At 44.1% G+C, this 140,459-nt stretch overlaps 15 protein-coding genes and 1 long non-coding RNA gene across 24 annotated transcripts; 5 read left to right on the top strand and 11 right to left on the bottom strand.

Annotated features, from left to right (window-relative positions):
• Positions 1–28,513: 28,513 nt before the first annotated feature.
• LOC129592891 (uncharacterized) lies at positions 28,514–38,203 on the bottom strand. Its single transcript, XM_055489035.1, has 2 exons — positions 30,106–38,203; positions 28,514–30,014 (listed from the first exon to the last, which is right to left on the bottom strand). Exon 1 carries the CDS (start codon positions 38,168–38,170, stop codon positions 33,110–33,112), a length of 5,061 nt encoding a protein of 1,686 aa, XP_055345010.1. The 5' UTR covers positions 38,171–38,203; the 3' UTR covers positions 28,514–30,014; positions 30,106–33,109.
• A 3,320-nt stretch (positions 38,204–41,523) lies between these two features.
• On the bottom strand, positions 41,524–46,258 carry LOC129592892 (CAP-Gly domain-containing linker protein 1-like). Its single transcript, XM_055489036.1, has one exon. The coding sequence runs from the start codon at positions 45,334–45,336 to the stop codon at positions 43,651–43,653; it is 1,686 nt and encodes a 561-aa protein (XP_055345011.1). The 5' UTR covers positions 45,337–46,258; the 3' UTR covers positions 41,524–43,650.
• An 8,812-nt stretch (positions 46,259–55,070) lies between these two features.
• LOC129592893 (glycogen synthase kinase-3 alpha-like) lies at positions 55,071–60,966 on the bottom strand. Of its 2 annotated transcripts, XM_055489038.1 has the most exons (4): positions 60,399–60,966; positions 56,885–57,956; positions 55,902–56,498; positions 55,071–55,222 (listed from the first exon to the last, which is right to left on the bottom strand). In XM_055489038.1, exons 1-3 carry the CDS (start codon positions 60,748–60,750, stop codon positions 55,946–55,948), a joined length of 1,977 nt encoding a protein of 658 aa, XP_055345013.1. In that variant the 5' UTR covers positions 60,751–60,966; the 3' UTR covers positions 55,071–55,222; positions 55,902–55,945. The 2 variants fall into 2 exon arrangements, with proteins under 2 accessions (XP_055345013.1, XP_055345012.1); XM_055489037.1 differs by lacking the exon at positions 55,071–55,222 and having other exon boundaries at positions 55,569–56,498.
• Positions 60,967–62,573: 1,607 nt separating this feature from the next.
• LOC129592896 (uncharacterized) lies at positions 62,574–64,343 on the bottom strand. The gene is made up of 2 exons (XM_055489042.1): positions 64,187–64,343; positions 62,574–63,688 (listed from the first exon to the last, which is right to left on the bottom strand). Exons 1-2 carry the CDS (start codon positions 64,262–64,264, stop codon positions 62,753–62,755), a joined length of 1,014 nt encoding a protein of 337 aa, XP_055345017.1. The 5' UTR covers positions 64,265–64,343; the 3' UTR covers positions 62,574–62,752.
• Positions 64,344–66,047: 1,704 nt separating this feature from the next.
• Positions 66,048–68,997, top strand: LOC129592930 (uncharacterized). Its single transcript, XM_055489086.1, has 3 exons — positions 66,048–66,639; positions 67,010–68,207; positions 68,799–68,997. The coding sequence occupies exons 1-3, from the start codon at positions 66,273–66,275 to the stop codon at positions 68,995–68,997; spliced, it is 1,764 nt and encodes a 587-aa protein (XP_055345061.1). The 5' UTR covers positions 66,048–66,272.
• Positions 68,998–69,762: 765 nt separating this feature from the next.
• On the bottom strand, positions 69,763–70,509 carry LOC129592970 (uncharacterized). Its single transcript, XR_008691028.1, has 4 exons — positions 70,376–70,509; positions 70,206–70,307; positions 69,914–70,137; positions 69,763–69,847 (listed from the first exon to the last, which is right to left on the bottom strand). It is a non-coding gene; the product is annotated as an uncharacterized LOC129592970 (long non-coding RNA).
• A 15,676-nt stretch (positions 70,510–86,185) lies between these two features.
• On the bottom strand, positions 86,186–88,470 carry LOC129592936 (probable hydrolase YcaC). Its single transcript, XM_055489093.1, has 2 exons — positions 88,044–88,470; positions 86,186–86,914 (listed from the first exon to the last, which is right to left on the bottom strand). Exons 1-2 carry the CDS (start codon positions 88,209–88,211, stop codon positions 86,441–86,443), a joined length of 642 nt encoding a protein of 213 aa, XP_055345068.1. The 5' UTR covers positions 88,212–88,470; the 3' UTR covers positions 86,186–86,440.
• Positions 88,471–89,651: 1,181 nt separating this feature from the next.
• LOC129592929 (probable hydrolase YcaC) lies at positions 89,652–90,284 on the bottom strand. The gene has a single exon (XM_055489085.1). The coding sequence runs from the start codon at positions 90,282–90,284 to the stop codon at positions 89,652–89,654; it is 633 nt and encodes a 210-aa protein (XP_055345060.1).
• A 1,640-nt stretch (positions 90,285–91,924) lies between these two features.
• LOC129592928 (probable hydrolase YcaC) lies at positions 91,925–92,659 on the bottom strand. The gene has a single exon (XM_055489084.1). The coding sequence runs from the start codon at positions 92,657–92,659 to the stop codon at positions 91,925–91,927; it is 735 nt and encodes a 244-aa protein (XP_055345059.1).
• A 1,063-nt stretch (positions 92,660–93,722) lies between these two features.
• LOC129592944 (uncharacterized) lies at positions 93,723–95,736 on the bottom strand. The gene is made up of 3 exons (XM_055489103.1): positions 94,615–95,736; positions 94,349–94,507; positions 93,723–94,186 (listed from the first exon to the last, which is right to left on the bottom strand). Exons 1-3 carry the CDS (start codon positions 95,391–95,393, stop codon positions 93,850–93,852), a joined length of 1,275 nt encoding a protein of 424 aa, XP_055345078.1. The 5' UTR covers positions 95,394–95,736; the 3' UTR covers positions 93,723–93,849.
• A 390-nt stretch (positions 95,737–96,126) lies between these two features.
• Positions 96,127–104,436, bottom strand: LOC129592902 (uncharacterized). Of its 7 annotated transcripts, none has more exons than XM_055489050.1 (8): positions 104,378–104,436; positions 104,236–104,254; positions 103,455–103,883; positions 101,609–101,770; positions 98,728–98,911; positions 97,438–97,649; positions 97,043–97,300; positions 96,127–96,933 (listed from the first exon to the last, which is right to left on the bottom strand). In XM_055489050.1, the coding sequence occupies exons 3-8, from the start codon at positions 103,483–103,485 to the stop codon at positions 96,362–96,364; spliced, it is 1,419 nt and encodes a 472-aa protein (XP_055345025.1). In that variant the 5' UTR covers positions 103,486–103,883; positions 104,236–104,254; positions 104,378–104,436; the 3' UTR covers positions 96,127–96,361. The 7 variants fall into 7 exon arrangements, with proteins under 7 accessions (XP_055345025.1, XP_055345028.1, XP_055345026.1 ...); XM_055489053.1 differs by lacking the exons at positions 104,236–104,254; positions 104,378–104,436 and adding an exon at positions 104,068–104,152 and having other exon boundaries at positions 96,127–96,504; positions 96,608–96,933; XM_055489051.1 differs by lacking the exon at positions 104,378–104,436 and having other exon boundaries at positions 104,236–104,299.
• Positions 104,437–110,950: 6,514 nt separating this feature from the next.
• Positions 110,951–118,546, bottom strand: LOC129592903 (uncharacterized). Of its 2 annotated transcripts, XR_008691023.1 has the most exons (4): positions 117,414–118,546; positions 117,186–117,344; positions 116,837–117,127; positions 110,951–111,064 (listed from the first exon to the last, which is right to left on the bottom strand). XR_008691023.1 is itself a non-coding variant. In XM_055489056.1 (3 exons), exons 1-3 carry the CDS (start codon positions 118,406–118,408, stop codon positions 116,923–116,925), a joined length of 1,359 nt encoding a protein of 452 aa, XP_055345031.1. In that variant the 5' UTR covers positions 118,409–118,546; the 3' UTR covers positions 116,737–116,922. The 2 variants fall into 2 exon arrangements, 1 of the variants encoding a protein (XP_055345031.1); XM_055489056.1 differs by lacking the exon at positions 110,951–111,064 and having other exon boundaries at positions 116,737–117,127.
• On the top strand, positions 111,221–113,175 carry LOC129592904 (uncharacterized). Its single transcript, XM_055489057.1, has 3 exons — positions 111,221–112,179; positions 112,250–112,692; positions 113,046–113,175. The coding sequence occupies exons 1-3, from the start codon at positions 111,406–111,408 to the stop codon at positions 113,158–113,160; spliced, it is 1,332 nt and encodes a 443-aa protein (XP_055345032.1). The 5' UTR covers positions 111,221–111,405; the 3' UTR covers positions 113,161–113,175.
• Positions 118,547–119,855: 1,309 nt separating the features above from the next.
• LOC129592927 (uncharacterized) lies at positions 119,856–121,786 on the top strand. The gene is made up of 3 exons (XM_055489083.1): positions 119,856–120,161; positions 120,572–121,167; positions 121,420–121,786. Exons 1-3 carry the CDS (start codon positions 119,952–119,954, stop codon positions 121,784–121,786), a joined length of 1,173 nt encoding a protein of 390 aa, XP_055345058.1. The 5' UTR covers positions 119,856–119,951.
• A 151-nt stretch (positions 121,787–121,937) lies between these two features.
• On the top strand, positions 121,938–123,115 carry LOC129592964 (uncharacterized). The gene is made up of 2 exons (XM_055489123.1): positions 121,938–122,174; positions 122,387–123,115. The coding sequence occupies exons 1-2, from the start codon at positions 121,939–121,941 to the stop codon at positions 122,715–122,717; spliced, it is 567 nt and encodes a 188-aa protein (XP_055345098.1). The 5' UTR covers position 121,938; the 3' UTR covers positions 122,718–123,115.
• Positions 123,116–131,735: 8,620 nt separating this feature from the next.
• Positions 131,736–133,486, top strand: LOC129592926 (uncharacterized). Its single transcript, XM_055489081.1, has 2 exons — positions 131,736–132,272; positions 133,451–133,486. The coding sequence occupies exons 1-2, from the start codon at positions 131,736–131,738 to the stop codon at positions 133,484–133,486; spliced, it is 573 nt and encodes a 190-aa protein (XP_055345056.1).
• The last annotated feature ends 6,973 nt before the right edge of the window (positions 133,487–140,459 follow it).

The following is a 140,459-nucleotide window of genomic DNA, read 5'->3' as shown; positions in this document are numbered from 1 at the left end:
TATTAGATGTTACGGGTTCCGGTGACCACTATGTAAAGCTCGGTTGGCTATGCACAACAACGGAGGTGAATGTGTATGTGAAATAGAAAACGCAGCTTCGAAGGCTGCGTTTTGTAATTCATCTGTGGATCACGTAGCGGACCAATGAGCGCAGCCGTTAGCTTTCGGCTTGAGAATGTTGTGGTCACTAACTCGCGTTATCTTTCACGGGCGCGCAAGAGAGCGTTGTGCCCTACTTCCGCAAAAACATCTGCCAAATGTTTAGCCAGGTCTGATCAGCACTAGTGTCAACTTTCACGTCCTGGCCACCTGTCTGCATGAGTAGACCCACAGCGCGCGGTTACATTCAAAGATAGTGATGGCATGCTGTGGCCGCTTTTCTGGTGGTAAAGAATTACGTAGGTAAATGATAAATCCATATCGTAAGGCTGATTTTAATTGTCAGCTCTCGTAAACTGCGAAATAAAAACCCCCAAACAATGTAATAAACGATGTGGAGAAATTCTACACCATTTGGAAGATTAAGGAAGCGCGATTTGTCGTACGTTTAACTGCTTAAGCATACGATCAACGGCCAAGGGCTCTTTCGTAGAGAGTCCACGAGAAAGACAAATGATTGTAACTTTCGCAGTCGCAGTGAGTGTCCACCTTCTTTAGGATAAAAACATCTAATGAATGTTTTCTGCATCGTTTGGTACATTGGCATGATATGGTAACGCAATCGGGAATGCTCGGAGGAGGAGCGTTCAGAGTTAGGGAATGTTAGAGACCAACTGTACAGTTATAGACCAACTGTACAGACCAACTTGTACGAAGCTCCCGATGCAGTCAACAAGGCACGGATGTTGGCAGTTTCAACACCGGAGTCGGGTGTCTGGACACACGCTCTTCCCTCTTCGCCGATAGGAAACCTATTAGATGACGAAGCCTTCCGCATCGCCGTGGCCATTCGACTTGGCGCACCTGCATCCTCCGATCACCAGTGCGGGTGCGGTGCCGTAGTTGCCGCCGATGGCCATCATGGCTTAAGTTGTAAATTTTCTGCCGGACGACTGGCAAGACACGACTGCATTAACGATATCCTGCGACGGGCTTTGGTTTCGGCAGGCATCCCCGCGCGAACGGAACCCCGAGGCATGCACCACGAAAACGAAACACGCCCCGACGGAATCACCACTTTCCCCTGGACCAGAGGGCTGTGTTTAGCGTGGGATGTAACTGTTGTCGATACTGTTGCCCGCTCTTACTTGGATCACACCAGCGTAAAGTCCGGATCGGCAGCCGACCAGGCCGAAGCCGAAAAAGTGAGAAAATACAACTTCCTGTCCGGGCGCTACGAGTTTGCCGCTGTTGGTTTGGAAACTTTTGGTAGTTTTGGCACATCAGCGAAGAAGCTGTTTAAAGAGGTCGGAAAGAGAATCGAGCAACAAACAGGCGAAACGCGCAGCCACGAGTTTTTAAGGCAGAACATTTCTTTAGCTATTCAAAGAGGTATTGCCGCTTCTGTTATTGGTACCGTAGAAAATGCTGTTATGTTTAAATGAACCTGAACCTTGATATTGTTATCGCATTACGGAAATAAATTGCAAGTTTATACTGTACAGCAAGCGAAATCTGCGCTACATAGGAAATGTAACCGCGCGCTGGGGCGTGTGTAACCGTCCAAAACAACCGGTCGTCTGAGACGACCGCCGGTCGTTTCAGCCTCTAAACCGTCCGAAACGACCGGGGGCCGCCAAAACGACCGCCGTAAATTTTGCCCTACCAGTTTATTTCGATCTTTCAGTCGCAGACAAAACGAATGAATGCAATTTCGCGGCCAGTCGTTTCTGCCGGATTTTACTTTCGCGGCCGGTCCTTTCTGCCGGAGTGTAATTTCGTGTCCAGTCGTTTCTGCCAGAGTGTAATTTCGTGTCCAGTCGTTTCTGCCGGAGTGTAATTTCGTATTCGGTCGTTTAAGCCGGAGTGTGCCTTCGTGTCCGGTCGTTTCTGCCGGAGCGTAATTTCGTGTCCAGTCGTTTCTGCCAGAGTGTAACTTCGTATTCGGTCGGTTCGGCCGGAGTGTACCTCCAGATACGACCGGATACGAAATTACACTCCGGCAGAAACGACCGGATACGAAATTGCATTCATTCGTTTTGTTTGCGACTGAAAGATCGAAAAAACTGGTAGGGCAAAATTTACGGCGGTCGTTTTGGCGACCCCTGGTCGTTTCGGACGGTTTAGAGGCTGAAACGACCGGCGGTCGTCTCAGACGAAAGGTCGTTTTCGACGGTTACAGGCGTGCGCTAATGCAGACATGTGGCCAAGATGTGTAGTTGGATAGTGAGTCCATGAGTGTACAAGCACGACGACCGGAATGTGAAAAACATCGAAGTGTTTTTCGATTTCCACTGGTTTGTCTGCTTTTACTTGGAGACTTGGAGTTGGGTATCCGCCTGTTTTCCTGTTATCATACATAGCTGCTAGTTCTTGCGTGACCACACCCTCGGAGTGGACCAATGTTGTGCTGTAGGATGGCCCGGATGCATATCGGACCGAAGACCGGCCCTCTTTCTCGAGCCAGGCCGCGTCGACCAAACGCAGTACACCTGCAGTGCCTTGCAATTTGTTGCGCTCAACTACATTCGGCCGTTTCGGCGTACCGACTTGGCGTCTTGGCGTCATGCCTTGCCAGTGATAGCCCTGACCGGCGTCTCAGCTACTTTGTTTGAAGTCACCTTATTACAGTTTTCGGTAATTTACAGACTAGAAGTTCAGGCTTTTACCTTTTTTTAATTTGGTTACCAGCTACATCTGCCAGTTTCAAACATCACACCCATAAACACAGCAAGCACAGTAAATATCATTGACACTATCATTGCACTTGGAACATTTCCGCGCTGTATTTGAATACTACGGCTCTACAGGAAGAACTGTGTCGTTATCCATTATGAATATCGTTTACTATCGTTTTTGCCAAGCACTACCACGAAAGATCGAGCTCAAATTCGCTGCGGCCTTCACAGACAGCTTTTAACACATGCAATGTCAGCAGCAGTAAGCTGCGCAGATCCAGAGTGCGTAGATCGTCGACAGACCACACCTTACGACGGGAGAGCTCCGGCGGCATAGCCTTAGCAGCTCGCTGTCGCGCAGTGCGATTCATAATCTGCAACACAATACAACTTAGGCGATGCGCAAAGTGTACATGTTTGATGTAGTTATAAAATCACGGAAAAAAGCGTGGCACGTGGCGCGGATTTCGTAAGCACCCGGCAATTTTCTTACATTGTCAATCGCATTCTGCAGCTGGGTTATTCATTAATTTGCCTGAAGTGCAGCTTCCAACAAATCCGAACTTCGGTGTTGTTTCCTAATACCTGAAACGTTCCTCCCATTGCCCTTTGCCAGCCATCACCAAGATAGTCCTTCCGGTGCTTGATCTCACAATCTTTCGGATGGATACATTGGACAGCGGGCAGCTTGCTGTTAATGATCTTCCTCCAGTCGCTCACCGTAAAGCGTTTTTGATTCCGAAGACATCCAGTGACTACATGCACCACCACCGTGAACGTCCTCGTGGACGAGATTCAGTACATCAGGAGCAGATGGACATTCCGCCGCTGCACCACCGGACATACCGCGGCCATCACGTTGAAAAGCAGGTGCACATCATTGGCTACGCAGCCTACGCCCCCATCCCGGCCATCCGCCGTCACATTTAACTGCCGGCCGCCAAGTAACTCCAGAAGATAAGGAGCGTGGCGCTGCGACAGCGTTGCTGGGCGATCCGTTGCAGCCATGTGGCGAAATCATGCCAGTCGTTCTCTTTCGGCTCCAGCGTCTGCAGTTGCATGGACTCGCTGAAGCACTCTCCCGCACGGAAGCGGACCTCGCAGCGGTTAGCGCACCCACATCACAGGGCCACCATGTCATCCCTGTTGAGACGCCGGGTTTTGTGGATCAACGGCTGGCAGATGAAGAAACGCCAGCTGATGCACACACGGCGTATGGCGCCCGGCTCGATGATGTTGAGATAGCCGAAGACTATCAACAAAATTTCTATCGGTAAGCGGTCAATAGTAGCTTCATCCGCTCGCTGTGTTAGATCGCCTTCGCGTTCTTTCGTCTGTCACAAGCGTTAACTTGTTAATCTGGGTATTGCCAATTTAAAGCGACTAGCGTGATACGGTACTGTTACGTCATAAAACACGAACAAAAAATTCATTTTTGTGAGTTTAAACAAAGTTTGTGAATTTGAGAGTGAAGGAAGAATAAATTCAATTCAACCAAATTCTCTTTAAGGAATAAAAATAACAGCGGTAGGATTATTCGCATATTTAGCGGCAACAGCTGAATGTGTGTAAAATAAGTCATATTACAGAGTACCTTTAATAAGTATCCTGATACGAGTACAAACTATGTACCGAAACGAAAGAGCATTTATAAAAGAAACACCTGTGGTATATGTGTGCGACCTTGCCGGTCGCGAGTATTCTGATATTATAGCCTTGTACGCCCTGACTTGCTTAAATACGAATATACGCTGTTGTCACGTACAACTGCATGTGCAGTTAGTAAGTGCAGTAAACATCAATAAACATTGATATTATAGCATTATGAAGTACGTATCCAATACTGTACTTCACACTTCCTCTATGCTATTTGATTGGGGACCGTACCCATTACACAAATCGCGTTTCCCCGTTGTATTTGCACACACACTCGCTGCTTCAAAACTTTTTCGCCCACTTCTGGCCAACGGAAGTTGCTATTCCGTTTCCAACAGTTTCCACTAGCTTTTTAGTTCCGACTCCATAAGGTCCGTAAATTTCGAAGGCTGCTGCAGCGAAATCGTATCTTGGTTGCAGCCAGGAAGTGTCGCTAATTTTCCCATTTCCGCGAGTTCGGCTGCTGCGCCGACATTCACGCACGTGCGGTCGATCTATGAGGCCGTCAGCGTGTCCACACGGGTAACATTCACCGCCAACGGTTTTCCGCACTTCCACGGAATAAGGGTGATCACATCCGGCCTCTACTTATCTTTCACGGATAGTTAACTTATAGTTACCTTCTGATCAAAGTTTGTCATTTTTTGATTGCATTTAGACAGTCGCTTACCTGAACGTAGTTAACTGGAAGGCAAGAATATCCTTTCCCGATGGAAAACTTCACCGTATTATTCGCGCGTCTAATGTTTAGCCAGGGCCAGCACATCGTTGCCAATCGGGAAAGTGCTGCTGCCGAAAAATGCAATCACATTGATGTTTTTTTGCATGAAGGGGCAATGAAGTAACAGTTTCTCTCGTACTTTGCATCTGTGTGTTGTGACAACACCAAAGACAACACTGCATACTGTGCAGGTGATTATCGGTATATAAGATTTAAATAAAAACCGCGACAGCAACATGGAATATACATGTAGATGGCTTCTTACAATGCATTCTTTTGCACAAAGCTATAATACTCTGCTACTCTGCTACTCTACTCTAAATAACTACTCTGCTAGTCTAAGGGCTTTAATAGTGATGCTCGATCTGATCATTGTCGATAACCGGGCTAGCAGTTTACGTAGCAAAAAGCAGAATGGCACCATTATCTCCTAAAATTTTATCTATCCTGGACAGTCCTTCTTCAGGCTGTAGCAGCTTGACCGAGACCTATGCATAGTTCAGCGCTACTAATGCTACCACTGTATCAAAGTAGAGCACATCGTTCACGATTACGATACTCTCATACTTACTGTTAATATACCATGCGGCACGCATTTCTAGTAATTCAGTATACTCCAAAACTTTTGCGGCCAGTTCCAGCGAACCGTTCCCTGTTCATTTATACGGAGTACGACGGGTATCCGTCGTAGCATATAAGAAGCTGTAACTTATGTGGTTGGTGTCGGAATGCGTGTGTAAACAAAAGAAAATTTCTGGCGGTCGCAGAGTGCGGAATCCCCTAACAAGTTGAAGGCAGCGGTCAGGCTAACAGCGATGTGTGGCGTGTGTTATGTTCTGTCCGAGCAGCGATGTCTAAGCAGGGCGCAATCCGAGGGAAACCAAGAAACGGCTGAAAAAGGCGCCGATGGAGGAATTAAACCCCGGCTACGTCGTTAGATCCGCGTAGGCAGTACCAGTGCACCACGGCGCAACACGTTGAAATCATTTGAAAGACTTTATCGCATTACGTGAGCCGCTTCTCTCCTCACAGATGCATCATGCGTTATGCGGGACGAGTAAGGTATTACACCCGTATCCCGTCCAGATTTGTAGATGGCGCTGCTAACTCTCCATTTCCTTTTTATCTCCATGATCCTTGCTTTTCCTACTGATATTTCCTTATTTATACGACACTCTTCAATTATTTGTGTCAATATTATTATTTTCCGGAACTTGCCGCTATACAATCGCGAGATTATGTCACGTAGTGTCTACATACTTGTGACAGCTTGAATGATGTCTTCTTAACTATGGATTAATTCACTGATTAAATCAGAATTCAGCGTAAACACCATACAGTAAACTGCCATGTGCGTAAATGAAAGCAGACATTCTGCGTCTTTCCTTTTTTTTGACACATAGCAATGAAAATAAAATCTGGCGCAGCTATAACTATGATATTGATAAAATCGCCCGCCAAAGAAAGCGCTTTGATATCTTAAAACATCGAAAGCTATTGTGAGTGCGTAACTGCGGTAGCGTAGCATCGCCAAATTGTGGCGATACCCGCGGTGTATTTACACCGCGGGTATCGCCACAATTTGGCGATGTTACTTCAGTCCCATGCCGATGCCGATATCCAGCAAATCCTTGACAATGGCTCCCTTGCCCGTGGCGAAAGCCGGATTGCCGCGATTTCCCGCCGCCAGCGCCTTTGCCTTGCGGATGAGCATGTAGCGTCGACGCAGTCCCCGGTCTGACGGCTGGATGCTCTGCCAGGGTCCGAAAGAATTACGGTGCAGACTGGGTTCCACCGAAGCCTCTGTGGTCGTACTGATGGGCAGCGTTACCGCGGTAGTCAGCGGTAATCGGCCCAGGAATTTCGCTAAATTAGTTCTCGCGCGCTCCGTAGACAGTCGGAGCATCGTTCCTGTAGGTGCCGCATAAATGCGAAAGGCAGCATTGATTCCGACGGCAAAGAACGTCAGCACGCCAAAGGTCGCCAATCTCCAGTACAAAGCCATTGCAGCTGTTTCTTGCTCTAATGACCGCCGCAACAGAAATAATCCTCTTAGTGCCAAAAATTCCCTTAAAAGCAGGGTTATTCTAAATGGAATAAGACTAATTCAGGTTTGATGTACTGGAATAACCTTAAATACTGGGCGTCAGGACGCAATGAATCGGTATTCAACGTGCGGATAAACAGGATCGATATTAATATAAACACTATGCTGCTGCGACAGACAAACGTGAGCTGATGATAAATATAGGAATATTAGTCTAGAAAAGGAAAGCAATTTTGCCCAGGCCGAAAGATCGTCAGCATTGCTAAACACCAATTCAGTGTCACTTGCAGCAAATTTTCATCAGGCAGTAACAAAAGCAGTATTATATATTGCGTGCGCGCGGTATGACAAATGAACTAAAATCTGTAATTTTGTGAACTACAGAGTAACAGAGTATAGTAGATTAAGACGAGGGGTACCGAACATATGGTCCCCTTGCGCTAATTTTTTGTGTGCACGCGGTGGTAAATCTACGGTTAATTTAACTATTACTGTATGCCACCAAGATGTTGTGCTATCATCCGATAATTTTATTATGAAGTTGTGTAGGGTCATTAACTAAATAATGAGGAAATTAATTTTTAACTTTGACCCTGGTAAAATATTCACTATTCATCCGGTTAGGACGGTATGTCGCCTTATGATAGATCTTGATGTCGACTATCCGTTGCTGGAAGGGTTTTTAAAAATTCGAAAAAAACGCCGTAGAACTATCAAAAACAAAATTTTAAACCGAAATTCCGGGCGAACCCGACGTCACATCGAGATAAAAATTAGTGCAACGGATAGCGCGAGTAATTGTCTACCTGTTCACTTTGATGCCGACAATGTACACTGTAACAGGAATATCTTCTACTTATTTTATTGATCGAATACAAAGATAAGCTTACAATTCACAACAGAAACATCACATCCTAATATTAACAAACAGGAATATCTTCTTGGACTTGATAAATCAGAAGCCACTATCGCGTCAAAATTTAGTCCAACAGGCAAGTGACCACTGAAGCCACTGCTGTTTAACGCGAAAATAGCTGTTTCAGTTTAAAATTTTAATGAACATTGCCAATGTCAGGTTGTAGATCACAAAACGCTCTTTCCAACAATATGTATCACGGGGGGTGTACCAATTTAACCATATGTTGGGTACCACTCGTCTTACCAGGCTAGCGTCACAGGCTCCCCTCTCAGAAAAATTTCATTTTTTGCAGGATTGCAGAGTAACACTAGGGTATGCTTAAAAAAATAGTTTCATCTGCCATGGTCAGTAGGGCGTGGCCAAACAGAATTTAGAAGTTACAAACTTGCTATGTTATAGCCTATGGCCAATGCATTGCTTCGTACTTTGAGCACATTTACGAATTAATACGAACCACTTGAATGCGCTATCGTACGAGGCCTATGTGTGTCCAATATTCTCCGTTAACCGTTTTTGTTTCTGAAGCGGCCTGTACGTGGTAATTAACAATATTTTGTAAGAGCTAGATTAGCAGATGTAAATACTTCCATTTCGATTCGCGCTATCAGTTTTTATCACATACCGGTAGCACGAAAACCGAGGTAATGAGGACCTACACTAAACTTAAAAATATTCAACTGTCATCTACTAGCCCGTTTCAGAAACGGGAAGCCGAGAACATTTAGCGCACATAAGCCTCGTACGATACCACGTGAAGTGGTTTGTATTAAACCGTAAATGTGCTTAAAGTACGAAGCAATGCATTGGCCATAGGCCATAACATAGCAAATTTTAAACTTCTAAATTCTGTTTGGCCACGCCCTACTGACCATGGCAGATGAAACTATTTTTTTAAGCATACCCTAGTGTTACTCTGCAATCCTGCAAAAAACGAAATTTTTCTGAGAGGGGGGCCGGTGACGCTGCCCTGGTTAAAGTGGTAAGCTGTTTATTACAGTCGTGGCATGTCCTTCAGTAAGTAACTACTGCAGTGGATTGTTGTCAAAGGCGAATCTGCATCTTGGTATTATCTGTATGTTTTGATTCTTACGATTTTTTATGTAAAGTGGAACTTCTACGTACCAACCAGCAACGTAGATCCGCATATGGCTTACCTTGCGCATGCACGTACGAGTCTTTCATCTATCACTGTTGGTGCTCACATTGCCGTTAAGAGAGGATCATGTGACGCATCCCGCACGGCGCAAGACCGACCGCCAGAGCTTCACTGCAGAAGACCCTCCCACAAGTGGCGAGTAAGAACGACAGCAAGTCCTGGTTCAAGCTATTCGCCTTCGCTCCTAACGCTCTACGTCTTCCTGCAAAAACAAAATCTGAACGCAATGCAGCCGCAGTGAAGAAGAATCTGGATCTTTACGACCGCGACATTGAGATCCCCCCTACGCCACCCCCCAAGCACAAGAAGAAGCGGAACAGTCAAGACGTTCTCGTTCGTCAGGTTGGTCTCAAAATCGACGACGGATCTGTCTCCGGCGCAATGCGTGTTATTTCCTCTACAGATTCGGTTGCAGCTATCACCGCAGACGTCTTGGAAGAGCTCAAGACGAAGCACCCAAACAGTTCGCCCCCAGCCATGCCTCTGCTCAACCCAGTTTTTGCAGCGCCACCTATAACTGCCGCGGACGTTTTTGCAGCAATCCACAGCTTTCTGCTGCCGGGCCTGACGGCCTGCGGCCGCAACGCGTTCTGGATATAACAGGCCCGAAAATGGACGAGCAGAGCAGCCAATTCTGTGAGGCACTAGCATCCGTCCTGAACATAGTGGTGAACGGAAAAATACCGCCTGACATACGTCCCACGTTCTTCGGTGGTAAATTGCTCGCCTTGCGCAAGAAAAACGGTGGCCCACGCCCCACTGCGGTTGGACTGACGCTGCGCCCTAATAACTGCGAAAATTGTGTGCTGTAAAGTGGCTGACCGCGTAACCGCCACCCTGTGCCCACTGCAGCTAGGATTCAATGTACGCTGTGGAGCTCGTTGTGGAGTGAGGCGATAGTCCATGGAATTAGAACATAGGTCGAATCGGATTCTGGAACCGTAAAAGCTATCCTGAAAATCCACTTCAGAAACGCCTTTAACACAGTATCCAGAGAAGCCGTGCTGAACGCCGTGCACAAAGATTTTGCTGACAATGAGTACGAAACATTTCTGCAGTCTGCGTACGGTTACCATTCGGCGCTATTTTTGGAACAGTATATTTTGTCATCCGAATGTGGTGTGCAACAAGAAGATCCTTTAGGCCCCTTACTTTTCTGTCTTGTTCTTCATGTTTTGGTCATTACTTTGACTACGGAGCTCAACACTTGGTTTTTGGACGATGGAACGTTAGGCGGATCCTCTGAAAGCGTGTTCGAAAATTTTACCCGAATTGTCGAGGACGCACGTTCCATTGGGCTGGAAATTAATATTGCAAAATGCGAATTATTTGTGTCTGGAGGGACGCTTAGCATTCAACAAAAAGTAATTGCTGATTTTGTAGCTCGGCACCCTCAGCTCCGTGTCTTGTCGAGCTCCTCCCTCACACTGCTTCGAGCCCCCGTGCTAGACGATGCGATTGGCTCATCGCTTATTGAGAAAGCCGCTTCCCTGACCAGAGTATGCGAACGGCTTCAGCTACTGCCACGTTATATTGCGTTGTATCTCCTGAAACACTGCCTTGGCGCAACCGAAAGTCATTTATATGTTGCGATGCTGCAACGCTTGGAGATACCCAGAAAAACTGTACGAAATGGATGAGATGATGCGCTCCAGTTTCCAGACCCTGTGTAATGTCAGAACAGCTCACGATGATTACCCGTGCTGGCGACAGGCTAGTCTACCAGTCAGCAGGGGCGGTATCGGCATACGTCGGGCGGAGGAATTAGCACTTCCAGCCTTTCTGGCTTCGATTCACTCCGTATCCGATCTGGTGTCCTCATTACTGCCTGGTCATGCTGTCGCTGATTTTTCTGCCGCTTTTGATATGTGGAAAACGAACGCGCGTCTACCTGAATTGCCGGAACCGAATTTCCGCAAGCAGCAAAAAACCTGGGATATTATTATTATTATTATTTATTGTTACATCGAGAACAGACAACCCGCTAAACGGGACTTCAACGTCTGGTCGGCAAAAAACTAAACAAAGCTAAGAGAATTGCAAAGACAGATCAACAGTTTGGAGAGCAAATTTAAAAAATCCCACACCATCAACACTGAGAATCTGCAGGTTAACTTTTTGTATGCGTTCAAAGATATACTTAAGTCGCATGGCCAGCGTCCCTTCTCCGATCTTCTTTGCACTGGCAGCAATTCTCGTCGGGTTCCGCAGGTTGTACCGCGCTCCGAACTCTGTGAAATCGATCATTTCGACCATATACCGCGGCGGATGGTATGCTTCGTGGTTGTAAATCTTATACAGCCGGACCGCTTCAGACTGCTTCCAACGGTCATACACCGGCAGGATGCGCAGTTTCTGATACAGCTCGAGTGTAACCCGCTCCTTGTAATCAGAAATCGCCCGCAGTGCTTTCCGCTGTGCCTTGTCTATCTTATATACCGCTATGCAACGTGTCTCTGTCTACGCTGCTGGGCGTTTACCGCAACGACGAAGTTAACAAAGCCCGGCTTCTTGCCCAATCAAGGCCGGAAGCCGGGATCTGGTTAAATGCGTTACCCTCTGCTCACATTTGCAACCTTTTGAACAATGACACTCTTAATATTTCCGTAGGCCTGAGACTGGGTGTTGCAATATGCGAGCCTCACAATTATTTGAAGTGTCAAAAACATGTCGATAAATACGGGCACCACTGTCTATCTTGTATATTCTCTGCCGGTAGACACCCACGACACGGCGGGCTGAACAGCATCGTAAGCCGATCTCTGGTGTCAGCTGGAATTCCGGCGAAATTGGAGCCACGAGGCACGTCGCATACGTCCGAACGACGCCCTGATGGCTGCACAACCTTCGCCTGGCAGAGAGGAATGTGCTTAGCGTGGGACGTCATTTGTGTGGACACGGTTGCGCCTTCTCACGTTAAGTCTACGGCGGCCAACGCAGGTGCAGCAGCGGTGGAAGCGGAAGAAAAGAAGTCCCGGCTTTATTTGTAACTAAGCGTCAGATACATCTTCGTACCGATAGCTTTCGAAACAATCGGCCCTTGGGGACCATCCGTTATTGCCTTTATTAAAGCACTGGGGAAAAGACTCGAGCAACACACAGGCGAAGCCCGTTCTCACGAGCTTTAACGCCAAAGACTCACTGGAGATACACCGCGGCATCAGTTATGGGAACAATGGAAGGAGAACAAAAGTTTAATGAAATTTTGATGTTGTAAAAAAAAGGCTGATGTTTTCAATTGTTATAACATTACGTTGTACCACAGGTGAAATAAAATAATTTGCCGTTATGCGTACTCTGTACTGTCCGGAGTTCTACACACCGCATAGAAATGTGGATAATAATCATGGTACTACAGACCTTCAGCGCCTCTTTTGATAAGAAAGACATGCTTTCTTCTCCAGGCACCAGTTGACATTATCGTAAAGCCCAATATGCAACCAACGCTTGCTCAGCGGAACAATGCATTTGAACGTAAGTTGTCAACAGAAACTCCCAGGAGAGCAGCAGGTAGCCTGCTCTACCGTTAATCACAAGGTATATAGCAGTTCAATCCCGGAATCAGGCGCTGTAGATGTGGCGGATTCAGTGATATGCCGTTGAGTCAGGAACTTTAGGCTGAAACCGAGGTCACTGCAATGACGTGAGATCTTTTCAGCAGCGACCCACCCGGGGGCCAAGGTGACAGCTCATTGTCACGTCTTCACAACGTCATTTATTCACTCAGCTCTTCACAGCACATACTGGCAGCTTATTATGCTGCTGCTGTTCACATTAATATACGTTGCTACGTCACCGAGAAAAAACACCACCGAGCACTCGTAAACAGTTCTATAGTGTACGACTGTACGTTACTGCTTTCGGTGTTCAAAACATTGAACTTTACCGATCTAAACTCAAAATGTGCGCGCAATAACCGGCTGCTGTACTATCACCGCAAACAGTTTAATAACTCGACGCGTCAAATAGTTCACCTATCTCTCTGACTCCGACCAAATTTACCATTATGGTAAATTTATATCTAAAGCGCTTTCTGAACCATTATGGTGGGGATATCTTAAAAAACAAAGATGCAGTGAATTTTCGAAAATTTTGAACTCTTATAACTTGGTCATTTTAGACGTGACCAGCTTTATTTTGGTTCAGAATGTGTATGGGAATTCGCTCCATGTGATGGAGTTATCAAACTCGGAGTCGGATAAAACACCGAATTATTTGCCCCAGATTTGCAATTTTGAGAAAATCAAATTTTTTGTTAACGGTATAGACTAGGCTGGACCGCAGGCCTATTCTTGGTGCGAGTACTGCGCTTCCTGTTGTGCCCCGGCCTCATCGGGTCATGTATTGTTGCAGCTGAGCAGGAAGGACCGTAGTGCATATGAAGGAGACTTTAAGATACGCGGCTTCACATGCACTACGGAATGACTCTCTGACACCCAAGCGCCAGTGGTTAAGGCAATAAATTTCATTGTTCAACCTGGTCATTCATGATAGCGCGCTTATCTTATGGTTCATATACAAACACATTTTCTGCCGCTGATAATATCGCGGCTTGTGATCAGCAAACTTGCCATCCCCCAGAACAGAGATATCTCCTCTTCTGCGCAATATTAAAACCTGGTAAAAGATTTCTGCTCAGTCATAGTTAAATTAGGTAACTGTGTACATAAATTAGATAACATAAATTAGATAACTGGGTACAATTTTTCCATAAACGCTTGCTTCACATCAGTAGATAAAGGAATGAATTCTCTCTAGGTTCCTGTATAATTTAAAATGGCATAATGTGAGTGGAAATTCACCCTAAAGAACGCGTCTGATAAAGATTATTGCGAATCCAGCTTTCTGTACAAGCTAAATCATGTTCGATTTAAAACGGATGGGGTGGAAATGTAGTGGCGCGAATCGTACTATTGTTTATTTATTGTTTATTGAAACGGTAGGCAGGTAACCCATTAAGAACTAGGATCGTATTCTAGCGTGGGAATTTAAACCTGGCTCACAGAAAAAACAACAAAAATCTAGCACGTGAAGGAAGTCAGAGAAAGCCCATACAGAAAATCATGATCGTAAAAAAAATGACAGTTACGGAGCAAAGTTAAAACGTTTCAGCGCATTACGAAAAACAAAGAGAGATGCGCTATCAAGGATGCCGTTTCCGTTCGCAACCAGCTGGGTTCGGATGTTGTCCAGCCTCCAGGCCAACGTGGATTTCCCTATCTTTGTTGCTGCTTCCGCGTCAATGTACGTGCGGTTTCCTTTACGAAGGTTATACGCGCTGGACGTCTGCTTCACAACGATCATTTCGATGAGGTAGTGCGGCACCTGGAACTTTTCTGGATGAAGAATTTTATACAGCCAGGTTGCTTCTTGGTGTTTCCACCGTTCAAACAATGGTGTAATTCCAAATTGTGTCATCAATTGGGCAGCGGATGTTTCAGGAAAATTGGCAATGGCTCGAACAGCTTTTCTTTGCGCGACAGCCAATGGCTCCAGCGTGGACGCAGGCGCACCACTCCATATAACGGAGCAACGGTCCAGATGTGACTGGACAAATGCGTGATAAAGTCCAACGCGTTGGGGCACCGGCAGTGCGTCTTTGACACTGTTTATGAGGGCGATTCCATGATAGGCACTTTTTTGGACCTTTTTAATTTGATCAGTCCATTTAAGATGCTTATCAATTATCACTCCCAAGTGTTTTACTGACTCTTCCGGTTCAAGTTTATGCCCATTCAAATCAACCGAAACGACACTTTTATCCCGACTGTACGCAGATGTAACCATAAGCAATTTTGACTTTTTTTCGTTGACCACCAAACGATTCAAATTAAACCACTTACAAATTAACGGAAGCCGCGCAGTTATTTTGTTTGCTGCTTCAGACTTCGTGTCCGCTATCGCATAGCAGATTGTGTCATCAGCAAAACTTTCTAACCGCACATCAGGTAGATGTAAGTCGATTTTTAACAGTTCGTTTAAATAAATGATAAAGAGTAGCGGACCAAGAATGGAACCTTGCGGCACACCTGCACACACGCGTTCCCAAATCGATAGCACTTCACCAATACGCACACGCTGCATTCTTCCAGTAAGATACGAGTGCAACCATTCAAGTGCATCTCTGCTGAAACCCAGATCGCGGAGTTTTTGCAACAAGAGATTATGACACACCGAAGGAAAGGCACTTTTTAGGTCGAGAAAGACGCAAGCCACAGCCTTTTTGTTGTCAACAGCCTTTTTCCATGTTTCCGTCACCGTCACGGACCAAGATAGTGCTGGGGAGATATTCTGCTATTCATTTGTTTGCTTGTGCGAATGTCGAACCTGCTTCTGTGCTTCTGTTTCTTCTATTAAGAGAAGTGCTGTAAAAATTTCTTTATCGTTATCATAGTACGATTGTACGATCATAATACGATTTCTTTATCGTTATCATAGTATCATAGTACGATTGCTAAGTTTCCTTCGGCTTTCATAGCCTCTACAGAGACGTCGGCGAAAGACGCCGCAGTTGTGCCACCCCGTCGGAAGGAATGGATTTGAGTAGCGGCTGTGGTCAATATGTGCTGCATCGAGCGTTACTTTTAGTAACCGACGAAATTCTGCATCAGTTAGCGGTTTGACTGAGCCAGCAGAACGATAGCTGAAGAGCGGCTGTTCCGGATGAGGTTTCACATGGCGCAGCATATCGACAAGCGCGCTCACTTGGCATAATTTCGAGCCACGTTCCTGCTTTGCGAGCGGTATCAAGAAGCGTTCTTCCTCAAAGCGATTTGTTTTCAGTGTGATGACTGACAAAGTTACTCTTTTTTCGGTGAAGGTCACGTCTTTGTGTAGCAGAAATTTGTCGCTAGCTCCGTCTTTAGATGGAAACAGATTTGAGCTGCGAAGCAACGAGCAAAATCCAACCAAGCAGGCGGCCCAGAATGTTTTCCGCTTTTCATTCGGGATTTTATTTAACGCGCGGAAAATTTCAAGCAAAATATCCATAGACATTGCGCGAGCTTTGTGCGGTAATTCGAGCCGAGAGCGCTGAAGGCCGGCAAGGGCTTCTTTATTAATGAAGTGGCTTTTATCAGGCCGCTGAAGGTTCCTGTCGTGGTGAGCCGTCACGATTCCAGCAACATAATTCGATATTGTTGAATATTCCAGGCCATTCTCGGCAAGCGAAGCGATATGTAGGGCAACCGTATTGACAGAAGCCGGAAGGTTCTGCGAGCGAAAGCGAGCACAAAACGCGGTAAAGCATAGCCATTGCGCTTTGCGAGTAGCATCTGTCCTGCAGTTCGTTATCAAACTGTGTTTTATTTCACCTGTGGTACAACGTAATTTTAGAAAATTGAAAACATCGACATTTCCTTATAACATCAAAATTTCATTTAACTGTTCTGCTCCTTCCATCGTTCCCATAACCGATGCCGCGTTGCCGCGCTGTATCTCCAGTGACCATCTTTGGCGTAAAAACTCATGGGAACGGGCTTCGCCTGTGTGTTGCTCGAGTCGTTTACCCAGTGCTTTGATAATGGCGATAGCGGACGGTCCCCAAGGGCCCATGGTTTCGAAAGCTATCGGTGCGAAGATGTATCTGCCACTTAGATACAAATAAAGCCGGGATTTCTTCTCTTCCGCTTCCAATGCCGCTGCACCTGCGTTTGCGGCCGTAGACCTGACGTGGGATGGCGCAACCGTGTCCACACAAGTGACGTCCCATGCCAAGCACATCCCTCTCTGCCAGGCGAATGTTGTGCAGCCATCAGGACGTCGTTCGGACGTATGCGACGTGCCACGTGGCTCCAATTTCGCCGGAATCCCAGCTGACACAAGAGATCGGCATATGATGCTGTTCAATCCTCCGTGTCGTGGGTGTCTACCGGCAGAAAATACACAAGACAGACCGTGATGCCCGAATTTATCGACATGTTTTTGGCACTTCATACAATCGTGAGGCTCGCATATTGCAACTCCCAATCTGAGGCCTACGGAAATTTTAAGGGTATCGTCATCCAGAAGGTTGCCAATGTGAGCGGAGGGTAACGCATTTAACCAGATCCCAGCCTCTGGCCTAGACTGAGCAAGAAGGCGGGCTCTATTAACTTCGTCGTTGCGGTAAACTTCCAGCAGCGTAGACAGAGACACGTTGCATAATGGTATATCCCAAGTTTTTTGTTGCTTACGGAAATTAGGTTCCGGCAGTTCGGGTAGGCAGGCGTTCTTTTTCCACAAATCAAGAGCGTCAGGAAATTCAACGGCAGAGTGACCAGGCAGCAGTGAGGACACCAAATCGGATACGGAGTGAATCGAAGCCAGAAAGGCTGGAAGTGCTAATTCCTCCGCCCGGCGTATGCCGATACCGCCCCTGCTAACAGGAAGACTAGCCTGGCGCCAGCACGGGTAATCGTCATGAGTTGTTCTGACGTTACACAAGGTCTGGAAACAGGAGCGCATCATATCGTCCATTTCGTACAACTTCTCTGGGTATCTCCATGCGTTACAGCATCTGAGCATGTAAATAACTTTTGGCGCGCCGAGGCAGTGCTTCAGGAGATATAACGCAATATGACGTGGCAGCAGCTGGAGCCGTTCGCATACTCTGGACAATGAAGTAGCTTTCTCAGTTAGCGATGAACCAATAGCATCGTCCAGCACGGGGGCTCCAAGTAGTGTGAGGGTGGAGCTCGACAAGACACGGAGCTGAGGGTGTCGAGCGACAAAGTCAGCAATCACTTCTTTCTGAATACTAGCCGTCCCTCCAGAGACAAATAATTCGCACTTCGCAATATTGATATCCAGCCCAACGGAACGAGCGTTCTCGACAATTCGGGTAAAATTTTCAAGCACTCTTGCAGGGGATCCGCCTAAAGTTCCATCGTCCAAAAACCAAGCGTTGAGCTCCGTAGTCAAGGTGATGACTAAAACATGAAGAACAAGACAGAAAAGTAAGGGGCCCAAAGGGTCTCCCTGTTGCACGCCACACTCAGAAGACAAGATGAACTGTTCCAAAAACAGCGCAGTATGGTATCCGTACGCTGACTGCAGGAATGCATCGTACTCAGGAAAATGTTTGTGTACGGCGTTCAGTACGGCTTCTCTGGAAACCGTATTAAACGCATTCCTGAAATCGATTTTCAGGATAGCCTTAACGGTCTCAGGATCCGACTCGATGTATTTCCTGGTTCCGTGGACTATGGCCTCAGCTCCACCGCGTACGTTGAATCCTAACTGCAGTGGGCAGAGGGTGGCAGTTACGCGGTCAGCCACTTTGGAGCAGACGATTTTCGCAACTATGCGGCGCAGCGTCAGGCCAACCTGCGCAAGCGTTCCTCCAGTTTCGCGGTTTGGGAAGCTGTAACAAGCAGACAACAGTAATGGTTCAGAGTGAGCAAGCATCTGGGTGACATGGGCGATATATTTATCACCATCTCGAATGCGGCTTAAAGCATCCGCTGCTGCGTTTTCCAAGCCGGGTACATGCGTAGCCGAAAGTCGAAAGTCATGTAATAAAGAAGAATAAAACACAAGTCGTAACCATTTCAAAGCTACCAGGTTTTTAGTGGTGCCGTTATTAAGAAAGACGAAGGGGGAGATATTATCCGTATAAATACGAGCGTGTTTTCCACGCAACAGGGGAGCAAAAACAAGCAAAGCAATACAAGCACAAATCAACTCCAGCATGTTGATGTTCGAGCTTTTTGGTGCACTGATTTCTGGGGCTTGAACCCAGATGCTCTGCAGCATGCCGGGTGTGTCGGATGAGACCCAAGACCCAGCCAGCAAGCTACTGCCTGTCAAGGCGCCAACTATTTTCAAGCGAGCGTCAGTAGTGATGCAAACTTCCTGTCCAGGTGTCTCGAACGCGCATTTGACGAGTCATTTTACTCAGGAGGCAATGGTCATCCACCACCCAAGCTCATGGCGGAGTACAGCAGTGAGCCTAGCATACGTACACGTGGCATAAGAAAGCATACTGTGGGATACGGAGCGGGTACTGCAAGGTCTCTAAATTGAACGGTCGGGATACATAAAGGTCGCTTACGGCATACAGGTGGCATACGTTTGCATACTGTGGGATACGGAGCGGGTACAGCGGGATTCCTAAAGTTCACGGTAGGAATACATAAAGATCGCTTACGGGATACATGTGGCATACTTACGCATACTGTGGGATACTGAGCGGGCACAGCAAGGTCTCTAAATTGAAAGGTCGGGATACATAAAGATCGCTTACGGGATACAGGTGGCATAGGTCCGCATACTGTGGGATACGGAGCAGGTACAGGAAGGTCTCTAAATTGAACGGTCGTTATACATAAAGATAGCTTACGGGATATGTCATGTATTGTCATGTGTAGGAATCGTATCTTTATTGTATCGCACTGGTCAGGAAAACAACTGAAAGGAAACTGAGGAATCGCAACTAGAGAACAGGGAAAACAGAAGAGAAGTTGCTAAGAAGACAAGGACAAAGGACAGAAATAGGAAAGTATTAGAAGGACAACAAACACGTGAACTCAGTATACTACATTCCCTTCCCTCGCCCAAAAAGAGCTGGGTTGAACCATTGCATCAGAACCATATATTTAGCAGCATACAAACCATAGAACCATAGCAACAAGAACCACGGCAACAGAACCATATAGTTAGTGAACTCTGAACCACTGAGACGAAGCGTCGTAGGAACCGGAACTGGAATCACAGTATGTCGTATGGAGGACGCGGTGCGTAATCCGTAATGTAGTTATTCGTAGCGACGTCAGATTACTTCGGTGAGCGGCATGCCTTTGCTATATGACCTTTCTTCCCACAGTTATGGCATACGTGTTTCTTGTAGAAACAGCGCTCGCGCATGTGATCGGTTGATCCACAGGAATCGCATCTTCGCTTAGGGGAACTGGAATCGGAATCGGACTCGTTCTGATTGCTGATGGATGGCTTGTGGCTTCCATTTGCACTGGATGACCACTGGAATTGGATGCATTTTGCTTGACAACCGTTGACCTTCTGCTAGCTGTGACTTTCATCACAGTTTCACGGTCTTGGCTGGACGTACTGGCCGTAGCTTCTTCAATGCCGGTTTCCATCTTCCTGGCGGCGTTCAGGGTCTCTTCGTGGGTCTGGTATTCGTTTATGAGTAGGTGACGGCGGACGGAATCCGACTGGATGCCGTTTATGAAGACGGCGCTGAGCATCGGGTCGATGATGTCAACGGGCAACTTGCATACTGTACTCCTGTACCGTAACCTGCTGGAGTATGCCGCCAGCGATTCGTCCTTCCCTTGGACTGTTCGGAACAGGTGTGCCCACTCCGCGACCTTGAATGTGTACTTGTTGTACACTGTATCCAATTTGGCCAGTAGCATTTCTATGGTGAGTTTCTTGTCCGTGATGGCAGTCGGCCTGCACATCGAGACAAGCATCTCGAATGGCTTGACCTCCAGCGAGTTCAGAAGCAGCCCTTTCTGCTTCTCCACTGGGATGTCGGCGAATTCGATATAGCTGTGGAGGTTTTCCTTCCACATATCCCACTGCATCGACTCGGGATTAAACCGTAAAATGGGATGAGTTTCTGGTGTCGCCATAATCGAATGAATTAAGAAGCGAACTAGCGCTGTTAAGCCGTATATAAAGAACTCATACACTTCAACAGTATTACACAAGCTTCACGCCATTGTCATGTATTGTCATGTGTAGGAATCGTATCTTTATTGTATCGCACTGGTCAGGAAAACAACTGAAAGGAAACTGAGGAATCGCAACTAGAGAACAGGGAAAACAGAAGAGAAGTTGCTAAGAAGACAAGGACAAAGGACAGAAATAGGAAAGTATTAGAAGGACAACAAACACGTGAACTCAGTACACTACAGGATACATGTGGCATACGTACGCATACTGTGGGATACGGAGGATACATCCGCTAGAAAGTGTCTTGAAAAACTTATCGTGTACTATCCTGTCCATATCTATTAGTAGATACAGTATTTACGGCTGTATGTAAGCAAATTCAACAAAAATGCATTGTATTTGCCAGACGAGAACTGTTTGTAATGTCACAGGAGTTCAAGTAACAAGTTAAATCATGAAACCAGAAGCAGCTACTGCGGCGACCTCATTCCGATAGTCGCAAAGGCTATTACTTTGGCATACTATACCGGTAGGTGTCCGCAGCAGAGCAGTGATGATAGCACGTTAGCTATCTTTACGAACCGTACCACCGAGTACATTGCGGCAAAATAGCGAAGGGTTATTATAACGCAGTGTGCGGTAAAATACCAAAACGCTATTGTGCCGCGCATACTGCGGCAAAATAGCGAAAGGCTATTGTAGCGCAGTGTGCGTCAAAATAGCAAAAGGCTATTTTGACGCACTGTAAAAAACTGCGGCAAAATACCCTTAGCCTTTTTATTTTGAATTGTTAAAATATGAAATGTGTTTTTGTTTTGTTGGTGATATGTGTGAGGTGTAGTCGACTGTGTATGCGAATATGCAGCAATTACTTTTCTAAAAAAAATACTTGATGCTTTTAGGTGGGTTGTTGTGTGCAGCAGCTGACTGATTGTATTAAAACTGTACTCTTATACGAAAATTCTTTACATAATTAGTAATATTAGGTTTCAGTTAGTATAAGTCTTTCAAAATAAGATATAAATGGACGGAACTTCGACACTGTCCCGTATTCCAGCGCTAAGTCAGCCGCAAAGACTGCGACTTTGTACAAAAATGCGCTGGAGGATAACCTTACTTACAGCTTCCTTTTTACCAAGTTAATTTTGTTTACAATTGTAGCCATGTCATCGCTTACCTGATTGTGGCTACCAAGAACCTATTTTTTCCCAAACAAAAAGTTAAACGAAATCACACATATTCTTCCCCAAATGGCATCACATAATTTTTCCCAAATAAACCTAAAAAAGTTAGTCATCGTTCTGCGCTAGTGCCGCCGTTGTCTCACATTAGAACACGTCATTCATAACTGAATTTTCGTACATAGTAGCACTGAAATATTTTCCATATACTTCTTTCAGCTCGATATCTTACCAAATAATTAGTGGAGAGAGAACCCGTAAATATTCATCCATTTTAACAGAACAAATCAATATTCAGGGCAAACACTGTTCGGTAATGCGCTCTGCGCGTAAATAAAAATGCTCCGGGTGCCATAATAACCCAAATCTTTTCTGATTCATCGCAACAAACGTAAAATGAGGCGCACCAACTAGTGAACAACTGCGAATTCTTAACAGCATCTCAGGCGAAAGGAAGCACATCGATATCTTCTACCCTAGCAATGGAAGGACCAGTATTGTGCGTACTGCGGTAAATGTCTTATTGCATTGAGGGTGTTTCCACAATCTAGTGATGCTACATCAATCCCATGCCGATGCCCATGCTCAGCAAATCCTTTACAAGAACTCCCTTGCCTGAAGCGAATGCCGGATAGCCGCGATTGGTCGCCGCCAGCGCCTGTGCCTGTCGGATGAGCATGTAGCGTCTACGCAGTCCCCGCTCGGACGGCTGGATGCTCTGCCAGGGTCCGAAAGAATTACGGTGCAGACTGCGTTCCACCGAAGCCTCTGTGGTCGTACTGATGGGCAGCGTCGTCGCGGTAGGGAGCGGCGACCGCCCGAGGAGGTTCGCTAGATTTGTTCTCGCGCGCTCCGTAGACAGACGCAGCATCGTCCCTGTAGGTGCCGCCCACATGCTAACGGTAGCATCGATTCCGACGGCGAACAATATTAGCGCGCCAAAGGTCACCAATCTCCAGTACGGAGCCATTGCGGCTGCTTCTTGCTGGAAATGATCACCGCAATAGAAATAATTCCCTCAATGGTAAAAATTTCCGTAGAAGCAAGGGTTATTCCAAGTGGAATACTACTGAACCAGGTGCGATGGTATGGAATAACGTTAAATACTGGGCGTGAGGACGCGTAGCCGAGCCAATGAACTGGCATTCACAGTGTGGATAAACAAGATCGATATTAATATAAAAATTATGCTGTTGCCATAGACAAACGATAGCCGATGGTAAGTATAGGGTTGAATAGTCTAGAGATGGAAAGCAATATTTGCCAAGGTCGAAAGATCGTCAGCACGCCAATACAGTGCAAGCAGTAATGCAGTGTAATCATGTGCAGCAAATTTTCATCAGGCAATATCCACCAAAACAGTAATATAAAATGCGTGCGCGCGGCGGCATTACTTTCTGATCAGACATTTACCGTTGAGAAATGAACTAAAATCGGTTTACTACCGTAGGTTAAAACTTAAAAAGGTGAGATGCTTAATACAGTCGTGGCAATTCCATCACTAAAAACTGAAGTAAATTGTTGTTAAAGGTGAATCAATACTTCGGTAATACGTTTAGATTCGCATGTACAAGGGATGATTTAAAACGGCTACAACGTATAAACCACCGACGCAAATCAGTATACCGCAATATCTGAAATTTAGGCCGTATGTTCATAACCTTACCGGTACGAGCTTATTCATTCATCAATCACGATTGGTACTGTCATGTATTGAACGAACGGCATAATCTTTTATTATGTCCGCTCGGGACAGCAGCAAACAACCAACTAAACACTAGACATGGCAACAATAACGGACAACAACAATACCGTTGCTACGGCACATTAGCCATAGGCCATTATCCATTTCACGAGATACTCGTACAATCTTTGTACGAGTACTGCATGCACTACAGGTACTCCCATAGGCCATAGCTATACTCTGTACTATCCGCAGTACCATGATTGTGTAGAACTGCGAATAGGACTACACAATACGCACCTTTAGCAATTCTTTTGATAAGAAAGACATGCTTTCTGCTCTAGGCACCAGTAGAAATTATCGTAAGTGCAGCCCCCTATGCAACCAACGCTTACTCAGTGGATCAATGCATCTGGACGTAAGTTGTCAACAAATCTCCCAGGAGAGCAGCTATGTTCTGCTGTCAATAACAAAGCAGACAGCAGTTAGCCCCGTTGTTAGCCAGTGTGGATGTGGGCGGATGCCATGACATGCCGTTGAGACAGGACCTTTAGGCTGAAACCGAGGTCACTGCAATGACGCCAGATCTTTTCAGCAGCGACCCACCCGGGAGCCAAGGTGACAGCTCATTAATGAGACGGTCACGAAAAAAACAAAGCATCGTGAAATAGTACCAGCAAAGGTCGTGAGTAGGCTTGATCTTTAAACGTAAAATTATTGTATCATTTACCTAAGTACATATTACACCGCCATGTAAACAAGAAAGCATCTTCCAGAGTCGCTCAGTGTTAAAGCCTCTTGAACCTCCAGTGCCGTTGTTCAGAGCAAAACAGTCACATGCCTTATCTTTCAAATGTGAGATATTTTTGGCATAAGCTGGCATCAAGAGCGCTTGCAAAAGGTTATCCAAGGACACAACAAATAATTATTTGAAAATTACTATAACCATCCAGTAAAGAAAAGAAGTACAAGGCAAACGGCATCTCTTTCCCCCTCGCTTAGTACCGTTTATCTCTTTCCCCGGCTGCATCGCTGCCGTGTGTGAGCGCACACGTGACACATTGCATTCAGCCATTTCACATCTAAACCGGTTTTGCGGCTGCAGCAGATACGCAACTGATCCAGTGTACAGATAAGAGCGCTGTGCCTCTTGTGAAAAGGCTGAATCAAAAGCGTCACGTGTGCGTTCACACACGGCAGCGATGCAGCCGGGGAAGAGATAAATGGTACTGAGCGAGGGGGAAAAGATGCCGTTTGCCTTGCACATGTAAAGTTAATCTAAACTTTTAAAAAAGTGATTATGACAGCCGATTATAACCTGGACCTTTCATATAGCTTATGGAACAGAAGTATTTCAAGTTTGTCAAAAAGTTATTGTAAAAGGCAAACGGCATCTCTCTCACCCTCGCTTTAGTACCGCTTATTTGTTTCCTCTGCTGCATCGCTGCCGTGTGTGAATGCACACGTTACGCTTTTGATTGTTTATTGAAAAAGGTCATTGCTATACGGGTGCTTCGCCTGATCGCTATAGGGACAATAAATATACACAAAGGTCATCGTCGACCTGTACAGATAAAGCAAAGGTGCCACTTACAGGAGAAATCCATGTACTAATTACCGCGTTACCCAAAAAAATAATTATTACAACAACGTTATCTATCAGACTCGATTACTCCGAATTAGCTTTCGAACCGCAATACATGTATACATTGTATAAAAATGATACATTGGTGTCCCATAAAATACTGAAGAGCGGAATTATTTATCATTTAATTATTACACTGTCGCGCATGCTACTCCCACGACAAGGGGTCGATCTACCACGAAATATCAGTAACTAGTTCGATCTGGTTTTCGAAGACGGTGTTTAGTACATGAAGGGCTAATGGCTCAAGGCTCTGCAGGTCCAGGGTAAGTAGGTCTTCGATGCACCACATCTTACGGCTGGAGAACCCGGCTTTTGGGGTGACGCGGTTAATAATCTACAATACAGTGCAAGAGCTTGCAAATTGCACAGCTAATGGGGGTTTAGAAAATACTGCGGCTTGGATTATGGGGAAAAATTCTCGTTCGGCCTGTAAACCATTTACTCCACTTCTTATCGCTTTCTATAGCTAGCAGTGTATACAGTGCTATGTGCAAAAGGTAGCCGCAAACCTGTAAAGCAACTTGGATCAGCTCGAGAACTGAAGCATTGTTGCCAGGCAGAAAATTTTTCTCCTTTGCCATTTTTCCGTAGTCACGAAGACAGTCCGTCAGGCGCCCAATCCCACGTTCTTCCGGCTGAATTACAGGCAGCGCGTTGTTAATCATACTCCTCCAGTCACCCGCAGTAAAACGCTGATTTGACTGGAAACATCCCGTCGTAACGTGTACCACCACCGTCACCGCCCTGTTTAATGAGAGCCCATACGTTAACGCCAGACGGATATTCCGTAGCTTCACTACCGGACATACGGCCGCCATCAGGTCGAAGAAACAGTTCACATCGTTGACCACGCCCCGTCCCGGCCACCCAGCGTTAATCCTGGCGTCCGCTTGCCATTTCACCGTCGAAAAGAACAGCTTTGATCGGGAACGGTATCTTAGGGCGATCCGCCGAAACCATGGAACGAAATCGGTCCACGGATGCTCGTCCGCCTCCGGTGTTATGTGAAAGTGGAAGTTGTCGCTGTGGTAAGCATCCCGCCAGAAACTGCCACGGCTCCCGTTCGTGCAGGTGCACTGTATGGCTGATAAGTGATCCCAGTTGAGGTGCCAGGCTGTGGAATCCACGGGCTGACGGATCACGAGTCTCCATCCCATGCAGACACGTGACATGGTCCGTCGCTCGACGATGTTTAGGTGATCGAAGACGATGGATAAAAGCTCTCGTGGTAAGCGGGCAACAGCTGTTATATCCGCGCATGCCCGCTTTTTGGCCTGTCGAAATGCATTTACAGTACAATAAAATTTTACTCTGAACAAGTTCAGTTCAATCTACTATGATGGTGGATCTAGGAAGAATCCACGGACAGAGACAGAAACGGGATCTATCCTGCAGAGTGAGCAGTGTTGTATACTACGAGTTATGCGGAAACGCAAGACACCCGACAATCAACTGCACACTTTATATCCCATTCATATGACACTACAGAAGCTCCCGCAGCAGAATGCTGCGGGGCTAAATGACCAGCAAGTTACTCAGACGACGATGGCTAGCAACTGAAGAATCTACCAGATTGAAGATCTGGTAGATGAAGAAATTCAACATCAAAATACAGCAAAACTTAGCACCCGCACCAGTGCGGGCGTACGGGGAGGCCACTCCTCCTCCCACTACTTTATTCCACTGAAGTCTGAACCTATCCAGAAAAATAAATATTTTTAATTAAATCAGCTAGTTTTGTTATTAGCTGTAGAAGTATGCTTGTGCACATTTAAACGAATATTCCTTCAATCGAAAAACGAAGTCGGGTTGTAAACGTCGTCTTATCAAAGTTCCTTACTTCCGAGAGCATCTGATGGTGACTTCTGAAACCAAATGCAAATCCCAGCCCAAATAGCAGAATTAGAAAGCACGCATACGCCGCAGCGTCCCAGAACGGCAGCCAGACCCAGCACATAATGGACACCTAGGCGCACCCTGGAAACACAAAATCTTTACATGTACTCGTACATTTGCATGGTGATTTAAAAATGTACAGGCTACAGCTGAGGAACAGTATTCAAATTCGATTGATATACAGAGCAGGAAATTATACCGATACTTGCACAGTTGTGCCTTCTGTTTAGCGAAAACTAAGTTTGATATGCGTAATTACACTATACAGCCACAAAGAATTTAAACATCAAGAGAAAAATTTAGAGCTTACAATTAACTAGAAATTACCGAAATCAAAGATAGAAACTGATAATGCCGTTATATGCCGCGAAAATATTGCCTGATGCTGCAATCTTTGTATAGCCGAACGACGGATCACTGCACTACTCGGGCATGCACCTTCAGAATGCTAATATCCTTACAACGAAGTGTACTTGCCTTTCAATAACATTATAGTAGTAGCAAGAAGCTCTTTATTTTCATGGCGCCTTTATTTTCTTAAATTTCTGTCTATCCTATACATTTCCTTTTCAAGCTCGACGGAGATCCAAAGCCATTAGTCTACTCACTCTACTGGCTTTGCCGAGATCTCGTTCGTTGTCTGCGCTAACACTACCATTGTCTCGCAAGTAGAGCATTCAGAACGAGAGAGAATTAGGTTCAGGCAGAACCCTAATGAGGTGTGATATGGTCTGCCTCTTTCGAGCGATTTCAGAGGGTTGCAGCAGTTTCTATAACATGGACGTCTACGGGAAATGTGCGATGTCCAGGCACATTTTGGCCTGTGTACGCTTCGTATTGCGTTGTAGAGCAAAAATGTAGAGAACAAAGTTGTGCAGCTTTAAATTCTCTATCAAACTAATACCACAAAAAAATTTAAGTATGACAGATGCAGAGGAAAATGGCCGGGTCAGTAACTCACACATGACCAATCTGCATGCTGTCTCTGACTCTGAAAAGCACAACATGGCTGTTGTGGCCCACGATCTGTAGTTAAACGCTTATATATGCATCACTCTAAAGCTAGATCCAGAATGGATCCAGGGACGGAGACAGAAACGGAATCTATCCCGTGGAGTGAGCAATACGATCTGGATTGCGAGCTATGCGGAAACACAAAACGTCGCACCGTAATCGCTGACTTTTAATAATATTGAATATTCCGACAACAGAAAATCAACACTGATCGGCGCAGCTCGATCGTAAAGCGTGGAGCCCATTCAACAGTGTGTAACACTGTGCAGCACGTGCTATGCCGCGCCCACTAACACAACTCAAGCCAATCAGAAGAGACACAACACAGACACGTAATCCTAAGGCGTAGCGCCACAGGCGTAGCGCCACTGACGTGAACGCTAGTGATCCTGGTCTCACATGCCTCTGGGGGGATGCCGAGCTCCTGTGAGGCTGGACACACTCCCGAATCCACGAGAAGACGACGGTCGCCAGTGTCTGTGCGTGCTCAAAAACATCAAATCCTCTTAATCCATTTTATCACATCAATTCCGTAAAGGCACAATTCCATTTAATACAATGTGGAATAAAGAGATCCCATTATAAAAATACTATCAAATCATTAGGAACAGATCAACAGTAACAGATCAACAAAAGCATTAATCAAATTGTAGACTAGGATCCTCCATTTCTGACTCGAAAAGGTCACATATCCTGTCCACCGTTTTCCGCACTTTTAATCCATTCCGCTCCGTTGAGCAAGCCTGCGCATCCGTAATGCGACTTCATCACAATCCGCTTGAGAATCAGGTGCGTATCAAGTACGACTTAGGAATACTGCTTCATCTTTGGACTAAGGTGCGTATCAATTGTACGACTTCAAAATAAGATCCATAAAGGTCATGGAGGGACGTCATGTAGACAAGCGTAGTTCGCTTCCTCCCTGGTAAAGGTCATCCTTTATTGAGATGATCAGTTGAGATGTGCGACTCATTTTGGGTTAATGGTCCCAAAGGTCATGCGACTTGAATTCCGATACGATGACTCTCTTGGGCGGTAATGGTCCCAAGGGTCATCCGACTTCTCTTCAAATTTCCATTATAGGTCATGGAGGAACTTAGCCAATTTTCTGCGGCCTTCAAGCACTTCTTCGCTTGCCTCCCTGGTAAAACTTGCAGTTTGACCTTTCCGTCGCACATCCAACTTCAGTATGCCTCGAGCGGCCAGAGTGCCGGCGAGTTTACCGAAGCATCTCTGATGGGGCCGGCTAGTTACCGCATTGAGTTTACCCCATGAAATTTCCACATTTAATCTTTACTCTTGTTCGCCGCTTGTGGCTAACATTACTACGAGAAATCCGGCTTGGTTACCGTAGTTTTTCTCGTTTTAATTTTGACACTGAATCGCTTAAAAAGAGTGCCGGCACAGTTTACCGTAACAACTCTAATGAGGCCGGCTGGTTGCCGCATTAAGTTAACCTCATCAAATTCCACCTGTTGTCTTTCTCTTTTTCGCCGCTTGTGGCCCACTTTCGTCTCCAAGAGATTCGGCTTGATTACCGTAGTTTCTCTTGTGCATTTATAACACTGAGTCGCTTAGAGAGGAGGGCCGGCTAACTGCCGTAGCAACTCCCTTGGGGCCGGCTTTATAGACCGAATCAATTTCAACCCCAATAGTATTCCACATGATTTCTTTAGGCAATTCTGTGCTATAAATGCTGCAAACAACAAATACACAAATACAGTTAATGTTAACATGTCACATGTCACGACCTTTATACAACACCATTTTTCATCTTTGTGACGTACCGACAAAATGCCGTAGACGTCCTTTCAATAGTGTGATCCTAACGATCAACACTATTCCATTTCATTTGAATCGCCCTCGCCATCTCTTGGCGGACGCTTCTTAGCGCTTTCGGGTTGATTACGGTCAGATGTCCGGTCGATTGGTTCAGTTGAATCAACTTCCATGACCTTTGACGGGTCAACTTCTCGCTGGCCACGACTTTTTCCTTGACGGCTCCGCTTGACCGCCTCAAGTCGATGACGTGCGTCATTTTCTTCCAGTCGTAATTTCCGGTTATTAGGGTCATTGGCCAATCGACGTTGCACATCAGCGAGATTATCCCGAAGCTGCTGGTTCCGTATACCACGTCGTCCCATCTGGTTAGGAGCGCGTTCCGGGCGCCGGTCGCTTTTCTTCACCAGGAATTCGTCGATGTACGTTTCAACTCCGTCCACTGGTTCGACGTAGTCACTTCCCAGGGAATCTTTGATCTTGTTGACCCTTTCTTCGACTTGGGAGGCATGGCGCTGTATCAAGTTGCCTTTTCCATTCGTGTCGTACACTTTTTCAGCGCCTTTCGAGCTGTGTGCGCTATGCTGATATGTTCCATCGGTTGTCCCAATTTAGCGACATGAGCTCGGAAGAACGGTGGAATGTCGTCCTTCATAGTATTAGACACCAATTGATTCTGTGTCTTGTAATGTGCCAGTCTCGCGGCAAAGACCTTTTGCCCCATCCTTTTTGCGGCATAGTCCTTAGGATCCACCTGTAGTCCTATCGATGCTCTTGCTGCAAGCAACTTGAAGGCTGGGTTCACATGTCGTAAAACGTACTAAGCCACATATTCTTGTCGTTCGGGATAATCTGTGTAATAAAATTGTGTCATCCCAATTGGATCAGTCGTATCCAGCGGCACATCCAATAGACTCAAATCCACTAAACACTGGGACTGGGCCTTGTGGCTTTGCCGGCTCAGCTGGTGTTGCTTTACCTGACGTGGCCTTCTTCGTTCGCTGCCCTTTCTTGTCAGTATCTTTTGGGCTTATCGTTGGTGACCTTACTCTTTTTCCACTCTTCGTGGCTCCGCTAGATGGTTCTGTAACCGAACTAGTGCGTCCACGTACTAATCCTGCGGTCGAGCTGGCCCGTGACCTTTCTGCTCGTTCAGTTAATTCAGCATCGATTTTCTTCTTTGTTGCCAACAGGTCCTCGTCCGTCATTTCATCGACCGGGGCGTCCTTTTCAGCTATTGTTTTGGATGGTCCCGCGACGCTGGTAGTCGGTCTTGTTTCTGGGAACACCTTGAGATATCTAAGGATCTTTTCGACAGTCTCCGGCCACCTTCTACCTTTTATCGTCGGATGATATTGCACCATCGATGCAACTTGTATTGCGTATTCCTTGCGCTTTGCTTCAACCTGTTTCGTTTTATCTTTCATGGCAATGTGGCATGGTTTGATAACAGCTTCCAGGCTGATTAACTTCCCATACCATGCGTGTTCGTCTTCAACTCGCATGTGGATTCTATAAAGGTCACGGCATTTCCGATTGAAGTCGCGAATGGCTTCTAAGTCGGTTTCCGTCAGTTTTTCCTTCTTATCCACTATTAAATTCAAGTTCGGGTCATCGTCTCTCAAATCCAAACGGAGTTTCGGTGCGTATTCATGTATTGAGGGTTCGCCTGGGGGCGTAAGTCGTAATCCATCTGGTCCAGTCTAATCCAGGTTGGGACCCAGTGATGGTAGAATGCCTCTCGGTCGCCTTCCTCCTCTGTGTGGCGAATTACGATGAGGACGCTGCGCTCCCAGTTGCTGCGGTGTTCTCATGCGAGGCGCTCCGATGTCCGACAGTGACAAGCCTCCCGTCTCCGGAAAAGGCAGTAATATCGGGGATGACCTTTGTGATCGCGCTGGAGTTACCATCATTCCGCCGAATCCTCCCTGTCCCGTAAATCGACTCGGTGTAGTCTGTTGCGGTGGCGGCATCAACATTCTTGCCGGTCCCATTATCACCTGTGAGGGTCCCGCCGGTGGGGTATACGATCCCGGGTACGGTTGGTAGGGGGCGCCCGTTGCTTGTCCCGAATACTGGGTTCCGGCAGGTGAGCCGTGGTGCACCCAGCTAACCGTGTCCTGGTAATTCATCTGTTGTCCTGGATCGTGATACACGTAATACCCCTGGCCGCCGTAGTAACCGCCTTGAACTGTTCCGGGTTCATTCTGAGCCGTTCCCGCTGACGACGTCGATCCTTCCCCGTATGAGGTGTCGTAACCGTATTCCCCTTCCATTCTTATTGGTGTCGATGTTTTTAGTGGGTTTCCAATACTTTCCGAATCGGAATTATCTGAATTCTGTCGTTCCAATCTGTCCATAAACTGAGCTTACCTTCTTTAACAATGAAACAATTTTGACTAACTTTTTGCGCGGTGATGACCTTTCATTTACACCTTCCCAACTCCTATTTTTATTGTCATAAATCTCCTTAGTCGTATTTGTGTGGGTTATTTGTTTTCGCGTCCTTTAGTTATCCGATCAAGAAGGTCTTGCTCGGCTGCGTCCACAGGTTCGCCTTTTGGGTTAGCAGTTCCGTAGGAGTTGGTTTCTTCTTGTTCTCCTTGACCTTTCGCTCATTAATTGCTTTCGCTATATCGCGGCCCAATTGTTCAGCTTTTGATTTGACCGCCTCTATTTCCTCTTTTCTCTTTCTTATGAGGTCGTTCTCATTGCCGGTAGCAGTGCGTGGTTCGAAAGAATTCGAATCGCACTCTGATATCTCAGCGCCAGTTCGCCCTTTCGAAAGGTCATTCTTATCTCCGGTAGCAGTGCGTGGTTCGAAAAAAGGCTTTTGATTAGGTTCAAAATCCTTTTGCGAAGCGCGTTCTGCTACTTCGATTTCTTCTCCGGTGGCTGGTGACCTTTCTGCCAAATTTCCAGCTTCTGCGTTCAACTTTTTTGTAACTGCTGTCTCGAAATCTTTGTCTTCTTTCCTGGGTCTTCCTCTCTTCTTCCTCGGTTTATCTCCACTCATATCAGGTAGCAGAGTGCGTGGTTCGAAAAATGGCTTTTGTTGTGTGACTGAGCATTTTTCGGACTACGCTCTGATTCATTTTCTTTTCCGTTAGCTTTCTCCGTTTCGGGAAGCAGAGGTGGTTCGAAAAAAGATTCTGCCGAGTCTTTTTGAGTACGCTCTGTTCCTTGTTCTACTTCAGGTAGCAGAGGTGGTTCGAAAAAATTCGAGGTACGCTCTGATACTTTTTGCGAATCTTTCTCCTCAGGTAATGGCGGATGCCACAGCTTTAATCGGTCGATCGAGACCACCTTTAAGTCTGCTTCCTTCTTAGGGTTCTGCTCAATGACCTCAGCTTCGTTTGTTCGCGGGAAACTCAGAATCTTCCACACTTTATCGTATTTCGACTTAAAGTCCGACTGGTTTTCTTTCTTCCCTTGTTTCGTGTCCTTTGGTAATCGTATCAGTACGAAATCTCCCACTTTGAAGTTCGGTTCCGACTTCTTCTTATTGTAAATTTCCGCATTCTTCTCATAAGCATCTTTAATGTTACATCTCGCCACTTCTTCAGCAAAGGTCAAGTTCTTTTTCATGGTCTCAACCCATTCGTCTGGAGTTCCATAATCATCGGGTATATTCGTTCTCGTAACCACATCTTCCGGCATTGTCATTTCTCTGCCGTTTAGCATATAATATGCTGAATATCCCGTTGTAGCGTGCACGACTCTGTTCATCGCCGAAATAACATATGGGAGATACTTGTTAAATTTTCGCTCATTTCCCGCCTTCAGATATTGTGCCAAGCCATCCGCAATCGTCTGCATCTGCCTTTCAACTTGGCCTTGACCTTCTGGGTGATATGCCGTTCCGAATGTGTGTTTAATCTTAAACACATTGGTGACCTTTGCCAATACTTCCGCTGTAAAGTGTCGTCCGCGATCCGTATGTAGGATGTGCGGTGCTCCGTGTACCAATATCACGTGCTTCACGAACACTTTAGCGAATTCTTTAGCCGTTGCTGTTTTCATCGGTACCGCGATCACGTATTTCGTCAGTTGGTCGATAAATACCGCTATGTACTTGTATCCACGTTTCTTCGTCGGTAACAGCGGTCCTTTCAGATCAGCGTACACTCGGAAGAACGGATGTCCGACCTTTATCTCTTGCAATTTACCGGGTGGGCATTTCCTCGGTGTTTTGCGGAACTGGCAACCATTGCACGCAAGAATGTAATTCTTCACATCGGTGCTCATTCTGTCCCAGTAATATCGTAGTCGGATTGCAGATAATGTCTTTTCGAATCCCAGATGTCCTGCCGCTTTCTCGTCGTGCAATGCGTGGATAATCGCTCTTCGCATTGACAACGGTACGACATATGACCTTTCAAGTTTCCCATTCTTATCTTTTACTCGGTACAATATGCCGTTCCACAACTGGTAATGTACTTCGAATTTCGATCTTGTTTCCGCGTCTGGTAGATGTTCCAATTCGTCTATAATCATCGCCAGATGAGGATCCTTCAGTTGTTTATTCCGTAGCTGCAGATTCGAATCATCCTCTTCTTCTTCGTCACCTTGCAGGTTAACAATGCGGACTGTCGCCGTACTGAGTTCATTCCAGTCTTTGATGACCTTGCAACGTGGTAACGGTTTAAACCTTTTTTTCATCTGTTTTGGGAATCTCAGCAACTTAATCGGACACTCGTTTAACGCTTGTGTAACTTTGTCCGTTTCCCAAAGGTCATCTCTATTCTCCGCTGTTTCATCGAGTCCAGTGACCTTTCCATTCTGCATTTTAGATTCCGTGTCAAGTCCGGTGACCTTTAAGTCACTGACGGTGGGCAACCAACTTTTCACCCGGTTCACTTTTGCTTCGTTTTCAGCCGACTCATTCGCCGTAGCTGAAGTGACCTTCAACCGCTTCTCTCTCTGTTCCACCATCTGCAGGAACAGCTGTCCGATTTCGATTGCTGGTTCTTTCGTGTCAAATTCCTTCTTATAATCCTCGAAGTTTGGGATCTCATCAAATTCCTCCTCCTGACACGTCGGACCTTCAATTGGTGCTCTTGATAACGCGTCTGCGTTGTCACAATATTTTCCTGGTTTGTATTCGATTTTAAATTGATGACCTTGTAATGCCATTGCCCATCTTGTCAAGCGCGGGTTCATTCCGACTTTATTCGTCTCTGACCTTAGCAAATTGGTCAGCGCCTGATGATCCGTCCTTACGGTGAATTCTGCGTAATCGATATACGGCTTAAATTTCCTGACAGCGAACACTACTGCCAGACATTCCCATTCCGTTACACCGTAATTTTTCTCCGCTCCATGTAGGACACGACTGGCGTACGCGATCGTATGTCCATCTTGTGACAGTACGGCTCCGATTCCTTCTTTGCTCGCGTCGCATTTAATGACGGTCGGTTTTGCGGGGTCAAACTTTGCCAATACTGGACCTTCACACAACAACTTTTTCAAGCTATTGAACTCTTCCTCATAAACTGCTGTCCAGTCCTCTTTCACGTGCTTATCTTGTCTCAGCAGTTCATATAAGTGGGAAGTCTTCTGTGCATATCCCATTATGAATTTGCGGTAATAGTTCGCCAGTCCAAGGAATGACCTTAATTGTCTTTCAGTCTGAGGCCGTTTGAACTCGGAGACCGCGGTGACCTTTTCCGGGTCCATTCTGATTCCAACTTCGCTGAGTATGTGACCCAGGAATCCCATTTGTCTCATTCCGAATTCGCATTTCGTTGGCTTAATCGTAAATCCCGCTTCAACTAGGCTCATCAGGACATTTCTCAAATTCTGCATGAAAATTTCCCAAGTTTTTCCAGCGAAAATAACGTCATCAATGTACCCGAAAACGCATCCTTTTCTTTTCGCTTTCGAGAGTACTTTATCCATATACAATTGAAATGTTGCTGGTCCGTTGCATACGCCAAATGGCATTCTTTTAAATCGGTACATTCCATCTTGCGTAACAAAGGTCGTCTTGTTGATTGACGCTGGATCCATTGGGATCTGCCAAAATCCACTTTGTAAATCCATTTTTCCGTAATATTTGTTGCCTGCGCACGCGTCGAGCAACTCATTCGGATTTGGTAGCGGGTAATTATTCTTTCTCGTTAGCTTGTTAAGCATGATGTAATTGACGCAAAATCTTGTTCCCATTGTTCCGTCGCCATTTTTCTTTACTGCCAATACGACTGGGAAACTCCACTCGGCGTCTGACGGTTCAATTACATCTTGTGCCAACATCTCTTCGATATGTTTCGTTATAAACTCGCGGCCTGTCCAACTCGTTCTGGCCGGGTTACATTTAACTGGCTTCGCATCTCCCGTATCAATTACGTGAGTGACCCCTTTAACATCTCCGTACGGTTTCTTTGATGTCGGTAGGACCTTCCAGAATTCCCAGAACGCGTTGTACACGTCGTTCTTTTGTTCTTGGGTAAGATCAGGTCCCAATTTCAAGTTTTCGATTATCTTTTTCAACTCGGCTTTCGTTGTATCGTCCACCTCAGGATCATCGAGCATATTCTTCACTGTGCCAGCGTTGACCTTTACATTCTCCATATGTTCATACGGCTCAACATAGCCGAGAAGCTGATTTTTCTTCACGATCCGGTATTTGCTACTATGATTCGCAATGACGATTTCAAAGTACTTTCCTCTGTGGTCCGTTACTCCTGCCAATGGTTGCACTTCCGTTTCCACTTGTGGGACCGGTGTAAACATCAACTTGTTTTGGGCCGGTGCGTATTTTCCCATCTTGACCTTTACGCGCGTGCAATTGGACGGTTTCAATTTGATTCTTTGGTCACTGAGGACTTTGATCACGTCTTTCGACATCCTAGCCTTTTCCACTTTCAATCTTCTGACTTTAATATCCTTTTCTTTTTCCTCATCTACTTCGTCATCTTCATCCAAGTCCATTAAATCTTCTTGTTCTGAAAGGTCACTTACACGTGAATCTTCCGAAGTCGTTGAGTTATCACTTGAACTCGTCCACTCGGAGTCGGAGTTACTGCTCTCATATTCTTGTGCAGTAACTTGACCTTTGTCAACTTTTTCAATTGGGCGCTCATCAACTCCTTCGTCTTCTGATGAAAGGTCATTTTCGTTTTCCCGCGAATCGCTAAGTTTTTTCGCTTTCGAATTTTTGAGCAGAGGTTTGTCCCCTTCTTTTGCCTTTCGCCCATTTCGTGCGGCGACTCTTGGGTGACTCCTTGCTACCCGAATTCTCGTTGGTGACCTTTCTGATTGATCGGAGTTTGACCTCTCTTCGTCCGATTTTGACTTTTCCAGTTCATTTATTTCTTCGGGGCTCGTTAACGGCTTTTCGGTCAACTCGACCGGCGGACATTCCTCACCGTTATCGAGTGACCTTTCCCCGTTTTTTGCCTCCGTTACTGGGTTTTGTTGTTCATTCGATATCCTCTCAACTTCTTCTTTGAACTTCTTCCACATTTCTCCTCTGTCCGTTAACATCCGTGCGATGTCGAAAGCCGACTTTGAACTTTCTTCCGTTTCGTTCGATCCTCCTTCGACTATCTCTTCAACTGGTTCCTCTTTTTCCGCTTCTTTTACGGGTCCCTTGTCAGCTTCATTCTGTTGGACTGTTTCGTAACTTTTAGGTCGTTTGGGACCAACAAAGATGCAGTTTGCCATCAATTCTTCGGTAACCCATTCATCATTTGGAATCGTTTCATACATACACCACGTGTCGCCACCTCGTTCTGGGTAGTCCACTCCATCTGGATCTGGTGCAAAGGTCACCTTTTTCTTTTGCATTAATCCCGGTAACCTTCTTTTCCGGGTAACCTGTAATTCTCGCATCTCTTTTACATCAAATCTGGGGATTTCCTCTTCAAATTTATTCCAATATTTTTCGAATGCTTTTTCGTTTCCCTCTTTTAACGCGTTGTAGTACACTTCAAGTGATTCGTAGACAGGTGTACCAAGTCCTGCCGGGAAGATGATCGTTCTCCCTTCACCTTTATACATGTGGTTCACACGGAAGTCCCAGAAAAGGTCAACTCTCGCTTCTTCCCACATTTCTCCTTCTTCGGTCATCTCTTCTATCTCTCGTTCAAATCTCCTTTCTGTTGCTACCGGATCGAGAGGATCTTGGATTCCTTTCTCGACACGTTGCAACCAATGGTTTAGCCATCTTCCTTTCCCGATAATGAAGCTCTTCACGCATGACAACCAGGTCCGGTATCTGTTACAGTGATAACGCTCAATATGTGGCTACCACATTTCGTTTGTCCGCATGATACTTTTTACTTCCTTTTGGGCATGACCTTTGAGGTCTGCTAATGCGGCATTACATTTCGGCCATTCTGAAAGGTCATCTTGGGAGGCATTTTCACGACATTCAGCACATTCCCATTGAGGTTGTATTCTACACGGATCCTCAAAGTAACCGTGGTGACAACTCCTGGCTCGTTCTTCTGGAGTTAATATCCTTTGACTCGTTTGCGGATTAACATCTTCCCGTGCTGTGGCTTCTTGTTCACATTCGACTGGGGTCACGCTTTTATCCTCCGAGGATATTTCGGTGACCTCTGGTTCTTTTTCTGTTCGGTGACCTTTCAATTGTTCGAGTGCCTTGTTGCGGATTTCGCTTGTAAACATCTGTTCCTCTTCAGCTATTCGTTTCAAAACCCGTAACCTTTCACTCTTTTTATCCTTCCCCACTTTAGCCGTCTTTATTTCCAGTGCCTCTGGTACTGGGATAGCTTTTTCAACACCTTCTTTTTCTGTGTCTCCTTGCTTACAGTCATCTGCGATCATACTTCTCCCGTCCGGGAGAAATATGATCGCCTCATCCATATCCGGCGCAAGCGGTTCCTTTTTCTTTTCGTTAACTTCTTTGACCTTTCCACTTTCACTTTTCTTCTCCGGTGCCTCTGGTACCGGGATTATCCGTTGGCTAATCTCGTTCTGCTGCACTCTCGTCATTCCCGGTGCCTGTGGTACTGGGATGACCTTTTCTCTTCCCTCTTGTGGCAGCATTGTCCGGTTTAATGTATTTTCAATCTCCTGTTGGATCACTTTCAACTGCTCAAATGTTGACAATTCTTTTTGCGCCATCTCTTTCTTTTCGTTTCCCGGTGCCTCTGGTACTGGGATTAGCGTTTTATTAACTGTTTGAGCATTTCCCGCCTGTTTTACGAGTTCGGTGACCTTTCCGACTTGAACCTTGGCGACTGGTTTGGGGTCATCTTCTTTTTCTTCTTCGCCTTCATTATCCATTAGTACGAACTTCTTCTCTAAGAAGTCGAATCCCAATAACACCTGTACGTCGTCACACTTCGGTCGGACGTAGAAGGAATGTTCGCTGGTCTTTTTCCTTAAGGTCACTGGTGCTACACAGTAGTGTGTCACCATGAAACCTGACGTTCCACTAATTCCATTTATTCGCACCAGCCTGTCTGGTGGTAGTGGGAGCATATGAAGTCCATTCTTCTCGCAAAACGGTTTGCTGATTAGCGACGTCTCAGCGCCGGTGTCCAACATTGCGTTGACCTTTATGTCTCCCACTTTCACTTCGTGAGTGTATGCTTCAATTCTCTTGGGCAATTTTCCGTTTTGAATCTTCAAGGTGTGAATCTTACATTTCACAGGAATGAGCGATACTGGTCCCGGATCCATATCGGGAAACACTTGTCCTTTAGCTGGAGTGCTGTGACCTTTCAATATTTCGCTCAGCTTATCAATCCTGTGTGGAACGTCAGTTCAAACATCGTATTATTTTCGCGGCTTTGTCCTGTCAACTTGTTTCTCCGTGGCCGTTTTACCACTGGTGACCTTTCTAACATTCTGCACTTGCTCATTTGCTTTTGTGCTATCCGCGTGACCTTTAGTCACTTCATTTATCGTCTGATGAATCAGTTCCTCTTTACGGTTTTCATTTCGCTTATCTCGCAACTTCTCGATGACTTCGCTTGTTATTTGGTCGGCTTGCTTCAGTTCGTCTGCTTCACTGTCTTTCATCTCATCTGGTGACCTTTCGTATGTAACCGTGTCATATCCTTTTTCGGTCATCCATTGCATCACTTTTGCAGATACTTCATTATTCGTTTTCGTTGGGTCAACTTGCGAAGACATCCCGTCTGTTCGGGCTGGTGACTTGTCATTTGCATCCTTTTGCAGTGCTTGTGATAAGTCCCGTGACCTTTCGACTGCGTTACTCTGTTGCGTTTGCGCCATCTCATTTGACCGTCCTTTTTGTTCATTTTGCGCTAAGTCCTGTGACCTTTCGTTGCGCTTCATGACAAATCCGCCACCTGTCAGCTTTTGTATGGGGACTTTTTCTCCATAATTCGGCGGTTCATCCTCTGGCGGTGCATTTTGTCGATAATTCGCGTCAGCGAATGTCTTCTTATATTCAGCTGGGTCAAATACTGGGACTGTGTTCGGTGACTTTTGCGCTGGTTTCCCGGTAACCAACTCTTCCAGTCGCTTTCTTTCACATTGCGTTCGCAACTGTTGCATGTCCCAGTAGTCCTCTTGTGACATTCTCGCTTTCAGCTTTGCTTTCGGCGTCACAGGTATCCACATCCCGTGATTCTCATTTGGTCTGTAGGCCACTTTTTGCCACCTTTCCTTCTGCTGCAGTGTTACTGCATCCACAAGTGAGTCTTCGGAGTTCTGTTGTGCCGTTTCGCTATTCTTTTGCTGCGCTGTTCGCAGTGTCAAGTCTGTTTCTTGACCTTTCAACACGACGCTATCGTCGTGACCTTTAACATTCACACTCACTCCTTGACCTTTCACTTGGACCTTTCCAACAGAAGGTGACCTTTCGTCTTTACTGTTAGTGATATTCTGCTCCATCCATTTTTGCCTTATCAACTTCTCTTCTTCGTCCTCTGAACAATTCCAGAACTTTGGCTTTATCTCTCCATAACAGTCGCAACCTGGTTCATTCGCTTTATCATTTTCTGCCAAGTATTTCCGGAATTTCGCATGTTGCTCATTTTCCTCTTGCGCAGTATCGTTCTGCGGTTTCTTCTGATTCAGCAACGCCTGTTTAATCTTTGCGTTCCGTTGTGCGCGTCGTTGCGCTAACACTTCTTCGCTGCAGTACGGTGACCTTTCATTTTGCTGCACTTTTTGCAGTGTCGCGCTACCGTCACGACAATTTCCACTCGCAGTACCGTTCTGCGGTGACCTTTGGTCCCGTTGCGCGTTTCCACTCGCAGTACCATTCTGCGGTGACCATTTATCCGCTTAAACGTTTCCACTCGCAGTACCATTCTGCGGTGACCTTTGATTCTGTGGCGGTATCCTTATAACCGCTCCAATTTCTTTTTGCGATGACGGCATCCATATAGCCGTTCCGTTTTGCGCTGACGGCATCCTTATAGCCGTTGCAGTGGTCACATTCACTGCAGTACCATTCTGCAGTGGTGACCTTTCCCTTTTATCTGGTGATTTAGGGTCGGGTCGATCAGTAGGCTCACCGGTGCCTACTGATCTTGCCCGTTTCCCTGAACCGGCGCCCCTCCCTGTTGCGCGCCCTGCACATTTCCTTGTTGTTGCCCAATATCATTTGCCGGGTTAGGGTTTTGTCCATTGCCGTTATTGTATTGGCCACCACCCTGTTGGTAGTTTCCTTGGCCGCCTCCATTGTTCTGGCCTCCTCTGAAATTTCCGCGGCCGAAGCCTCTGCCCCTTCCTCTGAAGCCACCGCGGCCAAAGCCACCACGGCCGTAGCCACCGTTCTGGCCGCCGCCATTTCCATTTCCATAGTTACCGTTTCCATTTCCTTGCTGATTCTGGAAGTTCGCTTTCGCCTGATACCATTGTGTAATCAAGTCATATCCGTTAGCCACCGCTTGCTGCCATCCGCCCGTTGCGCGAAGACGTTGCCACTCTCTGAAGGCAAACAGATTCGGGTTCAGTTCCGGTGGTGTGTTGGCGAATTTGCATCCTTGTGTCTGGTGGTTGCCATACATACAGTATTGGCACATCTGTACGTTGTTCGCCACCCATCCGTCGATCATCTGGAACTTGAACTCTGTTCGTGACCCTTGATTCCGCTGATAGTTCTGGTTTCATCTGTTTGGCTGAAAGTTGCCTTGACCTTGCCCTTGATTCTGAAAGCTTCCATTCCAGTTTCCATTACCGTATCCATTTCCACCGAAATTTCCGTTACCCCCCCCTTGTTGTGGTAACACGACATTCATAGGGGCCATATTCTGTGGTGCCGGTGGAGCCACATTCTGAGGTACCGGTCTCACTTGAGCTGCCGCTTGTATCGCCGCTACCATTGCGTACGTTATCGGTTGCCCCGTCTGACTGTCGATAAAGGTCACTTTTTCCGTGACCTCTCTAACCGGAGTCTCCACTCGGTATTCAGCTGGTTGCTGAACTGGTGCAGCTGCCATTCTCTGTTGCGGCACATTTTCGACTTGGCCTTGGCGGATGGTCACGTATTCCTGGTTACGTTGACCTTTAGGTGCCTTATATTTCTCTTCGCCGGTGGCCCAATGTCGAAAGAAATCCTTCACGTCCGTTGGCGTCTTGCACTTTTGTATGCGCAGGGCTTTGTAGAGCTCATTGTCGACTCTACATCCTTTGATTAAGAAGCCCACGGCCTGTTTCTCAGTAATGATTCTCTTTGCCTTAAACCGCATCATCGCTTGATAGTATTGGTCAAGCGATTCTTTTCCGAGTTCAAATTTCCTTGCATAGGCCTCACGTAAGCCTAGGACTTCTTCATCTCGGTCACCGTATTCATCTTTAAATTTGTCCATCCATTCGGTTATTGAGTATTCGATTCCATCTTCTGCTGCGATGTCCTTTTCTCCTTCAAACCATGTTTTTGCAGGACCTTTCACTGCGCTGGCTATCTCAATCATGATTTGGTCGCCCGTCAACTGATAAGTCCTTTGGGTTTCTTTCACCAATCGTGTCCACCCACTCACTGTGTCACGACTGCCGTCAAAGGTCATAAGTGGCGTTTTCCTGGCCATCGAGTTGAGTGCTTTTGTCAATTGCACCGCTGTATTTTCTGCTCTCTGGTCATCATGTTCTTCGCTACTTCCGTCATCACTTTGATTTCGTCTCGCCTTTCCATAACGGGATTTCCTAGGGCGCTCCTGCCGGCTGGAGGGTCTGTCTCGTCGCCCTTCATCAATGAACACGTTTGTTTCAAAGTGCGAGGGAAATTGTGAAGGGTCACCTCGACTCATATGCGGGTAACTTTCCGAAGGTGGCTCTTTGTCTTCTTTGCCCTTTTCACCTTCTCGTTCCGCTTTTACGCTTCCTTTACCGGTACCAGTTCGTAGTGGCATTTCAAAGTGGAAACTTTTGCCCGTGCCCGTTTCATGCGCCTTGCTGTAACTGGGCGGAGGGGACTCCACTGTTGCCGTTTTAACTCCGTATTGTAGGAGTTGTTCATCTTTGTGTTTGTTAGACGTCTGGAGCGCCTTGTTCTCGTCTTCCAATCGTTTAGTTCTCAAATGAAGTTCTTCCCTTTCTCTCTTTAAGTCCGAATTTTCCAAGTTGACCTTTCGTAAGTGTTCCTGCAATTTAAAGGATTCCTACTGGGTGACCTTTTCATTTTCCCGTTCCATCTTTTTGATGTGTTCGACCAGCTCAGTTGTTTCCCTTTCAAGTTGCTGATATTGTCCAGCGGCTGATCTCACCTGATCCTTAATTGCAATCAACTCGTCGTCCTTCGCCAGTGCTGTAGTGGTCATCTCGAGCAATTCAGCGTTCAGCCTTGTGACTTCTTGGTTCTTCTGAGCGACTTGTTGTTGCCATTCTTTATCCTTCAGCTCCAGTGTTGTGACCATTGTATCCAGTCGCCGTGCTTCTTTTTGCCACTTAAGCCCTTCCTTTGTGACCCTTTGAACGTCTGCGGTGACCTTTTCATTTTCATCGTTCACCTTTTTAATCTCTTCCTTCCACTTTTCTCCTTCCGATGCCATAAGGTCTCTTACATCACGTTTCGCTTTAATCGCTTCATTACGTAATCTTTCGGCTTCATCTGCACGTTCCTGATGACCTTTTGACTCGCTTTGCAGAGTGCTGAAGGCTTCGTCTCGTAGCTTCAAATCGTTTCTGAGTTTGAAGGTCTCTGTTGCTAGCGTTGTCAATCGTTGTGTGACCCCCGCAAAGTTAGCCGCATACTCGTCCCGCTTTGCCTCCGCTTCGATGACCTTTTGGCGTAACTGGTCACATTCGTCCTTCAATTCGGCTAAGTGCCGTGACCTTTCCGCTGACTCTTCCGACATGCTTTCATTGAGGTCGCTGACAGCGAGATGACCTTCCATTTCTCTGTCATCTGCCATCTTTAGGTACTCTTCTGCAATTTCCTTTTGTCGCTCATATTTGACTTTCCAACCGTCTGCGGAGCTCTGGAGGTCACCCTGTTGCTGTTCCAATTCGAATAAGCGAGTTTCGAGTGTCGATAATCTATCTCGATACTCCTGTTTCCGCTTGTCCGCTTGACGTTCAGTGGCCTCAAGTTCATTCTCCAGCTCCCTTACGCGTCTCCTCAGAGTTAACGTAGGACTGTTTGGTGACTGTGGTCGTACATTGATAACCTTTCCATTCTGTGTCCGGTCAATTAAATGTTCGGGGATATCCTTAAACGGGGTCACTTCTTCTGCTCGGTCAGCCTCTTTCATTGCAGTTTGAAAGGACATGTTCATCGTTGCGTCATCATCTGTGAAGTATGACTCGTTGGATTCATCTGAGACCATTGGAGTTGCAAAAAGGTCATCGTCTGCGGTCTTATCGTTCAGTGAAAGGTCATCCAATCCCAGTTCGGCCAGTTCCTCTTCGGTGACCTTTGTCTTTTCCATTTCCGATTGAGTCAGGTTCGCATTTTTATCCTGCTCGTTCGTTCCGCTGATGGTAGCATCCAGCTGTGATGCCCCCGTTGCTTCCGCTCCTGTTTCTGTGGACTTCTCCTCCCCGGTGACCTTTATCTGGTTCATCAGATCACTTCCCGCCATGAATGTGGGAGTGTGCTTCTGGTCGTCTCTGGAGCTTTCCTGATCGGCGACCGCCTCGAGCGCCTTCTGATAAGTGCTATCAGAGCCTCGTGAATCCTTCTTCTCGAATGCCTTGGGCGCTCGAGTGTTCCGCTCATGTCCAACTGGACGTGAGTATGTGTGCAAGTCCTTTTTGTACGGGTTCGGTGCGCTTTGCTGTGAGCTGCGGGAGCTTTTGCTTCCCTGACTGCTGTTGGATGTCGGTTCTTCTTTGTCTTTGTCCATGTTGATCGGATAACTTGGACGCTCCTGCCAATTGTTCTCACACAAACGTTATTGTATGGTTTATTCAATTGTCCTAAAGGTCACTTTGTACTTCCGAAATTTTTCTAAGTCCTTATTAAAGTTCACTTTTCGACTGAAAAATTTCGACGGAGTCCTGTTTAAAGGTCACTTTTTTGATAAAAAGTTCGAGAGATTTGCCCTAAAAGGTTACTTTCGGACAAAATTTCGAAACAGCTTTTACTGTTTGAAACACGTTTGCGAATGAAATCCTACATCTGCTGATATCGCTGTACCACTATTCAGTTCAATTTCACTTCGATAAGGGTCACCGTTCAGTTTCAGATCATAAAGGTCACTTAAATAGGTCAATTTGGTCAATTCCAGCTTTTCAGTAAAGGTCACTTTTCAAAGTCAAAGGTCACGTTCTGGTCCTAAAGGTCACTTTCCGATTCAACTCAACTCAAAAGGTCACTTTCCAACTCGATTTCTGTCAAAAGGTCTCTTTTTGGCTCAATTCAAGTTAAAGGTCACTTTCTAGCTTAATTCAATCAAAGGTCACTTTTCCTTTGTCTAAACTCAAAAGGTCATTTTCCGTCTCAATTATCTCATCTCAGATCAAATTTCCCATTACAGTTCAAGTTCAACGGAAAATACCCATTTACGTTGTTTACTTCGTTCCTATTGGTCCGCTAGCTCAAATTATTCAGTTCAAATTTCGACCAATCACAGCTCAAATAACTGACCAATCACGTTACTCCTCTTAAAATTTATATCTGCCTGACGTCACGGTCAACGGCCAGACATGCGCGCCGTGTGCAAAACTCCGCCTACTTCTACGCTCAGCTCAGTACGGACCAATGAAAATTGCTAATTTTACCAACTAGCCAATCCCGTAATTAATAACGGTTTTTCTACCTGTTAACCGTCCGTTCCACGGGAAAGTGATCCAGATGATCCAATTCTTCTCCACCGTCCGTTCCCGCGCTGCCGCTTTTCCGTAGCGGTTGTGCCGCCCGCTTTTTGTATGCTACTGTGCCGGCTGACTACCGTAGCAACAGTAGTGGTGCTCTACTCCAGTTTGGAGGAGTCTGATCGGGTCTTTTCCGTGCGCCCCTTTTAGCGCTTCGCCGCTTGTGGCCCACGGCTTAGGCTTCGCTGAAGCCTTGCCGAGTAACAGTGACACCAGTGTGGGTCTTCGCTGAAGACTCCACACCGAGGAACACTGTCGACTGAACTCTTGAACTCTTGCACAGCTAAGGAAACAGCACGGTTCTTCGCTGAAGATACCGTACCGAAAACCGAAGCTGGAAATCCACGTCAAATGAGGCAGTTCACCGCTTGTGGTGTGCGCTTTGCTGTCCGTACAGACCTGTGCCTTACTGGTCGGGTTTCCACATCAAATAACAGGCCAACTTTGCCTGAAACAAATCAATTCAAATCAGAGAACCGCTGTCGGCTCTGCTACCATCTAAAGCTAGATCCAGAATGGATCCAGGGACGGAGACAGAAACGGAATCTATCCCGTGGAGTGAGCAATACGATCTGGATTGCGAGCTATGCGGAAACACAAAACGTTGCACCGTAATCGCTGACTTTTAATAATATTGAATATTCCGACAACAGAAAATCAACACTGATCGGCGCAGCTCGATCGTAAAGCGTGGAGCCCATTCAACAGTGTGTAACACTGTGCAGCACGTGCTATGCCGCGCCCACTAACACAACTCAAGCCAATCAGAAGAGACACAACACAGACACGTAATCCTAAGGGGTAGCGCCACAGGCGTAGCGCCACTGACGTGAACGCTAGTGATCCCGGTCTCACAACCCCCAGATAAAGAACTCGAGTTTAGGGATCTCTGAGAAGCCAGCGTAGATATGATGGCTGACTTCCATCGAAACGTCAGCAGCTGCCATACGCATTGTCCAGCCTAGATACGCCATGCGTTACGCATAGTCTGGCTGCAATCTGTTGATTCTGTATTGGTTTTGTTGACGGCTGTCTCACCTATTTTGCCCTATCGCGCGCACAGCATCCGCGGTTGCATTGATCTCTATGCAGCTAGTCGATGCTGCTGCGCTTAATGAGTTAAAAAACTGCGATAGCTATCGATAAAGCGCTATTTAACTTCTCGCTGAAAGACGGTTGCGCAATCTCGCATCCGTACAGCCGCGCCGTATAGCTCTGTATGGCGTCTGCTGACGTTTCGATGGAAATCAGCCATCATATCTGTGTTGGCTTCTCAGGGATCCCTAAACTCGAGTTCTTTATCTGGGGGTGTTTTGATTTTCGAGAAATTCTAAGGATTCTGATGGTACCAAGTGTATGCTGATCTGACGCGGACGTGTTCGGGTATCTCCCTCGTTAATTATAATAATAGGCAGTTGCAAATTAAGTACGTACCATACAACGTAAATACGCTATGCAGAATACGCAAAATACGATAAGCAATGTAAACGCGTAAAATACAGTAATTTGCAGTGTGATGCGCAGATATTTTAAACTGCAATTTGCACGAGTAGTCGAGTACCTAATGTACTGAATGCAAAAGCATGCCGGCGATCGCGTGCCATATTAGACTTATGAATGGGTGTCCCTCAATGTTTGTTGTAAATTATTATTATATAGCTAAACACTTATCTTATCAACAACGCCATAGACTAGAAACAAATACGATGAAATCGCGTGACCGCAAACGGCACTGCAGATTTGAAATTAGCCGGAAACCTGTCATGTATTTCATATACTGGTGCTGTATGCACAATAAATTTATAAATAATGGCATACGATGATACGATGCGACTTCAGCCTTGGAAACATGATATCATAGTGAAAGGAGAGAAGCGGATCACGTATTGTACAGCGACAAAGTCTCAATGGAATTTTCAACACTTTGCGCCGTGGGGCAGTCGTAGTGTCTACGCGGATCTCACGACGTAGCCGGAGTTCGATTCCCCCATCGGGGCATTTTTCGGCCGTTTCTGGGCTTCCTTCGGATGGCGCCCTGCTTAGTATAGGCTAGAAATTGCCTAGAATACAGCGCGTCGATTTGCATGCTGGGACCCACCAATTCCATACGAGCCCTGGCAGTAGCCAGTATGTACCGATTCTGTGCACCGAACCGCGGACCGATTTCCATTCTTTTAGTCCTACGTTGCTCACTGCGAATCCGAACGAAAAACCCGCAGCCGATCACACCCTTCATTTTCAGTGTTAAAAAAAAACAGTTTGCAAAAAAAACACAGCTGTCCTGAGGTTAAAAGCACGGACTGCAGCAATGAATGAATACATGGTATCGCCGAAAAACCCACATGACCGCAGAATCCATTCTTACCATAAAAAAAGCAAAAGCAAAAAAAATCAGAAAAACTTTTGCCAAAAGCTTAAAAGTTACAAAGATTATTTGGAAAATTTCTGATTAGATTTTGTCAAGTGCCAGTACCGTTCTACTTTATGGTATTTGGGTCGGGATTTGAAACACTGTTTCTCGCGTTATCAGCTGCGGGTGTCCGCTCAAGAAGTCACTGCACTGCTGGTTAAACAGATGCGTGAGCCATTGCGCAACCACACAAAACAGCGACGACACTATTTACGCTTACCGCAGTGGTAATCCATTATAATCTTCACAACCGAGGTTCTCTCCGCCTCATGCATAATGCTGATTTGATGGTAGGCTACAAGATGCTCATGCTGCAAGCTGAGGAGACTTTGCAGCCGGGTCTGCCACCTCCTCCATTTATCAGATCTCTCCAAAATCTCCGAATCACTGGGAAGCTGGATGATTTTAACCGCTACTGTGGTCTCTTTTCCGGTGTAATCATGCCGATGGGTGATGTTTGCTTTGTACACAGAACCAAATGTTCCTCGGGAAATGTAATCCGTCTCGACGTTATAACGATACCGCAGCCCGCTGCCGAACGTTGCAAGCTCAGATGCCAATCGACTGTTCATTTTACTTAAGGAACGAAGATCCACGGAAAATGGAATCCCACGGTGGAATTCCGTTTTCCAAATCCGCGATCCAGGCGACTTGCTTGGATTTGGAAAACGGAATTTAGGAAATCCGTGGAATTCCACTTTTCGAATGGAAATCCAAATTTCTGTATTTGGATTTCCAAACGTACGAAAACTTACGAAATTATCGAAACTAAGCCGGCAGTTTCTCACTTTTTTCACATTTTTGCCATAAAACCAATGTCATTTTCAGCAGTTTTCAATTGTTTTGGCGGCATGGAAACAAAACGTGATGCATTGTTTATAATGCTGCGACAGAAAATTCCAGCGCACTAGCATTCAATGAGTGCAAAAATGAAAATAATGTGCCTCACTGTCGCCCACCCGGTGCTAATGATTAGACATGTAGCGCACTAATAATAATTTGGAAAACATTAATGTTACTGTATGTGATTTATCTATCACTTGCATACAAGATCTCGAAGCCGATCAGCTGGGTGAGAGCTTTTTGTTATAAAAGTGTTGTTTTTCTCACCGTAATTAACTTGTAAGGTGCTGTACCAAACCAAATGGCATACGAGGGTGAAATTTGCATTCTAATATCGGATCTACGGCATAAACAAACCGCTTTCGTTTATAAAAATTAATATTAGATTTTTGTGTATTATTTTAGTATGATTTTTTCACTTTTAAACTGTTTTATTTCAGTAATTAGTGTTTTAGTAAAGTAAATTCACAAGTCAGCTACGTAAATTTGTATCTAGTGATAAGTCGTTAATAAGCTTCCATGTTTCAACAAGTACAACCGGTTTCGTGGTCTGGCAAAAGCAGGGTACTTTCATGCTGAAACTATGAAGCTGCAGCGGACAACTAGATGGCAATAACTGAAATAGTGTTTAATTGGTAGCCGAGTTACGCTGGATAGCTATCTACATGTATGTGAAAATAAAGCTAAAAAATCGTTTTCCAACGAAAATCGTAAAATCCTTGGATTTACGGAAATCCATTTGGATTTCCGTAAATCCACGGAATCCATGGAAATCCATGGTAATTTCCTTTCCAAATCCTTTCCGCGGGCCCGAACCCGTGGAAATTCGTTCCTTAATTTTACTGTATCCACACCAGACCATTACATGGAGACAATCAACATGTGAAGTTTCATAAATTGTAAAATACCCGGTGTCAGGCGACTGCCAGATTAATGTTGCATTCAAACAGTGGATTATTTATTTATAGTGCCAAAATTTGTCCGTAATAGCACTAAATACCCATTAACGCGATGACGTTTCTCGCCAGAACGCCGGCACGACCTTCGACCGATCTGATATAGTGTGTCAACAGCGCATGAATGAAATACCATTATTCTATCCATGTGCACAAATGAGATTAGCAAACTAACGCTTAAAGCAAATTAGCTTAAAGTCTGTGATGTATGTAGCGGCGGTGTATACTTTATTAATACAACTGCTCGCTACCGAGCCAACCAACCAACTGATCGCTAAACAAGGCGACAACAATGGACAATAGGTACGCCGTTGCTACGGCACATTAGCCATAGCCACAGGACAACAATTCACGAGATACTTTGCACTCGTACGTCGCTGTACCAATACGTACAGTCATACACTACAAAGTCCTATTACTGTAGTTCGTGACTGATACTGAGATTATCAACTGCGCACTCTGGCCTATCAAGGAGGGAAATTAGACTGCACACTTTTCACTTTATGGCTTCAATGTTTTAAGCATTACTTGTGACACCTTGTGTTACTGACAGTGATCGACTGATCGTTACATTTTTTTAGACCGATACATGTAGCTATTTTTTAATATTGAAAACTGGATCCAGTTTTAATATTAGCGCATAATAGCGCAGACGGCAGATTTACCGGTTCACTCGAAAATTTCTGACCCTCGCAATATATGCAAGAGAATTTTTACACCCTGGATGTATGAGCGATGACATAATTTCTCTGTTCGGCTACCTCTGACATTATTGTTTACTTATCTATCGCATCTTATCAATTTGACAGGCCATTCGGAGCAGCTGTTCCTACTTCGTTTAGTCTCATTTTCAGGTTCCTTTGTCGTTTCTGTTTCCTGCTTCGATAACTCCTATCAATCATTAACTTCGGGTTTGTAAAGGTGTTTTATAAATTACGGCGATTTTCCATAAGATATTAAAGCAGTCTGAGTGTGACATACGTACCTTAAAAACTTGTTCTTTAAGAAAATGCAGTACAATCAGTACAAGCTACTTTAATGTCGGTTAGTTAAATTTTGAGCGAAATACTCGTATTAAGTTTTTTACGTTAAGAACGTGCGAGTTTGGTGTTAATAGTTACTTTGAATTATGGTTCCGCTTCTTCGGTATTTCTGTATAAGAATTTATTATCAGTGCCTCTGTAAAAATAATGGATAGATTTGCGCAAACTAACTTTCTTTTTGATGACCCAATGTTGCTTAAGGGAAATGGCCCGGTACATGGCGCCGAATTCGTGTACATGCACGAAAACTTTTACTTTCGCGCACTCCCAAACTCTTTTTTGTTTCGGTTTATGACGTTTTGAAGCCAGAAGATTTGTATACACTGGCGTGAAAACCGTTTGTACACGCAACATCCGATTCGGGAGTTATGGCTGTAAAAAATTCCAAAAAAGTTTGAATGCGTTCGGGTGTACCAAAAGTTTCATTATGGACCGTTCCCCCACAAATGTTGCACCTAAATGCACATAACCACGAAGAACGTTTTTACACCGATCCACTTCTCTAGCATGTTTTCCAAACTTTAAAACACATTTCAAAAAATTTTAAAATTTGAAAAAAATCAAGGATGTCTGGATCGGTGGAAAAACGATCTTCGTGGTTATGTGCATCTGTACGTGCAAAATTCGAGAGAGACCGGTCCATAATGAGAAATTTGGTATACGCATAAATTAAACTTTTTGGAATTTTCTAACAACCATTACTCCCGAACCGGATGTTGCGCGCACAAACGGTTTCACGCCAGTGTATACAGATCTTCTGGCTACAGAATTTGATAAACCGAAACAAAGTGTTTGGGAGTGCGCGAAAGTAAAAGTTTTCGTGCAGGTACACGAATTTGGTACCGTGTACCGGCCCACTTCATTAACCCGAGCAACCACTTTACCAATCATCATAATACGAGTAATTACTGCGTAGTGCGTACAGTGTGCACTGTAAGAAGCGGGCCCGCGGTGAACCATGGATTCGAATTCGAAGTTGGATTACTCAAAACTGGATTTGGATTACTCAAACATGGACTTGGATCCCTTGACTTAGATTTCATAAAATGGATTACCTATCTTGGAATACTCAACTTTGATTACTTACTTAACTTGGATAACGTGGATTTCCAAACTTGGACTACTTATTTATGAGCTTAAATTGCGTTTTCTTACACTGCTTTCTCGTGATTATTCCTGTGTTATTCCCAGGTTATTCTTAGTTTTCTTATAATTCCTAAATTTCTTAGGTGTCCTAGGTTTTCTTAGATTTCTAAGGTTTGTTAGGTTTCTTAGATTTTTTAAATTTCTTGGGTTATAAAAAACCGAGAAACTTTTAGCCAAAAAAGCTTATGAAAGCTGCAAAACTAATGGTAGATGGGTCTATAAAAGCATTGTATGCTACCTTCTTTTCATGAACTTTTCCTGCCTTAAGGCCATCGCCAAAAATGAGTCGAAAGACGCCATACTGTTGTGCCTTTGGGCTTATTGATTTTACCATTTCTGCGGCTAGAAAGTTCACTGGTTCAATAAAACCTAAAAATCCTAAGAGGAACCTAAGGAACAAACCTAAGAAACCTAAGTAGGAATCATAAGAAACCTAAGAATAACCTGAGAATAACAGAAGAATAAGCACGAAAAAACGTATAAGAAAACGTATTACAAACAAGTAATTTCCAACATTTCCAAACATTTCCAAACAGGTCCAATTTAAAAAATCCAGATTATCCTTTAACTGCTTTAACAGCCCTTTGGTAAACCCAAGATGCGTGGGAATAACGAATCAGTTTTAGCGACCACTCTGTTTAGGACCTTTAACAGAGTAAGAATAAAACCTGGGATTGGGAATTGGTACTAGGAATTGGTACTGGGAATGGGATTGGTATTGGGATTGCGTTTTATTTATGGGAATGGTATTTCCTTGTGGGAATGGGAAATACTACGTACAGTGTTACATAATAAAATCATAGTTATACTCGTAGTTGTAACAAAGTACAGAGTACGTCCTTGGAGATACTTAACGAGATACGGTATATGCACACGGACACAATTTTCGTATTTTTGAGCTGTTTTACATGTTGTATACCAATTGCAATTTGTAAATTTATTGACCCTACCAAAATTGGGCTATATCCAATCGAATACAGTAATTTAGACAACTTAGGAGAACCCGCTCAATTTGCACAACACAAAAATGAGCGGCAATTCTCTTCCGGTTGAACTAATCGAACTTTTATAACTGTTTTATGTAGAGAGTTATAACTGTTTTATATACTGTAGCAGCAGCTGGTGGCAACTCTTTACTGATGAAAAGTCCAAATGAACAGAGCGCATTTGGCAGCATCGCAGTGCTGCTTATATACTTCTAGGCATCAGGGACAGAAGGTAAAATCAGCATAAGAACAATTAAGAAAGATCTAGAGCGTTATTTAAAATGGGATGTGGCTCGGGTGTGACAATAGAAAATAAGAATACTATGATGATTCATACGCAACCAGTGCATTGGTCCTTATTGTGTGATGGCAACCATTAAAGGGCAGCTATAAATAACTTTTAGCTGCTCTATTTTAAACGCTTCGATGGTCATATAATTATGTAGCAATACTATACCAATGACAGCATGTCACCTAAAGTTTGGGTGCATTCTGATATCTTACCTCCTCAAGAAATATACATAGATATCCGACAATACGGTACAACAAGAAAAATGAGCGGTTAAATAAATGAAAGAAGCCAATGAATAACACACGTATAAAAAACCGTTCAAAAACAACAAGTTGTCGATATGTCTGCGCCCGGAAAATCGGGGCGCAAAGCCAGATTCTGTGCGCCCGGACATCGGGACGCATAGCCATATACTTTGCGCCCGGTTTGTCGAGGCGCATAGCAATCACCTGTTTTTTAAACAGCTCGCCCCGCGCAGATTTCGCGATATATAGGAGCGGATAAAAACTTAATTGCAGAATTCAAAGACTATCAAGATTTTAAGCTAAAACTACGGTATAACAATATTTATTTAGCTTTAGTTATACAGATTTCATCATTTTCCAGTTACCACTAAAATTAGTGAACAGTTTGCGTGTATGTACAATGCGTATATGAGAATTTTGCTGCGAACCATTTGGGTGGAATTTTTGGCAGTTGTTTGCCCATTCCCATTCCCACAATGCAATACCATTCCCATAAATAAAGTGCAATTCCAATACCAGTCCATTCCCATTACCAATTCCCAATACCAATTCCCAGTTCCCAATCCCAGGTTTTATTCTTATCCCCTTTAACACCACCTCGCACTCCCTACACTTACTAGTTAATAGTACTTTTAGCAAAACTTCTTAGCAGAGCCTTTACACCCGGTACCGGCTACGTAACCGTTTTACATCGTGAACTGCGAAACCGATTCGTTTTTATTTTGTCTTAGTTTTCGCAGCAGATGTTTGTTTTAAAATTAAAAAGTTCTAAAGCGATCCAGTTTCTTTAAAATGTATCCTGTAAATTTTCCCTAAAATAACGGTGTCACTTCCAGTAAATAATGCACAAAATCCCATTTATGCTGTCTCCGGAACCAATTTGAATTTGGGTGTACAGTATTCTCGTATAAAATACGATTAAGTAATCTTTTGAATTGTGAGAATTGCAGGAAACAAATCGCAAAGTTTTCTCCCACTTTTGCCAACAGGAGAACCTAAAAGCAGAAAACCTAAAACATGGTGAATGGAAATATGGAATGAATGGTACACAAAGTAGTGCCTGCAAAATAAAGGTATTGCACGAAGTAAAAGATAGTGCAGAAGGTTGTGAACCAGATGAAAGATGATGCGAGGATGTGGATGTTGTGGCCACATAATTATTTAATTGCGAAGAACGAAATCGTCTTGTGTTGTATTTTGGAATTAACGTTTACATTTGCACAATAAGCAAGCGATTACGTCAGCCATCGTACCTGGGAGAAAAAGTACTATCCTGTGTCAAGCGAACATAAGAGGCCAAGAAATAACAAAACTACGAATTAGGTATTTTATTAAGACTGATAATTTCCTGGTCAAATAATAAAAATCTTTAAACAAAATCCCTGAGTAACAAAATACAGTAACTCCTTTAAAAGCTAAAAGCGGACATAAATTTCCCCAAGTACACCAAGACACCAGTAAATAGTAATTAACTGTGACATAGTTAAAATCTATTTTTTACGACTCTGCAGATAACAAAAATACCAAGCACAGATCCAAAATCGACAAAGACCGAAAAAGAACCAAATACTGTATACTCGTACATAAATCTGCGCATGTAGAGCAAGCAATATTCTTTTCTTCATGAATAAATTAAAAAAAGTTTTTGGTAACAAAGATTCAGGAAAGAGTTACCAGATTGTCCATATTCCCGTGGATCCTGTTTAGGTAGTTTTGGACTAAAGTAGTGGCGCAGAAGTGGTGCCGATGTACGTACGACGAGATAACGAAGACATTACTCCATCCACCGTTTCATCGCCAACCGCAAATGCTGTAGGTCGCCATGGAGTACCGCGTGTTGTGTTATGAACTTCCACAGAATTTTCGTAACTTCCGCGTGTGTTCACGCCGCCGACGATGTATATACAGTCTCCCCAAACAAAGGCGCAGTGCTTGCGCCGTGGCTGCACAAAGGGTTGGACGGGTTCCCATTGCCGCGTGATGACGTTCAGGCGGAAGCACGATGATAACGCACCTTCCGACCGGCTGTTATTTCGATTAATTGCTCGTCCTCCCAAAACGTAGACGTACTCTCGTAGCGCAACCATGGCAAATTCTTCCCGGCGCCCAACGGCGAAATCTTGCCGGCGCCCTGGGAAATCGGGAAATGTTTCCCACCGATCACCGACCGTATCGTAGCATTCAACAAACATTGTCCACCGGTTGCGGCGTTCGAATCCAATGAAAAATAGCTTTTCCTCGAGTCGTGTGCCATTCTCCACTTTTTTAATTCTGGAAAAAAACAAGAACCGTATCATAAACCACAGGCCATAGACCGCTAAATACTGACTATTGACCATAGGGCTCGACTTTCTTCTGGGCAAGTATGAGTAAAACTTGCATACGAAGGCCTGCTGTAAAATAAGTTAAGAAATGGTGAAAAATCACTGGAAAGCCAAGCGCTTTGAGTCGTTTCCCTGTACTGCCGATGACCAGCTGGTGATTTATTTCGTATCTGAACAGCGTTTTATGTGAATCGCTCTTATGTGCAGTGTGCAGCCATAACGTAAACCACAGCAGTACAGTAATGTGCAAGGACACAGCTTAAATTATTAAGGTTTTCATTCTAAGTTCTAACCCGCCTCATGTACCAGTTCATGTTCCGGTCTTTTTCTTACCGCTGTGGAGCGAGCTTTGTGAGCAGATTTCCATCGGGAATATCAATTGCTCGAAAAACAACGGGGTCGTAGCGCCAAAAGAAAATCTTATTTTCAACCGTAACCGGAAGGTTTACGCGGACTGTTAGCCTCACACGACAGACGGAGTTTTTGCCCGGATCCCATAAATACAAAGACGTTTGGCGCACCGTGTCAGCCTTCTCTTTTACCTGCAGAACAACAGTCTTTTCCGGACCCGGAAAAGCACACAACAACCTTTTCCCTCGAACATTCTCCGGTAAAGGCGATGATTTTACAGTGAATGTTTTCGGATCAAAACGAATTAGAACGGCGTCAAACTGATTGGACTGATTCAGATCGCGGTTGAAGTGGAATACGCCGGTGGCGTGCCGCTCGTGTTCGGCTTCGGATAAAAGTCGACGTTCAACGCTGCATAGCTCCTGTAGAAGCTGAATCGAGGATATTCGGATCCCGGTATTTCTGCATAAGCAGCGTCGGATGCACTGCGCGAAGTCCGGAGGAATCGATTCCGCAACAAGTGGGATATAGCCTTCGATAACCAGATGCATAAAGCGGGTATCAGCTATTTCATGCCCCGCTTCCACGGTTTCTTTAATGGTGCTGTTACTATTTTCCCGATATAGTTGTTTCTTTCTGCTTGCGGCAGGGAACACACAGTCACCTAATTCCAGCATAATACAACCCAGACTCCAGACATCGGTTTTGCGTCCGGGAGTGTTTTCTTGTACATCCGAGGCAGCAGCAAACTTTCTTAACATTTCGGGTGACATGTAGCGAACGGTGCCACGCAGGTGAGAAATATCCCCGGAACAAGTTACGCTGTCTTGCATTTGAACGAGATCGTCCAAGTCTGCTATGGATACCTTCTTTTGGCCGTTTCTGAGGTTTTTGATTAGAATATTCCCAGGTTTCATATCCCCATGGATGATGCCTCTTCGGTGGAGATAGCTCAGCCCGTCGGCGATCTCCAATGCGTAGCCAATGGCAGTAAGGTAATCCAGGGGCGTGGCGTCGCGGTTTAGTTGTCTAATGAGCGATGCAAGATCCCCACCTGCAAAATAATTAATGTAGCTATAACAATGATTAAAAAAAGCTAGTGAGGCTATTCTTCACAGTAACAGTGTTAACATGCGGGAGATCGACCAGTAACGCATGCATGGGGTTAACAAATCTGACCTTTAAGAAGCGAGATATGAAATCTCAGCCTCTACAGACTACAGTTGCCTCACCATATGCGTAATATAGGGGTACGCCATTGGACTAACTGTTCGATACATACGTTGTTGGACTAAAATAACAGCTGGCATGGGATGTCAGTTGTGTTGATACGGTTGCCGCTTCCCACATCAATCAAATCTACATCGGCAAACGCGTGATCGGCCGCCGTTCAGGCAGAGGAAAAGAAGACCAGTTTATACTCTTATTTGGTTGGTCGTTACATTTTCGCGCCCATCGCTTTTGAGACAATGGGCCCTTGGGGACCGTCAGCCATTGCCATCATCAAAGAATTGGGAAAGCGTTTACGGACCCCTTCAGGAGAAGTCCGCAGTCTCGAATTTCTTCGGCAGCGACTGTCTCTTGAGATACAACGCGGCAACGCCGCCTCTGTTTTGGGCACCGCAGAAAAAGCGAAAATCTTTAATGAGCTCTTGTTTATTTAGCTGTTTCTTAAACCATGTACTCGTTTGGTTTAAATTAAAATTACTGAGATTGTTAAATAACAGCTGCTTTGTTAGTCGGTTTACTTAACGCATACGTTGTGTATTATGTGAGCGTACTTCGCCATCCTCAACGAACGGAATACTTCTTGTCTGCAGTTAATTGGTTGTCTGCTGTGTAATTTAACTGTAATTGAGTGCTGATTGAGCACGGTATCACTTTTAGCTATTCTCCAACCGAACCGCGCACGGAGGTACATATCCCGAAGGTAGCCCAGAATACGCTTTGTCGCACGTTCAGTAGCCTCGCTCTGGTGGGGCTGCGCATGCAAAGGAGTGTTAGGTTCGATGGTCTAATTCAAATAGCCAAAGTGGACAATGTCGAGCGAGATGTTCGCATTGCGCTCCCATGTTCGGCAACCAAGTGTTGGTGGCTGGCAGCTGTTTAACTCGCATTACGCATTGGATGTCAAGGATGAATTCTATTTGGTGCAAAGAGCACTCTTAAAGTAAATTTCCCTATTTTGTATAACTGTATCTGCCATAAGAAACGCTCTTGCTAAAGCGCCGCGAACTGCCGTTTTCTGATTATGGTGACTGCGCGGCTGCCATTGAAAGTTAATTGCGGGAAATACGGCATCCGTACGTTGTATACGCAATCACGATACAATTGTTGCGCTAATCAGATTGTTACGCTCAGTAGAAATGTCTGATTGCGGGTCTGGGTCTAGCTAGCATTCCCCGTCCATGGATGTTATGCACACAGATAAAGGCATAAAAGATGACGCACCATAAGCAGTGTTTCCATATATATGAGGTTATCAGTTTTATGGTAACTGAAACCTGCCTTTAAAGATCTCCAGCCCTAGCCACGAGAGCTGCGCTCCGGTCTGCCGGTACCCAATTTTGGCGTATTTTCCAAGTTTACATAGGTATGTTGAAAGTTGAAACTTCTTCCTAATTAAAAACTACGTATGAAAAAAGGTTAAGAACTGGTAGAACTGCTACTCTACTCCGTGACCACGAATGAAAAAAAAACTAATCTACTCTGTAATCAAAAGGTTTATGTTAATTTAATATAGCCTACGCGTAGCACAAACTTGAAAGCCTGAAAAATCCACGGGGCTTGAGAAAAAAGTACAAACCAAGTACTCCGCGTGCTGTGCGAGAGTTCTGCTAGATATTTAAAAAATTTTTGTGGCCGTACATATGTAGCCGGGGTAGAGATACGGAGAGGGAGTGCAGCCGAATTCATAGAATATCCAAATATAATTACCTAGAGCACCATCAATACCGTGTATGCCACGTGCCAGGGTTACCGTCATCTCCGCATATTACATATTTTTATATTACCCGTAGTACTTAAGTACAAGTTCCGAGAAATTTTAATATTTATCTTATCATAAACTTTGCATAATTTCGCAAAGAACGTGACAGAACCATACAGCCACCAATAAAGGTTATCTGCATGGTACGATCGCATAAAGTCAGGTAGTCACTGTTGTTCTGCCACCATTAGCAAAACCTTACTTCCTACCATTGCCGCTTATGGCAGCATCACTACCGCACTACCGTCGTTATCACATCTGTAGGTTACCGTATAATACAGTCGCCGCTCTGGACTCAAAAATTCAAAACTCCTATAATTCTATATAGTTTCAACTCCCGAATACATAAAAACTTAAATAGCTGGTTGATTTTGCATAAACCATGGCGTAAAAAACGTTGAAGTTAGTCCCACCGGCACTTCCACCGCATTGTCTCAATAAGGCAAAGCCGAGGAAAAGAAGTAAACATTGTAAAACAAAAATTAAAACTTTATTGGCTTTGCTTACCGCAATAATAATCCATCACGATTGTCACGACTGGCATCCTTCTAGGCTCCTGAATGATGCTAATTTGGTGGTATGGCACAAGATACTCATGTCCCAAACTAAGGAGGCTTTGTAGTCGGGTTCGCCATCTCATCCATTTGTCTCTGTTTTCAAAAACTGCGGAATCACTTCGGAGCTGGATCACTTTGACCGCCACAATGGCCTCACCAATATAATCGTGACGCTCGGTAATGGTTGCTTTGTAAACAAGACCGAAAGTTCCTCGGGCGATGTAATTGGTGGCATCATAGTGATACTCCAGTCCACTGCCAAATATCTCGTGCTCCACTTCCAGTTCTACGGCCATCTTCATTAGAAATACTGTTTACTTAAACGGTTTACAAACATAATCATCATCGAAATTTGCTTAGCTGCCGGTTTCGGGAATGACCCCTAATAAAAGTGGGCAAAATCTACAGCAATGCGCGCTGTAGGCTGTAACCCAATGTGCCACTTTTCCTCCAAATTTTGCCGGTTTTGATTTTATTACGATACATGTAACATGCGTTTATATACGACTAGGTATGTACATTTGCGATTCTTGTTTGAAATATTTTATATTCGGGGCTTGCAAGATCATCATACAGTGCAGCGTCGACGTGCGAACCGTGGGTAATGGGAGTGGCGACCATTTGCTTAAATCGTACGAGCGCAATTACGATTCACATACGGTACAGTTTACTAGCCTTAAGTTAATTATTAATTTTACGGATAGTAATTACTCCTACTTCAGCACGAGTGCCAGTACACTGTATATTATAAGTGCACGGCACAGCACCGTTCATACGGTCATACCGTACAAAATTTCAATAAGTTGAGATTTCTGATACGCTGATAATTATTAGTAAGTACTTATTATATTGCCTTGTATTATCAGTGGTTACCATTTCCGCTTTTACCTACTTAATACTTATGGTCTTTGCTTGTTCGGGGTATGTTCGAAACACTCGATGATTAACATGCCGGTAATTATGCTCTCATTGCTCGGTGTATGTGCATGCTGTTTAATTAGCGCCATGTCGCGCCAGCCAACGGTGTATGTATGGCCGGGACACTTTCTGTTCACACCAGTGACCATATTATCTACTGTAAAAATGCGAGTTGTACTCGTATCACACAATTCACGCAAACGATATAAGTTTTAATTGTTGTAAGCGATAAATTACAACAGTATCGGCTGCACAGTTTAATTGTATCTGCCGATCACATGACATTGTATTTTGCTGCGCCCAGCCATTTTATCGCTGAACTACATAATATGTGTTATGTACAACGAGATTTTACATGCACTACTCGTACAGTGACTATCTCGGCGTATAATTATTAATTCAGTTATCACATACCGTATGCGAGTAAAGCAATTTCACAGTGAAAAATTACTAAGCTTAATTAAAAATACAAACCAAATGGACACCAAGTTTCGCTTTTACGTACTTAATACTTACGGTCTTTGCTTGTTCGGTTACGGTATATGCTCGAAACGCCGATATTTGCGAAAGTTGTGGATAAAATAATGCGTAGAATGTAGATTTGTGGAAATGTTAGAACGTTACGAACAAAAATATGGGCGCCACTGCATACCGCCAATGCGACGGAAAGACACTGTATCTCTCAGTGGACTCAAAACGTTCATGAGCCCAATTCAACTGCTACCTGTACTAGGTACTAACTTAATCAGATTTACCTGACCAACAGTGTTGAACTCTGCCGTTGAACATTACTCACTACTCTGCCGTTTCTCTTAATTATAATTTTAACGGGCAGAAAATTCGGCTCCGTACGTGGATCCGAGTGGTTACTCTTCACGTAATTATGGATCAGTTAAAATTGGAAGTACCGTTTATAACATTTTTTCCCGCTTGAATCGTTTTGAAGATGTGCCATTACATGTCGATATATCTGTACAGGCGCAGCAAAACAAGCCAGAAAAGTTTAAAGAATAACATTAGCTATATTACAGGAACATCTATTAAGCATGCTGCGAAAAACTTAGGTGCCGGAATTAATCTCCACGGGGTTGTGGTTTCACCAAAATTAATTCTAAATATAATTCTGAAGTCATGAATCTTACGCAACAGATAATAAATGCAAGTTATTCTACTAGCGCGGATAGTAAAATAACACAGAGCGCAACAGTCAACAATCAATTTTAATAATGGTCAGCGCTTACAGTTACAGTACAAGTATAAGAAGCGCAACGCTAACATTTACCACCGACTATAATAATGTACGCGAGCCGGAAAAACGGCAAAAGTGCCGCATGGTGCCATACATGTAGGATTACATCACAACTAGAGCATACGTTCCTTCCGCTTTTACGCGAAAAGAGTGGTGTTAGCGGGCAGAGTGGCGTTGGACGCGGAACCAACCACCGTGGCGTTCTGGCTGGCACCTTCGGCCGCCCGCGGCCCAAAGAGCGCGCTGAGTTCCGTGCCACTCACCGGCTGACTTACATTGGCCGCCACCGCTTCGCCCACTCCACTGGAAACAACAGGGGCACTGGGAATACTGGACGGCGCACTGCTCTCCGCGGCGGCTGACGCATTCTGGGCCACGCCCACCACGGGAGTACCCACTTCCACGGGAGCAGCTGCCGAGGAAGCGTTGGATGCCGAGCCGGAAGTCGACGCGGAGGAGGCATTCTGGGAAGCGGTAGGGACTTCTACAGGAGCGGCGGCCGAAGAGGAGGCGTTCTGGGAAGAAACAGGAGCTTCCACAGGAGCACCAACGGAAGAAGAAGCGTTGGATGCCGAACCGGAAGCCGACGCAGAGGAAGCATTCTGGGATGAAGCAGCGGACTCTGCAGGAGCAGCCGCGGAAGAGGAGGCGTTCTGGGAAGAGGCCGCTGCGTCGGGAGCGACGACGGGAACAGCGGCGGCCGAAGCGTTCAAGCTGTCTTTTGGCGTCGGCTCGGCAGATGTCGCTACGGCAGCCGCAGGAGCGGAAGAGTTGGAATCACTTTTGACGACCGTTGGTTCGGCCGATGAGCCGTTAGAAGCCGCGGAACTGGAGGATGCCGCAGAAACACTGGATGAAGCATTGGAGGCTTCGGGAAGGCTAGAGGAGACGTTAAGCGGCACGTTGCTTATGGCGGAGGTCAGGTTGCCGGCCACATCACTACTGCTGCCCGAGGGGGCGGTCAGGACGGCGGTGGCAGGTGTGGCGGGTGCCGAGGCGTTGCTGGCATCGGCTGCTGCTCCAGATGAGGAGGCGTTGGCATTGGCTAAACTGATGTTGTTCAAAAGCTCATTCTGGAAAAAAATAAGATTAGGACATGGCGACATATTCCACTTAAAAATCAATGGCTCTATATAAAAGGTGCAGTAATATATAAAATATATTAAATAAATATATATTAAATAAATAATAATATATAAAATAAATAAATAATGATAACAACGGCATCATTTTATGACACAAATTGATTTAATAGATTAATCTTTAAGATGATAAATAATTACGTACTAATCCGGGACTATCAACATGTCTCAAATGTTTTTTTTAATTTGCGCCTTTATTTTAAATATGTTAAGCAATTGCTTCCAGTAACAAATTCGAAGCCATTTATTTATACTTAATAATTATTATTTACTTCACTACTTATTTTTAATAATTAAATTCTATTTTAAACTTACAAAATTTAAATTTTATATACGGTTATTGTTTAAATTTTATATACGGTTATTGTTTTCTGTAGTATACTGTATACGCATTAAGCAGTGTTTACGATTAAGTAAATCTCAGCTTACCTGGCCATACGCCGAGGGAACGTTATACACACAAAGGAACACTGCCGCGCTGAGAGCAATAACCGCTGCGGAGTACATTTTCGTCTAATGCGCAGAGTTTATCCGGTACAAATATTTTTAAAAAATAACAAACAACACACCATTAGCGGACGCTTATATATCAGTCGCCTCGTGAAAAAGTTTCAGTAATCCAGGTGATTAATAATATCTTGGAATGTTGTCAGAAGCCGAGGAAGCACAACAAATAACTGCAGGAGAATAATTACGAATCATTTCTCACGCTGATCTGATTGGATGGAAAACCGGCCACCACAAGGAAGTGCCGGCTACCATGCCGGTACGGCGTGCTGGAGGAGGGAGTTGGCCGCCAAAATCTCTTACAAATGACAATCCGTGGCGCCATACAGCCGCACGTTATCGGCGCCGTACATACATTTTTTCTGGAGAAAAATTTAAAAAATGCACGGAAAACCGAAAGTGTGTCGTGAAAACAAGTAATTTAGCCCGCACGTGACGGTGCTTCGAGACGCTGACATGCGAGACAAGGTAATTAAGTTTCGCGAAAGTCATGAACGGAGCTGTAATCTGTGCGAAACACGCGATGAGCTTGTTTTGCAGTATTTGGGACATGTCCAAATGGATTTCTACACATTGGTCTAATGTTCATTAACATTGACATTTCGTATACTACGTAACAACGTCTAAGCATTAAAGTTTTTGCAGCGAATTGTTAATTGTGAGGTGGATATATTACTTTTCCATTTATTTTCGTGCGGAAGGTTGTTTAATCCATGTATTTTCTATTAAAAAGACTTGTTAAGTGTCAGTGTCAAATACTCGTATAATTAACTACACCGCGGTATTCTCCTTTTTTTCAGAAACTGTGACTAGCATTCTGATATTTGTATCTTTCTAATGCTCTTTTGAGCTGCTACTAATTACATGACTTCGGTTTGTTTATTATGATTACGTTTTGCCGGTATGACTCAGAACGGTGGCCGATGCCTGCAGCCATATTTTCCATCTCAAGAACAGCTTCAGTTCAGCGACCAATGCAGTTTCCATTGCTCTTGTCGTAAATCGTGATTATGTAGATCGTATCGTTACAATTGTAAATTGTTGCTTACAACTAACAAGTACCTGTGCAAGATGCGCCGTTTAAATGGGTGCGGTAATAATACAACAAACCGGCAAAATAAATACGGACAGATTTTTGAAGGCACTTCATACTGTATCGTTTGCGCGCGCAGATAGTGAGACGCTTCTTAATACATGTACCCGGAAACTCTGGCTGGCAGTGGCTGCATGAACTCACATGCAATTTGCTATCCATGAAAAGCGCAATTGCGTAAAGTTCATATAATTATATATTTATGAAATATGAGCAAATTTCTGTATGCAATAGTAAAACTAGAGAAGTGCACAGCTTTAGGCTAGCACTAATAGACCGAAGCCAAGCCGGAAACCGAGTTTTTTATGCAAGTACAAGAATACGTACATAGATTATTGCTATGCAGATACGATATCATTTGCTATAACATGCAGCTTTGTGAATTTGGAAATGTAAAATGGCGTTTCTGCAATTTGTACCATGTAGGACGGGCAATATAATAACAAGCTGCCTTGCCGCAATGCATTTATTTATTTATCATTCACTTTGCTGAGAGACAGTGGACACATTGTGTGCCTATCTCGAAAACAATGCAGGATCATTCCGTTCTTGGCATTACACAGTACACACCAACAAAACCGCCAGTGTTAGAGAGACATGAAATCAATTTAAGCATGATGGACGGGAAATGATAGCGACTAGCAACTACTTAAGGTTTTTATCCCGTTGGGATTTTAAATGCTGTTTTAACCTCATGCAAGGAGCAGGTACATGTATCCCAGTACTGCAGAATATACCAATGCGGTAAAGATGTCATCTATCCAATTTTGCAAAGCTGGGACAGCCTTCCCTGATCAGATGACGTTTGCCGGTTTGTTGCAAGCCATTTCTGACCTTACAATTTTTTCCTAACCTAAAACTTATGTTCGCTGGGACACTTAATAAAAGGTTTGCACTGATGCCTCAATTTGTTAAATGCATCACTGTAAAATGGAAGTTGATAACCAGCTAGTCCAGAGTCAGCAGTTGGGCAGTAACTGTCGCTACCAATATAAGACCAGCGATTATATTGGTAAGGGAACCTTCGGTATCGTCTATGCCGCCAGTATTGTGGATCGAGGTAATTTTACCGGCGAGGGAACTGTAGCGGTCAAGGTGGTCCACTTGGATAAAGAGCGTGAAGGGCTTTTGACCAGTTTGAGCGACAGCTGGACATCACTGCGCCACCGCTGGAAGAAGTTGATCGAATTTAAACATGAACATCTCATTGCGTACCATAAAATATCCATTAGCCAGGCGGCTGGTGGAGTATTCGTGGAGTTCTTAATGGATTATTGCAGTGGTGCGTCATACTAACAAATACCGATTTCTATTTTCTTTTCTAATATGTTGAATGATAATGCAGTCAACTAAAGCCCGTGAAATGCAGTAAAATTATTCATTAATTAGTTAACCTAATTATTAATTAATTAATTAGTCGACCTCGTTTTATTTGCTGTCAATAAATTCGTATAAAAATGTTAGGTTTGTTGTTTTATTATTATTATCATTTTAAAATATTCAAAATAATTTAAACGGTTCTTTTTCATTTCAGTGGAACAAACCCTTATTAGCATAAGATTTACTCAACCATTAACGTTTTAAACGGAAACTAAAAACTTGCTGCATAGATGGATTCAAAACAGAAGCAACATTTTCCATTGTTGCTCCAGGTGGCGACTTAAATCTGCTTTTAAATGATCTCCAAAAGAAACCAACAAGTATGCTAGATCGGGAACGATTTCTGGATAAGGCGACCATCGTCTGCTACGCATTACAAATAGCAGATGGTCTAGAATTTCTCCACCAGAACAGGTTTATTCACGGTGATCTGAAGTCGAGAAACGTTTTAATCAAACATCAGAGCAACTGCCTTCGTCATAAGACTTTATTGTTGGCGGATTTGGATGATCTGGTGCAGATCCAGCAGAGTATCACCGTGTCCAGTGATATCAGCAACCTACGTGGCAGCATCCGCTATATGTCGCCCGAAATGCTAAGAAAATTTGCCGGGGAACTGAGTGAGGCTCCGGGACGAAGGACCGATGTCTGGAGCTTAGGATGTGTAATTCATGACCTTGTAGATTGTTGTTTTAACGTGGAGGAAAAATTGCTATTTAACCCGATAACTGCTGAATGTTTTACTTTAAAGAAAAACACTCCAGATAGTCAGTTTGTGATGAAGATTATCGAAGGATTTGTTCCATACATCGACGAATGCATTCCGAAGCTGTTTGCTGACCTCATTCGTCGGTGCCATGTTCTGGATTCTCGCTTCCGTTTAACGGCTACCGAGTGTAAAAACTCTTTACTGGAAATATCCGAAAATCTAACGCTCAGGCAGGATTGTTCAGAAGGTCACCTTCCGGCTTGTTCTTGTGGAAGAGCGTCTATGTTTGTAAAAGCTGCGGATATTGAGAAAGACTATGTCCTTTGCGTTCACCGGTTCTACGCATCCGATGTACGGGAGCGTGATTACGAGTCCGTCGCTCATTTAGAAATGCAGCTGTTTAAGCCACGATTGAATGCCTTATCTGAGCTACCCATGGCGACCCATTCGCATGGTTTTGAATATGTTCCATCGACGATATTATGTGTTGATGGTCAAGTGATTTTTCAAGCCAGAAAGATTTCCGAATCCCGAGGAAATAGCCCGATGGCGTTTATGGGATATAGTTTGCGGGAACGCGTGTGGCGGCAGCTGTTGACTGATTTTAAAGTGCACAGATGGACAACGCCGCCAATTGTGGTAGGGAAGAATATTTATTATTGGACCTGCAGCAAAAATAAACCGTGCCGGCATTTGCGGGTAGCGACCGTCGCCGACGATAGAATCCAGCTGACAAGTTCTTTTGATAATTTTGTAAACAAGTAAGCAACCTAAACGGTTTTTTTCTCGACTACAACTATAAACAAATCGTATTACAAGCAGAAAGTGCACACTTGTCTAGCAGCTGGTCTATCTGTTTGAGCTGTGCTGAAAACCTGAGTACGTAAAGATAACAAATTCCTGGTCAACATTAAAATTAATATTACGGCAAAATCAACAATTACGCATTACATTCATCTGCATGGCTAGTCGAATGCTGAATAAAAATTCTTGCAAGGTCTATGTCGAATGTTGAAAAAATTAGTTTTGTATGCTGCTACATTTTGTGATTTTTACAATCCATATTATTGTTTTTATTGTGTTTTTCCTTGTTTTCTTATTATCGTGTTTTTCTCTATTTCGTGTACTCGTATTTATATTAAGTCTCGTGATGTTTCTAATTTTAAAAAGATATGGAGATACTGAAGATATGAAGCATATGGTGGCGATGAGCGTAATGTAGTGGCCGTTGTTCTAACAGCACTTGGGCTGGTGCCAGTTTTGGTCCCTTAACTTAAAGTTTACTATCGCTTCCTGTAATTTTTTTCCCGCTGGAACAACATAAAACACTTCCGGTATTACTGCAATTACAGAAACACAGAAGTCTGGTTAGCCGCTGCCGGTCACGGCAATATCCTGCTCTTCCTGGAAATGCAGCAGTGGCCGGCTACGGAAACCGTAGGCGGTGTACGTATAAACGCGGATACCGGCAAATGGGAATACATTGCCAGTATGCCCGATCTGCGCCCTCGATGCCATTTTGCCAGCGTCGTGCTGGATGACCATCTGTAGATCTTTGGCGGAGCGGATTCCGATCGAGCGATCCTCAGCTCGTGCATACGGATGCGGATTAGTGATTGCTCCTGGCAGCCAATCTGTGATCTGCGACAACCTCGTACACGCCACGGAACGTTCGTTTTTGAGGGGCACATTTATATTTTTGGTGGTCCCGTCCCCGTTGGGTCAAGTATAAGACGTAACCTCTCGCAAACCATGGAAGTGTACGATACCGACACAGACGAGTGGACGGAGGTCGCTCTGTCCAGCACGGATGCGAGAGTGTTCGATAAACTAGGATTTGTAGTAGAATACACAGACATCCACTGCCAGGAACACCCCAGGGGTCCGTACAGTACCACCTGCCTGTATATACAGTACCACCTGCCTATAATTAACTTTTTAATTACTTTTAATTAAATTAAACAATAGAGTACAGTAATTTACATTAATTTCATTAACTTACGTAATTCATTAGTGGAAACAATGGTTAATTTTCATTTTTCTAATTAACGAGTTAAAAAATACGAGTATAAATGAAAAAATGCGGCGAGTACAGTAATTTTAATGAAAAATTTGCACTCTTTTATCCTTGTCACCAAAAACATGAAAGATGAACCCCGTACCACTTCCGCAATGGATCATATGCAATAACAATGTTCGCTACATGCAACAATTTTATCCCAGAGTAACATCCCCGTGCCACGCATACAACATTTAACCCCGGTACCGCTCGCATAACTAAAACAACAAATCATCCCTGTCACCACGCGCACAACAAAAAACACATGACATGACCACAACCGATGCATTAACAAATAGCAATGATGAATCCGCATATCCACGCTCCGACCCACGTATGTACCTGCAAATATACGAGTATTATGTACACATAATAAATACAAGTGTGAACAATATTTCTTTAAAGTACATTGCACTACAGCTTGCGTCTGCCACCACGGTTCTTGTTCGGGTGCATATCCACAATCGGACGCTGCACAACGCATCCATTCGGTGCGACAAAGCCACCCAACAGTTGAGGCGCTGGCTGCTGAACAGGACCGACAGCGACATCACGTCCACGCTCCCGCATAAATGCCATATCAGAACTGTGTCCTCCCAGCGCATCCAGCCATGGGGTTGCACTTCGTGGCGCTAAAATACATAAAATCACAGTTATACAGATAAATGTTTGCTAAGTACTGTAGTTGTGTAGTATGTACCAGGAGCTGTTTGGGCAAGTGCGGAAGCCGGCAGGCTCGGATTCACTCCATTAGGACGTCCCAAGCAAATGCGCTTGGCGCCACCCGTGCCACGACGACGAACTAAACAAAGTCCAAAATTTAACGTTATGTACGAGCACACACCATTACAAGAATTGAAAATACAGTACCTGGTTGAACAGAGCGTGCTGGGGATGGACTCGGTGACTGCGCACAGGCTGGTGAAGCTGGTCGTGTACTGTGGGATCCACGCATTCCACGTGGTGCTCGACCACGCCGTCCTCCACGTGAGCATACAGCAGTACCTGGTTGAACAGAGCGTGCTGGGGATGGACTCGGTGACTGCGCACGGGCTGGTGGAGCGTGCGTGTTCAAGTGTTTAAGAGTCAAATAAATTCCGGAACCAAACGACGTTCTTTTTCCGCATTTTAATAGATAACCTTATACATAGGCAGAGAATATTGCTGCTTTTTCGGCATATGCTTCAAACATTTTCGAGGGTTTTTACACACATGCAATTTCCTCTTAGCAAAAGCATACAGCATTTTATCATTGAATTGCAGTCTTTTGGGGTATTCAAACTTATTTACAATTTCACGTAACGTAAGACCGCGACAAGAGTAATAAAGAAAAAATACAGAGAAGAGACCACAAAGTTTAGACTGAGGATGTTGGAGTTGGATCCGATTCTCCTGATAATGTCCATTGGTAGCCGGAAAATTTTCCGAGATAAATTTGTCAAACTCCATGCCGTAAAATAAAGAAGACTTACCAAAAGAATCAAAGAAAACGACATTTTACTGTTCTTAGCAAATATAGCTAGCCAGTGCTGTCCGGGTTCCGCGTGCTTGTCCGAGTTCACAATCAGTGCGAGCGGAAATTTTGGACTGGACACGGTTGGTAGCGTGTCTCGTGAGAACACTCCGAGGAATATTCTCTGAAGACAGCTATCGTGCTGCACGATATCTAGAAGCTTGATATTATTCATGTTTAAGCACGTTTGTATGGGCAATAAACGTTCCGTCGTGCGTCAATTTCTACGAGGGCGTTCTTATTGAAATAGACCAATACGGAAAGAGTGGCAGTCGTTTGAGCCGAAAAAGATAAGGACAATCCTAGAACTCCTTTTTCGTAGGATTTATGCACGTGTGGTCTCCAATATCAGGTTCAAGGTTAAAACCGAAAATTGCATAACCTTTGGCCCAATCTTTTTGATCAAACGCCAGTGTTGAGTTCTTGTAAATCATACCATTTGTTTCCAAGAGACTCAGGTACCCGTCGCGTGTGTTTGTAGCTGAAACCTCTAAGGCTTTCCCAGGAAACGGTTCGGAATTGACATAAGTGATAATCTGGCTCAGTTCATAGGGCTGAAAATTATACGGGTTGCGAGTTAAGTTTCCTCCAACGGCCTCCGACAAAACTAGAGCAACGAAAAGTTGCTTAGGGATGACTCCCCGAAATAAGTCGTCGCGAGACCAATGACTGCTTCCAGATGGGATGGTCATCTCGAGAACATGTGATTCCACGTAAGGAATCATTACATTTCGTTTTGAAGCATAATCTCATGAGCCAACAAAAACTCAGGGTCCAGCTTGACTTTGCGCAGTTTAAGCGTTGCCCGTTTTATGACAATTTTCAAATCAAGTGGCGCTTGAGGACAAAGCAACGCAAACTTGTCTTTCGATCGTGCCAATACTAATTTCAAGTCCACTTTAGGTGGAATAAGACGTGATTGGTTCGCTAAGTCACTAGGAAATTTCATAAATAAATGCCATGAATTTCCGCCCTCGATCATGCCACGGCGCGTAAGGAACCCATCATTCAAAACTAGATTGTTTGGATTAGCTGCAGGCAGTGTAATATAATTCACGTCAAAGCTTCCGGCAGTGTCCAAAACAAAACCAGAGCTTAACAGCTGTGTTCGACCTTCAGAGCCAAAATTCAATAGGTTTTCGAAGTAGGATGAGTAATGTGATAAGGAAGGAACAGATGAAACAGTCTCACTGTTTAATAAAAGTTCATGTCCGCTAAATAGGCTACGTGTAAAGTTGTTAACGACGCCCCAGTTCAAATCAGCGGCAGGAGCGGCTCCTGCAGTTGTTAAAACAGTTACATCCAGTAAAATAGTGCTGTTTGCTAGATCTATCATTTCCTCTGGGGTTCCTGAACCTCCCAAGCAATCGTATCCACGTTCAAAGTATTTCCTATTGGATTATAGGAAACATACTTCGCGGATTCGATTGCCGTTTGAGTAGGCGGCAAAGAAAAATGGTCCAATTCCGATTTTAAACACAAAGGTGTATTAGCATCCATTCTCGTGAGAGTTAGCGTAATAATCCCGAAAGCGGAACGCGCATACGCTTCTTCTTGCGCAAACGTTTATGAACTCTTCGTTTTCGGCTACGTCTTTTATGAGAATGCTTCTTCGGTTTGGTAAAGGGAGCTGGCTTGGACTTGCGCGAGCGTCGTCTGCGCTTCTTTATTACGATTCCGTGTAGCTGACCTTTGAGCTTTGATTTTGTGGTCCGGCGTTTCCGGCGCCTTTTTGCCCCGCCCTTTTTGAATATCAGACATCATATTACCGACAGCTTCTCTCGTTCGATTTTGAGCTGAATCTAATAACGTTGTCTTGTTCTGTAGAACATCAGAAACAACGTTTCTACCCAGACGAACCAGATTAGGATAAATAATATTTTTGCTGTCCTAGCAAGGCTGCCAAAAAAATTTCCAAGCGAACCGTATCCGTGCTGCACATGTCCAACCGCGCTGCCATGTTGCGGTGAAAGAAGGTGCACGTAAACTTGCGCAGGAATCGCAAAACTTGAAATCTCATCCATTATTTACGGCGAAAATGTAATTGCAAAACTGAAACACCTTTCTCAAATTCAACAGACTCTCCATCTAAACTGGTGATCGAGACTGAAATGCGATCAAACTGAGTGTTCTCAACGCTGATATATTTCAAAGATGAAGGAACGAATGCGCTTCCGTCTGCAACACTTTTTCGAGATAAAACAGCCAATAGAGAAACGCGTGTTCTGTTAAACACTTGGCTGCGAACCAAGTCGCTAAACACGCACAAGGTGTCACGAGTTATCGATCGGGGTTTTGGACACTGTAAGTAGCACAGTGCTACTTCAAATTCTCGCAGTAGCTGAACATAACTCGGTAAAAGCACAACGAATTCCGACGCCGTGTTTCCAATGCCACTATCAGATGTCAAGGTGATATAGAAATCATCCATTCTTAAATATTCGAAATTGGTATGCAATATGATGCGCTATAGTCGTGTGAGTTTAGCACTGCACACCAAAATCGAATTTTTCAAATTAACTGAAGTCCATACCGCTTAAGTTGACTTAAAGTGATCCATTTGTCGAACTTTTTATTCCAGCCAACAAAACGTATCAAAACTTTGTTGCCTTTCTTAGATAAAACAGCAATTTCAGCAGTCTCTGGTGTATTTTTTGGGACTTTCTGCAGTTCCCAAACGTAAAATCGTCCTTCTAACATTTCACGTTTCAAATCTTCCACTCGGAACATGGTTATGCCATCATGGGCTTCAACAGCTTTAACTTTGTAAATTTCTATTGACCACCCTGGAGTATATCCTTTTTCCATTGCCGTCTTCTTCAAAGACAGACGCACAAAATCTCCTAATTTTGGAATTTCCGTGCTTAGTTTCTTGTGTGCATATTTGATTTTGTCCTTGTAAATGATCTTGTGAAATTCTTCTGCATTTTCAGCCGTTATTTCTGATGGCTTATGGTATCCTAAACTTCTATGTGGGCTGTTGTTGTATGCGTCCACGAGTTTCTGAATTACATCAATCCATCTTTTCGTTCGATTATGCGTAAAATAACGGAACAATCTAGTCGATAAGGTGCGATTCAGACGTTCAACTTGGCCAGCTTTAATTTCTGCATTATTAGTAGAGAAATGAAGAATTTGATGCTGATTTAACAAAGACTTGACATCAGTATTATAAAATTCGGTTCCCAGATCGGTTTGGAATTTTTTTGGAAACGGTCCACAACGATTAAATATTACTTGTAAAGCATCACGTACTTCAGAGGCAGTCTTCCGCTTAATCGGTTCCACCCATGCATACCGAGTAAAACAATCTTCCACGACTAACAAAAAATTATACCCATCATTAACAGATACATACGCACTGTAGTCTATTAAGTCCGCTTGGAACTGTTCGTTAGGACCGGAAACAACAAAATTGAGACGAGGAAAGTGTTTGCGAACTGGTTTATGTAGCGTGTAGGCCGGCTGTTTGCGCAGGAACTCTTTCACGGTGTCCGTCGACAATTTTATATTGCTCTGCTTGCTGGCCTCTCGGTGCAATGCTTGTATTCCACCGTAACCACCCGGCGACGCCACGTCAAAATAAATTCTTCTCAGCAAGTTTTCCATGAATAATCTTTAGCAGACGCTTATCAACCCCTTGGGAATAGTGCCATCTAGAAACTGCTTTCGAATTTGGGATCTCCACACAGTTAATGACTTATAGAACATTATGCAGTCGCAGACTTGAACAGATTTCCCGGTATACTGTTCCACAACAAGAATAAACAACTCACGCAGTAATCGCTTGTCAACGGAGTTTGCAATTTCATAGAAGTGAGCAGACTTATAGCAATGATCGTCGACACGATTGCCACAAGTATGCTGATCGTCGATACGATAACATCCGCGGCAACACATACGTTCGCTTTTCAAAAACTGACAATTGATGAGAAAGCTGAACAGATATTTAAACGCAGCAGTGCATCTCTTAAAAATGATTTGTTTATCGCAACAGACATCCAGACGCTGATCGCAAGCGACACACAACCCCGTAATCAACTCGTATTTTAATTTCCCATAATTGTTCGATTTCAGAGACGACATGATTACAAGCGTACAGTGTTAGACAAGAACAATGAAATTTAGCAGCTATTCATGCACAAAATATTCTTCCCCATCAACGTCCTCAGTCAGCATTGCAGGATTGAAACGTTCAAGCAACTGATTTACAACTTCAAATTCAAGTGAGCCGATACTAGGAAAAGGGATACCATGATAACCAAGCGGATACGTCACAAAATCACGACCAATAGCACGACTGGTAAACGTACAGCCTATACGGCGAACAAGAGGCACTGTCTGTATTGTCAAGTTATCTGTATTCTTTTGAATGTTATACTTTCGCATGCAGTAACTTGGGACGGCCCTGTCCCGAACATCATAGACTTCAGAACACCAATGTTGACCCGTTCCTTCAACCCGTCAGACTTAGGAATCCCTTTACACTTTATACGCTGTTCTCCACTGCTGAGGAGCTGACAGTAGGTTTTCTTTGCCAGTGCAGCCCACTCCACGAAATGCTCACCGCCGAGGTCATCGGACAAATCGCCTAGTAGATCGCCTGTAGGAGGATCTGGCTCGCCCGGGGTGCTCACGAACATCACGGAATCCGTGTCACAGTAGAGCAAACGATCACCAACAAGCCGTAAAGCTTTAAGGAGTTTGAGTTGGCCGTACTCGGTGGTAAATTTACCAATGTACGGATTTGTTCGCTTGTTAGGCGCAACCTGTGCACAAATTTGAAATGATAACTCAATCGGGAATGCTAATAAAAACCCTTTGCACATTTCATACCCATGCGGCTTTCTCTTCGTACGTCACATCGATACACTTTCCATCGTTGACCATACGAATGTCGTTGGTAATATAACGACTGTTGAAAACGATGTCCTTCATTTCCTTGTACGTTCGGCAGTACGTATTTTGGCGGTACACGGCTTTCATAACAAATCTATTAAGAAATATGAATTAAGAAATGTTTAACATTCTTAATTCACATTTCTTACCTTCCCCAGACTTGGTTGACAAACGTTTTAGCTGCCGCGCGCATCCCCGGATTGTTGGTAACTTCGTCGGGGGTGAAAATAATTCCCAAAACTTCTTCATATTTCCTGCAGAACTCTTGCTTCTGTTCATCAGTGATAACATGTGCGGGAAAGTCACTTGTAACTATTTTCGTACGAATGAGATCCAAAATAAATTTGGCAAATACGCCGCCGGTTTTGCTTTCCGGGTTATATTTACTGCTGTTAGGAAAATGGTGAATCTCAAAACGCGACGAATGATGTAGCCGTCTTCAACTGCCTGCTCCAGAAGCGGTGTAGTCCAAGCCCCTTCGAATGCCCGTTGTCGATAATCATGGGTGCACGGCTTTGCGATGTTCAATTCTTCAGAACACGTACGACATAATGTGTACACCGTACGACCATCAGCCAATCGGAGCGGGAGAGTAGGTATGAATAAATCATACGGTGGCCATACTTCGCAATACACAACTCCAAACCAATCTTTAATGTTAAAAGGCTCGCCCGGTTTGTGGAAGTTAGTGAATCGGATCTCAGGATGGCCAACAGGATACTGGTCGAAGACCATAATGGACGGATACAGTGAAATAAAATCCAAGACTTTTCCTTTGGATCCTTCAGGATTTCTTTGTACATGCAAAAAATGTCTGTCCGACCTCCAAACAAGTAGTCACGCACATTTAAACGCGGTCGGAAATTCGGCTCTGCTACGATCTCGCCAGCTTTCAGCTTTTCATCGTACTCGCACTCCCAAATTGTTGTCAATATTACAGGAACGTCCGCGTATGGATCCGTAACAGTGCGAGCAAAGTTATTAAGGTATGCTTCGCTTTGCGCGACTTCTTCACGAAGTGTGCCAAAGGTCTTCATTCTCACCGTGTTAACTTTCTTCGGGTTTGGAAAGCATTTGGGGCATCCATGCCAGAAACAACCGTAGAACTGGTAGGCTGTTCTTGTTGCAGCGCACCACCCGTCGACAGGTATCCTTCCGAAATACTTCTCACCTTCCGCAGACCTAACTGTTTGGATCGGCTCGTCGAGCCGACGAGCACGGTCGGAAATCCAAAGTAGCGCTTTCGTGCTTTGATTCTGGGTACTTCCGTATCCGCCTGGTGGTGGTATACCAATGGTATCAGCCTGAAGGTAGTGCACTTGAAACGCTTTGATCACAGCAGACGGACTTGTAGGTTCATCAAATGGATCCAGACCCGGAAACTGCTTCTCGAATGAAGCTCGCGTAATTTTGCAGCACTCGCGGAGAACCAGAACATCATTGACGCAATACTTCTCACATTCATCCATCAGGTTGTAGGTGTCACCATGAATTTCTTTGGCTTCATTGTACCAGGCCTCGAACTCTTGTTTCTTCTTGGCAGACATACGCTCCATGTCGAAATACTGCTTATCTGCAAAAATTCGATTTTGGTAGGCAGTACTGTATTGGATACCTACGAAAAACTCTGATGCAGACCAAATTCGAATTTTTTGTACCTGGTATCCAGCCAACATAATTTTCGTTTTCAGGAATGTTGAAGGTGTACGGAAAAACCCTTTTAGCACTAGATGACTTATTCCCAGGTCTTTGGGAGCTCGGCTAAGGACCGCGGCATGAATGATAACGTATCCACAAACCGTGCGTTGATTCCTGGAATTTTGACGAGTGTTAAACTAGCACCATCTTGAATCTTTGTAACATAATGTCCTTGACTTTCGAGGGATTTCAGTATAAAGTAGTTGTCGTATTTCCGCCCGTTGTGCGATAGGAATGTACACTGACGTGTGTTTTTGAAAATCCAACTTAACATATCATCCGCACAGGCACGGCCACGGAAACGCATAACAAACGAATCGTCGTCAAGGCACATCAAGGCCGCCATGTTCGGATAGTGGTAACGACTGCTATCCAATCCGGCCTCAAAATCAAAACAAATTTCTTGCTTGTAAATTTCGATGGCTTTCTTGCCATGGCAGTTTCATCAATTGAAGCACTTGATCCACTTTCACTTGCACTTTCACTCAGGCGCTGTTCTTCAATGGACGATGTCGTTGAACTGGATCCTTCGAGTGTGCTATCGGTCTCCGATGATTCTTGTTCCTCGTCGGTGTCATCGTCGGAACCATCGTCAGAATCCAAAATGATTGCTTTGGCAACTTTTTTCTTTGGCTTTACCTTCTTGGCCTTTTCCCCAGAAAGAATGTAACAGAGGTGCCCAGTTGGTACAAATTCTTTGCAGTTCGTACACAGGTGGGTGTAACATTGATGTGGATCAGAACACAGGTTGCTGTTTGGATTGCTGACGTAACCCTTACAATCTTTACAACGGCGCCAGACTTCACATACCGTCCGTGTACCAGTTCTGTAACCATTCTTCGTCTTGTGATTCTCGAAGCATCGAATGGATCGAAACGATCGACAGCAGTCACCACAAAAGCGTCCATCCGGTTCCAAAGGACTATATTTACTGACACATCCAATCTGAGTGCACATATGACAGACGCCAAAGCATCGATGCCTGCGCTTATCACTGTAAAAGCTACCGCAGATATCGCAACGGCCAGTAAATCCCAGTAGCGTATGTGGTTTAACGACGGCATCAAAATGATTGTTATGAAAGATCAACATGACGAGATTCTTGCAATAAGGGGAGTCGTAAGACTCGGCAAACTGGAGATCAGCATCAATGACACGAAGTTGGCAGTCGTACTTTTCCCGCAGTACGCGAGCAAATTTGTCGAGCTCATCGAAACCACAAGGGCCAAGCGGAACTCTTGCTTCCCAACGCAGCTTCTGAGCCAATGTATGCTGAGCTTTTCGGTCAGATCTGCATATGTTCTGATAGGTTCTGTACTTCAAGGCGTGCGCTAGGCAAACAGCGATTGCACGTGAGCAACACAATTCGTTGTTTGGATCATGGAGAACCGACGGTCGAATAACAACAACACACTGTCGCTGTTCGAGGTACTCAGTTATTTTGAAAGATATTCTGTTCTTTTTAATCGAGCGCGTACCATATCCGACTGTGTCTCGACAGTGAACAAACGTACAGCGAAGCGCTTGATCAAACAGGAAATAAGCGTTTCCGCTTCGCATAACTCTTTCAATCGTGTGCACGAGGTAATCTGGAGTTAATTCTCGTGCTGGTAATACCTTACTGGATATGGCGCGATCCGGAAAACTGTGATGCTCGAAAATCAGCCGTACTCTATCGGACGGATACACGTTGTGGCGCTTGTACAGGTAGTCGAGAAGAAAACCGAAAAAAATCTTGAGCTGATACAATGCATGAAGCAGGTCATTTGGATCGAGCGGATCGTGGTTGTAGATAGTAAAGGAATCTTCAACCGTATGAAATTGTGGTGCATGGGTGATGTGATGACTTGCAGGGTTAATTTTGAATGGATAACTACAATAATAATTATTTCTTTGTTAAATTTGATGAAATGAATTTATTGATAATCGATGAGCGAACAGCCTTGTGAAATTTTTTGACAACAATTTCGAGATAACATGCAGCAAACTGGAGAATAATTGATTGTTAAATGATATAAGAACTAACAGGAATGGAAAATCGCATGCAATAACAATGTTTCTGTGGAAGAGCGATAATTATGAATGAAACTTCATGCAATGATTACTGAAACAAAAAATGATTTCAGACCAGTGATCTAACTTACTAAGGATATCGAAATGCATTTTGACGAACAATCGGCGCAGGACCGTCGTAGTACCCAGTACCGTACTGCGTCTGCGGACGGAAACTGACAGGCGTCGGTGGTGCCATATTCAGCTGATCATAGTGCGTTGAAGGAACGTTGTTGACGAAATCTTGCATAAACCGATGCTCCATTTGCTGACGCTGCTGTTGCAGATGATCTACACGTGATGGCTGATTCTGGTACATCGGCGGTTGCTGGTATTCCACAAGGACTGGAGAACCAGTATAACGGTTCCCATCTACCAATGCAGCCACGACTGTACGACTTTAACAGTAAGATTCTACAGTACCGCATCTTACCGTATACATCAGATGCCGATCGGAAGCCACCACCACTTGGTTCTATAGCGTACTGCGGAACTTGCTGCGCGGGAAGGTAGGTGCCGTTCCGATTAACGTATCCCGAACCTGATGCGGCACAATCGCTGCGCGGCTGCCCAAAAAACCCGCCGGCAGCAGACGAAGAGTCGTATGCACTGCACTGAGTAGCCGGATAGGTGTTAGACGCATGCAGCTGATGGTGCACTAAAAAATCGATTTTGGTTAGCACCGGCGCCGCACAGTGCGTGTTAAAATCAAGTTGAGTACCAAAATCGAATTTTTTATTTTCATGAATGTAAGCTAATGATTTTATCCTGTGCGACTGAATTAATAAATTAACTCACCCAAGTTTGGATATTTGGCATTCGGATGAGGGATGAATGGCTGAGTAAGCTTTGACTGCACAAACCGACGACGTTTGGACTTCTCGGGCGCATTCGGTGCCTGCCGTCGTTTGGGAGAAGTAGGCGGCGTGTCCAAAACTTGTCCACATCCGGTCTGCACGTATACATCGAGCTGGTTTTCTTTATTTTCACCGTCGCTGGCCAGGTCTTTTAAGATGACATCCATTTCTTTGTCGTCTAGGAAATTCAGGGTCGGTTCTAGGGCGTGAATGGGATCGTACATGTCAGCGTTGCTGTTGACGGTCGGGACTTGATTATCCACAGTCCACACGTCACATCCGAACATGCCATACGGCGGATACTCCTGCTTCTTTGGTGCCGGTCCGAGAATCGCGGTGATACGTTGATAGTTCAATGGATCGAGCACAATCCGGTTGAATTCTGTGTAGTACTTTAACAGATAGCCGAACTGCTGCGCCGTAACAACTTCAGCATAGACAGGGCTGTCGTCAGGACGGATGGGTACAAGATGGACAAAACAATCGTTAATGGAATGAGTAAGACGATCGAAGCCGGTCTGGAACACAGTCTCCTCGAATTCCTGGTAGAAACTCAGCGAGAAGCAGAGCGGTGACTTAGGACTACCGAACAACATAAGGACTGAGCGCTCTTTGGAGAAAGCGCCGTGCAGCTGTTCCTCTTGTGGATAAAACAGCTTGTAGTATAACCCGCAGCAGCTCGACATCTCTTCCGGTGTGGGAAGTAGATAGTCGTGCAGCGTAGAGTTAACCAACGCCCGGAAGTGCAAAGTGTCCTTTGCAGTTCGAGGGCGGGATTGTTTCGGCCGGGCCATAGCTTAAAACTTGACATATCTCAAGAAAGCAAATAGAACAACATGCGAGTATAACACTTTAAAGCTAAACACGGTTGGAACCGACGAAATAAAAGTTTAGATCCTTGTTGAACGTTAAATGAATTTTGACAATTTATGCGTGGACATTGTCCACATGTTCCGTGCTTGACTGTATTTGTTACTGTGTGTATGTGCCACTAGGTTACTGATGCATTCATGAGATTGGTCGCTTTCAAATCTGAGTCACCACCGAGTACGCCTACAAATGGCAAGCGCATAAATGCAGCTGCCCTTGAAATTGATATATTGTATTATTTTGTGGATAAGCGCAACGTTCACAGCGGGACATTGCACATCAACCTTTAATATTTTTCAACAGCATTTCCTTTTTCATACCACCCAGTTCGGCTACGTACTTAACAACAGCAGACGCCTTATGGGCGTTAATTTTCCCGTATTCAGATATCAGACATTCAACAATTTTCTTGGCAATGCGCATATTGGATTTGTGTTTGTAGAAATCTTTTGCATTCGATGCGCAGAAATACTTGGACTTCTTAATTAGCTTAATTAACAGCGCCCGTACTGCATCGCTCGCTACCAAATCAGACGGGATAACTCTCCCGTAATCAACTGGAACTGCCAGATCTGGTAACAACGCGTTACCATATTCGTCAAAATCGGCTTCATGGGAAAGGCGAAATCCTTGCTCAATAAACTCCTGATCGAAGTCGTACTCTTCCAGAACGTCGGAAGATGCACTATCGCGTGCATCCGGTGGTAGGCTGCGGGATCGCATATATGCACGTCGATTCCCACCATAAAACGTCTCCATACGATCAACTAGTTCACGATCGGTCTCGTTAAGATACTCTGAATGACGCTTCTGATACTCTTCAAACACATTCATCTAAAAAAAATTTTGAAAAAATTTCGAATTTGGTATGCATTTATGATGCAACATATCACGTAAAATCGAAGTTGCTTACCAAAATCGAAGTTTTAATTTTATGGATTTTTTCAGTTTTTTCAAGTACACTGCATATGCAACAAAGGAAAACAGTTATTCAAATTATCAAAGCGATAAAGGAGATGAAAAAGCGCAGCTGACAATAAATAAGAGCTATGCTGCCATCGTAGCACTTAATCCTACTTATCTCTGCGGGATACCGACAGATCAACGCACAAAAGAAAACCGTTAAAAACTTTACACTCGAGTAACTCAGCTAATTCGCTGCGACAGTATTTGTACTAATCTGTTTGAAGAAATGATATAAAATTTGACTGTAAACTGATCAACGCTCTTGTGCTGAAGATGAAAATAATTACTGTAGATGCGCTAACAATGCTTATATTAATGTGCTTAAATACTTGTATGATTATCACTGTACTTATGCGCGCTGTATTGTATGTATTTTACAATACTAATATGCTGTCATGAATAAATACGCCACACTGCACAATCAAGAGATGTACACTGTACACAGAACACGTAAACAGATAAAGCATTCACAAGCAACACGCACATAATTAGTTGCACTTGCATGTACGCATAAATAATGACGGTTCGATAAATTTAAAAAGATGGGAATAATATTACGAATGTTGAAACGATGTAATAAAAATAAAATGAAAAATTAGAAAAATTCGGTTATTATTGCAGCATTTTGTTAAAACACTCGATATTATAAACGTATAAGCGTACATACAATACTGAATAATTGTATCTGTAACACCGGTATGCAGTATTGAATAGCATGTATTAATAGCGCACGTCAGCTTTGCCATTGAAATTTAGTTGGCATTAAATGATTTTGTGAACGGGTAAATGTATCGCACTTATTTGGGAATTACTTTAATATTTTACCCTTAACATTAGTATTTTGCTATATTGTTATAATAATTTATTGAAATTATTCAGCGCAATTATTGCGAGCAAACACACAGGCACGTACACCACAAGCACACGATAGCGCATAACACTATTCCTAGATTTTTCTTTATTTATTTAAACTTACTACTGTCGGTATGGCCAGTTCGCGGCGTCCAAATGGTACGGAAATAAAACCGCACGTCATAATGGGCAAATCTGTGATAAAAGAGCGCTTATTAATTTAGCGAAATATTATTAGCAATAAAAAGTGTGCATATATACGGATACAAAAGACCGTACAACAACACTGAATTAATATTATATAAAATATATTTATTAAAAGAGCAGTCAATTACGGCAACACGGTGTTGGTACAGCGCGAAAACCAGATATTTTATACGTACTAACGCAAAATACACATGATGTACAGTACGTAAATGATGTACAGTACGTAGTGTGTATGACATGCAGCATACGAATTTTTCTATAGATGTGATAAAGAAATTACGGTAACACGGTGTTGGTGCAGCTACTTAATTTTACTTGATTTTATTAAAATATTTTGAAATTTTAATTGCTTACCGTGAGCGCCTCACGGAGGTGTTGTTTAGTGCCGGGAGATGGGTGCGGCACACTGATTAGGCGTGGGAAACGTCGCTAGCACAGCAGGGAAGCAAGCGCTCGTGATAGAAGCTCCTACAGAACAAAATCCCAAAACATATACACGCCTGCAAACCAAGAGCAGCGCCGGAATTTTTAATAAAAATAAATTTTAAAAGCGTAATCAACCACGATAACACGGTGTTGGTGCATCGTCAGAACTGTGCACATAATTATTTGTTTTAAAATTTTCCAGATTTTCGGAAAAAGCAATAAAGATCGCGCAGTAGATACACATTCAGTACGAGAAATCCGTCAGCATTGTGTCTGAACAGAGAAACGCTTGCTCTCATAGATTATTTATTTTATTTTTATATTTTTGATTTTCCGAGCGCATTTACTGAACACCGCGCAAGAGACACGTTCAGTGCTAATAAACCATTAGCAACAGATTCGAACAGAGAAACACGTGTTTGCGGAGTATTTTTTAGTAAAAAATGAACTTTCGCTTATTTGCCACACACACTTCGAACAAAACTGTCCGAAATATGCCGTAGTCTCGGTCGTTTTATTTTAATTTAAATTATCTACACTTACAGTCTGTGGATAACGTGGAAATGTCAGTGGGTGTGCTGCGCTGACGATGGGGAAAGCTGGCGCGATACCTGTAAAACAGTCGCAGATATCAGCACCATTGCCTCTGTGCATTTCCACATCTGGCACAAAAAACCGTAGGGAAGCGCGCTTTTATATTTTATAATTATTTTTATAAAATTTCGCACTTACGCTGAGCTGAACTACGGCAACACAGTGCAGGTGGACGGTGCGCACACTGGGAATCTGCAAAATAACGCAGATATCAGTGCCAAAACACTGTACAGTCGTACAATTGTACGAAAAAAAACAAACCGCACACATTTTAAAATATTTTTATAATTATTTAAGAAGTACAAAGTACTTACTTGAGCGACAACACGCGCGGAGAGACGATACGGGACCACAGTGCTGACGCAGCAGATCTCCAAACAAACTGGCACGTTTGAGTGCCTGAATCAACGGATTCCGCGAAAAAACCAACCGAGGCGCGAAAAAACACACACTCGTACACTGTCCTTAGCAGAAGGACAAAAATCGAAGGAGTAGTACGGCGGGATGACGGGAAAACGTTGGGGTTTTCGCAAATGTAAATTCTAATATTTTTAGAATTTTTGAGGAGCCAAGATATGGCGTTGGCCAAACTACGCCGTGTGCATAGCGTCTTCAAGACGCTAGCCAAGACAGAAGCCTTTGTGCGTCAGTTACACATACACCGTACACGCACGCTCAGGTGTGGTGGCGCTGCTAACAGCGCGCGCTTTTTTACTTGTACATATGTACATATACGTAATTAGTAAGGTATTTAAGTTTTTTATTTGTACAGTGTGTTTTTTAATCGTACACTATGTTTTTTCATGTATACTCGTATTTTTTAACTCGTTAATTAGAAAAATGAAAATTAACTATTGTTTCCACTAATGAATTACGTAACTTAATGAAATTAATGTAAATTACTGTACTCTATTGTTTAATTTAGTTAAAAGTAATTATAAAGTTAATTATAGGCAGGTGGTACTGTATATACAGGCAGGTGGTACTGTACGGACCCCTGGGGTGTTCCTGGCAGTGGATGTCTGTGTATTCTACTTTTGTAAGTACGATATGCATGCCGGTGCGGTAGACGGAAGGAGGCATGCAATAATATGTAAAGGACATGATGCAGTTGCTTCGTTTTTGGGCATATTGCACAATTGTGTGTTTTTCTTTTTATACCCAGTGCTGGCTGCTTTTGCGCAGTGGATGAGTGACACTGTTTGGTAAACGTATTGCTGCGTCGTTCAACCGCGGACCATCTGGTCAGTTTCCCCTTTCTCTTAGTCCTGAAGCCCCACAATCGGTATCATAAGTGGTGAAACATTAATTTTTGGCTTGTCTCTGACAACTGGTTCACGGCAACTTTTATCCGAATCCGCACATAACTAGGCACCTCCTTGTACGTGTCCGCTGGAAGTTCTGCCAAACTTCCAGTCTGTAGCTTATATGGACTGGAATTTTATTTTATTTAAACGCATTTCTTCAGGATTAACGCCCTGCGGTTTTAAGCTCCCGAAGCTCGCGAAAAAAATAGTAGCTCAGTGTGTTTAATACAGGAGTGTACTCTACCGTTGTACGGTAGGTCTAGCCGTCTAAGTGTCACGTACAAGGCACAAGTGGTACATAAACTGCGACAGCAAGGCCAGACGAACAGGCAACGGGAGGTTGAAGACTTCAAGCTAAAATTATCGTTCACGAAAGTACCTTTTACTTACTGTACGTTTTACTGTGTGTGCAAACTGCAGCGCAGGCATCACGTAGATATGCCCTACCGAAAATTTAATACCTTGGAGGATAACACACATGGATAAAGCGTCTTATTAAAGAGATTGACAGTAATAACAACAAGTTGTTTCTTTGCTGACAATCCAAGCCCAGTAATTGTGCGGCGAAAGATAAACCAGCAACAAAAAACTTTAACAAAGCAGCAAGTACAGGAAAGCGATTATAATACTTAGACTACAGCCAATACCAGTAAGATGCGCAAAATTCAGAGTCCGCAGAAACCATCCCATATTTTTATTTGACTCCGATGCCCTTGGTCATCTCGTCCAGATGTCCAATGATCTCCTCCATGACGATCCCGATCATCTTCCCACCCTCGGGCGTACTCCAGTCCTTGCCCAGCTCGCACGCCAGCGCATTGACCGTGATGGTGCGAGCGCCGGCCCTTTCCCAGAAACGTCGAGCAGTATCATCGGCCATCTGGCTGGGGCTGCCGCCGGCATCCTGCACCACCAGGACGTTGTAGCCCTCGGCGCACATGCTGACCGCCGGGTAGGCGATACATACGTCGTTGGTCAGGCCGGCCATGATGATGTCCTTCTTTCCGCCGGCCAGTTTCTGCACCGCTGATTTGTAGGCGGGGTCGTCCCACGCGTTGGCGATGCCGCCGCGTTTCACACGGGCTTCGTAGGCCTCCGGCAGGATCTTCTTCAGGTCATCCAGCAGAGGTCCTTGGGCGCGCTCTTCTTGGCTGGATGTTAGCAGGACCTACCGCAATGCAAAGAGTATAAAATGTTAGCATAGTACAACATATTAAATTATTCTTAAATTTTTGTCCCCTTATGAGATCTGCAGCCCATTTGCGCATTGCAATTTACCATTAAAATTAGTACAATTATTCACCTAGTTACTGTCAGTTATGAGTAACGCATGTTTTGTAATCTGTATATGCAGTAACAAGTAGAAATGCGCAACGCAGCACCGGCATAGTTGTCATTTAGGCAAAAAATTAATAACCGTATCAACAAAGTTGATTATAATTAATCTTGTTGCTCCAGATATACACAAAGGACCGGAAACGTGAATTTGCTCAGTTGTCTCTATACATATTCCTTTTTGTTAAAATACCGTGCATGGACAGAACTGGTCATACACTTGCGCAGATCACGTGCGTACCGTTAAATTTTATACGTTATGCGGTTAAAGAGCTGCATGTACTGTAGTTATATGCACATGTACTGTATAGTAATCTATCATACAATTTTTTTGTGCAAAACAAAGTAATAAAAGTTGTGGGAGAATATGTGATTTCAGTGAAAGTTTTTATAAAAGATAACCAATACAGTTCATTAGCACAAGTACTTTGTATTACTAGCTAGTACAATTCTTAACACAAAAGCATTGAGTCGACTGCATTGTACGTACACGGCATCTTATACAACACCCTCAACCATGAGAAAACACGACTTGTAATCCACACTCGCGACTGATCGTGTTCATTAACACGGTACTTACAAGTAAGCATACCTTTTACCTGTCAGTAAGCATCTTTCCCGCGACATAATATCGAGTAGAATAAAGACATAATAACAGAAAGCTGAATATAAAAGCACTGCACAGATCAGTCTGCACCAGTATCGTATGGACTAATACTACTTTTAATGTTCTCTCATATCTTGTGACACTGCATATTCAAGATTCAACTAAATTTCTAAAAATAACTGTTATGTGATAAATACTAGGTAAACAGCCGTTAGGAAACCAAATCCTATAAAACTGAAAAGTAAATAAGAAAAACGGAAAACATACCTAAAATTAATACCAAAAAAAATATATAATCATTAATTTTGTTTAATTTTGAGACTAATATTACAAAGATCGGCCAGAAGACACTTACCGGCATATTGAGTTCCTTGGCGAAACGGGCCAGAGCGCGGGTATTCTGGATGATCATCTTATGCGGGATATTCCGACAGAATCCCAGCGTGCCAACTTGATGATCAATCAGCAGCATCACGCTGTCTTTGATATTGAAATATTTCACCTTACTCATGATTTTGCTCATTTAATCTTTTCAACGAACAACGATACACCTTGAAAAAAACTGAATGAAACCGACGTTCTGGGCGGCTATTAAATACCGTAGTAAAATGCGGATATTTTCCAAGTTTATACCCTCAAGGCACAACGCGATACTGCCGGATATATGAACCCAGTTGAAAACAGTCGAATAATATTTTGCCCGAACGTCTGACATATTCTTTTACTGCGTTCCGATGCGCGTACACGTACAAACCGGAAACGGGTGAGAGCGGGCCGTCGTATCGTGTTTGCCAGTCAATCGATAAAACTTTGTTCATCTTGTTGCCGGTATGAATCTCGTTCGTTTGGATGCATCGTGTTGCGTTGGTTTTGACATTGATTTTGTGTAGTGGATGCACGATCCAGGCACCGGCATCTGTTTTTCCCCGGTAGAGGCAGCTCGCGGAAACGCGACTTCCGAGAATATACTGCCACTGCGCTTAGGAGAGAATGCGGCGGCTCGGCCCAGACCGGTTTGAGCAATTCACATGCAATTAAATGTCTTGTTGGTGGGAATTATGTGGGCGGATTGTTTATGGACTGATTGACAGGCGAAAGCAGGTTTATATGCATATGTTTTCTCTGTCGACGTGATAGTTTTAAAAAAACTACGGCTTAATCGTAGCAAAAAGTCCAGAATAATTTGGGTTCTCTTGTTTTAAGTTTGACACAGCTAATTTGCTTTACGTGCGTGGATAGGAGCGGTTGCATATACTCTAGGGACAAAACATTACTACATTATTGTCTGTTAACTTTGTGTGTCGAGCTCGGTAAACATACTACATTAAAACCCCGGTGGCAAACTGTGATAAGAAAATAATCTTATTGCCGGGAAAGCTACTGTATCGTAAGAAGATGTGTATGTTTAGTTACGTGCAGATGCTGTACAGTGTACATGCATTTTGTTACGCGATACATGGACAAGGTGTATTGTACATACATGCAAATAATACTGTAATTTATGTACTCGCGTTCAGGTATCATAATGCATAATACATGAGCACTTACGTTTGACACTTACAGGTACACGTTACAAGTGGCTTCAATCTAAAATTATGCGGGTTCGAAGCAAAATAATCAGTAGCGATCATGTTAAATTTTATTCGGTTAAACTCATATACGTACTTAGTACGTCCTCGGTTTACATGATAAAATTAATACCAGGATAAAATTATTATAGTCTGTGGTACTGTACCTGTATACCCATCCACAGAACGAAACATTTATATATATTAAAATTTCAAACAGATAATAATATGTTGCAGTTCTTGCCTCGATGCATCTCATTCAACGTACCATACATCGGTACAATTATGTTAAAATTGTAACATTTACGTACGGCATCATACTGAAGTAGGGAATAGGTAAACAAGCGGTCAAATTGAATAAAATCATCACGTTTCTCCTTATTTCCAAATCTGCTTTATTTAATCGCCATCTCATCCAGATGCCCAATAATCTCCTCCATGACAATCCCGATCATCTTTCCGCCCTCGGGTGTACTCCAGTCCTTGCCCATCTCACACGCCAGCGCATTCACCGTAATCGTCCGTGCCCCTGCCCGTTCCCAGAACCGCCGGGCATTCTCATCGGCCATCGTGCTGGGACTCCCCCCGGCATCCTGCACCACCATCACGTGGTACCCGGCTTCGCACATACTCACGGCCGGATACGCAATACATACATCATTCGTCAGGCCTGCCATGATGATGTTCTTCCGCCCGCGGGCGGCCGTCTCCACCGCCTTCCGGTAAGCTGGATCGTTCCAGGCGTTGGCCACCCCGGTGCGCTTGACCCGGGCGTCGTATGCTTCCGGGAGAAGCTCTTTGAGGTCGGGGATCAGCGGGCCCTGGGCGCGTTCCTCCTGGCTGGTGGTGAGGACCACCGGCATGTGCAGGGCAGCAGCGAAACGGGCCAAGGCGCGGGTGTTCTGGATGATCATCTTGTGAGGGATGTTGCGGCAGAAATTCAGGGTACCCTGTTGGTGGTCGATCAGCAGCATGACGCTGTCGGCTGGGCTGAAGAGTTTGACCTTTGAATGGTGTGGACAGTGCATATTTACTAATTAGCTTGGTCTCTAAACTAAATTTTAAATCAGACTAAGAAAGCGCGGAACCGTCAGCACACGCCTATTTTATACAGTTAGGTTTAAGAACAAAAATTATTTCCGCATGTGAAATAGAACACTTATATAGGATATGCTGTAATGCAGATGTTTACTCGGACTCTTTGTTATGCAGGTAAATTTCAATGAGCATGGAAGTTGCAATAAAAGATTATCAGTGCAGTATGCTTAAAATAACACTACGCAGCGTTTTATCGAAAGAAATTTCTTGGTCATTACGGGATGTAATCATATTTTAATGTAGACAAAATTGTTTGTTTTGCAGATTACGTTTGCAGCAACCAGTGTGATCGACATGGTGTAAATTTGCAGCCTTCCCTTGTGAGCAGCTATACAATGTCCGATTTTGCACATGTACGTGCTGTACACAATCATTATTGTTATTCTAGTAGTAATTACTATAGCTCGATAACAATATCAAGGTCTATTTACGAAATATATTACTATAGCGATACACTGAACAGAGCCTACGTACACAACAGAGTAGACATTGATTTCTATAATGCACAGCTACTTCTTCCTATTTGTCTGCTTTTATAATGTAATTTCAACGCAATAACAATTTGACATCATCGTTTGATATACCCTTTTTCACTTTCTTAATTTGCTAAAATTTAGGTAACACTCTGCCGTAAAATTTTCATATGTATGCAGAGTACATGTGCAAGTGCAACTGCTGTACTATACAATACTCTGTATATTAACTGCATACGTCCAGACCGTATAGAACTATTTGCTCACAAATAACGGGTATTCATAAATTTTATTGAAAGGAATAAATCGTATGATCCGTATAATTTGTGCAAATAATTTTAACATATGGTTGTATTACATATGTATAGCATGTTTCATATAATGTACGAGTGCACTGGCCATGCGATGCAGTCTGCGCATGCTTTTCTTTTTGTGCTCGGCAAACAGATTAATATTAAATTTTTTTGTTTCTGTACCTGCATTTCATTAATTTAATAATACGGCGGATGCATCGCACGTAGGGTTTGTGTCCGAGTGTGGTCACATACGAGCATAACGGTGCTGCTTGCTTAATATTATTACAGAGCTATCATAATATATCCATCATTATTCTTCGAAATCTTAATCTCAGGAACGGAATATAGTCGATAAACGGATCCGACGGCTACGGTTATAATTATGTGGCCTGTACTGAATTTTACAAAATGGCTGACAGTGCGTTTTTAATTGGTTTCAATCTCATTCTATATCATACACATAACTAGTACTTGTATACTTGAGTAGATATATTCGCACAATTACTGTAGAAACAGTGTAAATTGCCCATCTGAATTCGACAAAGCACCTCACATATAGTTTGTTGATTATAACAATAACAGTGATTCAAAATTATTAACAAAAGTCTCGAACATTTATCAGCAATAACAATTAAGGAAACAACAATGCTTCAGCAATAATGATTCGCACTCGCTCTACTTACGACCACCGTTTTCGCACACACCGGCAACGCGTTACTGACGCGGCAATATTCTGCGCGGTCCACTATACGTGTCATGCGTACAACAACGCAAAACCAAACGAATAATACCAACATCAGCTCACGTGCGTGGTCCATCGATATCGTTCAGTTTCATAATCAGCTCCTCAGCCACAATGGTAACAATCTTTACTCCGTCCGGGGTGCTCCAGTCCTTCCCCATCTCAAACGCCAGTGCGTTGGTCGTCAGGGTCCGGGCACCGGCACGCTCCCAATGCCGCCGACCGCCCTCATCCGCCCACTTATTCGGCGAACCCCCGGCATCCTGCACAGCCACCACATTGTACCCGGCCTGCACCATACTCATGGCCGGGTACGTCACACACACGTCGTTGGTCAGCCCGGCGATGATGACATTCTTGCGGCCGTTAGCGGCCTTCGTCACCGCGTCCCGGAAAGGCATGTAGTCCCAGGGGTTCGCTGGGCCGTTGCGCTGAATCCGGGCGGCAAAAGCGTCGGGGAGAAGGGTCTTCAGATCGTCGATCATCGGGCCCTGGAAGCCGGTTTCCTGGCTGGAAGTCAGCACCACCGGGATGTTGAGGGCGCTGGCGAAGCGGGCGAGGATGCGCATGTTGGCGATGATCCATTTCTGCGGGGTGCTGCGCGCGTAGTTGAGGACGCCGGTTTGGTAGTCCAGCAGGAGCATCACCGAGTCGGAGGCGTTGAAGTACGCTGGGTAGACGTTACAACCGGCGGTGCATGTTTGTGATACTGGTGATGAGGGGGATTGATAACTCTGGGCGTTGATCTGCGCCAGAAAGGCCAGTATTATCAGGGATACGCTGGGTCGGATCATTATGAAGTAGATATAATAATCAATATTTTCTAATACAACGGCATCGGCTCGTTGAACGATGGTGATCAGTAAATTGCATGTAGGAAGTTTTAGATGCAGAAAAGAGCAAAGTCACGCTTGGAGGCAGATTGAACGGTTGGACGAGGTGGTGGTCAGAACTAAAAAGTATTTTATACAGTAATTCTATATTAACAGCTTCTAGCCGAACAATAAACAGCACACGCCGCACACAGTTGTAGTGATCATCAATGAAGAGCCGGTCGGTACGTTATACGTTACGCGGAGTATGATACTCTCAATTATTTTATCGATATTGTCCCTTTAGGCAGGTCATTGTCACACTTATTATTACACTTTTGTGACATTAATTGCTTTGTTTACTGGGCTTTACTCTGTTTTCACTAAGCTAATGATTTAGTGCAATTCCGGAAATTTTATAGAGTTCATCCGTTGTACTTGTAAGCTGTAACAGCGAAACGATGTACGGTACATGTTGTACAATATATTATATATCTGTATATAACATAAGTAGTGCACTACTATACTTATTATCTCAATCACTACAGCTTGGTAAAATTTTATTATTTACCTGTTCTAACCTACTACTTTTTTAAGTTAATGATTAAAAGACAGCTAGTTTTTACAATTGTTTGTGCTGCCCCTTGAAATAAAAGACTGCAGACTTGCTGGAGACCCGGATAGCAGAATTGCACACTAGAATTATTCATGTTCTACGAGATCGCGCTGCCCAGTGCCCGTTGGCCAGTTGATATCAAATTTTCTGAGGCATTCCCTGATAAAAAAATTAAAATGGGACAACACACCTGATGATACGTTTTATTGCTTATGTGTAATGTACTTCGGCTTTACTTGTGCAGTTGTGCATACGTTTGTGCAAGCGAACGCCAGCAGGCACACACACACACATGCATACCGCATCGGAGCGCTACGAAGTACCGCATTAAAAGATAATAAATAATTATTAAACACAGTAATTATAAGCACAATATTATCCGTGAGCCTGCCTATTGGACCGAATTTTTTATTGTGATAATTTGTAACGATCATGCATACTCACCAATAACTTTCTTTAGACTAAGGAATCTAAATTTAAAAAAGAACATTCAACTCATTAATTAATTATCCACTCAGCTGATTATTAGTATTTGTTGCTAGATACAGCGGATAATTTAAATAATTAAAGAGTTTGACTTAATCCAAGTAACAGTGCTCCGCACTGATCGCAAATGGCGGCTCGCTAAATTGATACTGCCGCTTTTGTCACTGGCGCCAAAATTCCTGTTCTTTGTATTGCGAGCTTCCAACGACATCTTTCCACACTCAGTGACAGATGGTGTTTGCCCAACACACAAACTGGTTTCCTCGTCGGCCTGACATAATGTTGCAGTACACTGCACGGAAACTGTTCCATCTTGACCGGTAAATCCAAAAGCACGGACGGTTAATTTGTACTCCTTTTTAGCCGCATCGAACGTGGCTTTCACGCCGGATTTTGGGGTGATGCATCTGAAAAACCTCGTTGAATTCTACTATTCTAGGTCTACATATATTAAGGAAGTCTGCTTGATGGATGATAGAGACGATCTTCTTAGCCGATGCGTCCGGAGAAAATACTTTTGATGGAAACATCATGCAATACGCAGTCGTACTACACCATTTTTTACTTACCCATTTTGAATTAGATTAAAAACAGGCGTCGCCAAATTTGGAGGCGTTGCGGTACACGTATCGAGTTTGTATGATAAACCAACCGGGATTGCGCTAGCGACCAGCGGCGACAGAGTAAGCAGCCACACTTTATTGGTGCTGCTGGGATCTTTGACCAACCTGTGAAAATAACAACAACCAAAAAGTCTATAACAGGCTTAACTGTTCCATCCAGTTTGTATTAGGAGAAACGCAGAACTGAATTTTTACGTAATTAAAGCGCTTACTGTAGAGCAACCGTTTGACTGTTACCCGCCACATTTTCGCCGGTTTCTGGTTCGGGCTGCTGGTTATCAGTAACCGCAGCGGGTAAATCAAGGGCCACGTCGCAGGTCACCGTGTGCGTTGAAGTTAACGGCTTGGCGGCCGTTCCCCGAGGTTCCGGATAATGGTTGACCGTCACTAACCATGTATAAGAAACGATGCTGCTGTCGCTGCTTAGCGTCTCCCTGCGGCTGCAGGCAGTCACCGTGTCGGCCGCCGTATTGACGGTTAACGAGTCGGGAGTAATATCTTTAGATGTACAGGATGCTTCACCGCTGTTTCCGACTACCAGTACCGATTTTTGCAGCTCATCAGCAGGATCTTGGTTAATCAGATTCAGCACCACATTCTTTCCGTTGCAGGAAACCTCCAGCTGACTGGTAGCCGAGATTCCGTGATCTTCCAGATTCATGTTTATTGCAGTCGCTGCTTTACAAACCACCGTGTATGGAAAAACAAAGGGTTCAAATGAGACGCCGCCGACTGGAGCAGGGTAAAATTCAGCAACTAAACGCCATTTATACTGTTTGTTTGTAGGGTCATGCGTCCGGCCACATGTATCGCCAGCAAGATTAAGGCCGGGGGATAAAGTATCGCCCACAATAAAAATCCCACAACCGTCCCCGCCGCCACCTACAAGGATGCTGGCGCCTGCCAGATCAGCACCGTAATCGTGTAGAATGAAGTGTAATGCAACTGCGCTGCGCCTGCAGTCGACGTTCAACTGGTAAGTTGTCGGCATCCCCAGATCCTGCAGATCTCCAGTTATATTTCCGGTGCCAATATGAATCTGTTTCGGGAATGGCGCGGGTTCCGAGTTGTGCTGGTCCAACGGTTCACCTTCGCATCGGCGAAGGCTCCGTGTGTTTATTGGCACTCTTTGGTTTTAGGGCGCTCACAGTAAAAAACAGCAAAACAGCAACGAAACTCGATACCGCATTCATGTTGCACTGTGTTTATTAAATGAAATGGAATCGTAGCGCCCAGAGAGGTTCGGTTCGGTCCACCGGAAATATGCACAAAAATTATTTTATCAAGTCTCGGTGCAGCGAATACGATGTAGAACTGTATCAAGCCTCTTGCTACATTAATTACTGTCCTATAAGTACAAATGATTCCGCCTGGACAGAAGGGCATTTTGTATTATCAAGTAATTTTGGTGTAATTTAGCGCATTTGTGCCGGTCTCGCTTCTTATCAGTGCTTGCATTGTCAATTGTTTGGCCTTATCAGAATCATAGAACAGCTGTTCGTATTAGGTATTGTTACTGCTTGTTCTCTTACGGAATGGTTAGTATTACTGTGACGGCTAACTGCTCATGTCTGATGATGACTTACGCTCACGCCCGTACCATCTGGCGTTTGTAAATTGTCGTTAGTTCAAGCCTCGTTTAAATTAGAGTAAGATTGCTCTTCTTTAAAGAAATTCTTTACATATATCCGTTTTAATGGACACAACAAAACTTGCATGCAATGAGGTGTTCAGACTAAGGTTTATGCGAAAAGGGTCGTACGAATGTAAAGCGAAATAGGTTGATTATTTCGTCAGTAATTAGTGTAAGCACTATAAGTAAACAAATTAAGCGGCAATAGCCGAAGCATACGTGTTCACCGGTAACATGGAATAATTACTGCGCAAAGCAAAACTAATAAAATAACCATTTTAAGCGGTTGTTTTTGTATGGTAATAACGCCGTTCTGCGATTTCAGTTTAGGATCTGATAAAACTATCGTAAATCCCGTCTCTCATCCAGATTGCCCAATCAAATGCAACATAAGTTATTGCAGTTGGTTCGTCCCTCCATTCAATCAGGGAGTTGTCGATCCACTGGTACAAAATGCACGATTGCCAATCTGTAGAGGGATTAAGCACAGTCGCCGCAACACAGACCGTTGGCATTATTTGGCACAATCTTTGACATTCAGTACCATATGTCGGATCTCTCACAGTACTCACAGGAACAATATCAGATGGCGTCCCGATGATCTTGTCATGAATGGTACGCATTACTGTGTGGGTTTTCCGGATAACGGCCACATTTTGAGCTCTGTGGGCTCGGTACTCGCATTTGTCCAGGCGAAAAATAACATAACACGTTCGGGAATCAAGATCTATGTTGGCTAGGAGACCTTGGTTTCTGTCGACAATTTCAAGACATTGGTCGATGAGTTTGGAATTATCCACTCTAATATCCCCCGTTCGAGTGTAAGTCAGAGGCAGAGGTCGACTGTACTGGACGCAGTGGACCATCCAGTTCCACAAATAGATCGGCTGTCTTTCCTCTAACGAAAACTAATGTTAGTGTACACTGTACAGTAACATTCTGTGTTCTTTGCTTTGGTGGGATGTTTTGGATGCTAGTAAAAGAAAGATTTTCATCGGTTGGCTTACGTTCGAAATGGGTGGTGTTCAGATAAACAGGGCATGAATAAAATTTCCGCATTTTTAATATATCGAAAAACGATAATCCCTGTTTTTGTGGTCCGATGCCCCACTCCGGAGGAATACCGGGTTGTACTTCTACAGTGTTGACCATACGACCAACTGAAACGTCATCCCAGTTCGTGTGCATGATTGAGCGCAGATCATAAGGAAACTCCATGCTAGCTTCATGATCAAGGTCGAAGTAGCCGTTACTCAAGGGAGGTTCTATTCGTAAACAGCAAGATTAGCCAAGTTGCGTTTTAGTTTAATAAAACCGAAGAAAACGAATGAACATGACTACGACTCACACAATTAGCAGATTATTATTGCGTGTAAGCAGCTGAACACTGTGACAAACTTACTGTTGCACATCAGGTGTTCAATTTTGGGCACGATGTACTGGTCGCGATCTAAGCGAGTGTGTTCGTGCCTGATGTTAAAAACGGAGTGTAATATCTCATGCATAAACATGAGATCGATAACTCGGTCTTCAAATTCTGTGAAGGCATCAGCATTTATGCGGATAATGTTGTCCTGCTGCGGGTCGTAGCCAAAGTTCTCGCTGAACGCTCCTCTGGAAAACAACAGCAAAACTTGCTAAGCAGAACAAACCACTACGAATAAGCAATACTAGTCAAAAAATGGGGCCTCTGTGCTAGAGATAGGAGCTACGGAGTGCGCGGAAAAGCTTTGTTATACACTGTTATTTTGTTTAAGTATCCCATTGTGAAGAGTATCACACACCCGCCAATGTCATGCATATGCCCGTTATGGGCATATGTCATGGCTGTATTTAGAGGCTGAGGTATCAGAACACCATATTCCTATAAACGCTGGAGAGAGAAAACAAAATCTGATTATGCTTAATAGGATGTTCATAGCATTTCAGTAACATTATGTAAAAACAAATCCTCTACTTTTAACATTTTCTAAATGGGCATGCAACTGTTCAAAATTAAGCGAAAAAGCTGTATAAACAAATATTAAAAACAATATAAGTACCTTTAAAATCTAGACGAAAAAAAATTAGAACATTCCATCTAGTAATTAATTAGAAAATCAATAAGTGATTTTTTTAAATCGTAAACTTGTGCTGCAAAACGTTGTGTGACGTCACTGACGATACGCCTATCTTCCATGTGCATTGGGATGCTGGAGACCTTCCCACTTTTGCTTTCCTAAATATCCTCCCGTTTTTGCTTAACCCAAGTTCGAAGAACCCAACGAAAATCATGCCGTGACGAAACGCTCAAGGCCTCAGACAGTGCAGGTGACTCAATCCTTCAAGAACCGATGGGGTGACTTCTTGATAAAACAGTTTTCTAAATTCCTGAAGAATTGTTATAAAAAGTTTTTGTTTAATTAAACCTTAATGTTTGACTGCGAAGTCAGGTCACACCGCATCAGGTATAATCAACCAGATACATTAAGTACTAGATACAAGGCACAGAACGATTTGCAATACCAAAATATCTATAATTTATTAGTTATTAAAGCACAACGGCCATACTTGCCCCATTGTGAAAAATTATTCTAAATAGAGCAGATTTTTTTCTTCAAGATAGTAGTTTTCAATCAATATTTCAAATACTTAACATAATTAATACTCTAAAAACTCTGCTTAGTGGTATCTAAACATGAACGGCACTTACCCATTATAGCACGAAATGTGCCCTGCATGAAAAACATTAATATCGAGAATACGAACGTATTCTTGTGCGTTTATGCCGACTAGTTTGAACCAGAAACATCCATAAATAGCTTGATTGATCTGGTTAATTGCTCGCCGAATGCTCTTTTCAAATCGGTTAGGTGCAGGATATCTGTTGCCGTCACCTAAATTAAATGAGAATTCTCATTTTGTCATAGTACCGATAGTTTCGAGCAAACGGATATTAATGTTACCGCTTCCGGACTCCACTGGGGGCACTGGAGCCCCGGCTGCTGGGAGGCTGGTGCTCTCTGTGATCGAGACTGTGTGCGGTGACCGTGGGTCAGCGAGAAGCCGGCCGACCGGGGGTCGGCGGAAGAGAGCGACCAGTGCCCTGCGCAACCGAAGGCCCCAAACAAAACCCCAAACAACCTAATATAGGGATGGATGCAGCAGTTTGCACAATTCTGCGGATGTATTTGGAGAAGATTCGGAGTTCCATTGGGAGTAGGCAAAATTCGGCTATCTTTACGGCGTCGTTACGTTGCCGATACGGAGCGGTGTAGCGTGATGATCCCGACGTGGTATGACAGGATCCGCGGTATGTCAGGATCCGGTCAGGTTTTTCCGTGCAAGGTGCTACCGCCGCTGGGGTCTGCCGTCCGCTGGGGCCGCTTGTAACCGCCGCTGGGGGTTTGCTTGGAGTCGTAGGAGGGCGCCGTCGTTGTTAACGGACCTGACTCCCGTCCGAGGAAGTTGCAGCCTCGCTGGTGGGTCTGCTTGTTGTCGGAGGTAGGCGCACCGGAGGTGATGGCCTTGTATGCCGTCCGAGGAAAGTGCAACCGCCGCTAAGGGTCTGCTTGCCGTCGAAGGAAAGCGCAGCCGACGTTGGTGGCCTTGTATGCCGTCCGAGGAAGGTGCAACCGCCGCTAGGGGATTGCTTGCCGTCGGAAGTAAGCGCGCCGGAGGTAATAGACTTGTATACCGTCCGAGGAAGGTGCAACCGCAGCTGGGGGTCTGTTTGCCGTCGGAGGTAGGCAAAGCCAGAGTTGGTGGCCTGGTATGCCGTGCGTCTAGCTGTCGCTAGGTGTCTGCTTGCCGTCGTAAGTAGACGCAGCCTTACGTGCAGCCGTAGCTAGAGTCATACTTGCCGTCGAAGGAGGGCGCCGCCGTTGGAAGGGGGCCTGTCTGCCGTCCGAGGAAGATGCAGCCGACATTGATGGGCCACTGAACCTATTTGCCGTCGGAGGAGGGCGCCGCCGCTGGGAGGGGGCCTGTCTGTCGTCCGAGGAAGATGCAGCCGTCACTGGTGGGCCCACTTGCCGTCGGAGGAGGGCGCCGCCGCTGGGAGGGGGAGTTTGTCTGTCGTCCGAGGAAGATGCAGCCGAATCACTGATGGGCCATTGAGGCCCACTTGCCGTCGAAGGAGGGCGCCGCCGCTGGAAGGGGGTGCCTGTCTGCCGTCCGAGGAAGATGCAGCCGTCACTTGATGGGCCATTAAGCCTACTTGCCTTCGAAGGAGGGCGCCGCCGCTGGAAGGGGGCCTGTCTGCCGTCCGAGGAAGATGCAGCCGTCACTTGTGGGCCTACTTGCCGTCGGAGGAGGGCGCTGCCTCTGGAAGGGGGGCCTGTCTGCCGTCCGAGGAAAATGCAGCGGTCACTGGTGGGCCTACTTGCCGTCGGAGGAGGGCGCCGCCGCTGGAAGGGGGGCCTGTCAGCCGTCCGAGGAAGATGCAGCCGTCACTGGTGGGCCCACTTGCCGTCGGAGGAGGGCGCCGCCGCTGGAAGGGGAGTTTGTCTGCCGTCCGAGGAAGATGCAGCCACATTGATGGGCCATTAAGCCTACTTGCCTTCGAAGGAGGGCGCCGCCGCTGGAAGGGGGTCTTTCTGCCGTCCGAGGAAAATGCAGCCGTCATTGGTCCTTCTTTGCTGTCCGGTGGAGATGCAGCCGTAGTTGAAGGTCTGTGTTGCCGTCGTCGGTGGCTTGGCTGACGTCGTGGTGCGAGTCGCCACCGTAGCTGGGGGCCATCCTGCCGTCAATGAAGGGCTCGCGTCAAAAGTGGCGCAGCTTTCCTTCGTGGCCTGTCTTCCCGTTGGGCTAGCCACAGCAGATAATTGATGACGGCTGTAACTTGTCTGCTGAGCAGTGGTTGATCTTGTGCGCTTTATCCTTCGCACTGATGGTCCTCTGGAGGGCCGCTTAACGTGTGAGCGACGTAACGCGTTCAAGCTGAGTGCAGCTGTTCGCTTCGGCTTGGCTCTTCGGATGCGGTGTGGATTTTGATGACGCATAAAGAGCTGATCTGAAATTCTGGCGAGGATATAGCCAGTTACCGATGGTGACAGCCTGACAGACTTAGAGAGCGATAAACGAGGAGCTGAACCATCGCACAGATGGCAGCTAGATATCAGCCATCGCAGGTGCGCGGAACACGGCGCGCGGAACGGCTAAACATTCCGAAATCCAAGATGCAGATCTAGGAAGATGAAAAATCTCGATTCCAGAGCATAAAAGAACAGAGATCACTCGCGCGCACACGATATCGAAGGAGCACAGACAGACAGCAATGAGAACTGCAGAACCATGCAATGCGAGCACACGAACAGTGCCAAGTGCAAACAGCATGCCCGTGCATGACGGCGGCCGCTTTGATCTAAGCGCCACGGCGACGCGCAGCGCCACCAACAGACTCACGTAACTCGCAACACACGGCGAAAGGAGAGAGAGCGGGAGCGCATGTCCTCCAGCTAACATTAACATCAATTAACTCGTTAATTGTCATATAATTACACATTCGCAACAGAAACTATGCATTTCATAACAAATTTTACAACTTTCCGGTAAAAACGTTATTCGTCAAGGCTCAACTGCCAGCTACTTACTTATTCGAATTGGTATATAAAGGCCCCCATTTTGATCTGGCGCCCTGGTCCATTGGAAATGTTGCGGACCTTGTTGCAAAGAAAAGAAGCGTTGCTGCGCCATCAACACTCTCCAACTGTTCAAACCCCGCAGAAAGGTCGACATTATTCTCCATAGGTCATCTGTCAAGTTAATGAATATTACTAATGAACAATGCTGTTATTTAATATATTCTTTGCGAAAGGCTTTTATCTCACTCTTACGCTATTTGTATGTGTAGTATTTCTATGGTTCCTAAGTACAGGCTTGTGCAGTTTATAACTTGTACGGGAAAACAACGACTCCAGCATTTTATTGCCAACACTTTTGGAACTATACCTCAGCGTGCTTATTACTGAATGTAATTTTCATTTAAACAAGGTCTACGCTGGTCCAGTCAACTGTCAATCGTAGACGTGCTGAATAAAGTTCAAAGTATTACTGCTGCTAACAGCAGCAGATTTATTGCCGTTAATAGCAAAACTTTAGTTGTAACATGATGCGTTTGAAAGCGTTAATCTTCTTACTTTCAACCGCTAATTCATGCCCTTTCGATTTACCTCTGTGTCTAGCCTTGTACAATTTAAAAGATTTAATTAACGCGATATACGACCTCAGGGCACCACACAAAAACGATAACGAAAAGCAAAATTAAGCAACGTATATCAGATGCACTAAAAACATAGGTATTTCAAATGGAGAGCTCAAGAGTCCCTATCATTTTAAGTAGTTTTACCTGCGCAAGCTCATTGTTATCTGAATTGGCCATTGCCGAATAAAAGTTAAAATTTGTGGAAAAAAACGAGTCCCTGTTATTGTAATCAATATTGGTAGGTACTTTGCCTTGCAAAGAATTACGCGAAACCAAGGCTGTTTTACGAAGTGCAGGTACAAGACACTGGTAGTAATTAACAAACCTTTCTAGACCGACTATTTTCTCGAATGATTACGACAGATTCGAAAATTCTAAGGCCTCGTCCCGAATTCGAAGCGAATTTCGTTGCGATACAGCAACAACTCCACCTCGCGAGGTGGCTTCGCGTACCGTATCTGTAGGCGTGGCCACTGCATATAGCGACCTCATGCGGTTGGGCAACCGTACCATAGCGAGATTCGCTTCGAAATCGGGACAAGGCCTAATTATACATAAATGGGAAAGAGTTGGAAAACGACGAAAAATGCTCAAAGAAATAGTGTTTGGGAGTGCGCGACAGCGAAAGTTCCCGTTGATGTACACAAATTTGATACTATGTACCGGGCAAAATCCCTTAATAAAATTCCACTTAAACGAGGAAAATATTTAGTACAGAATGTCAACAAATGACGAATTATTCATAGTTCATGTTCTACTCTAAGTCGATTTTTAATTAAAATAATCCCACATCAAAATATACTGTAATAATTATTATTTGCATGTAAATAATAATGTAAGGTTAGTAATAATATAAGAAGCTGTCAATGGGTAAGCATGGAACCCCTGTACTTATAGTTGTCACCCGACTTGAATATGACTCTTTGGCAACATGTATGGTTACCCAGGTTACGTTAGGCGCGGTACATAAGCGCCATGTTTAGTCACAACGTAAAATACCAGCCGGACGGACGGCAGCAAGTACAGGGAGTGCTTGCCTACGCAGCTGTCCGCCCCTTATATGCACCAAAGGCTTTTCTTACTGCCGGATCAGCTCAGCAGTATAGTAAAGGTATTTATTTTGAGGTAACCTCATTTATTGAGTTAGCAGTTACATGAGCGCAGGACAATACAGTACACATACACTAAACTAAGCACACGGTTGTATTACAGCGTTGAACGTTGAACATGCTTACCTGCAATAGTATCCGATCTCCCCTGCCTCATTGCCCACGACGTACAAGTTTTGGCGTGATTAGATAAGCGGCAAACCTCGTTGATGGTATCCAGGGAAATCGACACATTCTTTCCTTCATCAGGTTGTGCGACCGCGGGTGTGGCGAAGCAGTGGTGGATGGGGAAGCAGTGGCTTTCTTCGCCTTCATAGAATGCGTTGCCACAGGCTTCGCTGAGGTTGATCGTTGGGCTGCCGGTAGCGTTTCTTTGATGGAATTTTTTGTGGTCACTTGTAAAGGCGCTGGAGTTGTTGTGGACACCTCACTTGGATACTTGCAAACACCCCATTCAGCGTCCGTTAAGCTACAAAGTAACCCAGGGCAGCAGGCATTTACTGAATAGAAAGTTGCGCATTTCTCCTCATAATTACGGCAGGGAATGTTATCCACCTAAATCAAGTAATTAGATAATCAGCTGCATGCCAAATTCACACTAACGCAACATTTCAGAAACTGCTAATCCTCAAAACAACGCAACATTCCAAAAACTATACCACGACCATTTGCTGCACATAACTGGCACATAACGACGATTTCTTGATGTAAAACTGTAACTTTATGATAGGCTACGTACCGCAACATGACATACAATAATGCCACAGAAGAAAGTAGCGAAAATATATGTCACGAAATGCATGTTAAGTCTAGTCGCATAAAGGTCAATCAGTAGTAATGAGCTACGAATCCGCGCGCGGTGCGCATGTATTTATATGAAAATTAATCGTAGACGGTGATTTCTTACGTGGCAGCTTTGCTGATATCTGGAAAAAGAGGCACGTAAAGATTACTAATAATTTAATATTACTAAAACTTCGTTACCGCCACTGATTGTAATGCAACTATGCAACTTTTTAAGTTGTTATGATAAGATTTTGTAGGAATACCCTGAAACAGCAAGAGTGCTGTCAGCATTTTCGAAGCGAACGAAGGTAAATTGTTCTTGGACTAACAAGAATGTTTAGAATAAGCATGCTCAATTCCACATAGGCACAGCCGGTCCTTGAGTCTTCGGCAAACAACGCTATCCTGTCGCACCGAAAGAGAATTATTATTATCGTTGTAAGCATACAGCGAACACTCACAAATCGATCACGATTCCACATGTCAGCAGAACAGTCGGGTGCAACACTTAAGTTGACTTGTTTCTGATGTAATTTTTTAATAAGATGGTGTAAGTAAAATTCGGTACCAATTAAAATTCCGTGTACCAAATTTTTCGATCAATATTATTTAATTATCATTCTTTACATTCTGTTATACGTTTCACCGTTATTCGATTAGATGCGGTTAGAATTGTGCAGCCAATTGAAGGCATTTAATTACTGCTTTCCCTACAAATTACTGTATTTTAAAATTTAAGAAGCACAATTCTCATTGTTTTTGCTTATACAATCATACCTATGTGGTAATGGTCTGCGAAGCGGAATTACTCATGCGGGGCCGCGGCTTGGCCCGCGCTCAAGCTCGGACTTGGACTCGGACTTGGACTACTAAAACTTGGACTTGGACTTCACTTGGACTCTAAAACTCGGACTTCGCTTGGACTCTAAAACTTGGACTTCACTTGGACTCTAAAACTCGGACTTTATGACTTAAACTTGGATTTAGGCGTTTCTCGTGTCTACTTACGTTTCTTCATGTTTTCTCAGGTTTCTTAGGTTTCTTAGGTTTTCTTAAGTTTCTTAGGTTTCTTAGGTTTGTTGGGTGTTCTTAGGTTTCTGAGATTACTAACATTTCTTAAATTATCTAGGTATTCTTTGGCATTCTGAGAAACCTAAGAAACCTAAGCCTAAAAAACCTGAGAAACTTAAGAAACCTGAAAAACCTAAGACAAACCAAAGAAACTTAAGAACACCTAAGAACCTTAGAAACCTAAGAAACCTGAGAAACCTAAGAATAATCTAAGAACACCTAAAAAACCTAAGAAACCTGAGAAACCTAAGAAACCTAAGAAAACATGAAGAAACGTAAGAAGACATGAGAAACATAAGAAACGCCTAATTCCAAGTCCAAGTCATAAAGTCCAAGTTCTAGAGTCTAAGTAAGGTCTGAGTTTTAGAGTCCAAGTGAAGTCCGAGTTTTAGAGCCCAAGTGAAGTCCGAGTTTTAGAGTCCAAGTGAAGTCCAAGTCCAAGTTTTAGTAGTCCAAGTCCGAGTCGAAGTCCGAGTTTGAGCATGGGCCATGCGGCTTCAATATGACATCGATGTCCCATGTGCAGTACGTCTGTATGACGCGTCATATCTATACAAGAAACAGCTTCGGCTTCGCCTCCGCGTTTCTTGTGGTATACGGTCGGTGCATAACTTCATTCGCATGATTTCGATTAGTTTATCAAGTAGTTAGCACTTAGCATCTTACATTCGCCAAAGCATAATGGGTATACTGTGAAAGCGTAAAAACGGAATTTTTATTAAAAATCAGTTTATCATTTTCACTCCGACGCATTCCATTTGTTTCTACAAATGCTTTGCTTATTATATTTCGAAAAGAAAGGAAACACGAAATTTTATTGTCTATCAGGTACCAGATTTCAAAGAGCAGTACGCATGAACTGGACGGTAGCGATAATTTTGTCACTCACTCATTCACTCATCTAGCAAGCTCTATTCAGTGGCACTGGTACTCCGTGCACCGGATAGTAGTAGTTCAGTCACTGACTCAACTAGCTCTGTTAACTGGACAGTGGTGCTAGTTCTGTTACTCACTCACCTACACGGCTCTGTACACCGGACAATAGTAGTAGTTCGGTCACTAACTAACGTAGCGATTTTGCTCACTGGACTGTGGTGGTAGTTTGGTCACTCACTCACCCAGCGATTTTGCTCACTGGGGTAGCTTGGTCACTCACTCACGGTTCGATTTTGCTCACTAGGTCGAGGTAGCTTGTCCACTCACTCACATAGAGATTTGCTCACAGGGCAGTGGTGGTAGCTCGATCATTCACTCACAAAACGTATTAATTTGCTTATGTGGCAGTGTTAGCTTATTTACCCATTCGCACAGAGATTTTGCTCACCAGGCAGTGGCAGGGATGGTAGCTTGGTCACACATTCACGTAAAGATTTTGCTTACCGGACAGTGATGGTAGGTTGGTCTCTCTGTCACTTACACTGGCTATAGGCTTATAGTACTGTAAGTGTTTAGAAGAGCAGTTCTAACTTCTACGAAAATCGAAGAGCTCGATAAACTTACAGTATTTGTAACGGTCCGTGCGTATATATTTCGTAATACGTACAGATACGGTATGCAGTTAGAACCTCCCAATATTCTACATAATGAAATTCGCCGACACCAATAGCCGAGAGACTAGCTTGAGAGTTGAGATTACTTATTAGATTTTGCGGTTGGTGACAAACTGGTGTTGTTCGAAAATAAGGCAATTTATTCCGTTTAATTAGCGTATTTAATAATTCTTGTTAAATATTGTATCCAGGCAAAATTTTTCTATGTTTCAAGGTCAAGGTCACCTTGAAACAGGGTTGGATCGTTTGGATTCTGATCGAATGTTTTTGGATTCTGATCGAATGTTTTTCAAAAAAAATATCACGTGAGCCACTTCTGGATTATACCCGATCTAATGGCGTTGTCAATTTTTTCAGAAGTTTTGTGGTTAGCGAGATCTGAAAACTATGGGGCGCCGCGCGTAGTATAGATCTTGTACTTAATACATTTTGTAAATGCACCTTATATATCGTATACAAATAAGTTTTCTTAAAATTAATAAAAGCCCTTCGTAACGTGTACATTTATACCTTACAACCACAAATTTGAAGTTTTGTTAATATACAGTAATATGCATTCGAACAGGATGTCGAGAAAGTATGTCGCGTATTCACATATGTAATTATTATTATGTTACAGTGTTAAGATACAATGTAATGGGGATTTTTATTGGCCTGGTTATCAGTTTGAAAACCCTCACTGAGAAACGTTACAAACGCACTAGGTAATCGTCTGATAGACGAACTGTCCTTGGTCGAAACGGCGTCGTGACGAATTGTCTCGATATCGAAACGGCCTCTCAAAGAAATGTCTCGCGGCTTGATTTCCAGCCGACTAGCTGTCCCGCAATGAAAGGTCGCGTGGCGTCCCATGACGAATGATCGCGTTGCGTGGTGCATTTGGATGCTGACTAATGCCCTTACCATGGTTTTTTTCTTACGGTTTATCCTCGAGACAGCCAAAAATGTCGGTCACAGCGAAGTACAGCTGTCGACGCTACTCAGCTACCTCCAGGATTTAATGCGACCGGCCCGAGCCGCATTGGTGCTGTTAGCGTTCTGTTTGCAGCAGAAAACCTTAATGCTCTTCCGACCAGTGGTGGACGTTCTGCTCAACAAAATTAGGTCAACATTGTCGATCCGCAACATCGACCACTTCTAGAAGCATTCGCCTACAGAAGTGTGGTATGCTGGGTGCCGTGATTTTCTATTTTGTTTGGTATCTGAAAAAGTGGGCACACAACTACACACTATACTCGTTCTCTTTGCACCGCTTTCTGGAGAAGAGCAAGACCTTGGTCCAGCTCGGCGTGGTTACCGTTCGCTGGAAATTCTGCCTGCTGTGGTTAATAGGTGGATTTCTTCCCAGAATTATTTCCACGCTTCCGCAGATGCTTTTTTTTCTTTACGGCCATTTATTAGAAATCTCTATTGATGTGTACGAGCAGCGGCTAGCCGCATTGAGTGTCATTAGCCGATATCGTTCAACCGCACATTTATAATGAGGTTAACATTTAACAAAGAAGTCAACTCGGGTTAGCATTACGATCTTCCGCTATTGTTTTCACCTTTTCTCTATTGCGGGCGTTCTGGCCGCCACCGTGATCTACAGGAGTGCCGCGCCAAGTTCGGACAGTTGCGAAAATTAAATTTAAAAATATTAGTATACGTGGTTTCACTTTTTAGTTTGCACTTTTCTAGTGTAACTTTTTATTGCGGATCCGAATATGCTAAATTTCGAAATGCTAGATGGGGTAATAAATACTCAGCCGATTAAAACCAGGATGGGGTAGTGGTCATTTCCAGGGGGCTTATAACTGACCTTCTAGAAAATTCCCCACGTGACCTTTTTTGATCGACATTTTTCTAAATTGCTGAGTGGCCTTAAAAGTAAGTGGTATGGGTCAGAAAAGACTTTCTTGTGGTTGGTGCTCGAGGTGACCCAGAAAGAAGATGCACCTCCCATAGACTTGTATGTTAAACAGTGCTTCCGGAAGAATGTAGTTGCCTAGCGCGCCGAGATACATAACTTCGAGATGATGTTTGCGAAGAATGAGACATGCATCAAAGTAGAGGATTTTCGCATTCCTCCTGTTATCTACCAAGCATGCAATAAGATAGAGGTGGCAGAAGGATCGGAGAAAACACCGACAAAGCAGTGGCCATATAAATTTTGCGCTGGTGCGAAAACGTGCTGAAATGGGATGTCGCAGGCCTTTTGGGCAAAAAAAAGAGCTTAAAATGTTGCTCGGTGCTTGGCCAACGAGTTCTTTCTACATACTTGACACATCCGACCTACTGCGATTCCTGTGCGAGCTCTCAAAGGGCACCATCCATCATTCTGGCAGTGCCTCCAGTAATATTGCAAAGGTCACATCGCCAGCATTGAAATAGAATGGAGTCAGACAAATTTAGCAAGGGCTTTGAATGGCAAACAGTCCAGCATAAACTTTTTTGGACTATAGCATCAGTGCAATTTCTTAACAAATTCTAAACAGGAGGGAGACTAGGATGTTCGTTGGGTCGAACAGTTTTTTTATTCTGGTCTGCTTTACTTTAAATCTCGCTGTATTGCAAGCCACGCCCTCAGCTTCGTGACCCATAGTGAAAAAGATGCATGACACATACAGTAATAATAGAAAAATTGAATGACTAGTAATTTGTTGGTGGGTGACCTGAAGTGATTTTTAAGATAAACTGTCCGAACTTGGCGCGGCACCCCTGTATCTTTTACGAAGCATTGCCGTTTGAACGGCGAATCTGAAACAGCATCAGCTGCTGCTCTTGGACTTTTTTAATCATGTGCGAGAAATCCTGCAGTCGGCGCGCGCCGCATTAATTTTACTGGCATTTTGCATACAACAGAAGTCCCTGAAAACTGCTGTTGCGTAGAAATTATTGCGTCTTCAGATGTCTGTTAGATTTCTTGAACGTAATAAAAGAACTCTACTCACTGAAGCTGGTGCTTAAGAGAATGCGTCGCCGTTATGGTGATGCATCGCACTAAAAACGATCTTCATGGTTGTGTGTTTCATGCGAAATTTAAAGAGCATCGATTTATCATGAAACTTTTGTTACAACTCCGTGCGTTTAAATTTTTTGGAATTTTTTACCTGCCATAACTTCTCAATCAAATGTTGCGCGCCTAAACGGTTTTTACGCCAGTGTACGCATACCAATGATTTGGCTACACAATTTCATACAACAATGCGATAAGTGTTTGGGAATGCGCGAAAGCGAAAACCTTTAGTAGATGTCCACGATTTTGGTATGTGCCATGTACCGGTACACTTCCCCTAATAGGTCACATTGATTTTAATCATGGTCCGAGTTTCTCCACCTAAATCTTTCCGCTCGGACAACGTTGCAGTGCATATAGAAAAGGAAACCGTTATTCTCAGTCCTCACCACCTTGCCACCACCTTTGGCTATTCTCACCACCTTTCACCATGTTTTTAGCTATTCGCACCACCTTTTTGGAATAGTTTTTACACCATTACTGGCTATTGCGACCACTTCGTACACCTTCTTTTGTCTATTCCTAACTCGTTGCATACCGGTGACGACTTTCACGGAGTCATTATGGAATAGCAAAGAGCAAAAAGATGATTACGACTATGGCGTTTTCGCAATTGTTTCCGCGTTCGAAATCGCCAAAAGCTGGAAAATCAGAAGAAGCAATATTCAGTAATAAGAAGACGCGAAAACATTCGGCACAGAGAAAATGCGGCTGGATACAATATCGGCCGGCGGTGGCGCCAGTCTTAAAGAAAAAAGCACCGCTAATGGCAGAGCTAATGAAATCTGTAAACAAAATCTTTTAGACGCAAACAACATATTGTATGAAAAATGCAATAAAGGGGTGAGAATAGCCAAATGGTGGTGCGACGTGGTGGGAACATCCACACTCTATAAAATTTCCAACGATTTAAAAAAATTCACCATCAGTCTTAAGCTATAGTATTCATCCGTGATTTGCTTGAACACTATATCTCTGATGTTTATTGTACATGCAGTTTTAGTTGTCGTTTCCGTGTTCCACTGATGTAACTTTAATCATTTAATGATATTCACATTGACAATGAAGCCTTTGCGGACTGGAGCGGACACGCTACAGACAACCAGCTCGCGTTGGAGACAACCAACTCGCATTGGCGTACACGCCTTCAAAAAGGTAACCATCATGCTATGGTGATCGTTTCCATCAGAAAATGCAATGAAATTCTTGTTGTTTATTTTATAACGTCGTTCTACAGGGCTTAAGGAAGTTTCGCAACTGGTATTTTCCTTCCATGCCGGTACCAAAGGGTCTTCGCGAGGCTAAGTTTTCGAGCCAATTGCCAACGTTCACTGCAACATACAAAGCATTAAGCCAACATAAAACACTGACGAATAAGCACCTGCAGGCTACATCAATCGCTTTTATATTGCGACATTAACCTCAGCTGAACCATTACCGGCTACGCAGCAGGACTTTTGAACTTTCATATTTCCGATAAAGCACTATTTTTCAGCGATGACTAGTGCGGGTCTATGCCGTACCGGCTGTAAGGCCAGTAATGTTCCGGGTTGTGAGCATCAGACTGTAGACGGTATGCGCAGCATGCGTATTTCTCGAAATTATCGGCATTCAGAGGATCTTCTGCAGTCCATTTGCTTAATAAATTGTGCGTTTCTTCTGCTTGCGTTAAATGCTCAAAAAGAGACACGCTGCTGCTTTGAGAAAGAAGACATACAAAATGAATTCAATAATCCCTGTGCGTCTGTTCCATAATGTCGTATTTGCCTGGTTGATAACGACTGTCGTCCTCATCCTGCCGCTTTCTGCAGATCTTCCCTTGCGATCTTTTGATTCTAGGATAGTAGGCTACGGTTTCGCTGGGCTTTTTCAAGACCCCCATCGAGTGCCCGACTGTCCAACGTACGTCTTACCAGCCTGTGACCCGCAATGGCTGTACTGTGCCTGTGGGAAGCCCGTGTACAACGTTAGTGCCATTCCTGTCGACAAATCATTTCTGATTCTTGGATACAGAACGACAACGTATAATTGGATCCGCTTTTCGGACAAATGCTATTCCAGCTGCCTGCTGCCCGGGTTTGATCCGCTACCGCCGCGACCCAATATTACTGAAATTCGTCTAAGCAATATCTGGGTGGCACCCGATGATCTCCCGTTTCCTATTGGCCGTTTCCTGGTTAACGTCAAGAAGACGGTTCAACAACTGCGCCTCCGGGAGATCTATCTGCCCTTGATCACACGTGATACGTTTGCGGGTTTCTCCGTTCTTAAGAGCCTGACACTGGAGCGTAACCGACTCTCTGCCATCGCCTTAGACGCCATGGAGGCCTTTGTGCCGACTCCAGGGAATATACTAACGTCCAGCGTAGAAGAGATCGGCATTGGTGACAACACTTTGCCCCATTTCGATTGGTCGGTGTTCATACCACTAGCTGACACCATTAAGGTAACGTTGCCAACAAACGTTGCAAAAACTGCAAATTATAACAACTGCAACTGTATTTCATTTCTTACAGCGTGTCTCTCTCATGACGAGTGACGTTCAGCAAGTATATCTGAGCCGGTTATTCACCATGCGCCGCATCGAATTCGTTGATTTGGGTGGAAACAACCTGACCACCGTGGACAACCGCTTCTTGGACTGTCTAACGCAGTCGGGCTGGCGCCCCGGCTTAAATCTCCAGTACAATCCGTTATGCACAAGCGACATATGGTGCCTCTGCCCGTCCATGTTCCACCTGTGGGATTGGCTTACAAAAACACCTCGAATCACCGAAGCTGAGCCTGGCGTTATGGTCAACTGGAGAAACCAGGATGGTGTAACATGTGGTAATTTCAGTGACACCCATCAGGGATATTTTCATGACCGCTTTAAGGTCGACGAAAATGGTGGATCTGGCAAAATGTACAAGAACTGGGATGTTCAGACACTGGCAAGATGGCAGCTGGATAGCTGGAAGTATGTAACGAATTTATTCTTTGCCAATTATCATGCAAAGAAGCCGTTGTCTGTGTAATCATGTGTACAGACGTGCCGTGCGTTCCAGCTGTAAGAAAATGTCTCTGTATTTGTTTCTGTTGCAGAAAACGGTAAATCACCTCATTATCTTTGCGTAATGTGCTCTACAGTTCTAGTATTCTGAATCCGAATGCTTATTTGCTCATGACGGGGTAAATAAAACACAAGATGAAAAACATAAGACAAAATCAAAACATGCGCCATCTCGCTATTCTTAGCGACGAAGTGCCAATCGCTTATTCTGTACATTTTCGGTCTCTTATTTTCTGTACTTAATCGGTTTTCATTTTCAGTATAATACCAAAGCTGACAATGTCGTCAAAACGGTTCGCAGTGTTGTGCCTAATTGTTCTGACTGACTATTCACATTATCGGACGCTGGCCAAGCTATTTCTAATCCTGATTTGATTTTTTGATTTTCTTTCGTTCGTACGAAACGACGTTCTACTAAATTACTAAATTAGGCCTGCAATCTGGCCGCACAGTGACCGTGTATTTCTTGCTTTTGGTAATCGTAATCATTCACTGACGGAAACTTTTTGACAGTCCTGAATTCCGATTTGCAACATCACTGTCCAGTGGAGAAACCGTGACAAGAAACTCACAAGGACACCTGTTCTTTTTCCGATCTATGCCTGCTAGCCATATTTTTAGTAAATTAGTAAAATTAGATCACCAGTACTCGAGAATCGTACAGCAATGAAACACGATTTTCGATCGCTTCGCTCCGGTCTGCCAATGCACGCCAACGTGCATTTTTCTAGTACATATTGCTAAAGTTGTTAGAGCGTGAAGTCAGTGCGAAATTCGAGCACGCTGGCATTCGTTATAGGAAGCTGCTGACAATGACATCAGTATTGTAGGTAAATGTGATATGATACGTCGTTCGAAACTCCGACGAGAAATTCCACTCACTGGAAGACTTAGCACCAAATATTGTGCCTTCCCGCCCATACGATTTCATTACTTCTTTGCCCATACGATTAAATTACTGTATCACATAGCGATTTTGTAACTTGAAACGTTTCCCTTGTTCTAATAAAGGTTGAATGCGAAGGGTATCGGTACACTGTACGCCCTCTCCTCCAATGCGCATCATCACACGATCTAATTGAACGGGCATTTCGTAAGTACGATGGGGAGTCGGTTTGCCAGACGTTACGTGAGCGAATCATCAGGTGCGATTCAATCTGCTGATATCAGAAATTCATTTACCAGTAATGTTATTGTTACGTTATTGTTAAAGAATTATTGCTGATTATTCTGTTCCCTTCTGTGATGATAACTATTGGGACAACGCTCGCTATTTTTGAAACTGTTTGTTTAATAATAATAATAAGGAATTTATTGTCTTCGTGCGAGGGTCGTGCCCTTTTACAGCAGTGGACAGTGTAGCAGTTTTGCATATAAGAACAAACGTGACGGAAAGTGATACAAAAATGCAAACAACAGTGGAAAACAAAAAAAATGACAAAAACGTTGGTGTTGGACTGAGTGCAGTGATATGAATGCAGTGAGTGCGATGGTTTGGACTGGTAGTGGAAAAAAGGTGAGTTAGACGATTGTACTGGTGTCCATGCATAAAACCAAAAACCCGCCTAAGAAGAAAAATATCCGCAAAAAAAATTAAGGTCAAAATTTTCACAATTTCAAAACATTTAATTAAACTTGCAGGAGAAATGGAAAGCATGGACACTTACGTACTGATCGTCTGTGTACTGAGACAACGAGCAAAATTACAAGCAGTAACATAACGATTTGATTGCATATGCAGGAACACTTTATTGCATATGCAAGAATTTCTTTGACCATTTCAGTTCTTTCCAATTGACGTCATCTAGAGCTTGACGGAACGTTCGGAGAGATGTGTAGGAGGATAGTGGTCGGTTCGTTTATCAGTCTCGACGTTATCTCCTTACTATCGATTTTTGAGGAAAATGTTTGCGTAAAGATCCTTGAACCTTCGCAAAGTACCTGTACCTTATTGTACCATTGTCCTTTTCAGGGCTGCCGAACGGGAATTGCTTGATCCCTGATCAATTATCGATCTGATATCCTAACTGCTGATTGCATTTCTTTTAGGTGACCACTCCGTACACTACCTTCCCCATTTGCTCCGTAGTCCGTACAATACCTTTCGTACGCCTTTTCATGCTGTGCACTACTTTTCGGGCACCACCTTGCATTCGCTAAACTACCTTTGACATTTTATTTGATATACTACCGATCAACGCTGCCTTTTGGTTGGTGCACTGTCATACTGTACTTCTTATCGTCAAATGATTTCCGTAATAATATATGCTTATAGTACTTAAATCATATGATGTACTCCAGAACAGTGGAATCAGTGTAATTCACTCTAATCCGAAGTAAGTTCTAATATACGTCCGAGTTCTGCACTATACCAAGCTCGGAAAGCAAAACTTGTGAAAATTTAAAATCGTTTTCTGTTTTTAAATTTAAAAATAAAAGGTTGTGTAGGCGGATAAAGGAGTGCTAATGTAGTGCACGCAGTCAAAGACAGTGCACGGAATTTAAAGCCTTTAAATGGAAAGGTAGTGTGAGGAGAGAAGCGGCTCACGTACAGCGACAAAATCTTTTAAATGATTTCAACGTATTGCGCCGTGGTGCAGTGGTACTGCATACGGCTACGCGGATCTAACGACGTAGCCGGGGTTCGATTCCCCCATTGGCGCCTTTTTCAGCCGTTTCTCGGTTTCCCTCGGATTGCGCCCTGCTGATTGTAGTTTACGGTCAGTACGGAGCGGTCATCGTTTTTATGCAACATTTTTTGCTTGTAATGGGTGTTCGGACGGTTTAAGCGACCTGGTACAGTACATCGCACTAAATTCGTATGCATGCACGAACTTTCACTAACGCGCACTCAAACATTTTCGAATTTTCTTACTGTCATACAGAGAGCTCCCGAACAGCATTTGCGCGCACAAGCGGTTTTTACATGTGTCTAGAATCATCTGGCTACAGAATGTCATAAAACGAAGCAAAAACTGTTTGGGATAGCCCGGAGAGGCGCGAAAGCGAAAGTTCGTGCATGCACACGAATTTAGTACGATGTGCCGGATCACGTTCCCTAACCGGTCAAAACCATGCATGCCAACTGGCGCAGTGGAGAGATTTACCGTCTGTAGCGGTAGGAAAAGCAGTAATGAAAATCTGGGTGATTTTATTGCAAACGAGAGATGTTGACGAGCATTTGAATAATTAAAGTAGTGAACAACCGGACACTATTAAAATCCAGTGCGTGACTGAAGTTGGTTAAAACAAGCCAAAGGGGTTCGCGGGGTCATGGCTACCGGCCCAGAGATTTCCGCATGAGACAGGTATGCAGAACAAACAAATTCAAATCGGAACTCGCACTCCTTCCGGTACCTGGCTCTGGTGGGTTAAGGGCCAGCCCGGCAGTTAAATACTTATTGTTGTCCTTCGTGGTTCACCGAGAAGACACAATAGCCCAAAATTCCGATTCCCATTATCCAAATTTCCTATTCCTTCGGATACCTGCTATTTGTTTTGTTCCATTGGATGATTCCATTCAGTGGTGCAAGTTATTTGTCTAAATTCTGCATGTGGAGGAAGCTCAGATGTCCGGCGGACGTTTAAGACGGTTACTGACGACACAGGTTTATAAAATGCAGGCGGGCTCGGGGACCGCTAACTGTGAAAAATACTGGCCCAATTAGAACGATAGACCGACTATCTGAAGCGGGTATGAGAAAACAGCATAATATTATAAATCGGCGATAAAGAGCTGTAACTGCAAACCAACTGCGCTCACGACGAGTTAGTAAAATCGAATGATATATATACAAGGAAAGCAAATCGCTGGGTCTTCTATCTTAGAAGTTATTTGCAACGAAACAAACGACGAATGCGGACAGACGCTTGCCCGCTTGTGTCTCTATCTGTTTCCGGCTTCGTGCTGCGACATAATTAATTTCGACTATTTATATCAACGTTGCGCTAACTAATCAAAGAAAATCCACAATCACCCAAATGCAAAAAATATTTATAGAAGTAGTACACTAAAGAACGTCATAACGTCAGAACATTGGAGATCACTCACGTCGAAGCACTTCTGATCCTCCTCGTGAAGTAGCGCGCTACCTGAGAAGTGCTATTTTGTTTGTTTCTCCTTTCGATAATTTCTGGCTACCGCGGAACGCATTCAAGAAGGGTTACCCCTTGCCGCATGCACAATCCTGTTCCACTGTCTAAAACTTCACACAAAGCGGCAGCGCACTGAATGGAAACTGTTCCTGATTGCCCGGCAAACCCAAAAGCCCTAACGGTGAGCTTGTACTCCTTCTTAGCTATATCGTATGTGCCCTTTACACCGGACTTCGGAATTATACATCTGAAAAACAAATTATTTTCTCTATATTATTGTCTGCTTTGTGTTCGTTGCCACTAACCCGTCTCGTATGAAGTGGAAAATAGGCGTAGCAGCACCGGTAGGCGTTGCCGTGCACGTTTCAATCATATACGACAAATCTGCAGGGAGAGCGTTAGTTTCCACTGGTGACAGCGTCAGCGTCCATATCCTACTGGTGCTACTCGGCTCTCTAACTAATCTAAGAGGAAAGAAACGGATTTCAACAGACTGTTAGGAAGCCCTAGAGTTACGTTATCACTATGCCTACTTAAGAGCAATTGGTGGACTGCTTCCGGCCAAATCTTCCCCGATTACTGGCAGCGGTTGCGGATTATCGGTAACAGCAGTGGGTACACCGATCAATACGTCGCATGTCGCCGTGTGCATTGTACTAATTGGGTTCGCTGCAGTTCCCCAAGGTTCTAGGAAATGATTTACCGTCACGGACCACGTATAGGTTATTTTGTCACCACTACCCAGAGCTGCACTGCGACCACATCCGTTTGCCGTGTCCGCAGTATTCAGAATGACCATATTGGTATTGCCAGTATCGGCGCTGCAAGACGCTTCGCCAGTGCGTCCGACTACAAGAACCAGTTTCTTCAGTTCGTTGCCAGGGTCTGCGACAATTAAACTCAGCTCCACATTCTTTCCGTTGCAGAACGCGTCGAGCTGGCTGGTCGCGGTTACTCCGTGGTCCTCCAAATTAATGTCGATGGAACTTTTTGCTTCACAAGCCACTATGTACACGGTCGGTATGGGGGCTACCGCAATACCGTCTTTTGGTAAAGGATAATGCAGCACCGTAACCTGCCATTTGTACACTTTTCTGGCAGCATCATGGGTTCGGCCACATCCACGGACAACGAGATCAAACTCGACAAACCATAAACTGTAGTACTCCGCAGCTGCCTGACAACCGGCACCGCCATCGCCCACCACCAAGCTGGAGCTCTGCAGATGCCGATCGGAATCTGTTCCGATAAGGGTTAAAGCAACGCTGCTGCCGCTGCACACGGCCTTAAGTTCATGGGAAGCGGTGTAGCCCAAATCCAGGTCTTCCAAGTATCCCAGTGCTGTTCCCCCGCCGACCGGCATCTCAATCGTGTCTGTCGTACGACGCGATGAGGAACCGTTCACTGCAGATATTTTCTCGCTGACCACGCCCACGGCTGGTCGCAAGGGAGATGTCAATTTAACAGCACTACCAGCGGTCACACCGAAAAAAAGCAGCGTTATGGCGAAATTGATTTGCGCTTCCATAATAAGCACTGTTGTGGTGGCTGAACTGTTCAAACGTGGTACGAACCTTTGGATGACAATAAATATTTTGGAACGGAAAAATAACACGTAAATATATCTGCAGTGCAGAATGCTGCAGAACTTCGTTGGAGTGTTATAATAGCGCGAACCATGATAATAATTTGAAGAATGTTCATTAATATTTTTGTTTGTTAAAAAGGCCTTTGTCAAATTTATCGGCTGTTGCCTGTTATCAGCCCTTGCTTGAATTCTCATTGCATTACTTGCAATAACTATTGTCAATAGGTGAAAACAGAGCAAAGCCCGCCGCTGTTAAGCCCGACTTTCTGCTGTAGATTTATCTTGGTTAAAACTACTGCGTGCCATTTAACCGATAATTACATAGACCGAATTATATAAATACAGTCTGTACTGCTCAGTGCATGCCGCTTGATTAGAAGAGATAAATATTTTTTCTCTACTTTCGAATTAATGTAAGGGACTTATTGCACGCCGAGCTATGTATAAGAATGTGACTTAGGCCGAGACTTATTATTCGTACGCTTTAATCTCCTAATAAAAAATCTCAGTAAAATTATTGTCAGCTTACGAAGAGGTTCAAAGATACAGCTCGTGCACAAGCTGGAGCGGAGTCTTTTATAGTAAAGAACTTCCGCACATTAATTTGTACTGTGCCGAAAGTCTGTATCCGCATTTTCAGTTATACTCAAAAATTTGTCATGCGACTGGATTTTGCTACAGCCCTAATATGCACGAAAATTTAACGGCTCTTTCAAAACGCTCCTCGGTGTATTCGAATAATTATTGACCAGCCGTCACTCATGTAAAAGAAGAAAGCTGAAAATAACTTCGAAGTTGGTTAATAATTATGTAGCTCGTTTTATTTCGATAAAACAAGAAAGTACGGTGTAGAGGTACCGGTATGGTTAGGGAGGTTCAGTTGACATCCTGTCTGATGTCTATACAGAGATCAATACATGTTTACATAAAACTTCATATGATCAGACGGATTAATTTCGTTGTTAGCACGGAAAAAAAGAGCTATAAGCCTATAACGAAGTATTATTTACTTTACGCGAAGCTTCTGTTTGAGCATTATCGGCAACTGGATTATTATAGCGCTGCGCTCACGAAAGCTTGTGTTTTCTACTGGGTGTTCATCCAAGTTTCATTAAAAACTGCCAGCTGTGACACAGCTGACAGTTCTACACGCACTTTCCATGCATGCACTGTATAATCAGCAGGCTTTAATCAACGGCAGAGTTTTTCCTATTTGAATGATTGGTCGTTTTGCTTTGTACATTGTTCTGCCTAAATTAAAGTAACAGCATGGACGAGTTGTTTTAATGTCCGCTGTTTCAGTCTTGAATACTGTTAGTACAACTGTATCGTCTCTTCACGGTACCGACCTTATTTAAACTTTATAGTGCAACTTGCAGTAACCACAAGAACCCAAACCATCCGTTTTGTATATTTTTGTCGACTAAAACTAACAGTGTTGTTGGCTTCTTATAGTATACAGAGGTAGTATAATATAAATATTATGGAATATATAGACAACATAGTTTCCCAATGGGCCAGAAGGTCGTGGCTAGTTTACCATGAGACCATGCTGGAAGCCGTACTGGTTGTGTGGCTCTCTATTGAGATGAGTGAAAAATTTGACGCACGCTTTTATCCCGAGATGCGAGTCACTCGTGTTGATGTGAACGCCCTAACCGGCGTTGATAGCTTACTGAATAGCGTCGGACTGGTAAGTGCAGCTCCTGTTCCAGCTAGCCGACAAAATAATTTTTAATACATATTTAAATTGTAATTTAAATTTAATTTTAGCATTTCATTACTCATTGTAACCTCTTTTTGAACTGGCCTCTAGGCTATAATATTACGATTAAACGAAAACTGACGTCAAGTTTAAAATTAACTAGAACAGCTTTCGATGATTTCGTACAACCATGCTGCGCTCCGATGCTAAGCTGGTCAGAAGTTACAGAACATACACCTCCTGATATGTAGCAAACATGGAGGCACGCTTCATTGCAGAATAAGTAAAGTAGTCATCAGAGCGAACTCGTTGCAGTATTTTGCAGCTTAAGATACAACCATAATTATAATAGAGACTGTATATATTTAATACGACGCGGTTCCTTTTCTGGTAATAAGACGAACGACTACTGCGTATGGGACTGCATAATGGATCCATGGCTCCTGGCTGATGGTGCAAGAATTTCAAAGCCACGATTCAGTCATCGCGCTAACCCAACAGAAAATCAATTTCCAGTTGGCTCGCGTAAGCTTTTTGGCCGCTTTGGCTTGGTTGTACTGTACGTGTCCATGCAGTTTTCACGCATCCATCTCATCGGTTCACTGATTGCCAACCGACACGGAAGGTCACCGCAATGGAATGGTCATCTATCCGTGTGCCACCAATTGACGCATATCCTGACGTTCGGGCACACCGAATTCTTTGCGAGTAACAGCTGGCGGAGATTCGTGAAGAACGCCATATCGCTGTGTTTGACTTGTAGCGGATTTGTCGTGTTGAGTTTGGTTAAAATGGTGGGGCAGTCTTTTTTAGTTACAGCCTTCATTGGTCTGAATACGGGCATCTACATCTATGCCAGCTTCCAATCAATCGGTGATATGACGTTGTATGTGTCACTCTTGTTCGTCCTAATTATTTTAAACATATACTGCGGAAGACGAATTGCCGAACGCTGGATGGTGGATTCGTATTGGACATACTTTAAGGAACGCTGGTAACGTTGAAACGAAATACAAATTTCTCGTTCAGTGTGGTTATGAAATAAAAATACTTTCTCCAATATACGGTATTTCTACTGCATATCTCTAATACAATTTTCTTCTCAATTAGTGCCACAAAAAAGTTATTCTATGTCTCTATCGGGAAAAGGTCATAACAAAAGACCTTCGTTCGTTGGGGAAGAGTTGGGGAAGATTCAAAGAATTTAAAGGAAATTTGACATGTGTTCTCTTCCGTTTCTCATAAGTTTTAGGGAAGATGAGAGTGAGCCGACAGAGACCGAAACGGCAACAAATAATCTGGCAGTATGTGAATGCGATTGCCTGCAAAACACGTGCGTGGCGGAACCGACTACCAGCCAAAAAGGAGCAAAAACAACGCCAGTGCTGAACAATCGATGGTTTCGTTTGCACTATTTGTGGATGAACGGACTGGCTTTCATATACAGCAGCTGGGCCGTGTACTGCAACGTGGCTGCGATCGACAACGGGTTGCCGCAGAAAGCCCAGCTGGGCAGCTGTACGGGTCGCTACACACGGACCACTACGGCAAGTCTGATTTGTTTATCCGTGATACTTAATAAAGCCACGAAACGAGTGCAAGTTATTGTCTAATCTCAGTCGCGAGTTACAATACTTTACTTTATCAAAATTTATCGACAGACCAACAGGTTACCAAACGTTTCGGAAACCGGGCCGATACTGGTTTTCCGTGTCCGGTATTTTAAAACAATTTGGGTTTTTAGGGGTTGGATTACCGTGTTGCGATGCTATCTCACTGGCAATCAGCGTCCCTCATTCTTGGAAATATCAGCACGTTGCCGACTCCATATTTGCCGCCGGATGGTGCCACAGTGGTGACCGGTTTAATGCTGCGGGGCCGGGCGCTCGGAATGATACACCTGACGAACTTTACGCAATGGCTGCCGCCGTCTACATTGTCGACGCTGATTCTCGCTGGATTTCTTTTGTTTTTGATAGCCTGCATTTCGGCCGTGCGTGGGTACGCTTTCCTTAGAACTATATTCAACTAACATCAAAAAGATCCATAAAGGTCAATTCCAGAGTACAGTAAAAGAATGTACTGCGCATCTTGCCTGACCAGCGCCAACCGGGGCATAGTAATCAAGATAGCAACGTGGTGACAGGCTGGTAGTACTAGTGCTATCGGTATCATGCTAAAGGATGATTTTTGACAACTGTTTGTGGTTGTAGTAAAATCTGTGCTGTTAAAGACATACTGCACAATCTCATGTACGGTGATCTCGAAACAAAGAACGGAGACGGTTGTTCCCTTAACGCCACAGGTTCACCAACCAAGATTCCGCACTGCGCCTGTACACTGTGGGCGGCCATTGACGGGATTATTCCACACAGTTTTGTAGTGTTCACTTTCTGGATGCTGTTACCACGTCCGGCACTTGAATATCTTCTGCCGGAAAAAGCGCAATGGCCGTCGCTGCTCTTTATCTTGACCGGCTTCGCACTGCGGACTTACTGGGGATTCCTGAATTCGGCGCGGCGCTGTTGGCAGAGTTGTAACTGATATCCGTTATTTGAGGCGGTTTCAAGTCACCGTCAATGTCTATTGATTTGGGTTATCGTACAACACGTATTATTACATTGGTAGAAGATTGAATTTACTTAATTTACTGCATAAAATCACTTAACAGGAAATCCAGAGAAGCAGCGAAGCTCTGGAATTAACTATGTCACTATTAGCAAGAGTAATTAACTATTATGTCACACCTGCGGAACAGCGGTGTTTTTTGTTTCGCGTACTTCCGCGTTCGCTGTTTCCCAAAGGTAATGGTTTACTGGTACGAGGAACATGTTAAATTTGCAGATGGCCTGCTGATTTTACGATAAACATTAGCAAAGTACTCACTGAATCTGTCCAGCCGTAAGGTCTCTACGGGATCCCGTTTTATTGTTTACTCTTACATTATTCCGTATATTTTGGAGAAATAAAAATTAGATGCTCCTTTATTTGCAGCATGCGAACATTATAAGTAAAACATGCAAGACACTGATGTAAGAAAATAAGAAAATGAAAATTTTTATTCAGAATTACATCACGTACAGTAGCTTGGGCATTTGACTGTCACTTGAACCTGAGTAACGTCCTGAGTAACGTAATGTGCAAAAGCCCAGAACCAGTCGTAGTCAGCGCGCTACTACCATGGGCAATATATTTACAGAAAAGAAATACATATATTTATGGAGAAGATTTAGAAAAGACGCGGAATATATCTTCGCGAACTTCTTTGATACAGAATCCAAATATCAACGGATCAAGAACGGCTTGTATGTAATACAGTGCGTCTTGAAAACACCAAAACCAGTCTGAATCCGTCAGCTCGGTAAAGCCACCTATGATAAGCGGCAGATTAGACGGCAAATAACAAGCGAACACACTAATCGTCATGAAAGTCATGATAGCTAACGATCGCGTAGATTCCCGAGCATCTAATTTGCGCTCTTTGTGGTTGATCGGTTCCGGCACAGCGGAAGTTGCACCATTCGCTTGGCGATTCGCCCTTCTCTGCTGTCGTCGACTGGAGCTACTTTCAAGAATAGCGATGTACGCAACGAGGATTATAACCAGAGGACAACCATTACAAACTACTAGGTACGCGTCTCCCATTATTTCCTCTAGAGTGCGATTAGACGGGCCGTATAATTCGTCCTGACACTGCATAACGAATGCCGGAACGGTCAGCACATGTACCGCTATCCACAGCGCTATACAAACACCAATCGCCAGTCGCCGGTTATGATGCACTCGATAGTGGATCGGAAAACGGATAGCCCACAGTCTATTTATGGCAATCAAAACATGGCTGTACTCTGTTACGCTTGTGATAATCCAGGCGCCGTATCCATTCAAAACAAAGATTGCAGAATGTATCTCCGTGTATTCTAAGGGAATGGTCGTTGAAAGGATGGAATATGGCAGCATGCTAACGTTATCGCCAAGAATGTTTGAAATTAGCAAAGAGATCGTGTAGACCATGAAAGGTGTGATAAGATGTCGATGCAGTGCAAAGAGGACCAGGAGGAAACCATTTGATAGCAGAACCAGACACCACCAAATAACTGGCGCAATAGCGTCATAATTCCAAAGAGAGGTTGTAATGTTCGCTAAGTTAGGCGAACCATCAAATACAATATAATAATTCTCGAGAGAAGTCGTGATATTCGTTAAACGAAACGAAACAACGAATGATTGATTAGCCATTTCGCATCCGTTACCATAAAACAAATTCTAGCCAACAAACCAGTCATATTGAGTAAAAGAATTAATTAATTTTGCAAGGCTTTCGATTTTGTAGGTGCTAACTGCTAAGTACGAGGTAATAACTACATATGCCTGTAGTCTACGTACTTTAAATGTGAAAGGTATACTTTGCCTTTGCCATAAATGTATGGCTCAATATATATCTAAGCTGACATTTCTAGTTCCACAAAGGTTCAACATTTCCTGGAGCGTTGGGAATCCGGTGAAAATTGATAGCGTGATCAATGTACTCAGCATGATGTAATATTATTGAACTGCGCAGACGCAGTTTTCAGTTTTGACAGCGTCCGCCACCAGCAGTTACGCACATGCCGCAGTAAAGCTATCCAATTCCAATAACAGTCAGACACGGTTTCGAGACTGCTCATTGTCAGAGTCTTGCCATAATTATCAATAGCAAACTTCGTTAGTCGTAAAGCGCTGAGGTACAAAAGCGAATTAGTCAGCATACAGTACATTGCTACTTCCACTATACTACTACCAGCTACGCTCATTGATAAAAGTTAACAATGCCAACGACTGGTTCACTTGGCCGAAATGTAATATTAGGTGCTGCTCCGTGAAACTGACTGTTCATTTTTATATGGGAAGTCCGGTGCTGTAGAAGGCTGTTTCAAACAATACTCGGTAAAATAAACGGGTGCAAGCGATAAAGAAGAAAATCAGGAATCCGAATGTAGGTAATGATAGATCGCTGTAATTGGTTTTCCAGTAGTCGGATGCGCAGGTGGGAATCCCCTTTGGCTCACGAATAAGCCGCATCAAGACTTCCGGTACGAGTATGGCTAGTAAATGCACCGCTGTACACAACCCAGCGCAGATATAGGTATAAGTAGTTGCTTTTTTCATTTTTGCTGTGATACTGCATGCCGTTATTCATATCGCATTCAACCACAGTTCACAGTGCGGTTCTAGATTTTGTTTTGCGAAGGCATCATAGATACACGTCCACTTGTCTTCGCCTTACTAATTTCCGTGCCAGGAATTCTCTAGCCAGAGGAGAGCAGAACACAAACAGCGTTGCGTCCAATACCGAGTTGAGGTCGACTATCAGTCTTCCAAGCTCCGAAAGTAGCTTCCACTGAGGGAAATAATGTTGAGCCGTAGCCTCAAAACCCCACGTAATAAAATTAACTGCAGTAGCTCCAAAATAAATAGTGACGCTGCTGTTGGGTTGCCTCCCTATACCGGGGTTTTCTCTAGTGATGTGCTACTACAGCTTCCTGCAACCTTACTATTTACTAATCGTCCGAAACATTTACTTACTATTACTTACTATTAATCCCAAAATTTTTCGCATACTTACTATTACTTACTATTTCCATTTTTCCCAACCAATTACTTACTAATTATACTAAATAAATTTATTTCAATTTTTAATTCACTGTTATAAGAACTGGGACGCTTGCGCTTTTCATGAAGGAATCAAATATACTATACTTTATGGCTTTATGCGAATCTACGGACTGTAAAGGCGCAAAATCAAGCAGTACAACTGTGCTGCACAATCAGCTTGCCATGCTGCTGCATTTCAAATTCATAAAGATTATACGTAATGTAACCGCAGTTTCGGGTTGGCGGTACATTGCGTTTACGTGAACAGCAATACCACCGTCTGTTAAGGCACCAACTTTAGTGTGCAACACCGTTAATGATGAACCTGCCCCAGTACTGTACAGCAACGAGTCTTCTGGTTATTTGCTAAAATGCGATTAGTAAATGAATAGTAAATAGCTTTTATTTAGTGAAAGCAAAATCTTACTATTTACTTACTATTTACTATTGTAGCTGAATACTTACTTATTTTTACTAATTTTACCTGTAAAACTTTACTGTTTACTACACATTTAATTTTAGGGAAGCTTTTACTAATTAAATAGCATTTATTTAGTTTTATTTAGTAGCACATCACTAGTTTTCTCCTAAAACATTAAAAATTTTAATAAAAATTATACGTGCAGACTGGAGCATCCATAAACCACTCTGACTAACCGGCTATACCTGGGTATGTGTGCGGCAGCCAAGTTGAAGACAATGCAGATTTAATTCAATCCATTATTTCCCTGTACGAATTCTTCTTGCTGTATGCACACAAATTATGGTGCAGACCCTCCTAGACGTTTAATCGCCAAACTATTGGCTGTCCTTCGTACAGGTCCGATGCGTTTCGCATTATAATTTCATTTCCGGTAAAATTTAAATTGACCAGCATTTCTCGAGGTTTTTGTTTTATAGCTACTCAGCAACTTGCTCGAATTAGCTGATAATTTTTTCTTCTGTGTACTTTTACGCATTCTTTGAGAAAAAAAATAGTTAAGTACTTCACATGAGAAAATTCGTTTCGTTTCACATGAGAAAATGTTTTACAAAAACTAGCTGTTTTCAAAACTTTAGCAGTTTTTTTAGAGTAATCGAAAAAAATTCCATGTATAATTATGAGGCATCATCTGCCTCCTGCCGGCATAATGATGCAAAACCTAAGCTCCTAGGAGATTGCTTTTTATAGCAGCTTTTAGTTTGAGCGATATCTGTAACAGTTGTACTACGAAAACCAAGACCCTCTATTTCATCCAGGATTCTTCCTTTCGGGACTCCCTCCAGAAACCGTTGTTGATTCCAATCTTTATCTCGTTAAAATTTGTTTTAATCCATGGTGTCAGTATTAGGCTCTTTAGAAACGAAGAGTATCGTCAAGTCACAGACAATTTGGATTTTAACGAAATTTATTTTGCCGCCCTACCCTGTGTGCAATATGCGAAGTGGTCAGTGTTCAAACTTAGGGGGGCAAATGGGAAAAAAATCCCAAAATTCCAGACTGAGTTCGGCTATCATATAACAGCCTTTTTTAAGCTTCCCACACCTAGCTTTACTGGTTTCAGCCGATAAACGGTTAATAACGCCAAAATCTGAAATGGGAAAAAATCTCTCCCAACTGTCTTCAACTTGGCTGCCGCACACTTGTACTTCTCCGTTTGACATGTCGCATGACAGTAACATAAATTGGTGACCCGAAAAGCAATATAAAAACCGGTATGAATACAAGTTTCGCTATTGCAAAATACATCGGCGCTTTATGGTACGGCACAATGCAGGGCGCTTCCACCTCGTCGGGAAATTACTTCAAATTCCTCCAAGGCCAGCGGTAAATAGGGCAGACGAAAGGCAACGGTCAAAATATTGGCAGCAACACAGGCTGCTACAGCCAAGCGGTTGGTATGGTGCTTCCGATAGGAAAAGGAAAAGTCACGGCCCAAATACGGTTGAGAGCCACCAGACAGTAGCCAGCCGCTATCATGTGCTCCAGCACGCCTTATTGCATTATAGTCAGTCCGCAGAAAACCTTGTCATTCACCGTAACCGTGTCCTTGACCAGTGCAGATACGTTCCATAGGCTACCGCATTTCATTGATAGTGTCGTGATAAAACACAGCATGATGTTGATATGATATGATAGGAACAGCACAACAATTGGCACTACGTAGCATATTTCCAAAGGAACCAGCGCCGCTTGAACGCCCCTTGAAATTTTCCTCTATTTCTGGGGTATACGGTTGGGTGGCAGAAAATACTGGCCAGATTAGCAAGTTTCTAAGACATGGCTGTCTAAAGACGTGAGGTAGTACTCTGTGCGTTTGCCGGATTTAATGAACTTTAACCGGAAATCAATTGGCTTCTAGAAGGTGGCTAATTTTTGCACACCTGCGTCCACAGTTACCGCTTTGTTGCTGGATAACGGTGCGAGAGAAACGCCGGCAAGAGCTAGTCTCTCTTTCTGCACAGGACATTAATGATTAGCCGCCGGACTTTGAGCGAACCGACGGATGTATTTTCTCCTCCCTCCTGGAATGTAGCACCAGCTTGTGTGCCAGCGAATCGCCTGCCTTTCCTGTTTGCGGACGGTGTGCAAACTGCCTTTTTGCCTACGGACTACCTAACCGCCAGTTTTTATCTCATGCTGGCCTAGTTGCATTTATCGCATTGGTGTTTTTTCGGCATGTGCGAGTCTTTTGCCTGTTATCCTCACTTTTCATGTGTGTCAGATTTGGATGTTGACCATTGAAAGTTAACGTTTGCAATTTTCAGCAGTGTGTTTCGCATAAAGTATGACCGGACGGCGCGGTAGGAGATCTAATGCGCCCGGACCACCTGCGACACGGCCAGCTCGCGGCCGTCCGCGCGCGCGCGCGAACCCTGTTGCCCGCCCGACGGCAACAGGCGGAAGTTTTAGCGCAGGAAGCACAGGAAACCTGAATGCTCAGATTGCCATGGCAAGGCAGCACTTGCAGTCACTGTTAGCGCAGAAGGACGCGGACGCCATCCCGGTCCTGTCGACATCAGAGGCACCACCATCACAGCCTCCCCAGCCACCACCGACGGAAACGACTATGCTGATTCAGCTCATGATGAATCAGCAGAATCAGCTTGCCCAGCTCACTCAGAAAGTCAACGAGGCCCAGGCGACGCCGTCCACCAGCTCCGGAGCGAGTAACAGTAAGAAACCGCCACCGTTGCCGGCTGGGTTCCCAATTGTCAGTGAGAAATGTCTTGAAGACCTGTACGATCTCACGGTGAACGTTGACTTAGATAAACTGCTTAGAGCGAACACCATCATGTCACCGATTCAGGGAGAAGCTAAATTCGAGATTAGAGATGGAAACTTTATTCTTTCTGACTCGAAGCCTAAGAAAATTACGATTACTTCGTTCACTCTGTGGAACGAAGCGTTTATTGTGTTTCGCCGTGTGCGCAGTTGTTACCATCCCGCTCTTCAGCAACCGCTCGACTCCTACCATACCATTATGACTGAAATGGCGGGTGTCTACCTGCCGCCGGTGTGGTTGGAGTATGATAAGACTTTCCGTGCCTGCCGCATCCGTGATGTCACTAACCATGATCAATGGAACCTGCTGGACCGAAACCTGCTGGACCGCTGTATAGCCCGACATCCGCTTCGCGCTCATCTGCCATTATGTCGCGACTGCAGCATTGCGGACCATACGGACCAAGACTGCCCGAAAAAGCTCCAGATTACTGCACACGGTCAGAAAGACGCAAAGGGGGATCGGCCCTTTCGACACATCCCGCCAGACTTGTGCAGGAACTGGAACAACGGGAGATGCACCAACGGGTCAAACTGCCGCTTTAAGCATTTGTGTGGAACATGCAGAGCGGCTGACCACACCGTCCACGAGCACGATTCAGCCCAGCAGAAGTCTGCCACTAGTATCAACGCCAAAGCCGGAAGTAGCGACACCCGTTTTCGTCGAGAGACTCGCTGAATTACTGGTAGAGCATAACGACCGCGAGTCTGTGTGTTTCCTTTTACAGGGTTTCAGGTTTGGTTTCGCCATCGGCTACGAAGGCCCGCAGATTCGCCGATTTACAGCTAACGCACGTTCAGCTCTACTTGACCCGCATGTCATCACGGTGATGATCACTAAAGAATTACAGGCTAACCACACAAAAGGTCCGTTTCCGGTGGAACCGCATCCGCATTTCGTCGTAAATCCGCTGGGACTGCGCCCAAAAAGACCATTAGGCCACCGGGTGATAATGGACCTGTCGCAGCCTTTCGAATTCAGCGTGAACGACTTTATCTCAAAAGATAAGTATTCGCTTACTTACGTAGGCGTAGACGATGCGGTGAAAATGGTGATGTTCCATGGTCGCGGTTCGTTAATGGCAAAAGTTGACATTCAAAATGCGTTCCGTAATCTACCCGTCAGACAGGCAGACTGGCATTTGTTGGGATACGAATGGGATGGACAGTTCTATTATGACGTAGTAGTCCCGTTCGGCTTACGGTCAGGCCCGTTTTTATTCGATACGTTCGCTCGCATGCTAGAGTGGATATTCAGAAAATGCACTGGTAGCGATACGTTTCTGCATTTTCTTGACGATTTTTTCATGTGCGATAAAGCAGTGGGTTCAGCATGTGGGCGGTTGGTGATGCAGGTACAGTCAGTGTGTAAGTATTTGGGTGTTCCGATTAATGAGAAAAAGCTAGTTGGCCCAGCTACCATAATCGAATTTTTGGGTATTGAGATCAACAGTGAAAACTTCACTCTGTCAGTATCTGCCGCACGCTTAGCAGAGTTGACTGCGTTGCTCGAAAACTTTTCCGCGTGTACGCAGTGCACAAAACGTGAGCTCTTGAGTTTGATTGGCAAGTTGTCGTTCGTGACGAAATGTATACCAGCAAGCCGAATTTTTCTGAGACGCATGATCGAGCTGAGCTGTAAGGTGAACCGGCTGTTTCACAGGATTAAATTGACGGAGGGATTTCGTCGTGATATTGCGTGGTGGAGAGAGTTCTTACCAGCTTGGAACGGGACGGCCGGTTTTATACAACCAGAATGGTTGCCGGCAAGTGTATTGCATTTATACACTGACGCGGCGGGCTCGATAGGTTTTGGTGGCGCGCTAGCTAATGAATGGTTTCAAGGAGCCATCATGGCTGCTTAAAGTGAACCCACCGATAACGTTCCTCGAAATGTACCCGATCTATGTAGCGTGTGTTGTTTGGAGTGAAAAACTGTACGGAAAACGAGTGCTTTTTCATTGCGATAATACAGGGACAGCTCAGACATGGTCAACTGGCAGTTGTAGAAACCCAGCGGTAATGGAGCTTATACGCAGAATTCATTTTGTTACGGCGAGGTTTAATTTTGTTGTCAGAATTGCACACATCGCGGGCATTGATAATAGCATTGCTGATGCATTGTCTCGATTCCAGCTGCAACGCTTTCGCCAGCTCCATCCTTCAGCGAACACCAACGGCACGGCAGTACCGGATTTGCTAACACGCCTGAAACCATTTCTGACTGGAAAGGAGCCTCCCATAACAACCTCGGCCCCGGTGACCTTTTCGCCGCCGGAGTGGCTACTTCTACCCGAAGAGCTTACGCAAATGGAGAGCGAAGCTTCGAGCAGTTTTGCAGATCAGTAATGAAACAACCATGGCCCGCCACTCCGGAAACAGTCGAAGATTATGTGGCATACTTGTTCAACCGAAAGTCGTCATCGTCAACTATAAATGTGTATGTAGCCGCTGTCGCCAGACGTCACGTATCGCAGAAACTGGCCGATCCGACAGCCAACCCCAGACTGAAGCAGATTGTGGCAGGCGCCCGCCGACTGACTGGAACGCAACCGTATCAACGACTTCCGGTCACTTCTCAGTTATTGGGACGCCTTCCAAGCCGATTACATCTAACCTTCCCCACACAGTACGACCAACAGATGATTTGGGCCGCTTTCACGATGGCTCATCATTTCTTGCTGCGAGTGTCGGAACTGACATCGCCATCACCAACAACGTTTGGGATGTCTGCCACCCTCCTGCTACGGGACGTGCGTTGGAACGACTCTATGCTGCAGCTTTCCATCAAGCAGTCGAAAACAGACCAGCACGGGAAAGGAGCTACGCTGTCTTTGACAGCTAGCGAAGCTCCGATCATCCACAACGCCTGTGTCACCTATGCCCAGCAGCGTCAGCATCGACAGCCTTCTGATTTGCCATTTTTTATCCATAGCAGCGGCCGCTTCCTCACGCGGATTGACCTTACACGGGCACTGAAGACGACCCTTCCTGATGGGGAGGACCGCGCCCGCTACTCATCCCATTCTTTTCGAATTGGCGGTGCCACTTCGGCTGCCGCCGATGGCCTGTCAGCTGACGCCATATGTGAACGGGGACGGTGGAAATCGTCCTCGTTTAAGCGTTACATCCGCCCGCAACGTCTGCGCGTACCATTCTTGTTTGGGGCTCCCCCTCACTCGCGCTGCTCTCTCGCTATGGTACGCACAGAACCGCACCGGAAGGCAGCCGCAACATCCTGGCCACGTATCAGGATCCAGCTCACTCCCTGGCCACGAATCAGGGTATCACCTGGCCACGAATCAGGTGTCCTCGACCCCTGGCCACGAATCAGGGGGTCACCTGGCCACGGACCAGGTGGCACTGCTCGCGATAACACGTATACGCTCCTTCCGGTGGCCGAGCATGTTCTGACGTTTTCCACGAGACTCCGCGGCCGAGCCGAGGCTGGCCATATGCCCCAAAACCTTGTCGGCGTTTCTCGAATACATCGTTAATGTGGTTAACAACCACCGGTATTTCTAACCTTGTCTTCTATGACAGTATGACAACCGTCTTTGAATCTGTGAGCTAAATTTTTTGTTCAAACACTTCCCTAACATACGCCCTTCTTCTACTGACAGTGATTCATTTAAAGTTCAGACCACAGACAAGAAACAAAACTGAGCAAAAACAATGTACATGATAAAAATGCAAAGAAAGCAGTTCACCTTTCCCACAGCACAAATTTGCTGAAGCAGTATTGGTAAGGCCGTAAGGCTAAGCATACAATTAATTATATAAGCGAAAGCAGCACCGTACCGACAAAGCAATGCGGTCGTTAAATAATTCAATAAAAAAATTCCAGGAGATTTCGATAAAAATTATAATACTATATTCCAGCTAAGTTTTTGCAACCGAGTAATCCGGCTGCAGCATTTATGTGCAAAACTGCAGCAGACCGGAAAGAGACGCTAACGAGGGTTTCGGCCATGCGCAGTACCTTCGCTTTGGGCTTTGTCGACGGTCAGCGATTCGGACTGCGACCGGTCGACACTGGCCGCGAAGACGTAGACCTCATCCTCGGTGAATTCGCGCATATTGTACTCGGCATATGACTTCAGGTGAACCACCTTCTCCTTCGGGAAAACGCCAGATAACTCTTCTTTTTTCCCGGCAATTCCAGCAGAAATGACGCCAATTTAATATTGCCCCTAACATCTTTCACTGTCATTATGTATGACCGGGCAATCAATACCTTCCATTTTAATAACATGAGAACAATACCAGATGGATCTAAAAAAAATAAGGCGACAAAAGTGAAAATAAACCTAAATAAAATTGAGGTAATCATAATGTTTTCAGTTTTATTTCGGTTGTTGTGTGAATCTGTTTTTAGGTTGTAGCCAAAAAACGAATTCACAAAACAGCGTAGAAAATAAACTGGGACTAAGTAAAACGAAAAGAATTACGTTAAGGAGATACGAAATGTAAAGAATAAAAACGAATTCATAAAGCAACGTAAAACAACACTTTGAAAATACAACAAACGGAAATAACTTTGATATAGTGATAAGAAAAATCGGGGAAATTAAAAACAAAATTGTTAGTCTTACAGGTCAACGGATGTGGCGCTCACGGAATACGTAACAGTATATTCATTGTACCACCACAACAATCCCACAACATCTATTCCGTTTTGCAATATAAAATTATCAACGCAACAAAAATAGTAAAATACATACAAAAGGAAAAAAATATATAAAACCTCCGAACGAGCGCCGGCAAGGATTGTGATTGTTATTGAGATAGCGTGTGAAAATTGGTGGAAATTTCCACAGATAACTGAATGCTTTAACGATGTGGTTCGCGAAACACCTGTGCCTTCCCTTTCCCGGTCTCATGATGCACAATTACTTTAACTGTCGACGCTAACGCTGCGCTAACAAATGCGTTTTACTACAATTTGACTTTTTCAAAAATTTCTAGTTAAGCCAATCAATGAAAACAGTGCAGAAAGAGATGATACAGCAAATCATCAAAGTGCCAACGCACTTATTTGGGACAACATTTGTACGAGTACAGACTACAGTGCATACGCGCAAAGTTTACATAGAATTTTAGGCAGTAATTTCATTGGTTCGAATCTGTTAATATTTGCACCTGTGTCCAACAGGAATACATCCGGTGCTCATAAATGATAAATCTAAGAAGCACTTGTGCGCGCAGTAATACGTGAAAAGAAGCAGCCATTTTTTTTGTCACACATTATATTCGGCGGCACTTGTTTAATAAATTCATTAATGAAAACTTGATGAGAGCAATAAGTACATAAATTCTAACGTTTCGAAATTTTCTCCCACATGGGAAACATTATTAAATTTTTTGAGTTTGAAGTTGTATATCGCAAGACCTGCAGCTAAACCAGTCACCACTGTGCAGCGCATTCATGGTGAATTCAACCGGTGGACTTGATTGAAGCTGTCATTCTCTTTTGCGATACCATGGCAGATACGCGTCCAGTTACGCTTCTTATGCCTAATTTCCGGGCAAGGACTTCTCGTGCCAAAGAAGCGCAAAGCACAAAAACCGTTGCATTCAAAACCGAATTGAGATTGGCTATCTGGTGTCCAATCTGTTCGAATAGTTTTCCCCGAGGGAAGTAGTACTGAACCAAAAAGGCAACACAGGCTGTGACAAAACTGATTAATGACGAACCAAAATAGATTGTGAAACTGCTGCTGCTGCTGCTAGGCTGTCTCGCCGTAGCTGCATTTCCGCCTGAAACATTAATAAATTTGTTAACCGTACGGTAATAATATTCATATGTTGCAGTAGAGACTCTTTATATCGTAATTACTGTACTAACCGGCAAAATTTCTTCGTTTGATGTGTCGCATGACAACGACATAAATTGGCGATCCGAAAACAAACACAAAAACTGGTACGTATACAAATTTGGCTGTATCGAAATACGCCGGTGCTTTATGATACGGTGGCTCGGGACACGTTACGACGTTGCCGGGAAATACTTCTGTCAGTATCAAATAGGGCAGACGAAAGGTGACGGTCAAAATATTTGCAAAAACACAGGCAAAACACAGCCAAGCGGACCGTATGATAAGTGCGATAGGAGAGAGGAAACGTCACCGCCCAAATTCGGTTAAGAGCCACCAGACAATTAGCAGCCGATATCGTGTGTATCAGCACGCCTTCCGGAAGCACGGCCAGTCCGCAAGACCAAGATTTGCCACAGGCTAATGCATTCCACAAAAAGTATCGTGATGAAGCACATCATGAGGTTTATGAGATAGATGTTGAACGCGGTACGCAGGCGTTGATGCGATAGGAACAGCATAACAATCGGCACTTCATAACATAATTGCAAAGGTGTCAACACAGCCAGAACGTAATATATAATTTCGTGCACCTGTTCAACTTGGCTGCTGTTTTTGATGTTTGAGATATTCAAAAGACTAGACAAGTTTAGCATCTTCGCGTTGATAAAAGATGTCGGTATTTTGCTTGAGCGAGATCTGAATTCAAATTTACTAATGCGCTTGCGGTTGCGAAATCGAAATGCGGTTGCCTAACGGAAAATAATGGCCTATTTCAAAGGTTTCTAAGACTGGTTACCTAACGTGTTCACGAGCTAACAGCATACTTGCCGACGATGGAGAGCTGTAACCGGAAACTAATTACGCTCTCGAAGAGTTACTTAAATATAACTAATTATAGTGAAGTAGCACCTGGATCTTTATTTTCACGTAGTTGCAACGAAATAGAAAACGACGGAGGGTAGACGCTTCCACCTTCCACTGTTCCATATATAAATGGGCGCTTCTTTAAGTGGTTTGTGAAACACATGTGTCTTCCTATTTCCTGGTTCAGGATGTACCAGAGATTACATCACGGTTTATATCAATAATGCGCTATACAAGGAGTTTTTAACATTACAGTATCAGACCATGAGGTTTAATTCGCAAACATAGGCAATGGCAAAAATTCTTCGTCAGACACCTAGGCAATTATTAAGTAGCTGACTTGATAATTATGTCACCCTGCCGTTTCTGTCCTTCCACAATGAGTAATTTCACTGATGCCCAGGTTAAGGATCTTTTCGCAACTTCACAAAATATTGTACTTCATTTATGAGAGTAGAAGCTAGCGTTTTCAGGGTAACTAATTCAGCAAACTTTGGATCAAAACGTGCAGGGGCTGAATATAATGAGAAAAACGTACCATGCATACTGGAGCGATCAATAATAATAATTATCTTTCCTAACTTTGTGTAGCAGAAAACGGCGTTCGGTCGTTAGTAAACTGATCTTCAATTATTTACATTTCGTGAACCATCTGTTTGTCTAATACCTCCATATATTTGCCGACAGTATTATGAAGACACTACCACCACAGGCACTGACTATTACAGTCGCAGGTTAATTAAAATGGCAAAAAAAGAGGAGCTGCAGCTGTTGACATCATGACAGCTGCATACAGTGCCAGGAAGTTGTACTGTCAGACAGACTTTTTCCATGTTTGTAATGAAACGGTCGCTGCGAACTGCCATCAGCTGAAACCGTTAATCTACTCATCCAGACGATGAAGCGTTATTTTCCTTACCATCAGTTAGCAACGTTCAGTACCATTCAAATCCTCCCTTTAAAAGTCGTACTATATTACCGACCGTTTGTAGAAATTTTAACATTTGTGCATGAGTTTACTCTGCTATTGGCACTGATTTTATGACCTTTCATTGCATAAAATGGAGAACGTTGATGCATTTCTCTCCAAACATGTCACCTCGTCATCGGCTCCGCGTTATTATGGGATTATGTTAGAAGCAATTGTCGTTTTGTGATTGTCCAATGAAGTCGGTATGAAGTTGGACGCACGATTTTCTCCCGACCGGGAGACAACGCGCGTGGACGTTAATGCCATAACCGATCTCGATATCTTCCTGTCGACATGGACTTTGGTAAGTGCACTCAAGACTTAGCTGGAAAATAATAACTGCTGTCTGTAGATGCGATAATTACAGTATATCTGTATATTCAAATAATATGGAATAAATATGCCGTATGCGGTTCAAGTACAAACGCCTAATGAAATGCCGATGATTGTTGCACCACAAAGAGCTGCTGTATCAAGATAATAAAACCAGCATTGATTCTAGGTTTCTTCGAATTTCATACACTGTGAGTCTGTGACGATAAGAATTCTTGTACCGGATACCAGAGACACGGCTTTCTCCACGTTGCTCCACATTTAAAAACATCCAAAATTTTATTATTGGCGTGTACTGTACAAGCTTGTTTAGAAACGGTAATAATTGTCATCTAATCAATTTTCGAACGGTTTTTGTCATGAGGAACAACAAGGGACTACCGTGTCTCTGGTATCCGGTACCCGAATCCGTATTGTCAAAATGTCCGGAATACGAAAACGTCGAAGGTGTACTCGTATAGAATTTACTGAACATAATTTTCTTATACTCGAATTACTATTAGTAATATCTAATATTCCCTGCATATCTTTATAATAATAAAATAAGCCTAATAAAGTAAATTCTAGTTCGACCCCATTTTCTGAGACCAGTTTATGTTGAATGTCCGCGTATACCATTTAACAGCGCCGAGTTTGTAGATTTGCAATTTGTAAAGTCAATTTTTTCAGTACTACGTAGCATAAAGTTTGTTTCACATCAAGTCCGACGTCTGCCCAACGGTATTTCAAGCATTAGTGTTCTCGTAAATAGACACCGGAACGCTGCATCTGGGATCGCATAACGGACCCCTGGCTGGTTTCTGATAGCTCCCTCTCCGGCCGACTAAACCTATCCGAAAAAGAATTTTCCGCCTTTTCACGCCAACTTACTGCAGCCATCGGAATTAGCGTCTTGTACGTGTTCTTAACCTTACAGCGAGCGGCTGTGCTCGTCTCCAGGGTGGCCAACCGCCACTGGGAGCCACCTCAGTGGAAAGGTCATGCCGGCGTTTGCGTTCAGCTCACACAGATTCTGACTTTGGGGAACAGTGAGTTCCACGCGGGAGATAAAGCACGAAGTAAACTGCAGCATATTTTAACGCTGTGGATAATTGGATGTGGCTTTCTCGTTCTAAGCTTACTAAAACTGTTGGTTGATGTGGTGTTTCCCGTTCTTTTATTCAGTAGCAACATAGGAATAATTCTTTATTATGCCGCGTATCAAAGGATGGGCGATTTCTCATTGTATCCATGTGTTTTGGTGCTGCTGTGTGTTGTCAATTTGTACTGCTCCGGACGAGTGAACGAAGTGTGGATGAGCGACCCTTACTTGGCGAATTTTATTAGAAAACTGTGGTAATGTTTTTCAAATTCACCAATCCTGACAATTTTTAACTAGGTATTAATTTTCTTCTCAAATTTTGTGATAGCTGTCAGCCAAATGATACACTAACCAAAAACAACAAGACGGCTAAGAAAGAACAACCTGGGATGGAGAAGGATGCGGAGTCATAAAAGGATTCAACAGAAACCAACATTTTACTATATTCTCATGAACAGAAGGACCGGAACGAAGAGAAACCGACATCCGTCGTAGCAAACCAGACAGCAGCGCATGTGCAGTCTGTACTCTTGGAGAACGCATGGTTTTGCAAGCATTATCTGTGGATCAGCGCGATTACATGGGTGTACGGCTGCTGGGCGGTGTATTGCAATGTGGTGACGTTATATAACGGACAGACCCAGTCTCCTAACCTTGCACCATGCGTGGGGCTATATAATACTTCCAGGATTATAGTTACGGCAAGCAAAATTTTAGGCGTTTAACGGTCAAAAAAACAAAGCTTATTTAAATTAATTTGTGATTGTGGAAGGGAATTCATATGACAAGTGTTGAGCTCATTTTGCGCTATCTTTTTTGCAGGGCATGGATCACAGTGTGGCAATGCGATCGCACTGGGAATTTATGGAGACAATTATCGGAGATGTCACAGAGAGAGAATGGCTCCACTTTCCACCGGAAGCTGTAACGGTGCTGACGGGACGTGCGCTTCGCTTTTTGGCCTCGGCACTGATGTACGCTACGATGATTGCTGACTGGCTGCAACCAGCAACACTGCTGCTGATTTCTATGGGTTTTGTCTTGTTTACCGGTCGCTGCGCGTATGGGTTGCGTGGGTAAGGGATCGTTACAAAATCTTCCTGCAATTTTACTAAGAAGTTTATGTAGCCAGGATACCATAGATTTGTTGAACCGACTTTTTCAACTCAATAAAAACAATAAAAATTAAGTCTTTAATTAACGGTAAGTTTCTTATACGGCTGGAGGAAAGAGATCATGATGTAAGTCATATATGAACGCAAACGCAGAATGCAAAAAAGTCGAAGTGCACACAAGAATAACGAGGCCATAGATGTGATTGTCCAATTTTATTCATTTATTATTAGGTTGAGTGCTTTGAGCACACTTCTCTGTCAGCTCATGTACGGAGAGCCTCAACCGATGAATCAACGCGATCAACGACCCGTTTTCCGTGCTTCAGCAAAGAGAGCCCCGCGATGTGCATGTGCGCTGTGGACGGCAATTGATGGCTACGTTCCTTATTGTTTTATGGTGTTCGCCTTTTGGATGCTGGTGCCCCTTCCCTACGTAGAGATTCTCTTCGCGGAACACCTACAGTGGCCGTTGCTTCTCCTCCTGTTTTTGGGATTCACAGTGTATCAGACCTGGAGCTTTTTCTCTTCGATTCTGAGCGTTTGGAAATTTAACTCCAGTATTTCATTAACCGTCAAGCCATGGCAAAGAAAATCATAACGGTGCCGACCATAACAATGTTTTCTTCTGATATTATTTCCGCCTGTTTTATTGTAGAAATTTCTGACTATTACCGTACAGTTTTACAGTCACTTGTACTTATTAATTTTCGGAAAGTGCTGCTGATATGACATTGTTTCAAAACCTGAAACAGTTGGGCTTCTCTTGACGATGTTTTGCTGTGAATCGTAATGTACTGTACCAAAACTGTTGGCCCGTTTTCTTTTTGCTAATCGAACCAAGTTGCTTTGCCCACTTCGTTGCCAAAAACGGTTGGGCTGATGACGTGCTTGTTGCTTACCGTGCTTAGCACAGCGCCTGGCTTGGATATCAAAGTGCTTAAAGTTTGCAGAAAAACTTCCTCGCTGGCGCGATTGCATGTATCTTCGTAACATAACTACTTATATCAAGCAAGTATTTGTACAGTACTCGCACTGAAATGTAAAAAAGCCACTAACATTCACTTATCAAACACAAAATTGGTACGAGTACAACTGAAAAAGTAGCGCAGACCATCAAAGCGTTTCGCCCACCACATTACACCCTGCGATGCCCAGATTATTGGCATGTACTGTATTTACACGATATTAAGGGACACAGAAATCCC

This window comes from Paramacrobiotus metropolitanus, unplaced genomic scaffold (genome assembly GCF_019649055.1).
Source record: "Paramacrobiotus metropolitanus isolate TYO unplaced genomic scaffold, Prichtersi_v1.0 Parri_scaffold0000057, whole genome shotgun sequence".
NCBI classification, from domain to species: domain Eukaryota; kingdom Metazoa; phylum Tardigrada; class Eutardigrada; order Parachela; family Macrobiotidae; genus Paramacrobiotus; species Paramacrobiotus metropolitanus.
Note: the sequence above shows the minus strand (reverse complement) of the source record. Positions and strands in the feature narration are given on the sequence as shown.

What these genes read in the sequence shown, in the direction of transcription:
- LOC129592928 (XM_055489084.1), bottom strand. Translation starts at nt 92,659, where the DNA reads ATGATCCGACCCAGCGTATCCCTGATAATACTGGCCTTTCTGGCGCAG.
- LOC129592903 (XM_055489056.1), bottom strand. Translation starts at nt 118,408, where the DNA reads ATGGAAGCGCAAATCAATTTCGCCATAACGCTGCTTTTTTTCGGTGTG. An exon ending in AGTCCACCAATTGCTCTTAA is followed by an intron (nt 117,345 to 117,413) that starts GTAGGCATAGTG and finishes CTTTCCTCTTAG; the next exon opens with ATTAGTTAGAGAGCCGAGTA. An exon ending in TTCCACTTCATACGAGACGG is followed by an intron (nt 117,128 to 117,185) that starts GTTAGTGGCAAC and finishes TTTGTTTTTCAG; the next exon opens with ATGTATAATTCCGAAGTCCG.
- LOC129592930 (XM_055489086.1), top strand. Translation starts at nt 66,273, where the DNA reads ATGCATCACTGTAAAATGGAAGTTGATAACCAGCTAGTCCAGAGTCAG. An exon ending in CTTAATGGATTATTGCAGTG is followed by an intron (nt 66,640 to 67,009) that starts GTGCGTCATACT and finishes TTGTTGCTCCAG; the next exon opens with GTGGCGACTTAAATCTGCTT. An exon ending in TTTGATAATTTTGTAAACAA is followed by an intron (nt 68,208 to 68,798) that starts GTAAGCAACCTA and finishes CTGCAATTACAG; the next exon opens with AAACACAGAAGTCTGGTTAG.
- LOC129592896 (XM_055489042.1), bottom strand. Translation starts at nt 64,264, where the DNA reads ATGTACTCCGCAGCGGTTATTGCTCTCAGCGCGGCAGTGTTCCTTTGT. An exon ending in TTCCCTCGGCGTATGGCCAG is followed by an intron (nt 63,689 to 64,186) that starts GTAAGCTGAGAT and finishes ATTTTTTTCCAG; the next exon opens with AATGAGCTTTTGAACAACAT.
- LOC129592944 (XM_055489103.1), bottom strand. Translation starts at nt 95,393, where the DNA reads ATGCCGACAACTTACCAGTTGAACGTCGACTGCAGGCGCAGCGCAGTT. An exon ending in AGTCAAACGGTTGCTCTACA is followed by an intron (nt 94,508 to 94,614) that starts GTAAGCGCTTTA and finishes TTATTTTCACAG; the next exon opens with GTTGGTCAAAGATCCCAGCA. An exon ending in TTTAATCTAATTCAAAATGG is followed by an intron (nt 94,187 to 94,348) that starts GTAAGTAAAAAA and finishes GAGGTTTTTCAG; the next exon opens with ATGCATCACCCCAAAATCCG.
- LOC129592893 (XM_055489038.1), bottom strand. Translation starts at nt 60,750, where the DNA reads ATGAAGATGGCCGTAGAACTGGAAGTGGAGCACGAGATATTTGGCAGT. An exon ending in CGTGATGGATTATTATTGCG is followed by an intron (nt 57,957 to 60,398) that starts GTAAGCAAAGCC and finishes ATTATTTTGCAG; the next exon opens with GTGGGGATCTTGCATCGCTC. An exon ending in ACAAAGCTCGCTCCACAGCG is followed by an intron (nt 56,499 to 56,884) that starts GTAAGAAAAAGA and finishes GTTTTTTTCCAG; the next exon opens with AATTAAAAAAGTGGAGAATG.
- LOC129592964 (XM_055489123.1), top strand. Translation starts at nt 121,939, where the DNA reads ATGCTATCTCACTGGCAATCAGCGTCCCTCATTCTTGGAAATATCAGC. An exon ending in TGCATTTCGGCCGTGCGTGG is followed by an intron (nt 122,175 to 122,386) that starts GTACGCTTTCCT and finishes TTGTGGTTGTAG; the next exon opens with TAAAATCTGTGCTGTTAAAG.
- LOC129592929 (XM_055489085.1), bottom strand. Translation starts at nt 90,284, where the DNA reads ATGCACTGTCCACACCATTCAAAGGTCAAACTCTTCAGCCCAGCCGAC.
- LOC129592926 (XM_055489081.1), top strand. Translation starts at nt 131,736, where the DNA reads ATGGCTCATCATTTCTTGCTGCGAGTGTCGGAACTGACATCGCCATCA. An exon ending in CGCGCTGCTCTCTCGCTATG is followed by an intron (nt 132,273 to 133,450) that starts GTACGCACAGAA and finishes ATCTGTTTTTAG; the next exon opens with GTTGTAGCCAAAAAACGAAT.
- LOC129592936 (XM_055489093.1), bottom strand. Translation starts at nt 88,211, where the DNA reads ATGAGCAAAATCATGAGTAAGGTGAAATATTTCAATATCAAAGACAGC. An exon ending in CCAAGGAACTCAATATGCCG is followed by an intron (nt 86,915 to 88,043) that starts GTAAGTGTCTTC and finishes GCATTGCGGTAG; the next exon opens with GTCCTGCTAACATCCAGCCA.
- LOC129592902 (XM_055489050.1), bottom strand. Translation starts at nt 103,485, where the DNA reads ATGAGGCAGGGGAGATCGGATACTATTGCAG. An exon ending in GAGATCGGATACTATTGCAG is followed by an intron (nt 101,771 to 103,454) that starts GTAAGCATGTTC and finishes TTAACTTGACAG; the next exon opens with ATGACCTATGGAGAATAATG. An exon ending in TTATATACCAATTCGAATAA is followed by an intron (nt 98,912 to 101,608) that starts GTAAGTAGCTGG and finishes CATTTAATTTAG; the next exon opens with GTGACGGCAACAGATATCCT.
- LOC129592904 (XM_055489057.1), top strand. Translation starts at nt 111,406, where the DNA reads ATGCTCAAAAAGAGACACGCTGCTGCTTTGAGAAAGAAGACATACAAA. An exon ending in CACTAGCTGACACCATTAAG is followed by an intron (nt 112,180 to 112,249) that starts GTAACGTTGCCA and finishes CATTTCTTACAG; the next exon opens with CGTGTCTCTCTCATGACGAG. An exon ending in TGGCAGCTGGATAGCTGGAA is followed by an intron (nt 112,693 to 113,045) that starts GTATGTAACGAA and finishes TTTCATTTTCAG; the next exon opens with TATAATACCAAAGCTGACAA.
- LOC129592891 (XM_055489035.1), bottom strand. Translation starts at nt 38,170, where the DNA reads ATGACCGAAGAAGGAGAAATGTGGGAAGAAGCGAGAGTTGACCTTTTC.
- LOC129592927 (XM_055489083.1), top strand. Translation starts at nt 119,952, where the DNA reads ATGGAATATATAGACAACATAGTTTCCCAATGGGCCAGAAGGTCGTGG. An exon ending in TACTGAATAGCGTCGGACTG is followed by an intron (nt 120,162 to 120,571) that starts GTAAGTGCAGCT and finishes TCTGGTAATAAG; the next exon opens with ACGAACGACTACTGCGTATG. An exon ending in ACATACTTTAAGGAACGCTG is followed by an intron (nt 121,168 to 121,419) that starts GTAACGTTGAAA and finishes GTTTCTCATAAG; the next exon opens with TTTTAGGGAAGATGAGAGTG.
- LOC129592892 (XM_055489036.1), bottom strand. Translation starts at nt 45,336, where the DNA reads ATGGACAAAGACAAAGAAGAACCGACATCCAACAGCAGTCAGGGAAGC.